The sequence below is a fragment of the Squalius cephalus genome, assembly GCF_949319135.1.
Source record: "Squalius cephalus genome assembly, chromosome: 2".
Lineage (NCBI taxonomy): Eukaryota > Metazoa > Chordata > Actinopteri > Cypriniformes > Leuciscidae > Squalius > Squalius cephalus.
The window spans coordinates 55,967,359-56,111,537 of NC_137123.1; the positions used below are offsets into that span (position 1 = coordinate 55,967,359).

The 144,179-nt window shown below is 36.7% G+C and overlaps 12 protein-coding genes across 17 annotated transcripts in view; 4 read left to right on the forward strand and 8 right to left on the reverse strand.

The window, feature by feature from the left end:
• npy2rl (neuropeptide Y receptor Y2, like) overlaps positions 1-818 on the reverse strand; it is a 5,164-nt gene extending 4,346 nt beyond the window's left edge. Inside the window, exons 1-2 of one of the 2 annotated variants that reach the window (XM_079864596.1) lie at positions 584-818; positions 73-141 (exon numbers count right to left, since the gene is read on the reverse strand). The gene's annotated coding sequence lies outside the window, so the exon portion shown is untranslated. The remainder of the gene's footprint in view (positions 1-72; positions 142-583) is intronic. The other variant, XM_079864595.1, reaches the window with a different exon arrangement.
• Positions 819-43,865: 43,047 nt separating this feature from the next.
• rbm46 (RNA binding motif protein 46) lies at positions 43,866-49,406 on the reverse strand. Of its 2 annotated transcripts, none has more exons than XM_079854108.1 (6): positions 49,335-49,406; positions 48,413-48,564; positions 47,489-47,826; positions 47,165-47,294; positions 45,617-46,417; positions 43,866-44,614 (listed from the first exon to the last, which is right to left on the reverse strand). In XM_079854108.1, exons 2-6 carry the CDS (start codon positions 48,555-48,557, stop codon positions 44,421-44,423), a joined length of 1,608 nt encoding a protein of 535 aa, XP_079710234.1. In that variant the 5' UTR covers positions 48,558-48,564; positions 49,335-49,406; the 3' UTR covers positions 43,866-44,420. The 2 variants fall into 2 exon arrangements, with proteins under 2 accessions (XP_079710234.1, XP_079710233.1); XM_079854107.1 differs by having other exon boundaries at positions 49,203-49,393.
• A 331-nt stretch (positions 49,407-49,737) lies between these two features.
• On the reverse strand, positions 49,738-51,965 carry lratb.2 (lecithin retinol acyltransferase b, tandem duplicate 2). Its single transcript, XM_079854124.1, has 2 exons — positions 51,440-51,965; positions 49,738-50,166 (listed from the first exon to the last, which is right to left on the reverse strand). The coding sequence occupies exons 1-2, from the start codon at positions 51,944-51,946 to the stop codon at positions 50,011-50,013; spliced, it is 663 nt and encodes a 220-aa protein (XP_079710250.1). The 5' UTR covers positions 51,947-51,965; the 3' UTR covers positions 49,738-50,010.
• Positions 51,966-54,169: 2,204 nt separating this feature from the next.
• Positions 54,170-56,381, reverse strand: LOC307173669 (lecithin retinol acyltransferase-like). Its single transcript, XM_079896963.1, has 2 exons — positions 55,781-56,381; positions 54,170-54,386 (listed from the first exon to the last, which is right to left on the reverse strand). The coding sequence occupies exons 1-2, from the start codon at positions 56,309-56,311 to the stop codon at positions 54,234-54,236; spliced, it is 684 nt and encodes a 227-aa protein (XP_079753089.1). The 5' UTR covers positions 56,312-56,381; the 3' UTR covers positions 54,170-54,233.
• Positions 56,382-58,127: 1,746 nt separating this feature from the next.
• LOC307173654 (uncharacterized protein) lies at positions 58,128-74,134 on the reverse strand. Its single transcript, XM_079896940.1, has 20 exons — positions 73,757-74,134; positions 73,019-73,119; positions 72,799-72,865; positions 72,457-72,587; positions 71,360-71,448; positions 71,144-71,243; positions 68,279-68,322; positions 67,576-67,653; positions 66,651-66,847; positions 65,865-65,929; positions 65,623-65,729; positions 64,368-64,470; positions 64,159-64,258; positions 63,981-64,020; positions 63,824-63,875; positions 63,293-63,413; positions 60,555-60,638; positions 59,629-59,752; positions 59,059-59,149; positions 58,128-58,710 (listed from the first exon to the last, which is right to left on the reverse strand). Exons 1-20 carry the CDS (start codon positions 74,007-74,009, stop codon positions 58,636-58,638), a joined length of 2,022 nt encoding a protein of 673 aa, XP_079753066.1. The 5' UTR covers positions 74,010-74,134; the 3' UTR covers positions 58,128-58,635.
• A 1,448-nt stretch (positions 74,135-75,582) lies between these two features.
• On the forward strand, positions 75,583-78,831 carry fga (fibrinogen alpha chain). 2 transcript variants are annotated; one of them, XM_079896918.1, is made up of 7 exons: positions 75,640-75,746; positions 75,894-76,004; positions 76,121-76,304; positions 76,429-76,574; positions 76,735-77,068; positions 77,114-77,668; positions 77,972-78,831. In XM_079896918.1, the coding sequence occupies exons 1-7, from the start codon at positions 75,693-75,695 to the stop codon at positions 78,667-78,669; spliced, it is 2,082 nt and encodes a 693-aa protein (XP_079753044.1). In that variant the 5' UTR covers positions 75,640-75,692; the 3' UTR covers positions 78,670-78,831. The 2 variants fall into 2 exon arrangements, with proteins under 2 accessions (XP_079753043.1, XP_079753044.1); XM_079896917.1 differs by having other exon boundaries at positions 75,583-75,746; positions 76,735-77,668.
• A 706-nt stretch (positions 78,832-79,537) lies between these two features.
• LOC307173675 (fibrinogen alpha chain) lies at positions 79,538-81,922 on the forward strand. The gene is made up of 4 exons (XM_079896980.1): positions 79,538-79,644; positions 79,986-80,169; positions 80,697-80,842; positions 81,189-81,922. The coding sequence occupies exons 2-4, from the start codon at positions 80,013-80,015 to the stop codon at positions 81,483-81,485; spliced, it is 600 nt and encodes a 199-aa protein (XP_079753106.1). The 5' UTR covers positions 79,538-79,644; positions 79,986-80,012; the 3' UTR covers positions 81,486-81,922.
• A 791-nt stretch (positions 81,923-82,713) lies between these two features.
• Positions 82,714-87,061, reverse strand: fgb (fibrinogen beta chain). Its single transcript, XM_079896951.1, has 8 exons — positions 86,917-87,061; positions 86,803-86,817; positions 86,305-86,508; positions 85,822-86,005; positions 85,011-85,352; positions 84,051-84,173; positions 83,349-83,634; positions 82,714-83,241 (listed from the first exon to the last, which is right to left on the reverse strand). The coding sequence occupies exons 1-8, from the start codon at positions 86,989-86,991 to the stop codon at positions 83,010-83,012; spliced, it is 1,461 nt and encodes a 486-aa protein (XP_079753077.1). The 5' UTR covers positions 86,992-87,061; the 3' UTR covers positions 82,714-83,009.
• A 1,414-nt stretch (positions 87,062-88,475) lies between these two features.
• Positions 88,476-100,962, forward strand: rnf175 (ring finger protein 175). The gene is made up of 9 exons (XM_079897004.1): positions 88,476-88,604; positions 91,753-91,790; positions 92,181-92,322; positions 95,354-95,508; positions 96,282-96,389; positions 98,328-98,448; positions 99,177-99,310; positions 99,540-99,641; positions 100,035-100,962. Exons 1-9 carry the CDS (start codon positions 88,584-88,586, stop codon positions 100,153-100,155), a joined length of 942 nt encoding a protein of 313 aa, XP_079753130.1. The 5' UTR covers positions 88,476-88,583; the 3' UTR covers positions 100,156-100,962.
• Positions 100,963-101,329: 367 nt separating this feature from the next.
• On the reverse strand, positions 101,330-120,794 carry trim2b (tripartite motif containing 2b). Its single transcript, XM_079896989.1, has 12 exons — positions 120,647-120,794; positions 115,246-115,406; positions 114,135-114,295; positions 112,736-112,887; positions 112,208-112,388; positions 110,363-111,125; positions 108,572-108,675; positions 108,326-108,493; positions 108,074-108,242; positions 107,877-107,947; positions 105,194-105,334; positions 101,330-103,771 (listed from the first exon to the last, which is right to left on the reverse strand). The coding sequence occupies exons 3-12, from the start codon at positions 114,240-114,242 to the stop codon at positions 103,619-103,621; spliced, it is 2,010 nt and encodes a 669-aa protein (XP_079753115.1). The 5' UTR covers positions 114,243-114,295; positions 115,246-115,406; positions 120,647-120,794; the 3' UTR covers positions 101,330-103,618.
• A 3,021-nt stretch (positions 120,795-123,815) lies between these two features.
• Positions 123,816-141,605, reverse strand: eslec (eosinophil lineage-specific marker). 3 transcript variants are annotated; one of them, XM_079859772.1, is made up of 6 exons: positions 141,579-141,605; positions 125,728-125,809; positions 125,449-125,546; positions 125,008-125,142; positions 124,210-124,321; positions 123,816-124,008 (listed from the first exon to the last, which is right to left on the reverse strand). In XM_079859772.1, exons 2-6 carry the CDS (start codon positions 125,795-125,797, stop codon positions 123,926-123,928), a joined length of 498 nt encoding a protein of 165 aa, XP_079715898.1. In that variant the 5' UTR covers positions 125,798-125,809; positions 141,579-141,605; the 3' UTR covers positions 123,816-123,925. The 3 variants fall into 3 exon arrangements, with proteins under 3 accessions (XP_079715898.1, XP_079715897.1, XP_079715896.1); XM_079859771.1 differs by lacking the exon at positions 141,579-141,605 and adding an exon at positions 128,602-128,675; XM_079859770.1 differs by lacking the exon at positions 141,579-141,605 and adding an exon at positions 125,894-125,968.
• LOC307149496 (interferon-induced protein 44-like) lies at positions 130,416-136,024 on the forward strand (the record flags this gene model as incomplete). Its single annotated transcript, XM_079855838.1, has 6 exons — positions 130,416-130,463; positions 133,862-133,975; positions 134,492-134,641; positions 134,906-135,077; positions 135,484-135,584; positions 135,851-136,024. The coding sequence occupies 6 exons, from the start codon at positions 130,416-130,418 to the stop codon at positions 136,022-136,024; spliced, it is 759 nt and encodes a 252-aa protein (XP_079711964.1).
• Positions 141,606-144,179: the final 2,574 nt, after the last annotated feature.

A 144,179-nucleotide genomic window follows, 5' to 3' on the forward strand; every position in this document is an offset into this window, starting at 1 on the left:
ACCATCGGCATATATTAAAGAAAATCTATTAGAAATTAGCCTATTTCGAATTTACATGCATATCATACTTACTACTTAACTACCGGATAATACGGATCTCCATCCTGGGCTATGAATATTTTATATCCTCTCAGAGAGAGTCTGTCAGAATAATAAAAAAAAAGTCATTGGCGTGACAATATTGTTTTATTTCCAACAGCAAAAGAAGCCGTATCGACTTATTCTGAGGCAACTTGTCAGGTCACTTTCATTAAGGTAAAATGTATTCTGCGGGTTAAAAACCCATTGCGCACGGCTTGCCTGCGCTCGAGCACACCGGTCGTCTTTATCTGAGAGACAAATATGTACATGAAACCATTATCACTTGGAAACATAAACAAACATCGGAGTCCGTGGAAACTTCATGGCACACTTCCCAGGACACGGACACCGACGGCGAAATGGTCCGTGAAGGAGCGCACGAGGCGCACAAAATAAACGAAGAAATTGCGAAACGTTCAAATGTTCGTAGTCTGTATTATTAATGCCGGTTTGATGAAAATACGTGTTTGAACTAACAATGGATTATATTGGAATGACTTACCAATGTCCAGGCAGCGCATTCACCTCACCGTCTCCAATAATACGTCGTGCGAGTCAGGATACATCACCATCAGTTAAAAATAGATCTTTAGAAATATTATGTAGCTATATTTATACATTGATAAAAATTAAACAAGTACAAGTTCTTCTGTTTGCTTTTTCAATCAATATGTTTTCCTGAATGAAAGGTTGATGTTTCAGGTGAGGTGGGCTGTGGAGCTCAACCGTCTCTCTGACGCTCGCGACTGAATTACATGCATCCACACAAGCCAAACCCACAAGTTCAGAGTTCTTGAAAGAGGGGGGGAGAGACATCACGATGGTTAGGTTCAGTGGAATAACAGAAAAAATAACCTATAAATGCTTTATGATTTTTATTAAACTGCACCATTCAATATTTGGGTAAAAAGAACAAAAAACAACAACAACAATACAACCACTAAGGCAACAATATTAAACAATTAATAAATGTGTTATAGGCTAAATGTCGCAGTTTCATAATCTGTAATCTATCCATTGCAGTTGCGTTTGGTAAAAACAATGGTTTGACATTTTTTATGTATCTTTAATGTTTTCAGTGCTTTATTAATTTTATGTTACATAATTGTTTTAACATTTAGATTTTGCTGATGGGTTATCAATGTGTTCTTTTTTGTATTTTCTGTAGCGAAGGCATTGTAGAATGACGAGAAATTTACTGAATTGTAATTGGAAAACAGGAATTTAACACAGGTTCTGCATTCTGGGCAATGATGGGTATAGAGGCCCTATAAACCTTCTCAAACTTCAAACTTTAATGCAGTTTAAACTTTTTTTAAAAAACTTAAAAAAATAAGATTCTATCAGGCCAACATTCACAGTTTGTCTAAAAACTAAAAGTTAAAAAAGTTACAAATTGCAATAATGTGAACTTTACATTTCAATCATTTTAATTACTTCCTTATATTCAAATGTGAATTGGCAAATCTGCATTCTGTTTGTGTTACGGACGTAGACCAGTAAGAGCTGTGCGTATAAACCTCACTCCCCTGATCTCAAGAGGCGCACTAGCGACTGACACTACAGCGGCTGCGGTCTTTAGCTTCCTCGTTAGCGCCTGCCTCCCATGCCTCCCATGCCGGATCGAGCGGGTTGAGTAGGACCGGTTATATTTGGTGCCGAGAGGACCGGTTACATTTGGTGCCGTGACCCGGATGGGAAGGCGGTTTGGGGGGTTGGGGGGGGGGTGGAGTGTAACGGCCGTAGGCCAGTAAGAACTGTGCGTGTAAAGGGGGTCGCACACCGGACGCGCAGCTCAGCGCCTCGCCGCGCAGCGCCACGTCTTTTAAATTCGAACACATTATTCTCTATGAGAGTACACACACCGGCGGCGCCTTTCGGCGTCTGTCCGCGGCGCCCAGCAACGGCTCAGGACCGTGTTCAAAATCCTGCCGCGCCACAGAGCGCCATTTAAATAGTTTTATATTAAATTTATATTTATGTGTCTCAAATCATAGTTAATGTACATATGGACTTAACCCTGTGCTGCAATATACATTTAGTTTTATATTTATTTACAGAAATCAGAAAATTGCTGATGCTAACGGATTTTCAGGTGAGAGTTGTCCTAGACGTGGCGCGGCGCTGAGCTGCGCGTCCGGTGTGCGACCCACTTTAACCTCACTCCCCTGGTCTCAGGAAGCGCTCTAGCAACTGACACTACCGGCTACGTTCTTTAGCGCCCTTGTTAGCTCACCTAGAGACGCCGTTTCGAGTCCTGCTCGGAGCGAGTCGAGTAAAACCGGTTACATTTGCTACCTCAATTCAAATTCTCAATTCACTGCAGAATGGAGAACGACTCTGTTAGACACATAGTGTTATGCTCCAGTCTTCTGTCATTATTTAAACACCCACCATGAATTTATTCCATGGAAGACAAATTTTGTTTTGTAATTTTTTTTTACTATATTAACCCTATGTATTAACCCAGTCAGAGCGACACATTTGTAACTCTCCCTCTGTTCAAACACACTCTGTTTTTGCCAACTTGATCTCACGGGAAAACGTACAAATTCTACGAGGTGGCTGATTCGTACGAATTCATACGACCTCACTCGTACGAATTAGTAAGATTTTTGCAAAACCGTACATATTTTACGAATTGCCCAATTCGTATGAATTCATATGAATGACCTACCCCTGACCCCGCCGCCAAACCTACCCATCACGTGGGTTTAGACAAATCGTACAAATCCGTACGAGTGAGGTCGTACGAATTCGTACGAATTAGCCAACTTTTTATCATTCGTACGAATTCGTACGAATTGGTCGTGAGATAGTGTTGGTTTTTGCATGTTTAAATATGTACAATGTACACACTTGTTTAATAAGTGGACACAACACTGTGCAAGGGAGTCATTAAAATGCTCACATTCACTTTTGTGACTGAGCCTCTCATGTTTGTTGTGACTAACAGATGATGCCCTCAAGTCAGAAACAGTGACTCTAATGGTGTGTTTACGGCAGTCTGTCCATCACACTGTGTATGCACTAATTATGCCGAATACAGCTAACTATTGATGCATGTTGAAATATCTTGTCATGAGAAATCACATTAATTTTCTACCCAAATGCATTTTTGTAAACATCTGTCATATCAAGAAACAAACTAGGCACAGTATATACATAACATAACAAATCTAACGGTGTGTGCATGTGCTTTTGTGCCCCGAGAAAGTGTGTGCTCCCATGCATATTTGTGTGTTTTCGTATTTTAATATACTTATGCAGCAAAAGCTTCACAGCTGGCCGAGGGCATACGGCTGTGATATATAGGCATATACTGTGTGTGTGTTTTGCCATGTTTCTATGCTTTAGTCTAAGAAAATGTGTGTTTTTAATATATTTACCAAGCAGCAGGGTAGAAGCTGTCTATGAGAGTTTGGCTGTGATATATTATGTGGGTTTAATGATGGAGATTAGACTGGCCTTTTGCACAGCCTTTCCCAACAGTGAGCTGCTCTCCAATTCCTCTTATCGCTGCACCATTAGATGTGTGACAAAAAAGTAAAGAGATTGAAAATGCTGTTCTGTTCATCTTAAACTTGCTAGTTGCAGTCCTTTTTAAATGAGCTTTAAGCCTTTATTTTCAGCCTAAAATGATCTGAAGACTAATGCATTTGCATCCAAATCTTTTGTGTTTGTCAATGTCACTGTTGTAAGATTATTTGTACTATTAGCATTTAGATCAAACCTAACGTCTAACTATATATATTCTAAGTATTTAGTTCAGAAAATACAAATGTAATAAAAATGAAATATATTACAAACTCCCCCATCCCCCTCCTCTGTGAATGCTGCATGTAAATACTCCTGTATTACATGTAAATGTATGCAAATTGTCTGCTACAATTATCATTTTAAGTTGATGTCAACTGTTCAGGTCCACTTCATTTAAAATCCCCTTATTGCTTTGCATAATATAAAACTTCCAAAGGGCTTTGATTTTTTAAGGTAACATTTGTCAATTTATCAAAACTCATAGAATATTGAGTATTACATAAACAGTATATCAACACATATTATATTAAGATGATGTAAATTCAGAATCATAAAATGAATAGTTCACCCAACAATAATACAAAAAATTTAAATAAAACTTTACTCACCCTCATTTCGTTCCAAACCAATATGTTACTTTTTCTGTAGAACACACAAAAATAATATTTTAAACAAACAGTTTTTTTCCCCCATACAACAATTTGTATGTATATTGTTACTACTTTTCTGTCAGGCCCCCTAAAAGTCACCATAAAAGCGGTCCATATGACTTATTGTCCAATGGCATTATATTCAAAAGTCATATTTAAGTTGAAGATTATCAGTGAATAACGACTTCAAATTTCAACATGTTCGTCAGCTGTCACCTGACTTCAGAAGACTTGTAATTAAATGACCTTTCATCTGATCTCTCTGTGTTATTCCCTCTCTCTCTGCATCTTCTCATCTGCCCTTTGTACGAGTTCAGAAGAAAAGCCTGGAGCCCAGTTACTTCCAACCCACCTCTCTTTCCCTCTCTCCCTTGCAAGTACAGATGAAGCAGTGCAAGACAAACATATAACTATATTTGGGAGGGATGTACTGTATATCCTCTATACTCACATATCAGAGGCTATCCGTCATTTGACTTTTAGATGTGCTTGCACAGCAAGTCCTGTATCATGATGAATACCAGTATATAAAAGATGTATTGCTCACTTGCACAGTAATGAAATCCTGGTGGAGATATGAACATTTCTGCAATTTTGTACCAATGTATTAAATTGTGTACGATGCTAAATTTTAAGGAATGCATTTTGATTAAATTATGAGACAGATTTCACTAGGTGGGAATGATGACAGAGAGAAGTTATTTTTGATATGTGTGTGGGAAAAACGGTGGGAAATAAATACAAGTCATCGTGTTTTTCTCTTTGTATCACTGGACGGGGTAAATATGACTCAAAATATAAACAGATTGCAACTTCTGATTGAGTATCCTTGAGTTTTTGAACATAACAGCTATAGCTGTAATGGTTAAAAGCTGAATGGAAAATGACTTTGACCCGGTTTACGTCAATTGATCAAAAGCATTATCAAGCACTCTTTCATTCACAGCACCTTCAACTCTGTTCATTCAAACCCTGCTGACTGGAAAATTGATTTTAATCACTTCTGACATGACCGTGGCTGTGTGTGTGTGTGTCTATTTGATCAAGGTTAGAAGAGTTCAAGCATGTGTTATCACTGACACATCTGATGTGACCTATACTGGCAACACAGACGCACATATACGTGTGTGTGGGCCTGGTAAATCCTACATCATGAGAATAAAATGTCCCCACAAAGATGGAAATATCCCAAATTCTTGTCCTTGTGGGGACATTTTTTGGTCCCCACGAGGAAACAGCTACTAAGTGATGTTTTTTGTAAAAATAATGTAAAAATACAGAAAGTTTTCTATGATGGGTAGGGTTAGTGTAAGGCGATATAATATACAGTTTGTACGGAATAAAAATCATTATGTCTATGGAAAGTCCCCATAAAGCATGGAAACGAGTGTGTGTGTGTAAGTAATATTGTAAGGATGACATAAGCGTATGTTTGTATGCAAGTGAATCAACAGCAACAAAAAGTTTGAAACTTTAAACCAGACAGAATATAGTTGATCAACAAAAAGTTAAACAAATTTATGATTAGTCCCAGCAGTTGTTTTTCTTTACCTTTAAAATAATATTGATTAAAAAAAAATATGTTATTTGACATTCAGATTTTATCCACCCTAGGCTCCCTGGAAAAAGAAAAGCGCCACTACCTACATTTTTGCTCAAAAACTCAAAAAACATATCAATAACAAACAATTAATTGCAGTTTCCAGTTAAAATGAGCACTAGTGGCAGTAAAACCCCAACAAATTTTATTCCTGTTCACACAAATTATGATTACAGGCGATTACGAAGACTATGTTATGACCTCAAAATAGTTTTACCATATGCATGATTTAACTAATACATTTGGATGTGTGCATCTCATAACCAGCTCCATATGTATGGCTTTTCTGACGTAGTAAACTTGCTCAGTAGCTCACCTGGTACAGCACTGCACACTCGTGTACGAGTCCTGTGAAACATGAGGCACGATAAAAGAGCTCTCAAAGAATTGTAAAAGTTAAAATGGCATGGAGGCTTCAACAAATTTGACTTTATCTCATGTTTGCTTTAGTTAACACTATCGGTTAGGTTAAGTTTAGCGTAGGTGTTACGTTATTTTCAAATACGATAGAGCATTAACCTTTTAGTGCCACTCACTGGAAATTGCAGCTGTGATATGTAGCTACAACAACCAACAGAGTAAACATACAAATACACGTTCATCTGTTTCAGATAAAACTGAATGTGCTTTCAGTGCTGCTCACTGGACATTTTACTTTAAAAGTGTTGCAGAAATTTCAGTTGGTGGTCAGGAAAGACCCAAATGATGTCCAGCTCCCCCTCTCTGGACATTATGGATGGAGCTGGACTAGGTCAAGCTCCACCCATTATGTCCAGAGAGTGGGAGCTTTGGACCTAATGAGTAAAGCTTAACCTAAATTAGTTTTAGGGATAGGGTCAAGGGTAGGGTTAGGGAGGTGGACGTCAAGCTCCACCCATCGACTCAGCAGTGAGCAGCTCTGCCTCCGTTGCATCTAGAGAGGTGGAGCTGGATGTCAAGCTCCACCCATCGGCTCTGCAGTGAGCAGCTCCGTCTCCATTGCATCTAGAGAGGTGGAGCTGGACGTCAAGCTCCACCCATCGGCTCAGCAGTGAGCAGCTCCGCCTCCATTGCATCTAGAGAGGTGGAGCTGGACATCAAGCTCCACCCATCGTCTCTACAGTGAGCAGTTCCGCCTCCATTGCATCTAGAGAGGTGGAGCTGGACGTCAAGCTCCACCCATCGGCTCTGCAGTGAGCAGCTCCGTCTACATTGCATCTAGAGAGGTGGAGCTGGACATCAAGCTCCACCCATCGGCTCTGCAGTGAGCAGCTCCGTCTCCATTGCATCTAGAGAGGTGGAGCTGGACATCAAGCTCCACCCATCGGCTCTGCAGAGAGCAGCTCGACCACCATTGCATATAGAGAGGTGGAGCTGGACGTCAAGCTCCACCCATCGGCTCAGCAGTGAGCAGCTCCGCCTCCATTGCATCTATAGAGGTGGAGCTGGATGTCAAGCTCCACTCATCGGCTCTGCAGTGAGCAGCTCCTTCTCCATTGCATCTAGAGGGGTGGAGCTGGACATCAAGCTCCACCCATCGTCTCTACAGTGAGCAGTTCCGCCTCCATTGCATCTAGAGAGGTGGAGCTGGACGTCAAGCACCACCCATCGGCTCTGCAGTGAGCAGCTCCGCCTCCATTGCATCTAGAGGGGTGGAGCTGGACATCAAGCTCCACCTGTCGGCTCTGCAGTGAGCAGCCTCTTGAAAAGATTTTCTAAGTGGTTGTTAGAATGTTGCAGTGCAGTTTCTAGGGTGTTCTGAGTGGTTGCTAGTTGTTTGCAGACTGGTCCAAGTTTCTATAATGCTCTAATTTCTTATGGCTCAGATCCCTCCTTCAATGTAAGGATTTATTTATCCATTTTATCATCAGGCAAAACTGAAGGTTTGATCATTTAGAAAAGTAAAAGCATCTCTCCTCAATTCACTGCACAATTGGAGGCATTATTTATGTGTACACTAGTACACATGGTGGCTGGTTTGAACAGATTTACTCAATAAAGCTTGTCGCATTTATTGTGCCTGGTTTGGACACAGCTTTAGTACTAAGGGTTTTAACAAATCGCAAACACAACTGAGCAATAATAGTAATTCTTGGATAACAAGCACCACTGATTAATACATTCTGACACTCATCATTGTTTTGGACAATGTATTCAAAATATAATTTAAAAAAGTCTCAGAGTGAGTTCAGCAGTTGTGTCTGACAGCTTATTTTTCAGGCAATCTGACCAACAGAACGCAGTGTGCTGGGCTGAATCAAGAAAAGCTGAAGAAAATTATGTTATGACTTAATCGAAATGAGCTACATGCAAAGACATTTCCATTATGTCTGTCGGGAGACACTCCGTGTTTATGCCATTGTGCTTGTGTGATTACTCTAGACCTCTTGTGGATTCATATCAAAGCAATTGCAGTTATGCTTGTGCCATCTAAATGACAGACAGTCTTACAGGCGTGACAGAAGCAGGAGTGTGCATGCACAAATAAACATACAAAATGTCTCATTTTTAATTTAATGTCATTTTTTTTAATGATCTTGCCCTTTTTAGTTTCCTTAAGAGCAACATAAAAAAAGCAGTTGCAAAAAATGAAAAATGAATTCCCTACCATTCAAAAAGTTTGAGATTGTTTTAATTTTTTAGAAAGATGTATTTTAAGCTCAAAAAGGCTGCATTTTATTTGATCAAAAACTGTAATATTGTGAAATAGTATTTATTCCAATTTTATATACTTTAAAATGTAATTCATTCCTGTGATGCAACGCTGAATTTTCAGCAGAAATTATTTGTAACACTTTTGATCAATTTAATGCATCTGGTCTGAATAAAAGAATCAATTTCTTAAAAAATTAAAATAAAATAAATAATAATTATACAGTAATTCTTACTGACCCCCAAACTTTGAATGGTAGTATACAGTATTCGTACTTAAAGGTGAATTGTGCAATTTCTGCACTATTGTGAAATGAAATTACAAATTAAATGGTTAGTTCACCCAAAAATGAAAATTCTGTCAGTAATTACTCACCCTCATGTTGTTCCAACCCCGTAAGCCTTTCGTTCATCTTCGAAACACAAATGAAGATATTTTTGATGAAATCTGAGAGCTGGCTCACTCCATCTAGGTAATTGCATCTGACAGCCCTGAAAAAAACGACTTTATTCAACTATTAATTTTCTTCCGTGTGGGCCTCTGATGTGAGTTCACGAGAGCGCCACGATGCATGCGCGAGAACTAAATAAAGTAACATGAAATAAAGTCACTGGTATTGTGTGAACGAGGCTTATAGTCATCTCTGCACATTAAACTGCGATAGGAGAAAGCATTCTAACATTGAAAAAATAACACACATTACCTTTAAGAAATTAAGAAAATTACAGAACCATTGTTGGTGACAATTTAAAGTTAGCCAATATCTCTCAGGAATAAAGTTCTAAAATCCCTGTGGACTGCATGTGTACATTATCCTACAAATGAATAGTTTTGAGATTAATATCAGGGAAGTTTCCATGTTTAGTGGCATAGTCTTTCTGCGAATCCAAAGTTGGTAATGAAGCGGATGAAGGGAGAGTGTTGGCGCTGACAAAGAGTGTTTTAGTATCCAGAGAGCTGGAAAAAATAATCAAAGCTCAAAACTGAATTGCCTTCACCCAACAGATAGACAGCTCTGGGAGAGCTGAAGGCAATGCTAAGATCAAAATGATTGAGATTAGTGTGCTTGGGTGGTGAAGGTAATGAGACTGGCCATTGCCCAAGGCCTTTGACAACTTCACAAAAACATAATTAGTTGTCAATCATAGGTAACATTCATCCATGCTGTAATTTATGCTACATAAAAGATGTATTAAAAAAAAAAAAAAAAACTTACACAAAAAGGAAAATTATCATCATTACCTCACTTACTTTGAACCCTTTAAGCTCTTTTGTATACAGTGAAAGTGAATGGTCGCTACAGCTGTCAAGGCAAGATTTTCTATAAATGAATTTCCATTTGTTACTATCACAAAGCTATCTTAAGATATGGAATATAATGCACAAAATGTATGGAGTACTTTTGTCTTTTATTATACTAATTTTTTTTTTTCTCTTTAGAGCTTGACAATCATCGGTTATTTTCATTGAATGGAGGAAAGCAGCTTGGACATTCTGCTAAACATCTCCTTTTGAGTTCTGTGGAAAAAAGAAAGTCATACAGGTTCTAACTTAGAATGTATATACACATAAAATGTTGCACGTACACATGCTAATTTAGATGAAATCTTACACTTTGTTTTTTGGTACACATCTCAATTTCTTATGGTATATTATTGCTTAAAATCTAAATAAGCATTTCCCAACCATCACTCCTATTTCGTTTTCTACATTGAACTGATGACTGGATGAATTCAATGAAATGACAATAAATGTGGTGCATATCATTTATTTTTTAAATGGATGATCTTGAAGAAAATTTACATGGTTTTCAAACAATTCAGCATTATGACTAGTCTTATTGTTTGATTCTGTAATTTTAAATTATCAAAGATGCATTCAGCTTTTTGGAGACTGCTTGTGTTGTAGCTTATGGTGTATCATTCCTCATTTGTGAGTTGCTGTTGATAAAAGCTTCTGCTAAATAATATAATATAAACCATATAGCCAAATTAAGGGCAGCAGTATGAGAAGAGATTAGTTATTATTTCTTTTAATCATTACATTAATCTTATCTTGATTGTTATTAATTTGGGCTTGTTTATGAGAGCACAGAAGACTCTCTCAACAGTTATATATATTTATATACCCTATAACTGTGAAGAGAGTCTTCTGTGCTCGCATGCACAACAATCAAGAGAAGATTAATGTAATGATTAAAAGAAATAATAACTAATCTCTTCACATACTGCTGCCCTTAATTTGTCTCTATGGTTTCCTCTTCTATGTCCTGCATGAGTCATTGGCACTCATTAACAGAGATAAATATGGATGTTTGGTTTGATGGATCACTTAGCTTTCACAGCATGGAATACAGCTGCTGTAACAACCCTAGAGGTCAGTCAAAGACAAAAGCATGTAGAAAACTAGACGTGCATTAACACATTTTGGCTTTTTTGTCCAATTAACATGGATTGGAACTAACAAAAGTCAAAATGAAAGTGTGAAAAAGTCTGAAGCAGAATAACAAACTGACACTACACAGCAAACGATTGACACTATCTACTGAAGAAACGGCACACTGCTGACACAACAGTAAAAACTTTAAATCTAAGTGAAAATCTCTCAATTAGCTAGTGTAGACCCAGTTGTGTTCTGATAATGCATTGTTGAAGTGTTGTCTTCAGCCTTTCAAGAATGTTATCCAATGTTATTTTAAATAGATGATATCACAATAATAGAAAAGCCTACAGCAAAATGGTACGGTTAATAATAATGGAACAGCATGGACAGATTACACTGAAGAAATCACTGTAAAATGTGAGTAAGATTTGTGGTTAGACGTTCCATTTAAACAGAAAATTATTTTATACAGAGTTAAATCTGAAAGCAAAGACAAATATGAATAATAATATGAAAATTTAAACAACACATTACAGTAAATGTACATTTGTGCAAATCTCAATATACATTTCTCATGGCGTTTACCATTAAAAACATTTGGGTCAGTAAGTAATACTTTAATCAATACTTTTATGTAATGGTTACAAAAAAATCTATTTCAAAGAAATGCTGTTCTTTTGAACTTCCTGTCCATCAAAGAATCCTGGGAAAAAAAATCAAACAATTATAAGAAATGTCTCTTGCGCAGCAAATCATCAGCATATTAGAATGATTTCTGAAATATTATCAGACAATGAAGACTGGAGTATGAGCCCGATCTCACGGGAAAACGTACAAATTCTTATTTTTTTGCAAAAATTTTTTTTTTTTGCAAAATCGTACATATTTTACGAATTGGCCAATTCGTATGAATTCATACGAATGACCTACCCCTGACCCCGCCCCTAAACCTACCCATCACGTGGGTTTAGACAAATCGTACAAATTTGTATGAATTAGCCAACTTTTTAGCAAAGGTACGAATTCGTGCGTTGGGAGTATACGATGCTGAAAATTCAGCTTTGTCATCACAGGAATATGTGAATATAATATTCATCGCCTTATTACCTTTACAGTGTGTTATCTTGGCCATCTCATCCGCAACCCTCTTAAAATCATCAAAAAAATACAATGCTCCAGGCTAAATGTTCCCTTTGGACATAATCCACTGTTTGTGTGCAGTGCAGCTGGCAAGGTCGGCGTCCAGAGCAGCAGCTTAAAATGCTAAACACATTTACAAATGTCAAGCTTTTATCTTACAGAGAAAACTATTAAGCCTGCAAGCTGCTGCTATCTCATCCTTTCTTTGCTTTTTTATTATTTTTATTTTTTACAAACAACATGCCAATGACAAGCCAATTTAACTCCTCTACTTTCTGTGGACAAACATCTGGGCAACGAACACTGGCCATCAGTTCAGGGTCAGTAAGCACACAAACACACACACAAAACATCATGAATAATGCAAAAGACATTGACACAGCTGTAAACCGCCACTCAGACCCACATCTAAAGAAAAAAAACGATCAATACAATGCTTTGTTTGTTTTTTTTAGCAGGTTGCATATTCCATCCAAAACACTCCCGGCCATGGACTTCACGCAAACATACACACACTCACTCACACAAACGCTGAGTGCTCTGCTGGGATTATGACCGAATGCTTTTCCTACATGGGTGGTGCAAAAGCTAACAGCAGGGGATGGTTTGCAGCTGCTTCTGTCGCTTGTATTTGTGAGAATTTGAGTGCATTTGCATGGGTGTACACCAGAACACCAGTGATGCATACAAATGTCAGGGCGCAAAACTTTTCGCTGCTACTCGGTCTTCCTCTCTTTAGTATGCCATTTACCCTCAGACACGTACGTTTAGGGTAGTGAACCCCAGAATATGAGTTTCAGATGAATTCCCTGCAGTGAAGGTATTTCAGCCCATTACACCAATGTTTGCCATGCCCATGTAATGGGCTTGGAAGTAGCTCGCTGTTAAGAGTAGCAGCCACATCCCACTCGATAACCTCAATTCAACCTCCTTTTAACAAATAAATAAGCACTATAAAACAAGTTAAATCAATCCTACCTCTCACAAAACAAAAGACAGCTGAATTGCAAAGCAATAAATGTATAAGTAGCTTCTTTTTTTTTTTTAATGCTCTATAGGTGTGGCAGTATCACTTGTTGCACGCCCGCAATAAAGGCAACAGGCTGCCGAGGGTGAACTGACTTTCAGTGAGGGAACATCTCTCAAAGCTTAATCAGAGAAAACTGCTGTGATACAATTTGTCTGTTGTGTTTGAAAAAGGAAGAATGAGCAATCATAGAAACAAATGAAGAGAACATCCAGAGCTATAATGCTTATCGATTTGAACCATCGTAGTCATTGTAGTTCCAGCTTAATGAAAAGAGGTTAATTTAAAAACAGCTGCATTTTATTGCTAATTCACCCTGTTTTGTATCTATTCAGATACTCTGGATCGGTTGTATCTGAGTTCAGACTGATTGAAATTGATCATTCTAAAGCCCTTATCAATAAAAAGATTTGTTTTCCAGCAGAAATTGACCTCTTCACTACAACCACAAATCAAATTTTCAGACCAAGCTATTATTCATGCCGTTCTATTTAAGTAGTTTTAAATGGTGGACTTTATGTAATTTGGAACTAATCCTAAAATGACTGTATAAGGAAAAAATACTGAACTACAGTACTTACAGGGTTCTTATTATCCCATTAGAATCTATTAAATAGCATATGTCCTCCCCAGTACAAAAAGAGCATTTATTTAACCAAGCTCCCAATATGGTTTGTTCAGATATTGTGGGATTTGTGATGTCAAAAACATTTGCATATGACTGCTTTTGGAGAAAGACATCGACGAATACTTTTATAGCATTACATCACACACTGGAGTTCATCCAGACACCTGTCTACACCAGACGTTGCACGTTGTGTCGCATCAAAAGCAAGAACAACCCATAATAATCACTGATGCTCTCTAGATACAGTATTCAGATTATCAATTTCTGACATAATCCATACAATTGAGCTACTCCCGACCGCAGGACAAATGGAAGAGTAAAGCAACGTTCGCTCCAACACATCCGGCCTCTGCTAGCCTTTGGAAGGAACTCAGCGTCAGGAATTATTTTTAATGGCGTCAGAGGATTATATGTTTGTTCGGAGCATTTGACTGCAGATTGATTTTAAATGAAAAAAAAAAAAAAAAAATGCGTTGAATTAAACTGAGAAGGGTCATAGCACTTGCATTTTGTTGTCCTACTGCTAGTTTAACTGCTTCTATTGTTCTCATTTGTAAGTCGCTTTGGATAAAAGCGTCTGCTAAATGAATAAATGTAATGTAAATATAAATGAGGCACAGAGTTTGCAAAGAAACTTTTGTTAAATGATGAAACTGCCAACTAACAGCAGATACATCATAAAGTATAAGTAAACAAGTTCATAATACTTTGTCAGTAAATGACGGTTTTATATGGATAATGTTTTCAATACACGCTGACACTTGTTTCAATGCCCGATTTGCCCTAAAGTCTTCGTGTTTGTGTGTTTTCTAGATGTGGGCGTTATAATAGGATCATGTGCAGTGCTTGCGTGCATCACGTATATGTCTTTAATATATTATTTGTTAATATAATTTTAATTTATTATAAAAACCCTATTTAAGTAAACTTCACGAGTTCATAGAAGTGGCTGTTTATAATAAACCCACATAAGTATCTTCCTCTTACCTGACACCGATATTAAAATTAGTAGTATTCGCTTTTATCCCCAAAAATCTTTGATAACCTTACAAGAAAACCTCAAGGAACATATTAAAGTAATAAAAAAATTCTTTAATACCCAACAGCCAAGAGTTATCTATTTTCTTTACAGCAGATGGCATTGACTCTTTAATACATTTTCAGGTTTAGAATGGCTATGACCTCAAGCCCTGTTAACTGCCTCGCCAAAGACCTCAGAGTCACACAATCTCAAAAACCCTGAGGGATGTGGAAAAGGACATATATAAAACAGCTATTGAGAAGAGTTAATATTCTCCTCTCCTATGAATCTATTTCTGGGTGGTTGACACCTAAGCAAAAGAAGAAAAAAAAGAAAGAAAAAAGGTAAACGGTCTCAATGAGGGTCCTTTCATCTTACATCAAACTTCGAGCCTCACAGAATGCATGGGTTTGTGATTCTGGGACAAAATTTTGATAATGAGAAAATGATCAGGGTATATACAGGAATCATGAAGTTAAATTTAATACCTTTTAAGACCTTTTTTAAGTTTCCATTAATTTTAAGACCTCATCTCCACTTTAAGTTTTAACCGTTTACATCGGCGACACTTTAACTTACATTTACTACATATATTGATTGTAAGATAGCAGTCTTAGTTTGTGTTAATTCCTTATCAATGCAACATAATTCAGAAGGGTGGGAACGAAGCAAAAGAGAACTAATTGACAAATTAATACAATTCTTTGGACAAATATACATAATGAAACGATGATACAAAATTTAAAGGTGCACTGTGTAATCTACACTGTAAAAAATGATCGTGATTTTAACAGTAAAAATGCTACAGTGAAAAACTGTTAATTGGTTAACAGAAAGTTTCCGTACTATATACGATAAATAACTGTGATAGATCTAATGGTACATTTAATGTCATTTTACTGTAAAATACCGTTAAATTTACAGTTTTTGGAAGTAAAAACGAACAAGTCATTGTATAATTTACAGTGAAAAATCGTAAATTGACATTCCCACAATTCCCTGCGTGACACTTCACATTTGACGTATTTTTGTTGAAATAACTATATTTCATCATAGTTTTCTTAGTTTTTTTATAATCAGTTATGTACATTAGGGGTTTATGTTACATTTAATGTTGTTAAATTAATGTTTATTGTATTTTTAAAATTTCATGTGTGTTACCATTATGGTGTTTAATGTTTGTGTGAATGACACTGTGCACCTTTAATATTCATTTTCTTGTGGAAGTACTACTTGTGATGAGCTTTGAGTAATCATGTAACTCTCATTACTGCTGAGATTGTTGGTTTGTAAGTGTAATACTATGGTACAAAACAGATTTTAATACTTCAATAGGTCGTATAACATTATATCATATTACTCAAATCCAATGTTAAATATACATGTTTAAAATGTTAAATTTACATGTAATTTGTTGTGGAAATAATTCTATTCGAAAAGTTAGGAGGAAGGAGACCTTCGAAAAATCAAAGTATCAAAAAATGTTTATTTCTTGCAAGAAATTGGCATTCACATACAGAGACCATCTGAATATGAGAAGGCAAAGAGTCTGTTCCTTTGCCAAGCTTATATACCCTTAACACATCCTGAATAGGCTGCATCTGTCTCAAAAGATCGCCTTGTTTACCTTAAAAGGAAAATGTCTTTGTTCAAGACCTCTTGTAGAGCATAAATTCTATCTAGACAGGACAATACTATGTCTGCAAAAATATACCATGTCTGCAAAAGTTTCCTGTTATTAGCTGCATCTTTTCACACATTTTACTTATCTCTATTTCTATCAAAGCTGCACACATACTTTTCACACTTCACACTTGAAGAACACAAAGGGTCACTTAAAGTGCACATTGTCTCTTTGTTACTTAGTATCCCCTATCACACAGAACATCTTGTTCAAGCTTGTCTTAACTTATGCATTTCTAAAACTTGGTTACATATCTTTAATAATGTGCTTTAGCTTATATGATTATATTTCTTTAAATGCTTATGAGTAAAAATAAGTGTTCAACGTTAATACAAGTTGTACACATACACATCTAGAAATAAAGAATACATCTAAATGTAAAAGAACTCATCTAAAAGTAAAAGAACACATCTAAATGTAAAATTTCCATTACAAACTCCGTAAGTATGTTTACGGTTTGATGTGTTTTTTACAGTATTGTTCTGGTAACCACAGCTGCCAGTTTTTTTCCGTAAAAACAACGGGATTTTTTTTACAGTGTAGTGGTGAGGTTGCGAACTGCAACCAACAGAAGTTACAGTGGCCGACAGGAAAAGATGAGGTTTCTTTACAAAGATAAATTAAGAAATTAGGTTTACTTAATTATTCAGTCAAATATTACTGTTACTTGTTCATCATTGTGTCAGTGTTTTCTTCGCTGACTTTAGCTAGCTTCTTCTTTCAGCTTCTTTTGCACGAAGAACAACATTGTGACGAAACGCATTGTCGGCGCATTTCAATGTAAGGGGACCCAGGGTGTGTGTAGATAGAAATGTCTCATTCTAAGGTAATAAAAACATAACGGTTCATTAAGTAAGGTCTTTATACACCACTCAAAACATAGTTATGTTTATGATATTGCATTTTTGTCAACAGATCCTCCTAAATTTTACACAATGCATCTTTAATACCTTGGAAAATGGCATTTAATACTTTTTAAGGGCCTTCATTTTCTCTAAGTTGATTTATCAACTTTTAATACTTTTTAAGACCCCGCGGACACCTTGATTATATACAAGATGATAAGGAGATGAAGAACATGACCCATTTTCACTAATATGGTTTCTAATTTAATGTACTAGTTTTTCATAATGAGGGGCCATGTTGCCTGTTTGATTTGGAAAGCTACATGTTCCTGCAAAAATAAATTTTAATCAAACACTTAATTGAAACCAGGCAGTTAATGCAAAGGTTATTGATGTGGCGCTCATTTCATGGACAAAAATGTGGCAAGAAAAGCATCACAGGAAATCATCAATCATTATGACAAAACAAGGTTAGTTTAGAATGTTAGTTTAAGGTTAGTCAAATGGTACAAATTACATAATGATGGTCACCAAACACAGTAATATTGTACTAATTAAAACATTTATTTATATATATAAATATATTTTAAAATGTAATGGAAAAGCTGCATTTTCAGTCTCAGATTTGGTGACATTTACATATTATTATCAATGTTGAAAACAGTTTTGCTGCTTAATTTCTTTGTGGAAACTGTGATAGATTTTGTCTGCTACATTTGAAAACCATCAATTGAGACTGCCTACTTGCTTTTTCCAAGATTGACAATTTCAGAAGCCATCAAAAGAAAATGGTACCATGAAAGTGTTCAAAGTGTTGAGGCTGAGGGAGAAGTTATTAGTCCACATATCATACAAGCCAAGAAAGGGGATTCTGACAGACCTTTCAACAATTGGTTTCCATTTGTGGAAGTGGCTGTGTTGGTATAAGACAGCACAAATATTAGCAGGAGAAAGAAATACAGCGAAAGAGCAACTTCACGTCATTCAGTGCGTAAGAGTCTTTTGAAAGATAGCAGAGCCGCAAAAATATCTCAGCCTCACGCCCATGTTCTCTTAGGTAAAATATGGTTTTGAACTTGGTGTACGTGCTCGTGTCATTCCAGATCTGTGCGTCTCTGTATGTGTTTCCCCCTTAGGAAAGTTCTGTCTTAAATGTCTCATTTTAAGTCCTCTCAGCAACCTTACATGAAATAAAAGGGTTGTCTATCACCATGAAACCAGAGCAGTCAGTAGGTGACTCTGTTCAAAGCTTCTCTCTTAACCCCTGGGATAATTAAACCATAGGAGAGAGCCACTACAGAAACATCTTTATGGACTTCTGTCTTTATAGTCAATCACTGGAGACTTCCCAAAGATGAACTACACAACAGCAAGAGAAGTCTGAGAATTGAAAAAAGAACTGAATGAGTAACTTGAATAGAATACTTGATCCCCTAAAGCACAAGTGGTGCTAAGTTCTTTAAAACAAGGTGAAACAGAGCATGGATCCATTTTGAACTATTTTCTGTTTTTGTAGTTCATGTATGTTTGTGATGTTTCGTGTTATGTCAGTTTGCTGATGCTGAATACATTGCCCTGTGAAGGGACAAATAAAGATTACTACTACTAGTAGGCTACAAATCAAGTGGATAAGGTCTTAAAGGGAACATATGAAAATCAGACTTTTTTTTTTGCTATAATCGGGTCCCTGGTGCATCTACCAACCCAGAAAACGTGAAAAGTGACAACCCAGTAACTTTGTTTTGGTAAGCCTTTCTCTGCAAGCATGTCAAAAAATAAGCCAATCAGATTTCTCTCCCCTTCTGACATAGGAAGGGGTTCTAATTAAAATATTACCGCCACTTGATCTGCACGTTTCCACCCACAGCGCCGCCATTTGGTTTTCGCAAGCAACAACAGTATACCAGTTTTAACGCAATGGCAAAAGTTCGAGCAAAGCATGCAAACTGTTCTGTCGTTGGCTGCACACTATTAGACCAAAAAATGTCATAACTGTCTTATAAAGACCTCAGGGAACTGTGTCAACTTGTGTAAAAGGTAAACATGATGGTACATGCAAGTCGATGAAATGAATCAATGTAACTCCACAATAACTACATAAATGCATCCACTAACTATTCAGAAACATCCAGCTGAACGGGGGCGGGGAACAGCAGCTTATTTGCATTAAAAGGGACACCTAAAAACCTAAAAACACCACACCTAAAAAGGGGCAAGTTTGACAAGCTATAATAGATGATCTGTGGGGTATTTTGACCTAAAATTTCACAGACACTTTCTGTGGACACTATTGATTTATATTACATCTTGTGAAAAGGGGCATAATATGTCACCTTTAAAGGGATAGCTGACCCCAAAATTAATATTGTTTTTTTTAACTTGCACTCTTACAATGTTCCAAACCCATATGCTGTTATTTTCTCTGCTGAACACAAAAGTAGACTCTTCAAGCAGCTCTTTTTAATACAATGACAGTTCCCATTGACCACATCTATTAAGCTAAAATAATGACCAAAAACACAAAAAACGCCATTTAAAATGTTATATTATTATATCAAACAACAAAAATGGTAAATACAACTATATTTATTCATTTTAAACCTTTATTGTGGCCAGTAGAAACGGATACATTTTATAAAATATCATCATGCACAGGTAACAACTTGTGACAACCTGTCCCTATACAAAAGTCCAGAAAATAGTTGATCCTTGAATGTTAGAACCTGTTGTTGCAAACATATGATATTAAATTTCAGCTTTTAGGATAATTATTTAAAGTGCCCCTATTATGCTTTTTTGGACATTGCCGTTTGTGAATGTAAAAGGTTTGCAAAGCTTCAAAGATCAAAGTTCTCGATAAATGGAGTTATTGTCTGAACTTCCTGAAACGAGTCCTCAGTAATTCCATTCTTCCTGCACGAACCTACACAGGTTTTTATCAAACTTGCATAATGCCAGCCTATGGTCTTAATTGGCTGCCAGTGAACAACATCTACTTTGAGCCTCAAACACTGAGGCCTGGAAGAGTTTGTTTTGTATTGTCCAAGATGTCATGAAGACGCTGTTTTCTGCCCTGTGAAAGAAAAGGACTCGCTGAACTTCCAAAGGATGAGGACTCGGGCTCGAATTGATATGGTAAAACCAACGTTATACTGTTGACTGAATGTTCGAACAAACCGTTTCAGACACTATGAGAAATGAGGTGATGCTGCAATGTAGGTAATGAGAAAATTAAGGTGTTTTTTTTACCTTGAATGCATGTAAATGTATTGTAGGAGACCTCAAAAACAGAATTAGCAATCTTTAAAATAGCATAATAGGGGCACTTTATAAAATAAAATTCTAATTTATTTTTGTGAAAAAGTCCACATGACAACTAAACCCGATCTCCCTTATGTGAATATTTATGTGAATAGTTAAATCTTTAGACATATAACTTTTTTGGAGCAAATGATGTGGATGAATCAAATATTCTTTATATTCTGCTTTATATTGTTCAAAAGGCTCACAATTTAGATAAACAGTGGGGGTTTTTTTTTGTGTTTTTTTATCTGTAATGGTATTACACTGACCATACAGTAAATATTGACATTTATAATTGCAATGTCAAGAGAGAGTCATTTTGTATTTTTATGGTTGGCTCAGTATAATTATAACCGTCAAATCCAAAAATAATTCAGCTCTAGAGACTGTATTTCATTTGAATTAATTACTTGGAGTTTGCCCCGTGGCTGATTCATAATGGGATTTAATATTTGGGCACAAGCTTTCTTTAATTTACCTAGTCAAGGCGACAGAGAGAAAGCGCCTGTGCCTCAGTAAACTGAAAACAGTCACTATAGTTCACCTTCAAATTATTATGCAGATTGCTCAGTGCATTTTGTTTTACAGTTGAATTTGAGAAAAGTAATCTATTTTATGTGATATCTTACACATAACAAAGGTGAAAAGGGCACCCAAAACACACACTGCATACTTTACATTTTCATAACTGGTAGTCCATGCATGAACCGTGATTGGCTAAAATATGAACACTGCAAAAGTCATTTTCTGTTCACGTATTGTAAAATTTACCAAGTTCTTTTAAACATCAACTGCAAATATTTCTATAAATCAAACACAATACAACAGCAATGCAGAACAATATAAATCCTTAAAGAGGCCTTAAGAAACATTAAAAATGTCACAATTTATTGTACTGTGAGCCTTATTGAGCTCTTATAGTGTATGCTTTCTTCCTCCAATTTTAGCTTCTATTATATCAAATGATCCTGAAGTGGACGTTTCTTTCCCACTAATGGTTCCGTTATATTATCAGAGATGCATTTGTCTCAAGACCTCATTTCTTTTTTCATTATGGGGGGAGTAAATGAGATTGAGAGACATTAAATAGAGAGATGATGACAATAATGACAGCTCTTGAAGAGTCACTTTGTTGTCTGCCCTAATATATTACAGAACGTGAGTATTAAGAACGGCTCTAAATGTGCCTGCGGCAAAGAAGCAAAGAAGAGAGACATTTTGAACAAAAATAAAAAAAATAAAAGAGAAATTCCTGAAGCCACAGAGCAACATTCACATTTTTTCCTTGCTCTTTAGTTTGTAGTAAACTTTAAAGGTGGTTCTAAAATGCTTCCAATTGATTTGCTGTCACCGGAATGACTAATGGGTTCCTCATATGGCAGGGTACAAAATGCAAAAACATACAAAAACTCAGCATATCCCCTAGACAAATGTCCAAGTGGGACACATGTTCCTGGAAATACATCCTTGCTAGTACTGGGACAATATTCCTATCAACCAAACAGACAAGCAGGCCTTAAAACACACCGCCAATGTGACATTACAAACCAACACCAGGGAACCAGGGACTTTTACTTGGAGGTGTCAGATCGCTGCATGTAAAGGTTTATATAATTTAAATTCCATCTCCTTAGCCTCTGCATGTGAGAAATATGAGCCTGAGGCTAAAGTCTTGAAAAGAATAATAACTTAGTCAGTGGGAAATGTTTAGTTAATATGACAGCTTATAAATAATTTGATTTAAAATGTTTAATATATAAGAAGGTCCTTGCAAAGGGCGTCAAAAAGTTTGAAAAACCCTTGACACAGCCTATGCATTTTTCTTGATACGCATTTACATTGCATTAAATAGGCTATTTTGTTTTGATGGCAATTTTATTTTTTCAGTGTAGCTTCTTTCATCATGAAGAAAGATTTTCACTGAGATAAAAAAGCTTGATGTGCTAGTAAGTATAGCACTAGTGCCCCTTTTCCTTATCAGGGTTAAAGGCATTACTTTTTCCTGTGTGTCCTACTTTAGGCATCACAGCCAGATGAGAATTGCGGTTAAGGGAGTTAGACAGTTTTCTGCACACATGTAGGCTACACTAGGGCTCAGTCTGCACACTCCACTGGGACTGGAGACTAGGTTGTGAATTTAAATCAAACCTCTCGGGATACATCTGGCAAGGTAACCCACTGCCATCACTGCAAAGTGAAGAAAATTGCATTTTGGACCTTGTTCTTTTTTTTTTTTTTTTTGGATTTAAGATTAAGCACATTGTTCACATATCGTGATGGGTCAGAAAGCAGTAGCTGTAAAACAGATGAGAATACAGATGGTGGGTTTCAAAGCGCTTTACATGGAAGGGGGAATCTCCTCAACCACCACCAATGTGCAGCTCCACCTGGATAATGCGACGGCAGCCATATTGTGCCAAAACGCCCACCACACACCATCTTACTGGTGGAGAGGAGACAGTGATGAAGCCAATCAGTATATGGGGATGATTAGGAGGCCATGATGGACAGAGGCCAAGGGGAAAATTTGGTCAGTATGCCGGGGTTACACCCCTACTCTTTTTCGAAGGACATCCTGGGATTTTTAATGACCACAGAGTCAGGACCTCGGTTTAACGTCTCATCCAAAGGACGGTGCTCTTTGACAGTATAGTGTCCCCGTCACTATACTGGGGCATTAGGACCCAGACCACAGGGTGAGCGCCCCCTGCTGGCCTCACTAACACCTCTTCCAGCAGCAACCTGGTTTTCTCAGGAGGGCGCTGCAGGTAAAACCACAAAACTTTACAAGCTAAAACTGGGAGAAATTGTCACCACCATCCTTACTAAAGGTTGAATCTCCTGTTACTCTACATCCCAAAGGTGCTCTATTGGATTGAGATGTGGTGACTGTGGAGGCCATTTGTATAGTGAACTCATTGTCATGTTCAAGAAACCAGATTGAGGTAATTTGAGCTTTGTGACATGGCATGTTATACTGCTGGAAGTAGCCATCAGAAGATGGGCATACTGTGGTCATGCATGTTCAGCAACAATACTCAGGTGGGCTATGGCATTTAAATGATGCTCAATTGGTACTAAGGGGCCCAAAGTGTGCCAATAAAAAATCCTCCACACCATTACACTACCAGCAGCCTGAACCACAGATAGAAGGCAGCTGGATTCATGCTTCTCACTGTTTATCCCAAATTCCGACCCTACCATGTAAATGTCGCTGCAGAAATCGAGACTCAAAAGACCAGGCAACGTTTTTCCAATCTTCTATTGTCCATTTTTGGTGAATTGTAGCCTCAGTTTCCTGTTTTTAGCTTACAGGAGAGGCACCTGGTGTGATCATCTGCTTCAAGGTTCGACATAATGTGCGTTCAGAGATGCTCTTCTGCAGACCTCGGTTGTAAGTGGTTATTTTTTACTGTTATTTAGTTACTGTTGATTTTCTATCAGCTTGAACCAGTCCGGCCATTCTCCTCACTGGATATTTTCTGACATGTAAACCCTAGATGGTTGTGTGTGAAAATCCAGTAGATCAGCAGTTTCTAAAATACTCAGACCAGCCCGCCTGGCACCAAACATACCATGTTCAAAGTAATTTAAATCACCTTTTTTTCCCCCAATTATGATGTTTAAACTTTAGTAGATCATCTTGACCATGGCTGAATCCAAGATCGCCCCCTAAACCCTCAAATAGGGCGTTATTTGAGGGGACAGCCATTTGTAGTGGTGTCCGAAACCATAGTGGACATTATTGAGTGCACTTATTCAATCCCACATTGCACTGCAATAACGAGTGTGCAACCGATGTACGCTCAACGGCTGTCCGAATTCGCTCACTCCTTTTCATTCACTCCTTCAAGTGAACAGTATTAGTGGACTAATGAATAGTGAATGAGGGTTTAGGGGGCGAATTCGGATTCAGCCCATGTCTAAATGCCTAAATGCATTGATTTGCTGTCACATGATGAACAAGTGTACCAAATAAAGTGGCCGGTGAGTGTTATAGACAAATTTTTTAACCAATGACAAAATTTGTTTCTGTCTGGTATAGCTAAATCTGTTCATAATACAATGTTGCACATTGGATAAACAACTGCATCTGCTTTTGTGTTGTGAGACCAAGATACTTCAGCAGGTTGCCTAGTCTTATTAGACAGCGTTCACTCTGGCATGGGCACATTGCGAATGCAAAGACGTACCTTGCAAAAGGAAATTAGCTGGACTGAAGGGGGAAAGCAGTGTTTTATCTTTCAAACCAGCATTATTTATTCAATTTGTCTGACACCCACATATCTATGAGGAAATGAGAGAGTGCCGATAACCAGAATAACAAAGTCCCAAAGGACCGCGGTTTGCATTAGCAAAACACCAAATACAATCAAAGTAGTCCCATTTTCTTTTAACTTTTTGCTTTGAATGCCTCATATTTTGTTATTGTATGCCTTAGGTTTGAAGAAGTGCATGTTGACCCCAATTTAAATCAACAGAATCCACACTGCATTTCTAGGTTTAAGCTGCAGCTTGTTTCAACACCTGAGATAACCTCAATAAAACATGGCCTTTAGAGATACATCTCCCTTGGCTTATGTTATGAATATTAATGACATGTAATTATACAATCATCCCAGTGGGTAGATATTGGAGGCCTTATAGATTAGCAGCCCATTGGCCTGTATGAATACTAATGGTAAATGTTGCACAGTGCAGGTCCATAGAGAGTCTGCTGATTGACCTGAGCTTTAGTTGCTGAACATCGCAGTCAAGCAATCAATAGCAATGGAGAATCTTTTTAACTAAAGCCAAATATCTATTTCCCTGTGGATGCCAAACATTTCTGTGTCTGTTTGTGTCTGGTCTTAATCACAATGCAACAAACTTTCCATAATTACAACAGCGCCATTTTTCCCAACACTTGACAAACTTCTTGTATATATTATTGAAAGGTCATTTAATATGGCAAGCCGTTTTAGCTTAAATTGTACCCAGTGTTACTCGTCGTAATTGCATTTTTACTAGTAAGAATTGAATTAGAGAGCTCAACAATTCAATTCTTACTAGTAGCAATTACAATTAGAGAGCTCTCTTATTCAATTATTACTAGTAAGAATTACAATTACAAGAGCTCTCTAATTCAATTCACTAGTAAAAATTCCAATTAGAGAGCTCTACAAATGAATTTTTACTATGTCTCCATTGACTTCCATTCATTTTTAATTATGGAGCTCTCTAATTCAGTTGTTACTAGTAAGAATGCAATTGCAGAGCTCTTTAATTCAATTACAGAGCTCTGCAAATATACATATCTTTAATTCGTTTTTTTACTAGTAAAAATTCAATTAGAGATCTCTCTAATTGTAATTGTTACTAGTAATAACTGAATTGTAGAGCTCTCTAATAGGAATTGTTACTAACAATAATTGAATTAGAGAGCTCTCTAATTGTAATTCTTACTAGTAACAATTCAATTGTAGAGCTCCGTAATTAAAAATGAATGGAAGTCAATGGAGACATATGACTAGTAAAAATTCATTTGTAGAGCTCTCTAATTGTAATTGCTACTAGTAAGAATTGAATTGTAGAGCTCTCAAATTTAATTCTTACTAGTAAAAATGCAATTACGACGAGTAACGCTGGGTACAATTTAAGCTAAAAGGCTTGCCATACATATAAAGAATAGTGCACCCAAAAAATAATAATCCTTAGATTATTCTAAGGATCTCTCTCAAAAAGATTGGAGTAACATGTTCATATAATCCTGCTGTGTCTACACGATATGAAGGCTTAATTTTAAACGTCCTTATTATCATTGATTATTATCAGATCTGTTATCTGTTCATGTAGTCCGGAGCAGCGCTCTTAACCTTTCATTGTGGACAACAGAACAAACCAGTTTCATCCTGTCAGCTAAATCATGGAGTTTATAAGACTAGTTTATTCTTTTTATATGCTTCAGACAACTAGAACAAATTCACATTTTTGCATCAGTGTCTGTATTGTGTGTTTTAGGTGCAACATTGTAACATTTTTTAACCGATTCATTGAAACAAACCATCCGAAAGAACCAGTTCACGGAAATGAATCAGACTTTGTATCACTACACTTGCACTTTTATTGTGAAGTAATGACATAATGATCAGATCAGTAAATAATTTTTCATTTTTGGGTGAACAAACACTTGAATCATTATGTATTGTAATGGTTGTTTAAATTCAGTTTAGCATGAATTGCACAATCAATCACAGACTAACGTATTGCAGTCAGAGTGAAAAACTGTGTAATGTAATGCATTACTCTTGGTAAATAATTACCATCGCACGCTATTGATTTCTTGGTGTAAATGATTAACTGTAATGAATTTCACTAACACTGTCATTTCCTAAGTATCAGTTCATGCACCAACAGACCATACAACTAACCAAGAATACAAAAGCAATCGTGCAAGGAACCCGTCCCATACAGTGCAGCAATGCAGATCATGTGCTTCAGTAGAAACAACACAGACAGCACTCAAAGGACAGGGGTTGTTTTAGGACATTTAGGTGTCACATTTATAAATAATGAAGATCAGGAAAAATCTTAAACTTTAAAGAATTCATGTGATAAAAACAAACAAAACTCTAAGCTATGCTGCAGTGAGGGTGACATAATGGATTATATGCAAGATAAAAATAGCTTAGATTTGCAAATTAAGACCTCAAACAGTTAAAAGAATAGTTCACCCAAAAATGAAAAAATGTCATAATTTATTCTTCTTCATGTCATTCCAAACCCAAATGCTTCAAAAAGAACATTTAGCATTATTTATAGTATTTATTAAGTTTTTGAATTAGCTTTTATTTTTATAGTTTCAGTTTTTATTTGAATTTTGGTTCAAGTTTTAGTAATTTTTTGTGCATTAATAATTGTAATTAGTTTTTTTGTGGTATATTTCTATTTAGCTTTAATCTAAATAGCAATGTTTCTAATTTGCATTTAATTTTTAATCTAATTTAATTCTCAGCTTTACTTTAGGCTATTTTTTTTTTAAAAGTTTTAGTTAGCAATAACAACACTAAAAAAAGCACACCTACATTAATACACAACGTGGAGGTAAAGCACCACCCGACGCTTATACCATGGTAATTTGCCAGCATTGACAACTTAAAGCAGGTTTGCAGCGCAATATTTGACCAGAATGGTAATAATGATGGTTATTTAAATCAGTTATGGCTCATTAGATATAGCATTCTGCCCGCTGTGAATCAGACACAGAGATAAAGTAGAGAGAGAGAGAGAGTTTGAATTACCTGTGTCTGTTCAGCATCTCTCTCTATCAACAATGAAGCTGTGAGTATAACTTCAAAAACAGTTATGTAACCCCCTCGTTGCTGAGAAATGTAATATAAAGATTAGTGAAGCTCTTTTTTAAAAATAAAAGTCACAAGGCAGCGTTAAGCATCAGTGATCCTAAATGTTTCTGTGTGCTTCGATGAAAACAACGCTTTAATATAGAACGGTGATTAAACTGACTTGGAACTACCTGTGTATAAAACGGTTTTAATGCACACCTTCCAACCAATCAGAATTGAGTATTCTGACAGACCATGGAATAATAATAAATTAGCTTTGCTGAAACTTATATTACTCAGCAAGGTGGTGGTAACTTGCTATTTTTTAACTAATTAAACTCACAGCTTCATTGCTAGTAGAGAGAGATGCACAGATGCAGGTAAGTCGCACGCACATTTCTCTCGATCGATCGATAAGCTAATTTCTTTATTTCCCTTTTTTTGTGATTTTACAGTGGAAAAAAAGCATTCATTCTTGAGATTCACCTCACAGGTGATCTGCAATATCAGTCTTGATAGACCACTCAAGGTTTCCATGACATCGCTGCATGTCATCTGCTGAAATGATTCTCTTCTGCTGAGGAATGAAACTCAGGCTACTTCAAAATCTTCAAATAGGCTACTTTTACTTAGAAAAAAAGAAACATGGCAAGAGAGGCAGAACCACAAAGGAAATGAAAAATGTTCTCTTTTGTTTAAACAACAGCTACAGTATGGTCTGTCTCTGTTCTACATAAAACCATTCCAGTAATAGCCATTATTATTTAATCTCTATCAGGTTTCGCAGAGTCCTCAACCAACACAGAATGTCAGAGGTAAATCCGCAGTTCTCCCAACCCCATCATCACTCTTATCAGATCTAATTTGGAGACATTACAGTCATTCTGAGGATCATTAGCTGGACAATCTCAACAAAAAGGGCTAAAATAAACATGATACCAGATGTAAGCCATACACAATTCTCAAGTGATCCGATAGCGATGCATTCTCGCTCGCTCACAGATGGACAGAAGAAATGACAGGGAACATGGATGGATAAATGAAGGGTAAAAGGGCATCGGAGATGATAAGCTCTTTACATGCTGCCAGAGCATGATCCCGTTTACTATAAGACAAAAGAAACAGGAGACGTTAATCCTCAAAATACAGGGTGCAGTAAAAAGACCAAGAAAGGGGAGACAAGTCTGAACACTCTGAACCCATAACTCTGAAGGTTATGGCGACCAGCAATGAGAAATGACAAGCTGTGAAAAAGTCATGCGGACGAGCAGAGCCGAGACGGGAGGAGGGAGCTACATTACATGAGAACGAGACAGGGGAGATAATGAAAGCCTGGATAGCAAGGAAATGTGGAAAGAAAGAAGCCAACGAAGGGGAGAAAACAACTGAGAAAGGAAAACACACAATGTTAGGAATCAGGTGCAACACATACTTAAAGAAGTCATATCATAATTGTTTATATATGTATATGTATGTAGATAGATAGATAGATAGATAGATAGATAGATAGATAGATAGATAGATAGATAGATAGATAGATAGATAGACAAATGGATAGATATTAATTTCAATTTCATAAGATACGTTTTGTTGGTTGCTTGGTTTCAAGTTAGCGTGGCCCACTGTGAAATCTAATTGGTCCAAAATCCCACACCTCATAACTGTTCATTAAACATTCTGATTATATTCTGATTAGTTGTGATTGTGTTGAGACATACAGCAGTTTTCTGGTGGACAGAAAAAGTGTTTGTCACTGAATCTTCTCATCTAGTTATGACAATTGTTTTGAATTGAACAGGTAATTTCAGGTAAAGACTTCCAAGTAAACCTGTTCAAATGTAAAATTATTAACAGCGCATATGGAATTTGCATCTCTTGGATATTTAGCACATTTCTGGAGAATCAGATCGCCGTCATTCACAAAGTTCTACACATTCCCTGCCCCTGTTTATTTATGTGGAACAAGCTATATTAAATAAGTTAAAGTCTATGAGATTGAAACAAATTGGATTAATTGATAATAAATAAATAAACATGCTTATTGTGTTTTTAAAACACTTTCAGTTTATTTGTACAATTACAATTTTTTTTATTTCTGTACATAAACAAATTCATTTATGTATGACTGACAAATGTATGATAAAAGTGAAATTAAAATTGTGCAATTCAAATACATAAATCTTAGGCTAAATATTTTTAAATGTGTTCCTCACCATGATTATGAAGGAGACATTTCTGAATATAGGAGATGTTTTTGAAGATGTAAATAAAACAATAATTATTGGAGAGCGTTTTACAAGAAAAAAGATTATTTTAAATACTATTTTTAATCATTCAATGTGTTACTTGCAGTTTCTTTGTAATTGTTTGTGAAATTTACTAGGAAATTCGCAATTTTAGTTTATTTTTTTTATTTTTCAGCGTAAATTTTTGAGTACTTGGATGTTTAAGTCATTTCAACTTAAATTGCATTAAACTGACTTAAAAAATGTGTTGAATTTTAAATAACTGTAGAAATTGCTTAACTTTTTTTGAGCAATGTAAAATCATAGTTGTCAACTCCTTGATCATATAATTTCTTTACAGTGTAGATGCATAAATGTAGTCGGTCATATGCTAATGCACTCTTCATTCAGAAAGTAATAGATTACAGAATTACAGCCATTTCACCAGCTTAGTATTGACATGGACTGGGAATGAAATTGAGATACCCTTGAAATATCAAGGAAATTTGAATTTTTCATGATGTGATTCCTTTAAGAGACAACACACACACACACATACTCTCACAGGCACACAGAAAATTCAATCTGATCGCATCAGCGATTGTGACCTTTTATATAACTCCACTGTCAGAAAAGTCACTCAAACCACCTTCATCCGTAGTTCTAAATCAAAAAATGTCTGTGATTTATCAACTTGGTTCCATGCTCACTGAAACATGTTTCCTCTGAACAGGGAGTCTTTAAAAGACCATTACAAAAGCACAAGTCATGACAGCATCATAAAAATCACTTAGAACTGGCACAGCATCAGAACAGCCTGAACAATTTACAAGATGAACTGATGAAGGTTGTAAGGACCATATGAAAATGTTGCAGCAAAATGAGCTATGAACTCAATAAATAACCTTCACACACAGTACAGCAAGATCCAGGAATGCTTAATGGAAAAGGAGACTCTTAAATGATTTTGTTTTCCTGTGAACAAAATAACAAATGCTCCTTACATCTTCATTTAAGTTCATTTATCACGCACAAAGCCCTCATCAAATTCTTCATTCACACTTCAAACACATTTCGACATGCATTATGAAACAAGCCGAATATATCTTGGGGATAATCTAGAATTATGCTTATGGTGAGTGTGTTTTTCACAAAAGTGCACCTGTATCTTCTGTTCATGCCCCAGATAAACATAACAAATAGGCAAACGCTGTCTGAAAAGTGCTACATGCTGCGATCTGGCCTCTCATTTCTCTGGCATTGGTGAAATTATCACCTTGATTACCTGCCAATCAGTTTGTAAGGTGCTGCAGACAATGCAGATATCACACACTGATGCACATTTATAACGCTCAGCTTGTTTGTTAGCTTGTTTCCTATAGGATGTGAGGGGGATGAGATGACCCAGATATGTTCACCTCTTAATGTTAGGAAATTTGTTCCATTAGCCTCTGCGATCTCACTGGGTTGAGAGGAGGAGAGCCATAGCAACCAGCTGAGCATCACGCCTCCTCTCACTAGTGCCGTGTAGAGTTCAGGATTTCAAAGACCGTCATTACAATGGCACCTGCAGCTGAGGAGGCGAGAACTGGTGTTAAAAAAAAGATGACCACCTTAAGGCATTTTTCTCTTTTCAATGCAGACATAATAAAAGATAGATAGATAGATAGATAGATAGATAGATAGATAGATAGATAGATAGATAGATAGATAGATAGATAGATAGATAGATAGATAGATAGATAGATAGATAGATAGATAGATAGATAGATAGATAGAAAAAGGAAGGAAGCTACATTTGGTAAGCAAATCTTGATCATTAAGAAACTGCATCTACATTTTCAAACAATGATTTGCTAAACAAACACCAAATGTTCATGTGTTTTAAAGAATGCTTTTTTATCAGTGTTTGTTCCCCAAGAATCAAATCCATGACCTTGGCATACGGGTTGCACATCATTCAGAATTGAACTGAGTATGCCTTTTGAATTCCAATTCAATTTGTGAACTTAAACTGAGGTAGCAAACAGGGTGCAGAATTATATAGAATATTTGTACTCGAATTTAAGGAAGCAGAACTAAAATGGAATGAAATTCAAAGGACTCCAATATGAGGTTTTAAATAATATATTTAAAAAAATGTGTCATTCATAAACGTTATCATACACAAAATATGAGGTATTTTCAGAACAGTGTTAGGTAAGTTGCTCTAAAAAAAAAAGTAATGAATTACTAGCTACTAATTCAATAGCTTCAACAGTGTAACTAGATTACTGTATTACTTAATCTCTGCAAAAATGTATTGCATTACTTATTATTATTTACTTTCTAAATCCCTTATCAATTTCGACCAGTTGAACAATACAAGGATAGACATGAAACTACTCTTTTTAATTCTTTCAAATAAATATAAAATTGCATAAATTATTCTTGAACTGGCCAAAGTGTGTGAAAGGAGAAGGTTACATTAAAATTAAATTTTGGTGCTAAATCCATGATTGTTTCATAGAATTGTTCTATAGTCTATACGGTATTTAATGCAATTACATCAGAAGTAACTAAATTACAGAAAAATTAAGAGTGATCCCTTAGTTAATTAGGCTTACCAGATGGGAAACTTAGGTTATATGTTCTTGCTGTCGTTTCAATTCAACTTCAAATTCAACTTCATTTCAAATTCTAACTCCTAAATTGAAATGCATGTCAAATCTGCCAAACCCTAATGTTATCAGCTGAAGTACAGGAAGAACGAACAGAAAATTACAATATATTTTCAACATTATAAAATATGCAAGAGCAGTATTAGTTGTGTAATGTTAAAATATAAAGAATTCAGATTTCTCAAACATCAACAGAAGATTAAACAATCATTGCTATAAAATAGACCAGGAGTTCCCAAACTTTTTCATTCTAGGACCCACCTAGACAAGTATAATCAATCTCAAGACCCACTTGCACTGGTGCTACCAACTTTCTCAGTTGGTCGCACCAGCATGATTTGGTTGCACCTTTTTTTTTTTTTTTTTTTTGCTACATGCTATGGGATTAATCAATGCATGCTGATGGTCTTAATCTGCATACCCTAGTTTTGCACTGATGTAAAAAGACTGACAGTGACAAGCCTTCATGTTAGCAAAATATTTTAAACTTTTAACTCTTAAATTAAAACAAAAAACAAAAAAACATGTATGTTCTTTAATTTTTGATTATAATTTTACCGTCTTCACATAGGGATGGGAAATGATAAGATTTTATCAATAATAATAATGCCACTGACGATTCTGCTTATCGATCCGAATCTTTAACGATTCTCTTATCGATTATTGATAGCACTGTGTGTGGAAAAATGTGGTCATATGCTTTTAAAAAAAACAAAAAAAAACAAGGGGTTTTATTTTATTTTAAAGCTTAAGCTTAAGCTTAAACTGTACTTTTATGTAATTTATGTAATAAATAGAACCTTATTGTAAAGTGTTACTGATTAGTTATACACCGATTCAGACGTCTCCTGAGTTCACTGTTGGAAAGATCAGTTCATTAAAATGAATCGTTCAAAGGAGTCATTAGTTCGCGAATTGGACGTGTGCGCGTTGTGTGATTATCCCAGCAGTTAGGACATGGACATCCAAGATTTGTGTCAACACAGAAAACATTTCATCACTGGATCATTTTTTTCTTTAATTAAAGTGTTGTTTTATGTCAGCTGAATGTCTGGGACGCTTTTCAGAGAAGATAAGGCAACAACTTATTTAGCACAATTCACACCCAACGGTAATTAAGAAGAAAACAATCTCCGAATGCTCCACATGAAACTTTGGTCTTCCGACCTTTTACCACCGTGTCGATTTATTTTGATTAATATGTGCGAGGGAGAGAGAGCAAGACAGCGCCTAGTTTGGAGACGGTGAAGTCTTGTTTACTTTTTCGCCTGGCTCCGAAGAGAGAGAGAGAGCGCGCGCGCGACCTCTCTCTCTCTCTGCTCGTTCTTTCAGTTAAACATGCACTGCGACTCTGTCACATATGCGCAGCAGTTCATCTATTAGGCTACTCACCGATCAAATAAGACTTTGGCGGGACAAAAATTCACTTTGGCGGGCGCTAAAACTCACTTAAAAGTCGTTTGGTCATTAATCGGACTGGTTTTGTTTCACTCATCGTAACGTAAATTTAGCTGCAGGTAAGTGCCTTTGCGCGACCCACATTTTCTCACTGCGTGACCCACAAGTGGGTCGCGACCCACAGTTTGAAAACCACTGAAATAGACAATACTAAAAGGACTTCTTGTCATGACATCTTTTTTATTTAAATTTTAGAGCATTTAAATGGATCCATGTGATCTAAAGACAAACATGCCACACATAAGCGCCTCCTGACCATCACTAAAAACTTGAATAGGGTTAAAAAAAGGGTTTCAATCACAACTGCAACCTGGTATACCTGGTCAAACACACACACACACACACACACACAAAGTGCTAGAAGCGCTTAAGAGCAGCCCAACACTTTCTGAACACCATACTTTTAAAATCATTCACATTGCCTGCAGGTCCCAGATGTTGTTTGTTAATTAGAGCTGCACTTTGCAAGAGGCTGAGTAACATTCAAGTGAAAAACGAATCAATATAATAAAAACGTGAGATATTGTAACGATATAGACTCAGAGAGCACACCGGGAGAACATTTAACATCAGTTTATTGAAATTGCAAAGAGAATGACCACACGTTGATAGCAGGCGGAAACAGCGTGATGAGGGATGATGAGATGTCAACTGAAAGTAATAGTCCTTTCCTGAATATGACAGAATTGGAAGAATGATGGTTGAGAAGCACAAACCTCAGTTGTCAATGACCAGAAAGAAACCACGGTGACAGGGAAATGCACGGAGACAAAGGAGAACAACTATGGAGATTGTGACAGAGTGGAGATCGTGGAACGCTGGAGAAGATATAGGAATCTTTCCTAGAGACGTTGTCAAAAGGTAAGTAGCAATTCAAGTGTCAGTGTCCACTTGGGAGAATAGACAATGTGTGTGACTGAGGTGTGTGCTTAGTCCATGGCTGATAAACAACAGGTACAGGTGATTAGTATTCGGGTGACAATGATCGTTGTGAGGGTGTGAAATCAAAGCCACTGAAACATATTTCCAAAACTGTGACCAGATCTATGACTTGACCATTGCACTGGTTATATTAAAATATGTTTGTTACTTATGCCCTCGCTTTTTAAATACTTTTTTAAGTGTTCACAGATATGTCTAAGTGGAAATATTAGTGAAAATAATGTTTTGTATAGATTCAAAAGGCATTTATTAAACACAAGCAGAGCAAAATTCTGTGCAAATTGTTTGCAAAACCATACTTTTATATATTTTTGTATTAAATTCAATTTCCATAAAAAATGCATTAATATTTCCATTTGAATGGATTTGAGAATAATTTACACAATTTGTTCTGCTCATGTTTCATTAATGAGGCCCAATGTGTGTTTAAGTGTGAATCTACAGTACATGAATAAAAAGCAGCACAGATATGACCTTGAATGCTCTGTTCTTATAACTCCAAAGGCATTTCAGCAAACCTGGAGGCAAAGAATGATTGACAGTCAGAGGGCATTTCTGATTGGCTAAAAAAGGCTATTTTTTAAGGCTGTCACAGAGACGGGTGTGATTTCAATACCTGTCAGAGTAATGGACACTTTATGCATGTTTTTTTTTAAAAAGACCTCTGACAGGGGAAGTGATAGAAAGTTTGATAACAATATTTAAACTCTTGAGGTTGAGTGCAGCTGAGAGAAAAAGTTCAGATAGAGAATTTATACACGTAGCACTTCATTTTTATAATTTATAACAGCTGTTAGCAGCAAGGACAGATGAACATCATTAGTCCACTGAGCTCAAGAGCTCCCCTGCCATTTTCACATCGCACTGGGCCTTGAACTGTCCACAGCACTTTTAGCTAGTGAAAGATGACAAATACCAGGGATTTAGGCTTCATAGTCAGTGGCGCGTCAGGGATTTAGTCTGAGCTGAGCATGAATCTCAGGAGCGTTTGGGTGCTAAATGGTAAAACCTACAGAGGCATTTCAGTAATTCAAGTGAAAATTACTTTCTTTTCCTTGCAAAAGTATTGTGAGCCATGCCTCTAATAAGTCAATCATGTTTCATTGTGTTGCAGAATGTTTTATAGCTTGTTGTATTGTAATTTTAAAGTATGCTGCAGGCCAAACACTGAGATGTATTCATTTCTATCTGCCTGCAAATAAAGTGCTTGATTGAAACTGAAATAAGGGCAGATTTAGTACTCTCCCTTGAAGTTATTTGCTTTTTTTCTTTCAGCATGGGACACAATGCTTTACACATGGGGCCCTATTTTAACGATCTAAGCGCATGGTCTAAAGCGCAGGCCGCAAGTACAGTTAGATTCTCTTAATGAGTAATGGGTGTGTTTTGGACTTTACATGCAATAAACCAATCAGAGTCTCATCTCCCATTCCCTTTAAATGGCAGTTGCGCTCGCACCATGCTGGATTCGCTATTTACATGACAGAATTTGATAGTGGAAAGACCGAACGCGTCTCCAGAGCACAAACGGATCTGCTCATGCGCGAGGTAAAAGTACGCAAGCAGGCCATCTACGGGACAATGCATTTGCTATTTAAATAACGTGGCGCAGAACATAAAAATGATAACTGCGTCGGACTGAAAATAGCAAAAAACACTTGCATCGCGCTTGGCGCTGCATTGTGCCGGGTGTAAGATAGGGCCCATGGTGTGTTAAATATTTTCATGACCCCATTTTACTCAGCTGTTTCTTGACATGCTTTTTTAGTTTCTTTGTAAATCTTTTTTACCCTGTTTAAAGTACAACCCCAATTCCAGAAAAGTTGGAAACCCCGCAACATCAAGAAATGCAACTTGAATCTCTCTCACACAAAGAGAAATCTGTGCATCTGTTTAATGCAGAGATGGCACTGAGATTTCTGGGCCTGAGCTCATCTCAGATGGTCCCAAAGACAGTGGAAATGTGATCTGTGGACAGATGAGTCCATGTTTCAGTTTGTTTTTGGGAAAACCGGACTTTGAGCTCTCAGTCTCAAAGATGAAAGGAACCATCCAGATTTTCATCAGCGACAGTTGTAAAAGCAAACATCTGTCATGGTATGGGGGTGCATCAGTGGAAACAGCACGGGTGACTTGCATATGTGTGAAAGTACCATTGACATGTAGGCATATATTGGGATTGTACAGAGACTTGTACTGCCATCAAGATTACATCTTTCCTAAGCAAGACAATGCCAGGCCTCATTCTGCACATGCTTCAATAGAGTGGTTTCTAGACAATCTACATGGAGAGGATGTAGGGAGGATGTGCTTGACTGCCTGCCAGCAGTTCAGATCTGTCTCCTATTGAAAATGTATGGCCCATCATGAAAAGGAGAATCACACAACAATGACCACAGACTGTTGACAGCTGTCTTGTATCAGACAAGATTGGGCAAAAAAAATGCAACAATTAGTATCCTCAATTCCCAAACATTTAAAAAGTGTAATTGAAAGGAGAGGTGATGCAAAACAGTGGTAAATATGCTTCTGTCCCACCTTTTTTAGAGTGTGCTGCAGCCATCAAAAACAAAATGTGTTCATATTTACAAAATACAATTCATTTGGCCAGTGAAAACATTGGAATTGTACTTATGTAAGTAAAATAAAGGTTTAAGATAATTAACAAATTCACAGATTTTTGTCCCAACTTCTCTGGATTGGGGTTGTATATACAAACCTCATCAATTCCGGTATTTTTTTGAATCATATTATTATTATATGTATTTTTCTAGTTATTTACCCATAGTGGCTAATGAATTGGAAGTTTATTAAAGATAGCTTACTTCCACATTGCAAAATAAGGTGGATATTAGTCCCTAGATATGGCTCAATGTAAGTCTATAGGATTTTTATGACAGTTTTGCTGTCCATCAGGTAAAACCCGCAAAGCCTGAATGCGTAGAAAATAGCACACCTCTCCTCAAGCTGTCTTTCTCAGTCTTTGTACAGTCAGGTATACATTTTCTATACAGGGGCCACATATAGAAATTAATCCATTGAAAGAGGCTTGGACAAATAATATCCCTGTAGTTCCAGGAACTGAACAGCAGACTCCATTCCTAACCGATTCAGCTGAAGTTGTTTAAAATACACATTTTATAAAGCTTCGTGACTAAAACATCACATCTAGTTATATTCAGCTGTTCCGATCAAATGCAAAAGTCAAGGTGTTGAATCATAGTGCTATACAAGACAGTTTTATAGAAAGTAAGAGCGAAAGATTGATAGAGAAATGTAAAAAAGTATGAAAGGATGTGCCGTGTAAGCAATATTCATATCGCACAGGTATAACCCACACTCATCTTGCCTGGTTAATGTCCAATAAAGTAATATGTCAAACCATAAAGTAGCAGTGCATTAAATTATATTTCTAATGAAAGTCTGGCACAAATGCACATAAATCGAAAACGACGCTCTGAGACTAGAGAGCACAGAAAATCTAATATATAGAATCGGGTGTCTCCTGTGTCAATATTCTAGCTCACAATGGCCAAAGGTCAAACTATAGCATTGCAATGAGGCTAGACAGCTAGATTACAGTGCTCTTGTCCAGATGATTAAGGTCTACTAGTAGATACGTGACTATAGCTCTCGCTGTTCATCAGATTGGCTTGTGGATGAACGTAGAGGTTGAGAAAGTTCGTCATTATCTGTCACAGGAGGTGGCCTATTTGACAGCTGGCTACATAGTGACCTTTAGAGAACAGTATTTTAGCGTCAAGCTGCAGGTGCAAAGTGCAGGTCAGAGCTATAAACATAAATTCAAGATTTGTACATTCCTGGCATGCTTATAAAATTCTTGGAAAGGCGAATGGTTATCTAGGTTTCTTGCATGGCTTTTATAATTGGTCAGACTCCTGCAATGGGCAATTGAACTTGCCATGTTATTTTAATTTATTTTTTTTAAAGACCAATTATCTTTGCTTGTCTTAGATTTTCATTACTTGCCATGGAAAGCTTTGTCTATAAAAAAAAAAACTATCCATTCAAATAGTGAGAAAACTGTAGAAATTGCCCTGCAATCTGACAGTATTCATCATGAACTGAAATGAACAAAAATATTTCTCTGGAAATTGGAAGACTAAATGTTATAGCAGCCATCTCTCAAAATAGCTTGAAATGTCATGCAGTGAAATACTACATTCCATCTATCTATCATTATTATATATGCGCTTTATATTAGCTTATCGTAACTGAAGGAATATATGGAACATTTATCCTTTAAAAAATTATTTGTCAAAAGGACTATTTATGTATATTAACTAGTCAGGGCAAATAGAGGCATGTGGCATCTAAAAACAAACATGTTCTCTTGCAAATAAATGCATCTTAATATAAAACCATTTATTTGAAAAAGAAAAGGTCAATTCATTTATCAACTATCCATTTATACTGAAGCTGGTCTGTGGGCATTTATTCAAAATGCTGTCAGTAACTATAGCATTAATGAAGCGACATTGTTATAATATTGTGATCAAAATTGATCATGAAATAGTGAACTAATAGAGAATGCGTGGTCTGTTTTGCTCACATACATTAGTAATCAGCACGCACATATCCTGATGGTCTAAAGCAATTTTAACCATCTATTGTACGTCTTCAAATGAACTTTTTAACTCATCTTTATTATCACCATATTTTAGAATGATAATCTCACTGTTCTGGATGCTGATTCCAAAAATGCATTGTCTAAATGTATGAACAAAATTATTTGTGTACATTTAAGAGTTTTTTTTTATCTGTTTTTCTGCATGCTGTCAGCCATGATCCAAGCTCAGATATATTACAGGTCAGAAAAAATCATGCTGGGATCGTTTTATCCTGTGGGGCCCACTATCTTTTGATACCCTTATAAGTAATAAGAGAGAAAGGAGAATTTATTTCATTTTTCCTCAAGTCTTGCTTCTGACATATGGGCTCTGCCACCTGAAACCATTCTCACAGCACCATGAGACTGCTTCTTGACCTCATCTGTCTAACTTATCCATTTTTCATGCACGAGAGTGCATGTGTGTGTGTGTGTATCTGTGTGTGCTTGTTTTATTGGACTGTCTCTATAACACACAACCAAGCACTGAGAGGCCCTCGACTTTATTAATAAGATTTACTCCAAATTTAAAACGCTTGGCAATTGGCTCTTAAAATGATCCATTGCTTTGGGCACTCTCATTCCACAAATAGCCTCCCAACCAGAAACAGAATCTAAAAAATATAAGGACTAAGATACTGCTGAAATATAAAGTGAATGCATATTCCTCTTCTTCTTGCACTTACTTGACTGTATCATAGTACAGTTAAAGACCCCCTGTGGTGAAAATCAAGCTTTTAATGTTGTTTATGTCTATGTGGTGTTTTTAATATGGTTTAAGACAAACCATGTGTAAATTCATAAGTCAACACCATTGCTGAGTATTTTCTCCTTAAAACTGCAGTGAACCAAAGACAGTCTCAAAAACTCAGTTTCTGACGTCACAAACTACCTTGTAACCAATTACGTCAACGTGCCGGCGGGCTTTAGCATTTCATCATTACTATACTGCGAAGCAGGGGAGTCTCAAGAAAAGCCAGATCAGGTATGATCGGGTACATTTAGCAATGTAGCGGGTGCATTATGTATATGATGTATTTTACAATGTTATGATGAACTATATGCCTTTCTCCACTGATGCTCTAAGTTGTTCAAAGCGTTTCTAAGGATGCTGATTTTTAGAAGGCAGAATGAGACAGCGAACATGGTTTGTGTAACATTAGCAACATTATTAGCTGTTTGATAACAGTCAAGCAAAAGGCTAATCATATTAATTACTGTTATATGTCCGACATTGTAAAGAGCAATTGCTTACCGTTGTGCAGCGTTTACTACCGTAACTTGAGTAAAGTTGACCGAGTGCATCTCTGAGCTGGCGTGAGTGAAGGCAGGACTAATTTATATATTCATGGATCCGCGTATACTAAACGAAGCAAGTGGGCAGAGTTACATTCAAGCTTTTTCAAGGCACAAAGAAAATTTTTTTTTTTACAGTAAAAACTTTAAAATATGTCATTTTGGTGATCAAAGGTGTTTTAAGGGTTAAAATGATTGACTACAGGTGAACTTTAAGGTACTGGACAGGTCATTTTGTAGGAGGCAACAGTCTTTTGTAGAATACTATTACCAACATGTGACCTCTGCCACTCACTTTATGAAGAAAAAACAAGAAACGAAGAGCTACATAAAGATGCATTCACTAAAAAATTGGCAACAACTACCCACCTTAACATTCATTCTCAATCATGTTCAGAGTGCACAATGCAATTGAGGTCAAAATTATATATGATCATGGAATAAAAAAAAATAAAAAAATATATGTGACATACTTGAAGAGGGGGCGTGTAATGAATAGATATCCATATAAGTGAACTGCATAAAACCTATTCTGGGAAAATAAAGGAAAATATTCACAGAACTCAAGCAATCACCTCGACAGACATAAATTCTGTGGAATTGGGACAATTTTGCAGCCACAAAGTGTTGCACTGCCCCCTAGTGATAGGCATTGAAGATGGTACCTTTATAGTCTCGTTCAATGTGCACAAAAAAATGTGTCCTAAGGCACAGTAATTTTTATTTAATTTTAACAGGAAAGTCTGATTCTATGGGACAAATGGCACATTGGTTCATCCTGCAGTTTGTTTTCCTAAATAGGTATTCGACGGACATCACATTGACTAACATTTAATAAGTGGACACAAGTATAATGCATCTATGAGAAGAGTCAATACAAAAGAAATGTTGAATATTTGTTCAAATAGCAAATACCGAGATACACCAAAATGGTCCGTTAATCCTAAACATCACCTTTTAAGTGCAGGCAAAGCTTTCCTTCCAGGAAACTGGTTGACCTCATCTTTTGAGAGGGGATAACATAGTTTGTCTCTCTAGCAACACAGCTTTTGGCTGTGGTTTCCAAGGTTACTGCAGGATTTCTGAAGATGTCATGTTAAAAAGCCCCCTTCACTGCTCCCTTCAGTATTTTCAAAGCTGAAGTACTCCCTTTGAATCCAATGAAGTATATGTGACGTCAATGGCCACCACAATAACGCCAAACAGGTGAAGTGTCTCACAGTACGAAATGCTAATAGACCTCATGACATCATGAAAGTATTTATCAGTACCCAGAGTGGACAGGTTAATTTCCAACAGCTTCGAAAAAGTAATTACCAGACCTGGGGTAAGACTGTCATTTTTAGTGCCTATACTGTTCGCCTATTCAAACTACAAATTATGTGAAGTTTCACTATACTTACCAAAGTATACTTTTACAGTACACCTGATGACAAGAATGAAGAAGTAATGATGAACCGAGGTGCTACTTTTGTTCAGCAAACCCTGTTCTGCCTTTCCTAAAAAGGACATAAAAATGCTTTAATAAACCAAAGTTAGAAATGTCCCAATTGAATTGGGAAGAGTTGCAGCCACATGCCTGATTTGGATCAAAAGACGTCCCCTGAGCTTCTTCAAACATCTGCTTATCTGGTGTACTTCATGGATGCCAGTCCCATGGTCCTTTATAGACATCAATAAAAAAAGAGGCTAAAGAATTGAAGAGTAAAGGTAAGGCAATATGTACAACACATTTCTAGCAAGTAAATTCCATTTATAATTAAATATTTCAAATACACACTTGACCCAATGTAGAATTTATGCAATGGCGGTTCAGGTTCAGTCTGCGCTGCCAAATCACACCATTTCCCTTTCTCTCTCTGTACTTTCCTGTATAGCATATGGATATAACAAAGTCAATAAAACACAAAAAGCACACTAATGGCTATATTTTGTAAATAAACAATTAATTTTGTGTCCTAAAAAGATCTTACAAACCTTATACAGCTCTTATAATTAGAGTATTCTGTCACTCCCTTTCGTTCTCCATACATCTCTCACTGTTATGAACATAGACTGCCACCAAAGCATCAAAAATCTCATTAGAAATCACTGGAGTGGCCCTACTAAGCCTCAGCACATTCTGTGAGCAACAACACTGGCAGAAAGGCCTAGCATTGCACAACAGACAGCATCTCCATTGCCAATTTAATACTTCTTAGCATAGCAGAGACTATCCAATTACTGAAAAGAGGACAGCAATGAGTCAAGCCAGGAGCTTGACACACAAGTATACTAAATTGTCACCACGTGCACAATGTTTTAATTATATAATTTGCACACTTTGATAGTATTTTTTTTATCTTAGTCATTGGATATTTTAACTTTTTATGCAAAATAAAATTAATTTTACCTGTATCCTAGTGTTTGTATGCATAAAACTTAATTGTCCTTTGAGTTTAATAAAGATGTATTATTCTATACTTTTTGAATATTTACTTGGTTTAATTACCTTAATCAAATAATATCTGACTCAGAAATATTTACAATAAACATGCTTCAAATGACTTAAAAGTGCTTAAAATTATTACACATTAGGAAATCTTTAAAAAGGTTTACAATTATAAAAGACTAATAAAAGCTGTTTTATATTACATGGAGCGGGTTGCATTATGAAGCCAGAACTGATGAGATTATGATGAAAAGTTTTGCTTTTGCATGACACTGCATTCATGTCGCTAGGTATCCATATACCTAGCAACCTACCTAGCATATAAATTGAGGACGAGCGCAGGAAACAAAACAAAAAACAAATACAAAAACAATATAAAAGAGCATCTTTAATGTACAAACTGCATGCTTGACTAGGTGGTTATGTTTGAGCATTGTTGGTCATTTTATCAAAACATTCTTTTTAAATCCATAATAAATGAACAATCAAAATTAAATTATGAAATTTAATGCCAGGGGGAATGTAACACAAAGTTGAACGTGCAGCATTACCTACTCACTATTGCAGTATTAAGAAGATGCGTCTGTTTTTTGCTAATTTTAACAGTTTATATCTTTAGTTTCTATTCAAACACTGTTTCTAATGCAAGTAAATAACTTACTTCTTAAGAATAAAAAAGGGAAATAAACACCCTAACAGAATATATAAAATACTCAGCTAAACAAACAAAAACAGTAAAAGTTACAGTATGTAAATGAAAAGAAAAATAATAATAATAATAATAATCCTGCCGCAGCTAGTCATTCTATGAAAACAGCACTAAACCGAAAAATATGTGAAACAATAAAAATGACATTTAAGAATATGAACATTTAAGAAACACACTGCAAGTAAAGTAACTTTTCAGATACTGGATGGCTTGACTACAGGAACGATGACTGGTTGGGGATGTAAAGTCTTTGGGCAGAGGAGCAGGAGATGGGTAGAGGAGGCGAGATGGAGGCCATGGGGTACGCTTGGTAAGGCAGAGACCTGCATCCAAAGGACAGGAAACCAGAGGCAGAAGGTGCGGGAGAAGAAACATTCACAGGGGAGCCAGGGGAACTGATAGAGCAATCTGTTATAGGGAAACACACACACAACCTTTAACATGTACGTACATACTGAAAGTAGTTTGCACAATATATTGGTAGCATATTGCTTGTTAGACAATAATTACATTTAAATTTATCTGTAACAATCAATTTAGGATATATATCAGTTGATATTTGATATATACACATTAAAAAGTTGGGGGTTGGTAGGATTTTTAAAATGTTTTTGAAGAAAGTATTAAAAATACCGTAAAACAGTCAATTGTGAAATATTATTACAATTAAAAAAAAACTGTTTTCTACTTTAATATGTTTTAAAATGTGACATGATCCTTCAGAAATCATTCTAATATGCTGATTTGGTGCTCAAGAAACATTTCTTATTATTATCAATGCTGAAAACAGTTGTGCTGCTTAATATTTTTGTGGAAACTGTGACATTTTTTCAGGACTCTTTGAAGATAGAAAGCAATTTTGAAATATAATTTTTTTGTACCATTGTAAATTTATTTTATGCCACTTTTGATCAATTCAATTGTCTTTGCTTAATAAAAGTATGAATTTCTTAAAGTATTCTTTTTTTAGTTTCAGCCATAACATGAAAGTAATTATTGTCTTATACCAGGGGTCAGCAACCTATGGCACATGTGCCAAAATTGACACGCAGAGGGATAATCACTGACACATGACATGACAATAGCTAAAGAGGTGTAGGCCTATGTATTTAATTTAAATAAAGTCCCTAAAACTTGCATATGGATGTACATTTTTAAGGTAATCATTCCCCATAGTTACAGCCTGTTTTATTAAGTTAAAAATACTTTTAATGTGAGAGATTTTAACCTATGCTGGCACGCAGATTCTGTGATTATCTTTCCGCGTGCCATAAGGTTGCCGACCCCTGTCTTATACTTTATGTATCGGCCAGAATTTTAATATCAGTGCACTCCTAATTTCAATTTGTATGTAACCTGGTATTCCTTTAAATAAGGTACTGAAAAGAAAATTTTCGGAGAGAAACTAACCCAGGTTCCAGAGTGCATTCTGAGCAGCAAGCTCCTTGGCATCCTCTAATATGGTGCAGACTTTATCAGGCATGAAGCTGCTCCTGGTGCTGCTGATGACTACTTTGTAGATGAGCAGTATTTTCCCCTCCTGTCCGGCTAGGGAGTAGAGGTGATACTCAGGCAGAGACCAGTCATTCTTGTGGCAGTAGTAATCCAGCAATGATACAGCTGAGCACAGCTGGCTGGGCTTCAGGGTGTTCAGGCTGACTGGGACCAAAGTGGATCCTGGTAGGAATGGATACGCACAGCGATCCAAGTCCACTGCATACGGGCTGCCCAAGTGAGGCGGCAGGCTGAGGGGGCGTGCAGATAACCCATCACCCATTGCTCCGGTTCCAAAGTTCACATCATCTCTGCTTTGGAACAAGAAGCTGGAATCACTGTAGTTTCCACCAGCTGCCATTCCATTGTGGCTACCCCGTGGTCCGGATCTTTTGTTCCCATCTTTGCTGACAGGCTTGGCAAGAGTCACCTCGATGGGCGAACCATCAATAACTTTCCCATTCATGGACTCAAGAGCAGTTAGGGCATCCTCACGGTTATAGAAGTGGATGAAGGCATAATCCGTCAGCTTCTTAACACGTTCCACAGAGCCAGGCTTCAGGCGTGAGAACTCAGAGCGAAGCGTCTCCTCCGTGGTGCTCAGCATGAGGTTACGAACATAGAGGACTCGCACTCGTTGCATGGTTTCCTCATCTAATTCCTTTTCAGGTTCTGCCCAGTCAACCTGGATGGTGTGACCCCACAACTGAAATGTTCCTGAAACATAGAGTGGACATTGACACACAGCTAGTTGCGTATTTGTGAATAGTTCTAACAAGTGTAATGTTGAAGTGTCATGCTCAAACCCTTGTGAAATATGCACCCGCTAAAATTGAAACACTGCCCACCCAAATTGGTTACACTTTCAAAATAGTGTGATAGTTGCATATTTTACATTTTTATTTGCAGCCTGCTTGATTACTTGATTACTGCTTTTAGTAATCAAGCAGTCCTGCCTGCTTGATTACTACAAATTATTGTCCTTTAAATAAAAAAATAAAAAAACAGAATACACTGTCTACAGTGGGCACATAGTGTCCAGACGCATCGAAAAATAATTTGCTCCCATTATAATAAATTAAGTTTCTATTTTTGGCATGCTTCTCCAGCCACTTTATTCCTATCTGTCTGAGATAAAATTATTTATTTATTAAGATCACTTGTTTTACTTCCATAACCAACTAGAATATATTCAATAAGAAAAAATAGTGAGGAATTGACTGAATTGTGAAAAGTTGTCATTACATACCAGCATGTACCCAGGTGGCTGGAGAAAAAGAGGCATGGTTGGCCAGAAAGTAAAGTCATTTCAAAAGGCATAGTGAGTTTTTCTATTATGATTAAAGATTGCAAAGCAGTGAAAACTAATATATCTAATATATGAGCAATAGAACTAATGATGCTTGCCATATCAAGTACCACCAAAAATAAATCTTTTTGTATATTTCCACTGTGCTTTTGCACCTGGTATGAGTTTCCTGCGTGCCATGGCAGCTGCCTTGTGGGATTCATACTCGACAAAGGCAAAGCCACGATTCTTCATCCTGTCCATTGCACTGGGATACACAATCACATCCACCACCCCTTCAGTCACCTGGATTTAGAATTGCAATAAAAAATAGATTAGACATTGGATCCCAACCGACTGTTTTATTATGCTTTCTGTAATGTTATAAAATGTAAATTTCTTTTAAGATTTTTGTTCACAAGATGGTGCTTGTGAACATGTCATACATTTTTAACAGTTCTGTGTAGTTTCTAATGTTTGCAGTCGTGTGATATACTGACCTTCATCATTTCTTCTTGGATCTCCTCCTTTTTCTTGTCTTTCGGGATGGAGCCGATAAAAAGGCGGCAGTTGTCCAGACTTACACATACTCCTATGAACTTTCCGGGGCGGATTTCGAAGTTGTCCAGGAGCTGGATTGCACGTTGGGCTCCCTCGCGCGTTGTGTACATGACGAAGGCGTAGCCACGGTTCTCCCCACTGAACTCCATCATCAGACGGAACTCGTAGATGCAACCGGCCCGCTCAAAAACAGGTACCAGCTCGTCTTCGTACATGTCTCTGGGGATTTTACCCACAAACACCTCACATCCTCGTGGAGGAGGGGGGCCCTCCCAACCTGAGACATAACTTTAGTTCATTATTATGAACACCACTATCTGATCATTCTTCATTTTATTACAGTAATGTTTTACAACAATATTATTGCACATTTCATGGTAAATTATGATACAGGCTAATAAAAAAATGAAAGATGATTAATACATCAGGAGTGGAGCAATTTAAACTTTCTTGACTACTTACAAATCATATTCTTATAAATCAATCTAATTGTAAACTGTTGAAGACAACATGAAATTATATTTGCAGTAATTTTACCTTCTTAATACGATGCGATGAATGATATTAAGCAAGAAAAAGCATTGGCTGGAGCTTGATTCTATCAATACTGAAATTATTGGATTGTAACGAAACAGAATAAAGCTCATTGTAAGTTTGTTGTCATCTGTGGAGAGGATGGACATTTTGTCCCAGGATCCAGAGATTTTAGAAAGGCTGATTTATCTACATCAGGTGCTTAAAATAATACCTAAATAGCTATTTGGCTACTGGTCAACAATATTTCTCCATTCTGGCCCATACATAAATTAGGCTATTCATGGGGCCTAACTTAGATGATATCTTGCATGCAGTTTTCATATTACCTGGAGGTGGACCACCAAACTTTCTCTGTCCATTTTCCTGAACCATGCTATAGCCTGTCCTGTCCATCAGGGATAAAAGAGCAGCTTCTTTCGAGCTGTCCATCATACTGTTCTCAGATGACTGAATGATGTTGCCTTCATCCATGATCACGCTACCAAAGAAAACCGTTGTGTCAGGTAAGTTAACGTTATCACACTTGAGCCTCTCTATTTATGAAAGTTCAAATGACGTAAGTATATATATGTAGATAAGTAGGCCTACTAAGTAGAAAAACGTTAAGGTGTTACACACAAATATCTATATTTATTGATAAAATGACAATTGACGAGTGTGAGATTTAAGGCTCGCATAGGAACGCAGCTTTTCTCAGCTAACGTAGCAAACATAATTAGCATCATAACTATCGACCTGTCAATTAACAAAATATACGTTCTTATGCGAATTTAACGTCCATTTTTTATGAAAACACCAACAAAACTGCATAAACCAATAAAACAATTCACTACTATATAAAACCTTCGAGAGTCTTAACAAAAAAAAGTATGTCAGGATTTTGAGGTAAAAAGTTCATATTCAGAACAGAACAGCCAGACCATTTAAACGAGCGGGAAGCAAAAGGGTCAACCAAACTAGTTTTCTTAGTCGAATATATTTTATATACCAAGCTGTGAGTGAATAATAGTATTATGTGCGAGTAATGTGTGACACACTTCTGTTATCAGCTCTCGTGAAAAAATGACACTGGAATTGTTCAAACTGATACTGATGCAATTAAACCGCTTCTCTTACCTTTTGGCCACACAATAAATGAATTAAGAAACGTAAATTACGGGGTTAACTTTGTGTGACACTTGAAGATCGACGACGATTCGATGTTGTTGACGAAATGTTATTGTTAACGTTACGACAAACACTATTTACCTGACGGTCGGTCGTGTTTTCAACTAATGAGCTGCCCGGGCGTTTTTGCAGCAGGGCTGTATTTGATCTGCAACTTACATTTACGTAATTAACGTAAAAGAGGGGAAAAAATAAAATAAAAATAAGTGCATGGAAATAAAAATTCTGAGGAAAATCTGGGAGAATTATGCTAAAAATATTTATTTATTTACCGTATTTATTTATTTATTTATTTATTTCAGGTTGGGATACTTTTTCTAGTAAGTCATCTCAATGGCAAAAAGTGTCCCACTATTTAGACTGAGTACCATGGTTTTCCTAAATATATGACATTCTTTAAGTAGCTACCTTCAAGTAGGCTATATATATATATATATATATATATATAGGCTATACATGAATCGTACATGAATAGACAACATTTACAGACAAAAACATAAATGTCCTTTAATTAATAGGCCTACTGATATGGCAATAGGCCTATTGTAAGTCACAACATACTGTATGAAAATAAATTATCTGATAGGCTATTAACATGACAATACTGGAAAGATCACATAGGTTTAATCGAAAGGTCTTCTTTGTCCTGATAAGTCTTTAAAAAATGTGCTTTAGAGTAATGAAGCACTATGTTGAACTAAATAATGAACAAATCCAAAAAAATATCCTGTTGTCTCCAGACAGTTGTTTGACAGCTTCAGGATGCCATCCAAATAGTGCCTGGGATGAAAACCGTGGGTAAAATTACAAAGATGGACACAGATCCCAGATAAAACATAATGAACAAGCACAACAGAAAACTTAGAAGAGAACTTGTCTTGCTGCACACAATCTTGCGCACAGCTTTGCAGAACTGTTGGGGAGAAAACAAGAATTCCAAAGTTTAGAATTTTGCATTTGCATTCAATTAAAAAGATTTTTTTTTTCTTTTTTAAATGAGAAAGGTCAGTTGAGGATCTTAAGTCTCTCTAAACACTGACAGTAATGACTTTCTTTGGTGTTGCATTGGTGGAATTTTCCAAAATGGTGTTATAAATGCATTTTTTTTTTAAATGTCACCACAGATTTCCATGCTCATTTTCATTTAATGGAAAACAGATCATTTAGAGAGCCTAACAAAACAAAAAACAGAATAGTTGTCCTTTGATGAGCCTATATTTTAGATTCTTGTGGCAAAATCATATCCACCACAGTTGGAGAGTGGTTAGTTTTGCCATGCTATTGGAATATCATCATCTTATAGACTGAAAAAAGAAAGAGAGATGATGTGTGTGTATGCAAAGAGTTTCAAAGAGATTACTGCCTGTTGCCTGGAATCTGCAGATTAACATTCTTGCTCAACACCAACTGGAGCAACTGAATCATAAATATAAATAAATAGAACAAATCACCTCTAATGTTAACGGTCTAATAGTCTAAACTCATGTTCATGTCTGCCTGTTCTCTTCCACTTCATAGTTTTTATGCACCGATTGTATGCAACTCATACATGTTGTTTTTTGTTTGACCTGTTGGTGAACCGAATCTTTTGTGATTTAAGCAGCTTTAATACATTTCACTTACCGACATCTGAATGAATATATATACTGCTATAACTGATATATTTGCTATTTTACTACAACCCTACACAATCCCCACCAACAATGTCTTGCATAAAAGTGATTTATATTTCTCAATCACATTACATTTCTTAACCTAATTTTTGTGCGTAATCCCATTTGAAATGGAATTAGACATGGTTCATAAGCTAAAGATATTTATATCCTAATTTCAAGACTTTTTAACAATATTTTTGCAAAAGTGTCCTATTGATTGAAAGTAACAACATAGCGAGAGATGAAATGCTTAAAGAGTTTTAAGACTTCTTTTTACTTCCTTTAGTCCTTGTAGATTAATTCATGTTGGCATGGTCTTATGGTCACAAATATACTCTACCAAAGCAACCCAAGAAAGTCTATTTTGAATATTGAAGTTGTTAATAATACTGAAGATTTACAGATTTCAGAGCTTCAGATGAATTATTTCAAGAGTACATGAAAATAACCTCTTTATTTCTTTTGATAGATTTCTTTTGAACATGCTTATCACAGACTTCTGATTTTGCTCTCTCTTCTGAAACATCTCACCTGGTAGGTCTGAAAGCTCATGTTGGTGCCGTATCTGCAGTACATGACATAATGCTCGCAGTTGTACCACAGCAGACTGTAAGCCACGGAGCCCAAGAGCTTCTCAGCTCTTCTAGCCACCTCTTCCCCGGGTAACGGTGGCCGACTGCACACCTTGTCCATATGGTTGACCAGAATCTCTGATCCATATGCAAAGTCCTCCACTGAGTCCACGCGGACACTTGCTTTTTTTGCTATCACACCCAAAATCAGCCGGTTGTTAGTCACCATTTTCTCAAGGACCTTCCGTTCAGTGGTCAAGACTGGCAAGATATCAGGAATGAGGTGAGCCACACGGTTGTCCCCCAGATAAATTCCAAAGTGTGTAAAGAGAGTTCGAGGGACCTCTAGCAGATCTCCTCTTTTATAAATGGAGATGTCATGTTGGACCACTTGCTGCTTCTTTTTTTCTTCAAAGATTGTGGCCACTGCAATATTAAACAGGCTGAGGAACTGTAGGGGAAACATCCTCACTGGAGAAGTCGTGAGCTTCTGGATGGTCTGGCACCTGAGGGCTTTATCCCAGTCGAGGCAGACTGGGGAGGGGGCGTGAGGATTACAAACCCAGGGCTTTTTTTTTTCTTCAGAAAAAAGCTCCAGAATAAGTACATCACATGCCCATTGAAACAAACAAAGCATATTACCCAATGACCCTGTAGACCTTCTCACAGTTTTTGGATAAAATTGCCTAATGTTTTCTATATCTGGAACAAAGAAAGGTATTGCTGATTGTATAATGAACAAATGTTGCAGCAATGCCGATGTAAGTCCTTAAAACCAATTACTGACTTGTTAAAAAATTTCAAGATTCTCCTTGGTTAAACACTTTACACTAAGGTCTCATTTTGCAATGAACAATGAGCAATATATTCCTAATACTAGCATGCAAGTTCAAAATGTTCATGTTTGTTCACAGTGCATTATCTAATGTTAACAAATGCAACTTTTGATCTTAAAAAATGTACTAATAAATGTTAAGATCAACATTAAATAAGATTAATGTAAGCCATATATACAGAATGTTAGTTCATGTTAAAGTTACCATACATTTAAAAAAAAAAATTAAATAAAAAAGTAAGTTGCATTTGTTAACATTATAATGCACTGTGAATTAACATGAACATTTCGAACTTGCATGATGTATGAATACTGTATATTGCTCATTGTTAGTTTATGCGTTAAAATTAGACCTTATTGTAAAGCGTAACCATTTTAGTTAACTACATTAACAAACTAAACCTTATTTTAATGTGTTACCAATCAACTCGTATGCCGCCTCACCAAAAAAACATAAATTACTGATGGTATTTGTCAACACTTTGAGTTAAATTGTAAAAATTAAAGTGTAAACTGTACTTTTTTAAAGACTGAAACAATTGGTGTTCATTTTCTTTGGCAAACATCTGAAAATAAACACAAATGCAAATATAGATGTAAATTATTTTTTATTATTACACATTATTTTAAGGTAAAGTAGTTACACGCTACTACATGTACTTACTATAGTAATAAAATATGCATAACATGTAACTAATCCTAAACCAAAGCCTAACCGTAACATGTATTTTTACATTTAATTAATATACTTATTTGTGTAAGTACAATACAACTACTTCACCTTAATAAAGTGTAACTAATTAATGTTATTAAAAAGTCTCATATATGTTCATTCTTTACTGTACATGCTTACTGTAAAATAAAGGTTCCAAAAGGGGGTTCCACAGAAAAAACATTTTGGGCTCCCCATGTTGTGTTTCTCAACCCTGGGGTCACTAAAGATTTACGAGGGGTCACGAAGTTTGAGGGTTACAAGTATGTAACGTTTACCGACACACGATACAATTCATTACAGTTTAATATTTTAGTCATCATTAAAACCACATTTGATAACCAGGATTTGGACAAACTCTCTGTAAATAATTTCCAGTATTAAGCAAAGTTAGCAACAGTCTCTCATGCAGGCGCAGCCTCCAGCGTAGGTTTTATTCTAAAAATCTAAATTTGGATAATAAGCTATTATAAGCTCACGGAGCAGATTAATTAGCCTACCTATAATCGTTAAAGGGATAGTTCATCCAAAAATAAAAATTCTGTCATCATTTACTCTCCCTGAAGTTGTTCCAAACCTGCATGAATTTCTCTCTTCTGCTGAACACAAAAGAAAATATTTTGAAGAATGTTTGTAACTAAACAGTTGTGGGGCAGGGGCATTCTTCAAAATATCTTCTTATGATGACAGAATTTTTATTTTTGGGTGAACTATCCCTTTAAGGATTTTGAACATTAGGGGTCTCCTGCACCTTTCAGTGAACCGTTTAAAATCGTTCTTTTTTTCTTAGTGTGAAGAACAATATAATAATAACATTCTAAAGATCTTTTTTCCACTAAAGAACGTTTTGTGCAATGGAAAGGTTCCATGGCGGATGTTAAAGACTCTTGAAAAGAAAGTGATACTTGTGCTATTATCACGGAAGAGCATATAAGGCCAATATACAATTTGATTTGATATTTATTAACTTGTTAACATTGTACATCATGTTTTCATAAAATGTCATACAAATTTACAATATAAAATGTTAATATATGAAGGTAAAAAGAATGAAAAAGATTAAGTTATCAATAGCTAAAAATACAACTGAATGTCAACAGCCGCAGTGACATTATGATAGGCTACAGGAGCAAAAAAAAAAAAAAAAAAAAACTTTTTGATACATTAAATAGGCTAGTTCGTGTGGGTTTAGACTTGAAGTGTCTCTTATCCAGCCATCCACAAGATGAAAGGAATGATAAAGGTTAGAAGTGCGGTGGACGGCGCAATTCCAAGAAAAAACATGGAAAGCATTCCGATGACAGTGGTTAGAAGAACACTCCTCTGGTCCCGGATTACTGATTTTAAACTTTCACAGAACTGTTGAATGAAAGAAAGATGGGATAGATGAGATTCAGAGCACTATAACAAACAAAAAAAGCAAAGTGTGATTCGCATCTGAGACGGTGCTGCTATGTTTTTCTGGGCGGGTAGTTACATCTCCCCAAACCCATTTGCCACTGAATGAAGCTGTTGTTTCTTTTTGCGCTAAAATGACCCAGATTTTCCGAAAAGCTCCCGGTCAGCCAAATGACGTGAAAATACGTTCTCACTGGAGATGGATGTTAGAAATTAAAGAGGTCGGTGGAGCATCCAACCCTGCGCCAATCTGGCATTTAGAATCTTAAAAGATTTCATATAATTATAGCCTATTCGAACGAAAATTAGCTTAATGTCTACACCTCTTCCTAAATGTAATTTATAATTAGTCACTTTGATATTTTTGGGGGGGCTTACAGTTAACAGTATATGCAAGTAGGCTATAATAGGTGATTGTAGGCTACTTTTTTTTTTATTATTAATTGTAGCCTAATTAGCCTATATTACAAAAACAGGAGGCCTTAAGGTATTTAGTTTTTTTTTTTTTTTTTACAAATATTATAGGTCTATTAAATATTAATAAAAACGTTCGTTCGCCAAAATCTAAAGTCAGGAAGCCATTTAGTTATCATGTGACAAGAAACCCGCAGAGAAGACCCGGCCTAGACCCTCATTACTGCCAGTGCCAAAGTTTTATATATATAGGCTATATATATATATAAAAAAAATTATGAAAAGTCATGTTTTAATTAGTTCACATTAAACATAATAAGAAAAATTATTTTAAAAAATGTGAAAAAACATATTTGTAAAAAAAAATCCCATGAAAAATTCAAATAGAATGAAAAACAGCCCTATTTTTGTTTAAAATAAATATGTTAATGTTTGTCCACTCTCAGTAGCCTACAAGACGGTAAATTGCAAAGTCTGTCACTAGAAAGGAACCCTTTAAAACGGTTCTAATATGTACCAATGCAGGCTAATATAGGCCACATAAACTTTTTTTTGAGGTATGAAAAAAGGTGTAACTTTTGAAAGGGTACCGCCCCAGTGACAGCTTTTGTACCCTTTATTCTGAGTGTAGGGTTCAAAAATGAGAGAACACATTAATCCCTTTAGCCTTGAATTAAGTTTGTGCAGAAATAAGATTTTATAGAATAGGCTAGTATGTAACTTTTTCCTAATCGACCCTGTACAAAGTTTTGCATTTCATTTTATGTTTATATTGATTTTGCTAACCCTATTTTAAACATACCCTGCTAATGCATTAATGTGCGTGTCATGCAAAGAAGAAAGTCAAGAAATTGGCAACATTTCATTATTAACTTTTTAATCTAGTGATATCGATTCGTCGATTAAAAAAAGAAAACGCGCTGGAATACAACCTCGTTTACCTTGTCTGTCTGCAGGCTGACCGCTGTCCCGTAGCGGCAGTAAGTGACAAAATGTTCGCAGTTATTCCAAAGAAGACTATATGGAATATGACCGATAAGTTTTTCAGCTCTTCTGGCGACCTCCTCAGCGGCCAGCGGCTGTTTTCTCAGGGTAGTATCCATTGTGTTGAGCAAAACAGGGGATCCGAAGGCAAAATCCTCCACCGTGTCGACCCGTATTGATGCATACTTGTAGATCACGCCGAGAAGCAACCTCTTGTTTGTCACTACTTTCTGGATTTGAGATGTGTTGCTCGTCAGAACCAGCAGTATGTCAGGCATAAGGTGGGCAACTTTGTTGTCACCGAGATAAATGCCAAAGTGAGTGAACAAAGTGCGAGGAACCTCCAAAAGATCTCCGCGCTGGAAATAATAAGTGCTCTCCTCGCGATGCTGTGTGCATCTTTCTTGTTTAGATGAAGTGGTTCTGAAAAAGTTCAAATGTGCAAGCAGGAAGGTTTTCTCCAACAGTAGAGCAAGAGAATCTAACATTTTGCAGTGCTGCTCAGGCTTCACTTTCCCCGTTTCGTTTTATTCTAAGGAGCAGCGGTCCTGCATGACGTCAGTGCGTTAGCTGGAAAGACTATTGGTCACTATTGATGAGCTGTAAAAATGTAAACGAAAGAAAATGTAAATAAAACCTGATGATTGATTAACCGTAAGATACTTTATCATATAGCTACGGTAAAATATAGGCATGCATGTAAAACAATGCATTTTAGTTTATAAGTAAAACTCACCAGAATGCATTAAACAACTGTTTAAGTTTTACAGTAAAGTTCTGGTTAACGCATTCTGTTTTTTGTTTTACTGTAGACGATGTGTAGAAAGAATACACGCAAACCGATGCATGTATAGCCTACATACTTATGTATATAGTCATTTTTCAAATTCAGGTTCTAAAAATCAAGTTAATTTATTCTTATGGCTATTGCTCGAAAATGAACAAATAAACTAGTTCAACTGAATGTCTCTGAGCTCCAGCAGCGTCTGGGTTTTCTCTGATGTAGGTACGGCCAGGGTAGATGAATGTGGAAAAAGTGAGAGCAGAAAGTTTGCCCAATGGTGGTTTGAAGTTGAGAGCCGGTTCATGCCATGTGGCAATAATTAAAGTCCTCAATACATTCACCCAGACCGCACCAAACAAGAGCTCCTTTTAACCAATAGACCAGTTTGCGGGCCGTGCAGACAGAGCACATGTCAGCACTTTATTAAAAGTCCCCAGAAATGTAGCCATCACATTTCCAAAACAGAAAAGGATTGAATTCACCATGAGTTCAGCAGCACTTCTAATGAATACCAATAGCACCTAATGGTCTTAACTAAGTGTGTGTCAATGGAATGAAAACAACCAATTGTCTTGTAAATAGTCCAGCTCCATTCAATACTTAATGCAAAGTTTATAAAACCCACATTGAGCTTAAGAGGACATTAAGTGGTAAAGGTTGTAGCAAAATGATGCAAAACAGTCTTAACCTCAGAGATAAAGGAAAGGATTAAAGCTGCACCCTCCCCCTGAGGTTTAGTTTAGTGGGAGAGCGATGATGGACAGGAGGAGAAATCAGTGTCAGAATGGTAACAAAGGTGTCCCAGTGAGGGCAAAAGCTGAATGTTGAAGGATTAGTGATTACTTGGTGCTCTCTCGGGGCTGTTGCTTGTTTGAACAGCAGTGGAGCGCTGAAAGATAGCGGGTGATAAATGACAAGCCATTTATCTTCCTTCCCTGTTTTGTCCCCCAGCATCCCAAAGTCTGAATGTGACAGCTGAATGCGCTTGTGATAAATGTGCGAGTTTTGAGGGAGAGTGATTTCAGTTTATGTGACCGTGTATGTGTTTGTTGTGAATGACACTCCGTTGCATTGAGACGAAGCCAAGAAGCTCTGCAAGCGCACAATGAGGAACTGCTGGATCTGTCTGTCGGCCGTTGACAAATGAACGCTTCACATGTCTCGCCTTCCACTTCCTTTTGATCACTCTGTGCTGCTAAGATCACGCTGTTAGCACATGCTAATGCGGGTCAAAACATCGCAGTTCGAACGATTTCCCATAAAACCTACTAAAAGAATGTGTTAACGTCACAGTGAATAAAAATGCATGAGGTATTTGAGTTTGGACCATTTTCTATAATCATTCAAATACCTCATGATTACGTTTTTTTTCTGCGGCATTCAAGCTAATTCTTCTTCCTTAGAATACATGCATATATCTTCAACGGTAAACACGAACTCAGTCATCAGAAGAGGAAAAGCCTTTTGCTTTCTGCCTTCCTGTGTCGATAGGGGTCAGAGGTAATGAGAGGACCTTGTATATGGGGACTTCAAGGGTTTATTGTTTTGCTGTCGCCTGTAAGACGTGGCCAACTCAACACAACTAAGTGAAGTACGGCGTTCTCTAATGTATTCACTACATATCAAAGTGCTTGCATGTTCAACAACGACCCAACAAAACTCACATTCAACTTCAACTGGCTCTTTGTTTTGTTTACACTGATAAAATAAAAAAATTGTAATGCTCATGCGTACTACTAATCATTCTTAATAATTACAACAGAAAATAAAAATGATTAAAGGCACAGTTATGTGTTTGAAAAGTTCACATTTTGATTCCATGGAATCATTTGAACAGTTTGGAAACTGTTAGTAGACACAAACTAAAACGGAAGACACTGTTTACATTATACAAACTCCATAATATAATCCATCTGGACATTTTCAAACATTATAAATCTACTATTCTTTGACATTATCCATTTGAGGCACTTTTTAAAATGTGAAATCTCAACACACCACTGGCATCCCTTCAGTCTTCGTCCTTTTTTAATCGACCATTGATTTCAAATCAGGTAGGTCTCTCAGTTTGTAGTCAAGCAGCATTTGCCCATAGGCTTTTCCCTGAAAAATAACACATTTTTAGTAACACTAAAAACACAATGTTACGCTATGTGGTATTTTTTCTTACTGACCCCAAATTTTGTATCATGACATATATGTTTGGAATGGCACAAGGGTGAGAAAACATTTTCGAGCCATTTCTTTAAGGTTGTAAATAGCTAGATCAAGTAATCTCATACCAAGTGTGAACTGCTTTCTTCTTTAAAAATACCTTTTCTCCCCAGAATTTCATTATTGTTTTGTTTTTTTGTGCTAACCTTTTCTAAGAAACTTCAAAAAGACCCACACTGGTTGAAGCCACTGTGCCTGTGTCCATTTTGCGAGTTTGTTTGAATGAATGTGTGTTACCTGAGGGTCGCTGCGCAGAGACGCCACCCCTCCCCCTCCGAGTGAGTTTGGAAGAATGAAGTTCAGACCGTGAATGCCAGGCAGTTCGTACCTGGAAGTCACCACAAACATGTGAAATACATTATTTTAATTGAGATCACCTCCCGGTTTTCACACATCTGTGCATTAGCTCACACCACACTCTCATACAGACAGGCATCTAGACATGTCAGTCCTCAGCATGAGGTGGTCCTCATTAGCGGCACCAAAGGCGTTTTCCCCAACCCATAAAACAAGAGGCTTGCATGCATGCACTCTCTCTCACACACACAGGTCTTTAAAAGGCTGTGCAGGCTGCAGATGTTGAGAAGCTCAGTATAAAGGTGTTACAATGTTTATGTTGTGTGACTTTAACTTCCTTACAGCTTCAGACATCAACTGGTAATGATTTCCTTAAAACCAGACTACTAACAAAGTATTATATTGTGTTTTTTGTGTCTACTGTGCTTTTTGCCTCATTAAACCATAACCTTTTGATGTCTTTCACCACTGAAAGCACATCTGCTAGCACATTTTTGGAATTCTTCTTACCGTATGACGGAGGGTTCATCAGTCTGATCCTTTCTGATCAAATGTTGGAAATACTGCTCCACAACTTCAGCAGTTAACAACTTTTTCAGGTAGGGAAAATACAGTGGGTGTCTTGCAATAACCCCTAAACACAGAAGTTATACATAAAGATTTATTGATATATGGAATAGACATGTGAAACATCTACCCTAAATATTGGATTTATACCATCATGCTGAATGATATTACCATGTAACTTAAAAAAAAAAAAATGTTTAGTCGTTTAAGTTTAGTCGTTTTATGTTCCCAATACAACTCGCACATGCAAAACGTCATAGATTACCAGAATTTCTCTACATTTGCATATACATATGCATTTATTTATTTATAATAATGTACAGACAGACAGATAGATAGATAGATAGATAGATAGATAGATAGATAGATAGATAGATAGATAGATAGATAGATAGATAGATAGATAGATAGATAGATAGATAGAGTTTGACATGTTATTTCGACATGAGAAAAGCTAACAAATTATGTAAAAAAATTTTTTTTTTTTTAAACCCAGGCTCATAGATAGATAGATAGAGTTTGACATGTTATTTCGACATGAGAAAAGCTAACAAATTATGTAAAAAAAAATTTTTTTTAAAAACCCAGACTCACAGTCTACTATGAATGACACATAACCACCCGTCACATCGAAGATGAAGTTAAAACAAGGGCAAGTTGCCACATCACAAGAGAGTGTTGCCTTTTGGGCTGCAGACAGTGGGCTGTGATTTGTGGTTTGTGGTCAGAGAACATGGCCTGACCCAGCATTTTCCCAGCATTTATAGCCAGAATGGCTTTTTTGGTGTGACACTGACATGCAATAAGCAAATTGTCTCATCGTGAAAATATTATTCACTGCGTGTGAAAGCACATGGAGAAACACTTACCAATGTTTGCGGAGTCCCCTTTGTCTCCACTGCGCGTGTATGCTAACTCCTCCAGTCTGAAAGTATGTGGCCCAGAGGGCAGATCTGAAAGAGAGACAATTTTGTTCTCATTGTAATTAAATTCAGCAGTTGGCAGGTTGAACTAACAGCGAGCATCTGAGCCCATTTTGCTCCAAGTCAGCACACATATTGCTTGATCTGATTGATTATTTAAATAGGAATGAGCCAATAAAAATAGCCATTTACACTATTGTACAAATGTTTGTGGTCAGTAAGATTTTTTTTTTGTTGTTGAAGAAATTAGTACTTTTATACAGCAAGGATGTATTAGAACGATTAAAAAAAAGACATTTCTAATGTTACAAAAGATTTTTGTTTCAAATAAATGCTGTTCTTGTGAACTTTCTGTTCATCAAAGAATTCTGAGAAAATGTATCACAGTTTCCCAAAAACATATTAAGCAGCACAACTGTTTTCAACATTGATCATTTCAAGAACTGTTTCTTGAGCAGCAAATCAGCATATTAGAATGATTTCTGAAGGATCATGTGACACCGAAGACTGATGCTGAAAATATTAGTTTCGGCATCACAAGAATAAATTACATTTTAATATATATTAAAATAGAAAACAGATATTTTAAATTGTAATAATATTTCACAATATTGCTGTTTTTTTTTTTTTTACTGTATTTCTGACCAAATAAATGCAGCCTTGGTGAGGATAAGAGACTTCGTACAGAAAATCGTAGACCTCACATTCTTTAAAGGTAGTGTATGTTTTACTATAGAAAATGTAACAGGCCACTATTATGCTGGTGTGTTTTGGGTTGTTGCCAGGGTGTTGCAATATGGTTCTTAGGATGGTATGAGTGGTTGCTTATTGCCCAAGTCTAAAAAGCCCAATGTTGAGTCTCTATGTTCACAAATACGTTTTTTTTTTGTGTCATAATTTTCTCCCCTTCATGAAGTTTCAAATCTGTATGACTTACTCTCTTCTGAAAAGGAGATGTTTAAAGCAGAATGCCCAAGATGCACAAGATTTTCTATGAATAACAACCAAAAAATCAGTCTGAGAAGACAGTATACAACTGCATTCATGATGCTTTTGGTACTTTTCGGAGCTTTTGGTGTTATGCACCTTTATTCCATTGAGAAGAGCAGCATGAACATTCTTCAAAACATTTATGTTCCACAGAAGAAAGAAATACAGATTTCATTTTCGAGTGAACTATCTATAGTAATAGTGATGGTTGGTTATTTTGGAGTTCAACACAACTCTTTGGCGGTTATCATTGGCTACATCCCCCATTAATCAGTTTTTCTGTCTCGGAAAAATGCCCTTGGGCTGAGGTAACGTTAGAAGCCTCTCTTACAATCAGCCCTCTGTGATGCTCTAATCACCGTGGCTCCAGGTTCGTCTGTATGTCCATGTAAGTGGGAAAGAGAGCGAAACAAAAAGAAAAGAAAAAAAAGCACAGTCTATCACTTTATTTTGTGTTCATTTGTATTTAAGACCTTCAGTGTTTGTGTGCATGGCCCTTGCATATTTGTGAATGAATGCGAGTGTGTGCGAAACAGTCTGCGCTTGCGTGTGTAAACGCTAGATCCAATGAAAGGGTGTTTCCGATTATTTGAAGGGTTTAGCTGCTTGTTTAGGGCAACTAAGAAGTGGCAAATAGATAAAGAGACTCATGCAAACACTGCCAGAACACTACAAAGGCTGTGCCTTTCAGAGAGACTAAAGCAAAGAACTCTGGGAAAACAAGCAGCACTGGATTCCGGTGCAAGGGATCTTATAAAACCTTCTCTTGGTAGAACAATCAAATTGGCCCTTAAAACCAGGCTTAAGCCCATTTCTTTCAGTTGAGTTTGTTGCTCAAACATTCCACCCACTTCCACCTTGAAGTAGGCCATATCAAACGCTGCATGCTTACCTCCATGTGAAAAGAAACTGTTTTGATACACGAGAGTCTGTCATTAATAAGGATTAGTCACAATGTGCTGATTTGGGAAGAATTTTGGAGAAAAAAAACCTTTGTGCTGAAAAGTGTACAAAGCATGTTATCTGAAAAAAAAGATGCAGAGAATAACTTGTCAATGAAAGGAAAGAAATGTCATATTATCCTTATCATATTCAGACTTATTTTGAACAAATTACTACTGAACTAAGTTAGTATAGAAGCTTCACTGTTTCTGCAAAGTAAATGAATGTGTTTACAAGGAGACTGTTTGATTATTTATTGCCGTTAAATGAAACGTTATGCATATTTAATTTAAAGTGTATTGTATGACTTTTAGACGTGGTGTGGAGCTTGAATGAATGAATGAATGAATGAATGAATGAATGAATGAGGCATTTGTATAGTGTTTTCATGTAAGCGTGACAGTCGGGGTTACAACCTTCTTTCATTTTATGGAAAATAGCATCTTTCTAAATAACTCCTTTTTCAACGTTAAGGTGAAAAGATGGTGTAGACTACAGTTCAAAAGAGTCTATATGATTTCTTTAATGCTTTTGATAGAAGTCTCACCAATTATTTGTTAAAAAAAAGAGCAGCATTTATCTGAAATATATTTTTTGTAACATTATAAATGTCTTTACTGTCACTTTTGATCAATTTATAAATAAAAGTACTGACCCTAAACTTTTAAAGTAGTAAGTTTCAGGTAGTGTAAGATTCATTTGTGTGAACTATTCACTTTACATTTGTATCCCACATACAATCAGCAGGGTACCTGTGGGTTTTCCTCTGTATTCCTCTGAGGGGAGGGAGGGGTTGTATCTTTCTGCTAATGAAGGGTCTGATACCACCTCTCTGTGTGTCTCCACAAGCTCCCCATTCACATGAATGTGCACCTGAAATCAACAATTAAGAGTCATTCATTCACACAATCATCCATATGTATATTTTAAATGAGCCATTTGCATATTCTGTCCAATCCATATAGAATGACCTTTTAATTTAATGCACATTTTGATTTTGTTGTATCAGTTCCCTTATAAAAAAAACATACAGTGATGATGGTATCAGATACTTGAATTCAGCATGAATTCAGGATAATCGGGACACTTTTTTCCATTCATCTCAATGAGAAATGTGAGCCAGTTTGCCTGAATTCACCCTATATATGGTACTGTATTACCATATTCATAAAACATGGTATTTGAATGATTCTCCAAAATAATAAAACATATAGAATAAAATAGTACATACAGTTTAAAACAAAAAAAAATTTGTATTTTCATGGGGGAGAAAATGGTAATACCTCCGGATCAGCTTTGGGATACAGGAAAAAGAAAGGTTTTAGAACTGGTGATCTAGAAAGAGAAATAAGACATACATAACATTTTTCATGGTACACTTTTATCCAAAGTTATAAGCAGTTTTTGGTACTTAAAGAACTACTAACTAATAATACTCACATTCTTGGTCGCCCTCCCACAATAGCTGTGAGTCCTGGAGCTGTAGAGGGGAGAGAGAAAGAAATAAGATACTGACCTAAGATGTTTAAATGTTTCTTCAGCCTTAAATGAACAGTGAGCTTAACCGCACTGTTTTGGAAACAGAGTAGGATAAGATTGAGTTGAGGTTTTAACTCACCCATGCCGGTTCCCGCTGGTGCCACCTCTCTGGAGAAAAACTCTAGCGCTTTCTTCTGCTTGTGATGGACGGCCATCCAAACCACAGCCTCACGAAGACCCTGTGCAATAAAGAACAGCCTTCAAAAACTGAAGGTCATTTGTTCTAATTGTAAACGGACTGTGATGTTAAACACAATTTTGAATGGAAAACAGAAACAGACAGCCTACTTTATTGACCGCATGTGGTCCATATGTGTCCTCAGCGCCCAGAACTTGAATGTTGACTTCAGCATAGTCCTCCAAACCCAGCTGTCTGAAAATTCGCTGGGTCCTAAAGATGATGTTTCAGCATAAAGTGCTACAGTCTTAGAAAAAAAGGTTCAATAAGGTTCTACTGTATATAAAACCCTAGGGTTCTTGACTCAATTTTAAGAGTCCTTTACATCAAAAAGGTTCTATATAAGGAGAAATGTCTTAAATTATTGCATAATACTTTCATGTTTAAAGGGTTATTTCGATTCGTTCTAGTGGTAAAGTATATTTACAAGCTGTTTAATTCATAACATTTAGTTAAAGTGCTATTTTAAAGGTTTGTTTTGAAGGTCTCCTACAATAGGCTTACACGAATTCAAGGTCAAAAAACACTCATAATCATACATTTTCTCATAATACACATTGCACATCACCTCATTTTTCAAAGAGTTTGAAAACGGCAAGTTCAAAGATTCAGTCTCTCTCTAAACCACTCCTTTCTGAGGCTACTCTGCTCTGATTGGTCAGACGGCCCAGTCTGTTGTGATTGGTCGATCACTTACAGTGCATGACGGAAACTAAACGCCTATTATCATATTTGAATTTTAGCTCCAGAGGCTTCCTCAGCGCTTGATACAGAGTGATACAAACGATTTCTGACCAGAATTATTGTGTTTTTCCTTAAAACTAAATTTATAAAATGCTCCCATAATGGGAAACTACTATTTATGAAGCACCTGACAGAACCCTTTATGATTCTATATAGAACCTTTTCTTCTAAGAGTGTACAGTTTATTTTATATCATTTTATCATGCATTAAAAGCTCTAGAGGGGGGTTAATACACTTTTTAAACACTTTAAACACTGTATTGTAACTTTTTTTAGGAAATGTAATCTTGACTGGCAAAAGGCCAATTCACGCCAAACCAATGGCAACAGACACATTGTCTGGGTTTTGTCAGATCAGTGTGTTACCCCTGCCGGCGTCTGATGCCGTTGGTCAGCACTTGTTTTCACCAACTGAACATGTTCAGTCATCATTTGTCAATTTCTGGAATGTCTGAGACGTGACGTACTGCAATCTGGTGATTGTCCGCATTGGTTTGCGTCTGTCGGTGCCATGTGAATTGTCCTTTAATCTAACTATTGCCGATTCCAAGCAATGAATCAAAGCAATTCATTAAATATCAAGTATTTGATGTACAAAATCACTAAAAGTAAAGCCTTAACCTTTTGATAATACTCTCTGCTGTTCTTCTGGCCTTTTCCACAGCTCTCGGACCACCAACAGGACAAACTGCAGTCGCCCTGAACCCATCCACATATGTGGCACAAACCTTGAGATGATAAAATACAAACCATAACCAATTTTTTTTTATTTAAAAAAGCATATTTATTCATTCTTGATTATTGCCTAAAAAGTTAATTAAAACGACTGACTTAAAACAACTCGGCAGGAAAGGTTAACCCACCTTGTAGTCACCTGATGGAGGTGATCCCTTGGCACCATCTACTTTCACTGCTCCACCATCCACATCTAGAAATCAGAAGAGCAAAACAAGTCATAGTGAAATAGAATTAGCAATAAAGTAAATATAAATAATTCATATTTATTTAAAAAAAGAATTTAATAATGAAATAATGTGATAATGTGATCTTAATCTAAGGCAGTTAACATATTGATCTCAGCATTTTTTAATGTTTCCACAAAAGATCAAATCATGCTAGTGTACATACTGTACTGTTAGCTTTCTGATTACATGGACAATGAGATTGAAGTTTAGGGGACAAATACAATATTTGTTTTGTGACAAGGAAAATAACATTTAAATGGAAGAGGTTGTAAAGGTTATAGGAGATAGCTGGAACCGGCTCTTAGGTAGCCAGTCTAGACAACTGGTGTAAAATCAATGGGGCAGCGTCTCTGAGTCAGATATTTAGAGATAATAAACAACAATCTGATCACTGCGTGAGGACTTTCTACAGGAGATAAGTACTGTCACCAACCAGCTTCAGTTTGCTTAAAGTTTTCTCTCCACAATATTAAAATTATTAATAATTTTTAAATACACCGTCGGTGTATGAATGAGTGAGTGAATGTGAGGCTATATGTAAAGCGCTTTGGTGGCCATAGGTCTGTGAAAGCGCTACATAAATGCAGTCCATTTACCATTCACCATTTAAATATGCCACTGCCAGAGTATCAGAAACAACCATGCATGTAAGATCCAGTAAAAAGCTGACTAAAAAAAAATGACCTGGGATCTCAGTAATGGTGACATTCGAGAAGTCACATGTCACATCAGGTAGGAGGTAATGCTGTGGGTCTCCGATCTCATACACTAATTGCTCTGCCACTGTACCAAATGAAACTAGCCCACCAGTTTTTGGAGGTTTGGACAGTGTAAATGAACCATCAGCAGAACATTCTACCACAGGAAAGCCCATGTTATCCCTGCAAATCAAATGAGAATGCACATAATACTTCCCACTGTTATTATAAACAAAGAATGAGGTACGTTTTGTCAAAGGTACTGTAAAAGAAAAAAAAAGTGATCTTTTTTTGACTGAATACAAAACATCTAAAGCGCAACTATGCACAAGTTATAGTAACTACAATAGTAACTACATGTAACAAGGACATTGTAAAATAAAGTGTTATCAGATTTTTTGGCATTGTGACATTATTTTCATGACAATCTTTAAGCAAAGATATGATGTCTTAATGAAATTAAGTATGAAATACTGCATCCAGGTATATATACAGTAATACTGTATGTTACAGTTATAGTCAGTTATGTTCTGTTTTGGCTATGTTTCATTGTGTTTTGGTTCTGTCTTCCTTGATTGCCTGTTTGACCTAGTTTTCAGCTTGTCTGTTTATTCATCCCATTAACCTGTTGGTTCATCAATTATCTCATTAGTTGTTTCTTTGCTCTGTGTACTTAAGACCTGAGTTCTCCTTAGTTCTCTGTCTGTTATTAGAATAATGAGAATCTAATGCAACTGAGAATTAAAAAAAACATCAAAGTGAAACATCAAAGAATCATCAAGATAAATGACTGTAATGAGGATTTATGGTGGAAAAAGTACTGTCATGAAAATAGTCACGATGCAATGAATTTTTCTCTTTTGATTTTGAGTTTAAATGTGCCATGAATATATCAGATTTTGAGTTGTTACCAGTCAGGAACTGTGTGCCAGTCTGTGAAAATCCCCCCTGTGGCCTGTGCACCGCACTCAATCAGATGACCTGCAAGGCTACAACCGAAAAAAAATTCTCATGAAATTTCATGGTAACCAAAACAGGAACAGAACTTGGCTAATAACGTAAATGTGGTTAACCACACATATTCTTACCCTGAAAGGTCCTTCACAACATGCGACAAAAACAAATGATTCATGTATGGCTGTTTGCCCTTATGTTCACCTCAGACCAGTGTGCGCGCGCGTGAGTGTGTCTGTGTGTGTGTGTGTGTGTGTGTGTGTGTGTGTGTGTGTGTGTGTGTGTGTGTGGCCAAGTAAACCCTACATTATGAGGACAAAATGTCTGCACAAAAATGTCAATACCCGAAATCCTTGTCCTTGTGGGGAATTTTTTTGGTCCCCATAAGGAAAACAGCTTATAAATCATACTAAGTAATGTTTCTTAAAAATGTAAACATGCAGAAAGTTTTGTGTGATGGGTGGGTTTAGGGGTAGGGTTAGTGTAAGGGGATAGAATATACAGTTTGTACAGTATAAAAATCATTATATCTATGGAAAGTCCCCATTAAACATGAAAACACAATGTGTGTGTGTGTGTGTGTGTGTGTGTGTGTGTGTGTGTGTGTGTGTGTGTGTGTGTGTGTGTGTGTGTTTCAAGAGCTCACAGATTTAACAGTACCTTCCAGCAGCCAACAGGTCATAGTTATTAGAGTCCCACGCAAACTGTTAAAAGACAAATGTTATAATAATTTTTATGTAAATAATTTGTACATTTATTTAAGAGAGACCTATTTCAAAAACATCTTGAATTTTATATATATGAGTATATATACTACTTACAGTATTTTGAAATAAATTACAATGAAAATCTAATGCAACTAAGAATGAAAAAACATAAAAATTAAACATCAAAGACTGTAATAAGAATTTGTAGAGACAACATGCTATATAAATTATGTATACACTTATTTATAAGAGACTTATTTTAAAAACATTTAAAAAATATTTACAAGATTTTTAATTATAATTTTTTAAAAAGTTAAATAAAGTCAAGGAATCTTTAGATTTGTCTTGAAAATTCAAATGCTAGACTGAGAAGAGCTTCTGTGGATGCAAAATATGCACTTTTTGTGAATGAAAAATACTGCCAAATATGTACAGAACTACTGAACTACAAAACACCACAACAATAACAGCTTAACAAGAAAACTCATAAATTTGAATGTGAATATCTTTTTGATTTTGAAAGTCTGGACCTCTCCCTGTAGAAGCTAAAGTAAACTTAGTTCCCTTTCGTGGTCACTACGAGTTACGTCGTAACGACGAATGGGGTTTCGCTTAGAAAGCCTCTCACCTTCGAGTATACAAAACGAGCCAATGGCAAGAAAATGGCGGAATTTGCATAGTGTAACTCCGCCCCACCTCGTGAAGGAAGTACGCTGGCAACATGCAGTTATGTTTTCGCTTCGGAGCCAAGAGTTTTCTTCACTCCCACAAGCCATTCTGAATTATCTTCACTCTATGAGACGAGCGGCTCTCCAGTGTGTTGGTGCAACGGTGTGTTCCAGCGAGATCATATTGCCTGCTGCTGATCTGTGCAGTGATCTGCCGACAAGTGTGTGTGCTTCTCCCTGGGTGCTTCAGCACTCTGCTGAACTTTTTCCTCGCTCTAAAAGAGCTGTACGTGGCACGTATTTTTCAAGACGGCTCGCCCGTGTGTTTTCTGGATGTGGGTGCATGATCCATCTGCCTAACGCTCACTAGCGCTGTTTGGCGTGTTGGGCTTAATCACGCTCGGCAGCGCTCGTGGATGAGTCATGATTTCATTGCGGGAACATGACCATTGCGATGTTTAGATCGAGACTCAATGATCTCCGTGTGGGTAGAGTCCCCTCTGCCACACCCTAATCTATCTCTTCCTCGAGAGGGGATACTTTGGCTGGTGGCCAGGGTGATCTGAGGGTTATGGTGTGGCACAATAACTGACAAGTCATTCCTCGGGCCACGCCCCCCTCCTTATCGCAAACCATGGAGCTTCCGTGTGTGTCGAGACAGCCCTTGTGCCGCTACAGCAACACGGGGTTCGCATCCTGAACTATCTCGACGACTGGCTGATCCAAGCTTTACGAACACCGGGACCTAGTGCTCCAGCACCTAGCCCGTCTGGGCCTTCAGGTCAACTGGGAAAAGAGCCCAGAACCCCGTGCAGGATCTCTTTTCTCGGTATGGAAATTGAGTTGCTTACGAGCGAGCGCGCGCAGTCACTGCTGACTTGCCTGAGGCAGTTCGAGGGCAAGAGTACGGTTCCAATGAAGTTATTTCAGAGGCTCCTAGGGCATATGGCATCCGCAGCCGCAGCTACGCCGCTCGGATTGCTTCATATGAGACCGCTTCAGCTCTGGCTTCGCGATCGAGTCCCGAGATGGGCATGGCAACAAGGCACGCTCCGAATACTAGTTACTCCGACCTGCCGTCAGACCTTCACCCCGTGGACAAACCTCAGCTTTCTACGGGCCGGAGTGCCCTTAGAACGAGTTTCCAGGCCTGTTGTTGTCTCAACAGATGCCTCCACCACGGACTGGGGCCTTTGGCATGTCTATTGCCTCGAGTTGCTGGCCGTACGTTTGGCTCTGCACCGCTTCTGTGCGTTGCTCAAGAACCAACACATACTAGTCCGCTCAGACAATACTGCGACAGTAGCGTAAATCAACCGACAAGGTGCTCTATGCTCCCGCCGTATGTTGCAACTCCCCGCCACCTCCTCCTATGGAGTCAGAAGCATCTGAGGTCGCTTCGAGCCATTTATATCCCGGGAGACCTGAATCGTGCAGCCGACGAGCTCTCACAGTATCAGTCTCTTCCTGGAGAATGGAGACTCCATCCCCAGTCGGTTCAGCTGATTTGGGAACATTTCGGCGACGCACAGGTAGATTTGTTTGCCTCCCACGATTCTTTCCATTGCTACTCCCTGACTGAGGGCACACTCGACACGGACGCACTAGCGCACAGCTGGCCGCTGGGCCTCCGCAAGTATGCGTTGCCCCTAGTGAGCCTTCTTGCACGAAGCAGGTAATTTTGGTTGCGCCTCATTGGCCACTCGGACCTGGTTCTCCGAACTGGTACTCCTCGCGACAGCACCTCACTGGCCAATCCCCCTGAGGAAGGACCTCCTTTCTCAGAGACGGGGCACCCCATGGCACCCTCGTTCCGATCTGTGGATCCTCCACATGTGGCTCCTGGACAGGACGAGGCAGGTTGAGTACCCTACCACCACCTACCATCACTTCCGCTAGAGCATCGTCCACGAGACATGCCTAGGCGTTGAAGTGGAACCTCTTCATCACCTGGTGCTCTTCTTGCCGAGAAGACCTTTCTAAGCGAAACCCCATTCGTCGTCACAACGTAACGTCTCCATTCCCTACTCAGGAAACGAGGGTTACATACGTAGGTGGTTGAAATTACCAACTCATCGTTACTGATGACTCTGTTACACAATGTCTGTTGCACAGGAAATCTGAAGAACGCTCCTGCATGACAAACTTACCGAATGCATCAGCGGTCCAAGAACCACAGCGCTGTCCACACAGCGTCCCGTCACAACAATATCAGCCCCGAGATCCAGGCACCGTTTAATGGGGAGGGCGCTGAGAGATACAGACACAAGAAAGCTGACTCTCATATGCTCAAACCACCAGTGCGGCTCCAGGCATGAATAACAGACAGGACCAATGACACGCTGTAATTAATTTGTAGTTCTTACCCAAAATACGCATTCATGCTGTGGACGGTTTTTGGAAGTGGTTTCTTTCCCTCTGAATCAGTCATCCTGAGTTCAGTCAAAGAGTCTTTCTAGGATACACAACAAACCAAAAGATCACAGGAAAGATTTTAACCTAAGTAAGGGTAGAGGATATAATATTATTAGTGCTATGGCAATATAGTAATAACTCAAACTTATTTTAGGAATTTGAACAAACCCATAAGAATTATTGCAATGAAATTGGGCAAGAAGAGGGGTAATGTTTTACAGGTGGTGCTTGCCAAGGGTAATACACACCTATACCCATAAATAGTGTTAAAGTATTAACTAAACTCTACCGTTCGAAGGATCGGGTCTGTACGGTTTTTAATGCTTTTATGCAGCATTTATTTAATCAAATATACAGTAATATTGAAAAACATTTTTACATTTTAAAATAACAGTTTTCTATTTGAATTTACTTTAAAATGTAATTTATTCCTGTGATCAAAGCTGAATTTTCATCATCATTACTCCAGTCTTCAGTGTCACATGATCCTTCAGAAATCATTCTAATATGCTGATTTTATGCTCAAGAAATATTTATTATTATGATCAATGATGAAAACAGTTTTTATCTTTTTATCAGTACTTTTTATCAGTCTAATGCATCATTGCTGATTCATTTGAATGGTAGTATAAGTATTATTCAAATTTTGTAAAAAATCTAGTCATTAAATATGATGCCCTTAAATATTCGCCAATGTGTGTTGAACAATAGATGCTAAGACACTAAATACAAAATCTCTTTAAGGTGCATTCAAAACTGTATTGTTTGTTTTGATATGTCATTTGACTGTCAGATATGGCTTTCATGTTGGATTATACTGACACCTAGTGATCTGGCTGTAGCATCAGGAAAAAGCTAAAGTTTTGTAGAACTGTGGGTATTTGCAGTCAGCCATGACTATATTAAGTGAAAGTGTCCAATAATAGGCGGGTTACTGAGATAAAAAGAGTAGTACTTGGCTGGTCATGTGATGTCAACATGTCAGCTCCTATGAGGCGAGTAAATGCCTATGCATCGCATAAGCATAAATAAACTAAAGTTCAATTACCTTTGGCATCAGGTCATCGCCAGTAACCACAGCTACCTTCAAGTCAAGTCCCGCCTTTTGAACTACTTCCTGTAAAGCTGCTCCACAGGCAAGAGGATTGACACCTCCAGCATTACTGACCACACGAATGCCTACAGGGGGGGGGGGGAGACAGCATGACAACAAGACATTCAGTCTAAAAAGTATTTCCATAACATATTATGAATAAGATAAATCATTTTTGCATGTTATATTATATAATAAAAGTAAATATAACACAATACAACCCATAAACATTAATTAATCTTAACAAATGTGTCTGGATAAAAGTCACATTCTTATCATAACTTAACATAACTTTACCTCTTTTGCTGATATCCTTAATAAATGGGGTAAGTGAAAGGACGAAATCAGGAGCGTATCCCATATTCTTAAAGAAAAGGGAGCATTGTTAATCTAAGTGTGTATCATAATTAACAAATTAAGTCAAAAATATTATTAAATATCACAGAATCACCCGTACTTTATTATCTTACACCAACAAAAGCAGTTTTATGGGTCACATCAGGTATAAATAACTTACAGGTGCTTTAGCTTTGGCTGCTGAGAGTAGTGACATGGTGATTTCTGACAGATAATCAAACACAAGGAAGTCCAGTTTCCCACCATATATGAGCTGAGGAACTGCGTGGAAGAGATTTTGTGAGATTTGATTCTTTTTACACAATTTCATCAAGACAAAATTGGCCCAAACAATAGGCTATTTGGACACTTACGCCACACTTAGGCTAATGTATGAATGAATTAAAAACAAAATATCAAACCAAGTGGCATTAATTCTAGAGAAATACTGCACTAGCATACTTTTACAAGCAAAACATTTTACTACAAGTTTATATATTTATTTTTTATAGCTAGGCTATATAGTGATAACATAAGGTCGTTTAATAAAGACAAAAATATTTGGACATTTGTGGTTGTTAAACGTTATGAACACACATAAGTCCACTAAAATGAGCGTGAGAACAAGTTGGAATAAAATGTTTAGTAGCCTATCATTTGTTTTCAGCTTACCGGTTGTTTTGATGTGATTTAATATAATGCAGTGAAAGTCAAACACATATTTTTGGTTAGAGGTTAGGTTAGAGAGTGTGAAAGAGTGAAAAGGCTTTGATGACATCTAGTGGCCAGTCAATGAAACAACTAAGTTTTTTAGTTCGCTTGTTTGGTGTATTATTGTCAAGAACTAATATGCAGAGATGTATAAATAACTTATAACCAATGTCAAATTACATAAAGTAAAGTAATTGAATTTAAATACCTGACGTTGCAGTATCACCCCAAAACCCCGACGCGCATCCAACCCGTACAGTTCGGTGTGCTGATGAGGCGTTATAATGTCTGTTACTGCTTCTGTGACGTGATTCTCTTGTAAAACATCTGACAGTAGTTGCACATTTGGTGATATTGTGTGAATATGAAACATTATTCCCGCAGAAATGCAGTGGTGAGGTTAAACAAACTCTCAATGTCAACCGATGCAAACTCCCGGATATGCGCGTGAGATTCGACATGATCGATAAACGAGTTTCTTTTTAATTTATTTTTAATTTTTTATGCGGACAGACGATAGCACACCACCTACAAGACTGGACTTTGTTTCAAAGTACATTCTCGTACTACACACAATCTCATCCGTGTAGGACAAAATTATGTTATCGTGGTTCCTACTATTCTAGGACAGTTAACACACACACACACACACACACACACACACACACACACACACACACACACACACACACACACTATGTGCATTATGTGCTGCTATATTACTATATTTATTAATATACTGCTATTTTAGCAGTTGGCATTTTATGACCATATTTAAAGGTTTAATTTGCAAATTATACAATCTTTTTAAGGATGCACTTATGTATATTATCTAGGCTACTACAAGTGCTATAGACCCTACAGAAATGGTCACCAAATTTAACAATTAAATATGCGATTTGTAATATCATTTCAGAAGCAAAATACCACTTTGCATGGTGTTATACAAATATATATATATATAAATGTATTCAAATTAAAAATTGTTATTGATTCTTTTGGCAGATTGGATGAAAATTTGGTAGCCGAAATTGTTATCCTTTCTAAAATCATGATTAAATAACATTAAAGAATATTAAAGCTGAGCTGTCTTTCATCAACAAAAGAGATGTTATCTCTAGTGCAACAAGAGTGCACATCAAAAACAACTTAAAACAAACATCAGTTGTGTAATTGAAAAGGACAGTCAAATGATCTTCACAGACACAAGTTCCCACTTTCAATGTGCAAATCATGTTTGCAAACATTCAGTGAATCATCCTGTTGAATCAGTCAGTAAGCAATGATTTATCCACAACCCTAAAATTATGTAAAATATAGCTAAAATGTTATACAACTTTCTGCCATATACACTTCCGTTAAGGTTTGGGGTCAGTATATTTTTGAAAAAGTCTCTTATGCTCACCAAGGCTGCATTTATTTAATAAAATAAAATAAAATAAAATAAAATAAAATAACAACTGTAATACTGTGAAATATAAATTTAAAATAACTGTTTTCTATTTTAATATATCTTAACATGCAATTTATTCCTTAATTTTCAGCATCATTACTCCAGTCTTGAGTGTCACATGATCCTTCAGAAATCAGTCTAATATTCGGATTCGCTGGCCAAAAAAAAAAACTGAAACTGCAATACTTTTTTTCAGCACTCTTTGATAAATATAAAGTTCAAAAGAACAGCATTTATTTGAAATAGAATTAAATAAATCTGACCTCTTAAGTCCCCAAATATATATATTTTAAATAATATAACAATAAATTCTACAATAAATATATATTCCATTAATATGTTCCTAGGCCCTCGAGGAATGTATGAGTATGTCATACTGCAGTGTCAGTTCTTGTACAAGTACAAATGTTATCTTTCCCGTAAACCAGTACAAAATTGTGCAATTTGCATCTCTCTCTCTCTCTCTCTCTCTCTCTCTCTCTCTCTCTCTCTCTCTCTCTCTCTCTCTCTCTCTCTCTCTCTCTCTCTCTCTCTCTGTTTCTGGGAGGGCAAGTTTGTCCACACACTGTTCTCTGTTCCAGATTGCGGGGGTGACGATGGTCAATAATGAGTCAACCTGTTGATCAATCAGAAGAGTTTATATGGGACGTGTGAGCAGTGAGAGTCTGTATTCTGCACAGAGAGGCCAGAGATGAAGCTCACACATTCGCTCTTCTGCCTGTTCGTGGTCGTGTCCTCTGCCCTGGTAAGTTACTTTACTTTCATGCACTGCGTTTATTTGAACCTATTTGGATTCTTAAACACATACCACTAATAATTTATTTTATTTATGCACTGATCACAATGTATTTGCACACTTAAAGTAGTTTTCCCTCTCTGACTCTTTTTCCAGTCACAGGACACAGTCGTGAACCCTAGAGGTGCTCGTCCTATTGAACACGGTTTCAAGGCACAAGATACCTGTCAGACAAAAGAATGGTCTATGTGTACAGATGATGACTGGGTATGTATTATTATTTATTTATTATTTAAGTCATAGCGATTGAAGGTATAATCAAGCACAGAAAAGTGCAATAAGGCCCAACAACAAGTTAGCTAAAGACCATTTCATTTCTTCAGGGAAGCAAATGTCCATCCGGCTGCCGAGTTCAAGGCCTCATGGACAAAGCAGACCACGATATCCTCAAGAAGATTGAGAGGATTCGTAGTCTCCTGGACGAGGGCCGGAAACTTTATCGCTCCGCTGATCAAGTGTCCAAAAACACTTACACTTACCTAAGAGAGCGACTGACCACTACCTCCGGTAAGGATTCGCATTGATTCAATCTTTGATTTTTGGACATTTTTCATAATTAATGCCAAGGATAAAGTTAATTTTTGGAAGCTCACACAAGACAATTCAAATAATGTTTTTTACTTTCACTCAGGTGGTGATAACAGGTACCAATCATTGGCTGAGCAGCTGAGACAGAGAATTACTGACATCAAGATTAAAATCGACCGTCAACTCCGGTTACTGGACGCTCTGAAGTCGCAGGTCAAAGATCAAGTTATTGTTATTCAGCGACTTGAGGTGAGCAAAATATTTCACCAAAATCTATCTATCTATCTATCTATCTATCTATCTATCTATCTATCTATCTATCTATCTATCTATCTATCTGTCTCTACACTGATTTCTTGATATAACTTACTATTAAAGCACATTCTCCCAATATGATCTCTTGGCGCAGGTCGACATTGACATCAAGCTACGCGCATGCAAGGGCTCTTGCGCCAGCTACAGTGAGTTCACGGTGGACAGGGAGAGCTACGTGACTCTGGAAAAGCAAATGGACAATCTGGATGCTATCCGCGTACAGAGTGTGGAGACTGTCAGTTCCCTGGGAATCATGAAGAGCAGGCCATTGAAGGACGTGGTGTTACCCTCCATATACAAAAGCGGAACGGGTACAGCCGAGCAGAAGCAGCTCCTCTTCGGGGATGTGGGTCAGATGCAGCTTACTCTGGAGGCGGAGGGTTCCACTGCCGAATCTGCCGCAACTGTTAGCAAGTTCCCCACATCAGGTATGGGCTCAAGTTCCTCAACTGTTAGCAAGTTCCCCACATCAGGTATGGGCTCAACTTCCTCCTCTACATCGCATACCTCCTCTTCCACCTCCACCGTCAAGCAGTGCACCAAGTCAGTGCGCAAAGTGATAACACACACCAAAGACGGCCCCGTGGAGAAGACTGAGGTTACGTCTAGCGGGCCCGGGTGTGAAGATTTAGAAAGACTAGGAATTTCTGATTCAGAATATATGATGCCAGCCAGAGATGAGAAAGATCTGAGCCGTGGCACCACAAGAGTAACCATGACTGGTGGGGATGAAAAGTCCATCACTTCTCTCACTCACGGCACCAGTGATCTAGGTGACTTCGGTGGCGACTTCTTCAAGGGGCTTGGCACTAATACCCAAAGGTTATCCTCATCTTCTTCCTCATCTACAAAAACAGTCGTGTCAGATGGAAGCAAAAGTTTCTCAAAGACCACCCTCTCTAGCGACCCATTTTTTGGGGATGACCTTGGGGCGTTTATGCGTGGTGATGTTGAAGAGGATCTGCCCGACATCCACGCACGAAGTGTGAAATCGCAGGACGAGCGCAAGGCTGGCTATGTTGGTCGAGGTACACTTGAGTGAAACTCTTAACTCAAGCAGCATACACAAGTGAACCATTAGCAAATGTAATTCTCTTGATAATACTGACAATGTTAGCAAGAGTTTGTTTAGATCTTCTTGGAAGCATGTGGTGTATTGTACTAAACTATTATCCAAGTAATTACAAAAAACATGTCACATTTAATTGCACTCAGATGCTCATCCAGAAACAATCTTGCAGAACTATGTAAATTCCATTAGTTTCGAAATTAATGAAACAAATTTGCAATGCAGCTTTGCTCTAATCAGCAGGTGTGTAATCTTCTTTCAGATTGCGTTGAAATCCTGCAGAAGCATGTTAACGGCGGTCAGAGCGGGCTGTTCAAAATAAAGATGGCTGGGTCAGAGGAGGTAGTAGAGGTTTACTGTGACCAGGACACTGGGATGGGGGGCTGGGCTCTGGTTCAGCAGAGAGAGGATGGGTCGGTTAACTTCAATCGCACTTGGAAGGAGTATCGAAATGGTTTTGGGCAGGTAAACCAACAGGGTCAGGGCGAGGTCTGGATCGGCAACATATTTCTACACCTTCTCACTCAGAAAGAGAGTCTTCTGAGAGTTGAGCTGCAGGACTGGCAGGGGAACGAGGCATATGCCGAGTACAGTTTTAGAGTTGGCTCGGAGGCAGAGGGGTTCCCATTGACCGTGTCCGATTACACGGGGGACGCAGGGGATGCGTTAGTGAGCGGACAGCCTAACCTCGGATCCTTCCTTTCACATGCTGGCATGAAGTTTAGCACCTTTGATAGGGACAACGATAAGTGGGAGGAGAACTGTGCGGAGATGTATGGTGGAGGGTGGTGGTACAATAACTGCCGGTCAGCCAATCTCAATGGGATTTACTATAAAGGAGGCCAGTACGACCCCGACACCAAAGTCCCTTATGAGATTGAGAATGGTGTCGTGTGGCTGCTTTTCAAACCAGCTGATTACTCTCTCAAAGTAGTGAGAATGAAGATCAGACCTGTCTGAAAAGTGAAAAAGAGGGGATTTGGGGGGAGAGGACAGCCATTGCTTTGAATGATCAGTGTCAATAACCTACTTGTCATAATGTAAATCTGTAATGTTGCCATGTATTTTTTTTTCACACAACCATCATACCTCATGTTTCCAATAAAAATGTGTTCACTTTAAGTTTTGGACTGTGTGTGTGTGTGTTTTATTTTATTTCAAAATATCTGCTTTTAGAATATTTTTCTGGAAATAGACACCTTACAAGTCATAACCACAAAACAGACAATCTGCTTACATAATCTTGGTTTCTTTAATAAATTCAATAAATAAAGCTTATTTTAGTATGTCTCAGCAAAACATTTTCAAAAAGCAGACCTTTGTCACTGGGGCAGTACCCTCAAAAGGACATCTTTGTACCTTATTTACCTCTAAAAGTTTCACAGTAGTGCCTTAAGAGTACATATTACTAGGTTAAGGTACTATATGCACCTTTTAGAGGTAGATAAGATACAAAGTTGTTGTACTCCTAAAGGTAAAATTTTTGCACATTTTCTTCTGGCAGTGTATCCTAAAGATCATATTATCATCTTGACCACAGTTAATAATTAAAACTCATTTAATATATTCAGTATTTAATATAAGAGTCATCTGTGCCCTACTGGTTTAGATACTTTTTTTATTTGAATTTTATTTATCTTAGACTTTATAAGGTGGTTTCACATCAAGATTGTAGAACAAACAATGAGCTTACAACATTACCACTATATATCACAATCAAATGATATTCCCCTATTAATGTGAACAAAATGTTCAAAATTAGCCACCATCACCCATCTATGAACAAACTTTAAAGTGTAATGCAAGTGTGTTTGGTTTGTTGCAGTGTGTACGGCCTTGAAATCCAGTCGCAAACAACATAATCACTCTGGTTTCAGCAAATTTGGACAGTGTCCAGCATGGTCAACATACCCTTTGTGCTCTGATGAGGAGAGGGTGAGTGATTTTGGAGAATCACATTTCAAAAAAAAAAAAAAAAAAAGTTCTTCTATGGCATCACTGTGAAAACCCTGTTATGGAACCTTTATTTTTAAGAGTGCAGATCACTTATCTTCAAAGTGTTTTTAGTAGATTAATCAATAAGTAAATAGTAATAAATCATAAATTAAATAATCAGATATTATATTGCACATCAAAAACCACTATGAAATAATAAAAGTGCATTCATTAACTGAGAAAAGATTAAGAGAAATTCTAGATTAAGAGAAATTGTTATTCCACAATTGTTGGAATTAGTCAGTACTGGAATTTTTTTGTGATTTTTTTTTCTTTTGCAGGAGGATAAATGTCCATCTGGATGTCAAATGGAGGGTCTTATTAATGTGGCAGATGAAGACATTCGTAAACGACTGAGAAATATTTGTGGAAGGATTCAACAAAATCAGGACATCACCTCATCAGTAATGCAAATGAGTGTCCAGCTTTATGGGTCACAAAGAAAAGCTATCATCCAAACATATAGTATGTTAAATATTATGGTTCTTTTCATATGCTTTTATATCTAATTCTCAAATCAAGTGTTTTGCAAAAAAAAAAAAAAAAAATGGAAAGATACTTAAAGCACCATTTGGAGTTGCTTAGATTGCAACACAAGAAGAAATCCTCAAGAGAACCTCCAGACACCCTTTTGAAGTTGCCTCAGATAATTAATTTCTGTTCTCACACAGTTTTAATATATATTTCAAGTGCCTCAAATTGTTCCCTTCTAAAGAGGTCACTGGATGAATCATTGACTGGAACTAATAGCTTCCATCTATGTTCCTCAGAGAATTATACTTTTTGAATTATAGGGTTCGTATTGGTTGTCCAGAGGATTCTGCCAATGTGCCGAACAGAACAGTTATGTAAAATATTCATTTCAGATTTCTGAGTAATTACTCAGAAAGCCTCTTCGACAAAACATAACAAAAATAGAAAAACCTGTTGTATTATCATTTTTAGTAATTTACAAAAAGCTGAGGAGGTCTGATGGTTTTCTCTATGTGCAGTGCAGGAGCTCAGATATGCTGAGTTTGCTGAAGAACTTCAAAGAAACCTAACATTCCTGCACAAGAGGTCTATAGAACTTGCAGAAGACTTAAAGAAGCATCATCGAATGATCTGGGATCAGATAAATGAAATCCGTCGAACTGAGGTGGGTATTTACCAAAGTCTTTTATTTTAGCTGTTCTCAACCTTTGTAAGCCATGGTGCAGTCAAAGTCATACTATCTCTAACATTCAAATAACATAGTATGAATAAATATCTCAGAGGTAAATATATTGCAGCCTACTTAGAAGTTTGTTAAAGCCTCTTCAACCCTACTTTGTTTGTTTGTTTTTGTTTTTTGACTGGAAGGTCAGTTGAGTAAATTCAGGTTCACATAATCAATATATTTGATCAAATGTTCTGCAAAAACGTTTGAGTCAGGGATTTCACTATTTGCTTGAAGGTTGAAATGTAACTTTTGACTTGTTTTTGTGTACTTCTTTGGAGTGAAGGTGGACATTGACATCAAAATCCGTGCGTGCAAAGGATCATGCAAGCAAACCTTTGACCATGCCGTTGATAACGAAGCCTTCAAAGCTATGGAGATCAAAATGGCGCAGTTCAGCATGATCTCGAAGAGGCGGAAATCATTCGCCAAAGTCAAAAAACTAAAACTTCAGTCTGCTGATCGGCCCGCTGTGTCCCCCACTTACCGTAAAATTCCCATTGTTCGCACTGAGCTTCTCACAAAGTTTGAAGACATTGAGCAGCATCAAGTGGTTTTAGATGAACTCCTTGAAGATTTTTAATCATATTTTATGTTTAGATTAGTAATATGAGGGATTGTTTTTATCTAACACGGTGTATGGTTTGGTAATGTATACGAGCAGTATAGGCTATACTGACAAATACTTATTTCTTGTGTTAAATATTTGCTGCATATTTATTTAAAGATCACATGTCTCATTTATTTAGCCAATATCACCTTAACAGTTTCTTGTTTTTTTATTTTATTATATATCTAACTTATGTCCAATATTCCAGGTGTTAGAAAACAAATATTCTGTTCTTAACAGCAGAAGAAAAAATACTAAAACAGCTGTGCCTTAGTTGCAACTAAGAAGCAAATGTGAATGAGATACTGTATGCCATTTCACAAATTTACCTAATTAAAATCTCACAACTGTGTAACGTTTTAATGAGTATCATGATTTCTGTGCCAATAAAACAACATTTTTCATAAGGCATATGTGTGTGCAGGTGTTTGGCCACTTTTTCAGCTTTTTTTCTTTTCTTTTCTTAGTTAAGTATGACATTAAACAATGTTTATTAATGTTTCAACCAAACAATTTTGCCCCTAAAAAAGTATACTTGTTTATCAAGGACACAACAAAATGGGTAATAAGCATGCTGGGGATGTAACTTGAGACATGTGAAGTCATTTCCAACTAAGATGTGATTATGTCAAATAAAGTATGACATTTTTATTTAATTGTGTATGTTTAGGATATATACACTCTCAGAAAAAAAAGTTATTGGAGCGGCACCTATTCAAAAGGTACGCGTTTCTACCTTATTTACCCCTAAAAGTGCATATTAGTACCTTAAATGTATATCAGTACCTTTTAAAAGGATACTTTATTGTTTTGTTTTTTTGTTTATTATTATTTTAAAAATGTCCACATTGTCATTTCTATCACAGAATAGAAACACAAAAAAATTCTCCCATGATGCATGTATATACACTTTTGGCCCTGACTCTAACCCTAACCCTAACCCTCAACCCTATTACACAAATTATTAGTAGACGAATTAAATAAACCTGTGAGAGTGTGAAAAGGGTTTTAAAACAAATTATTTTCGAAAAATCCACAATTTCAAAAGTACTCATAATGTGCCAAAGAAACAACTGTATGCGAAATGTTCAGTAATTTTGAATTTATTGCTATTGCAGCTTCATACATCTCAAACCAAACTGATACTACTGTTTCTCTCTAAAATAATAATAATAATAATAAAAAAAACATAAATACTGAAGACACTTTGCTTAATTCATTTTAAAGGTCAGCTTTAATGAGAATTAGGATTGTGTATCCATCTTGTTTTACAGTGTTTTGCATATATATTCCTTTTTAAACACTTCCAGTAACACAGTTCCGAATGTTTCAAGTTCAGTAAAACTCTTTTATGCAAATACAAATAATAGCTCTAGTAAAAATTTAGGTTCAGGTTTTATTATACTCCTATTTCTCAAAAAAACCTTAAAGAAATGAGTGGCATTGAACGGGAATGTACACAAGAGTGGACACATAGTATCTCATTTCAATTCACTTTTATCTTGCTTTGAAGTAAGGTCTGATCTTCATGCTGATAGATTTGAGCGAATACCACGAGCCCTTCCAGTTCATCCACACAATGCCATCATCTGTCCCATGCTTGGCCATGTATTTTGTATAAGCTCCCCCCCTGTAGTATCGCCCATTAGGATTACAAGCGTGGCATCGGTTGTACCACCATCCACCTCCATCTTCCTTTGAACACTGCTTAGAAGGATCTCCAGGTATCCTGTTTATGATTGACACAATTGGAGAGAGAAAGAACATTAGATACTGAAGGTTTTCCATGCAGTTTTCAGTCTGGCCATCATTAGGACAAGCTATTTGTATACGAACCATTTGTCGTTATCTCTGTCATAGGTGCTGAACATCATGCCATTATGGATGGTCATGGTACGGTTTTCTCCAATCAGTTCTGTTGCGCCATCTAAAAATGTGTTTCCAGCTGTTCCTGAGTAACGGCCAACTGCTAGGATGTAGTTGGTGGCTTCGCCCTGAACAGTGAACTGCTCGTACTGAGCGTAGACCTTTGAACTGGACCAATCTTCCATTTCAACCAGAAGCTCGGTGGGACCCATCTTAGTAAGCTGACTAATACGCTCGTTACCCAACCAGTATTCACCTAAAACAGTCCACAACAAGTTAGTTAGAGAATGAGATGATATGGTGAATAAGTGAATGTAACACTGATATTGAGAAGCTTGCTGGAAAGACCAGTGTTTAGAACTGCTATTCTGGTACAGGCTGGTATACTGGTGATTATATGCTGTTCACCAAGTTTTTTTCTTTCTTTTTTGGCAATACTGGTTGAACATGTAAGCTTGCTGGTTTAGCTATAAGAAGCCTGGTAGGGGAAACCAGCACAACATCTTGGTCTTTTCTGCAGGGTCGAACCACACAATATGCAATGCTAGTCTGAAGTAAGTTCTTGGCTAGATTCTTCTTGTTCATCAGTAAAACTACACATTCTAAAACCCGATTCCCACATTTCTAAGTTTATATCATGGTTTTGCATATCATTTGTTAGCCATAGATTACCAGGAGTCTGGCAGTGGCCTTTGCCCACATCAAATGCAATGTTTCCAAAGCCTCTTCTGTAGTCGTCCCAGCGCCTGCCAAAATCAACACTGCCGTCCATTCGGTTCTGGATGACCACCCAACCTTTGGAACAATAGAGAAGTTTATGATGATGGTTGCATCATTAGAAAAACATGCCTCTACCTACATTTTTGCACAACTCCAAAAATTTACGGTTTCCAGCTGAAATTACCATTAGTGGCACTATGACACCAAAACACACAAAATTATGATTACAGGAGCAGATTATCGATTAAGAAATATATATTTTAGTGCAGTTCCTTGACACTATGTTATGACCTCAAAATATTTTACTATGCATGATTTGTAAAAGTACATTTTGTCATTTGCATCACATAACCAGCTCCATTTGCTTGGCTTTTCTAGCATAGTAAACTTGCTCAGTAGCGCACCTGATACAGCAATATACTTGCTCGGGAATCCCGTGAAACATCAATCGCACTAAAAGAGCTAAAAACTGGTAGAATCAAGCTAGAATGGCATGGCTGCTTTGCAAATGTGTTATTATCTCACGTTTGCTTTTGGTACCATTACCGGTTAGGATTATGGTGGTGTTTATAGGTGCAACATTATTTTCAAATGCATTAGCGCATTAACCTTTTAGCACCACATTTAATGTCCGAACTGCCTAAATACAACAGGCAACATAAAACGTTGCCAGATTCACATTTATTTGTTTCAGATAAAACTGAACTCACTTTAGTGCCACTCACAGGACATTTCACATTGAAAGTATTGCGAAACTTTCAAGCAACGTAATATCATTTTGCAGAAATGTCGCCACGGCCACGTTTTCCCAATGAATCTGGGTTGGGTGTTTCTCGTGACTTTCCTCAATAGGCCACATGATTTTGAGATCCTGAGTTACATTAGGGGTTTGTTTAAATGAAGTCGACATACCTCCTTTTTGACTCGTCTGATCGCAGAAGACCTTGTAGGGTGTACTGAGTGGATCAGGCCGTATGAGGTACATCTGAGAGTCCTCTCCTCCTTTGCGGATAATTTCCTCACACTCCTTGCCGGAAACCACAGGAATCGGGCAGCTGACTTTACAAGGCACTTGGCACTTGGCTCTCTGATTAGTGATGGCTTTCTCCAAACGCTGAATCTTCTCACGGACCTTCTCCAGCACAGCCTGTAGGGTTTTGATATTCTGGGGGAAGGTGACGTCCACAGCATCCTTAATATAAGCATGCTGTGTCTCTAGACTGTCTGTGTACTGACCAACCAGCCTACCATTGCCTATGAGAGAACACACAGAAGGGGATGTTTAATAATTGAGAATGTCTTATAAAAACGATAATGAGTTGATATTTTTATATATTTGGCAGATCCCTTAATTCTTATTGACTTACACAATGTATATTTTTGATCAAAATGTGTGCTCCCTGGGAATCAAGCCCAGGGAATAAAACAGCTGAGTTATAGGAAAGCTTATCAAAAATCACAATAGACTTGCAGAGGTTCTCAACTCTGGCCCTCAAGATCCACCTTCCAGAGTTTAGCTCCAACCTTGATCAAACTCATCTGTCTTGAACTATCTTGTAATCCCGAAGACCCTGATTAGCTCGTTCAGGTGTGTTGGTTTAGGGTTGGAGCAAAACTCTGCAGGAAAGGGGACCTCGAGGACCAGAGTTGAAAAACCCTGGGCTAATACTGTACTTCCAGATCAAAAGATTCTAAGCTCTCTGAAGGAAGTATAGTTAGTTACCCTCGGCGACTCTTTGTCTTTGCGCTACTTCTGCAGTCATATCCATGACGTAGCCATAGATAGAGTTGGTGGACTGGGTCAACTCATCCACAGATCTTTTCAGCTGATCTACAGTTGGCCTTACGTTACGTTCTTGCTTTTGGATGGTTTTCTTCAGCTCACAACCTGTGGGACACAACACTCCCTGAAGAGAGAGAGTGAAAAAAAAAAAAAAAAAACGCATTTAATTGTGGTTTGTGTGGTATAAGTATTTACTTAAATTAGGGCCGTAACCACCATTAACAGTTATATTCAGATTAATGGATTAATGGTTGAACAAATGAGTTTTCAATGGGAGATTTTATGTTATTAAGATTAGTCCTCTAGGCCTCACTTACAATTTTGTCATCTTATCCTAAAATATCAGAAATTAGTGCCTGAATGGGTTATGTCACCCATCTAAATAAATACTGCACAAAAATCAAAGCATATTGGCACTCTGACCATTTTCTCAGACATGTGGGTACATCCACCCGATTCTGGGTACTCTTCCTTCTCCTGCGTAGCTTTCCCCACCGGCGCTGCAGTTGGTCGTCCACGATAACGGCTTGCCCCACTGACGGGGGGTGGGGCTGCTGGGCCTAAGGAGTACGTCTCACGACCTCTACTGACAGGACGATGACCCCTGGGATCTACGGCTTCTTTAGGCTAAATTCAGAACAATACATCTTAAAATGTCTCTGCATTTTTTTAATGTAATTTTTTGCACATTCCATGTGATTTGAGGTCATATGTACTCCAAAATATAATCTGTATACACACTTATACACCATATTTGACAAGTTGTTTTTTAATGTAATACAATCTTAATCAACCATAACTGACAAATACTTCTATCCAAAGTCACTGTGTGTGGGTATTAATTTATTTTCTGTATTATTTATGCAGTATATGATTTGAATTGACTATTTATTAATTTTTAGAATTTTAAAAAGGACTTACCTCTTTTTTTCCTTCCTGAAACAAAACGGCATATAAAAACAAGACAATAATTACTACATTATCAAAATTTAATTTCACCATTCTATTAAATATCAGAATGTTAGTCATATTTACCGCTCCATAATCATCATATTCGTCTTGTGCGAGAGTTCCAACAACGCACAGGAAAAGTAATAAGAGAAGCTTCATTTTGGTAGAGCTCACACTTCAGTTCCAGCAACAGTGTGAGGTTCTCAGCTGTAGATAATTCAGTGCTGCTCTCCCAGAATTTATACCATACGCCCCCCTGCACTGGAACAGGAGGGGCTGCAGTGCTGGTTAATCTTTAATTCTCGATGTGCCGCTTTTGGTAATTAGTTCAGGGACGGCATCATTTTGGGGAAATGAAGAAATTATGTGAACAAAGCAATAATAAATAATCATGAAGCAATCAAGTAATACATATATGCAAATATTATTTCACTATAACAAACTAAACAGTTGGTATGTTATGTGGCTTATACTATTGAATGTAAAAAGTTATTTACAATGGCAGACATATTTTGGAATATAGAAGGCTCACTTTGGCCACATTTTAATTTAACTGCCCCCGGTTACTAGTTGCTACCAGAACATGTATGATAAACAAAATGTGTACATGTTTATTACATGTGAATTGTTCAAACTGCAAAAATAAAACGAAACATTTTTAGTAAAATGTCTAATACTCAATAGTATGATGGACCTGTGATTCACAGTAAAGAATCTCCAATTGAGACACGCTCAATCAGTTGAACTATATGTTTCTGTATGTTCTGTTAAATCTGCATTACTCAGCAAGTAAACTATTGCTGTTTGTTTGGCCAGTGTGATTTGTTGTGCCATTATCTTCTTCAACCACCCACATCTCCAACTTTGACTCATAGCTAACAGACATGACAAACAGACACTTTGTACTCAGCGTGTAGTTATTATTTTTTAACACTTTAAGGCTCTCTCAATCACTCATATCAGTGTAAAAGTACTGATAGCTTTTATTAAGCAATTACGTGTAAATGAAAATTAATTATCAAATCTTACTGAATTACAAATTATACATTTTGGCTGTATTAGATAGCTAGCTAAAAACTTTTACTAAATTATATATAAAAACAAAACAAATGTAGCCTATAGCCTACTATATATTCCACAATTTCAGAAGCAAGCTATTTTATATTTTAGAAAATATAAATGAGTCTACTTTAAACGAACTGATTAACATTTCTAGTGAATATAGCCAATCCCGTAGATGTGTGCGTGAGTGTTGCTCCTGCGCAGATCTGTGCCAGCAAGCCGTCATGAACACATTACGGGAAGTCCGTCGGTTCTTTTGAACGGTTCACTTCAAAGATCCGGTTAAAAACTATTCAAAAATTATAAAGCATACAGAATTACATCTCGTGCTCCTAAATTCCCGCTGTAAAATATCAAAACGTTTCAATAAAATAAAATAAAACGTAATAATATCCAAACCATAACAAACAAAACAACAGGCCTTATACAATTAATTTGTGCAACCTATCTGAAATCATTTTTGCACTTTTTAATAGGACCTGCTTCGTCAAAAACATAGACTGTATAAAACATGGTCAAAAGAGACGGTTCAGGACAGGTTCAAACAAATGAGTCGGCCCATGAAAAGATTCATTGAAGAGATTCGACTCACCGGAACGATTCGTTTAGAATGGAACACGAGCATGATGATGTCTGCCGGTAGAAACGGAGCCATTAATAGATGACTGGAATCTAGAGCGATATTAATAATGGCTGACCTGCAACCCCAGGTACTGGATTCAGTATTTCATATATAGATGGTCCTCAGACAACTAAAACCGCCGATGTTTCGCCTTAATATTTTGGTATATAGGCTTACTGTCGTGTACACTGTCAGCGACGCGGCGGTTAGCTAGTAACGTTAACTTACCCTGCTATTGTAACGAACGAATCTGTTTAACGTTACATCTGATCAACACGCTCGCGTGCAGTGTAGATGATCCGTTGATTATAATGGGAAGGTTTTGTTTAGTTTGTTCAGCAAACTTGCGAGTAAAATGCCTTTAAAAACGTGGCAGGAACATCCGTTTGTGGATTATATTGCAAACATATGGTTATGATATTCACGGTGATACTTACTGTAATGAGAAATCCATTGCCTATCACTGCCTGTTTTATTAAAAGTGAAACACTGGGTAGTGAGAAGGATAAATCACAACCTGCAAGTGGACATGTCTGGTTTGTGAGTAAATGCAAGCCAGTTTGACCCTTTTTTGTACACTGAGAGCTATGTTATGAAGACTTTGAGGTTTGAAAGGCACTGTTGTATGATCAGTAGTTTGTATAAATGTCCAGCTAACTACAAAAGCTCTCTTCTAGTCAGCTGACTCCTCATTGAGATGTGTGGACAAGCATGGCCATGTTTATCTCACACTCAATGACATACAGAATAAGATGCCAGCATCAGATTATATGCACTCTAGATGGGTAGTTATAGGTTCAAATGTGAAGGTATAAAGGAATCAGAACAATTGTACCAGTTTTCTTTTTGTGATTCACTGAAATTGGCACTTTTAAATGTAGCTAGTCTTTCAATTATTATTACATCTCTTGAACAGGGGCGGACTTAATGATTTGGGGGCCCTAAGCAAATTCCAGGTATGGGTCCCCACTCCCCAACACACCAGCAATGTCCTCTTTTACATTTGTAACCCTTATTTTGCTGTCTCTCTTTCAATCATAGTTTGTAGTTTAAAGGGATACTCCACTTTTTTTTGGAAATAGGCTCATTTTACAACTCCCCCAGAGTTAAACAGTTGAGTTTTACCGTTTTCGAATCCATTCAGCCGATCTCCGGGTCTGGCGGTACCACTTTTAGCATAGCTTAGCATAGATCATTGAATCGGACATGACCATTAGCATCTCTCTCAAAAAAATGACCAAAGAGTTTAGATATTTTTCCTATACCTATTTTCAGGCGCTGCGTCATATCATTACGCCTGCTGCACCCATGGTACGATATCGAAAATATCGATAATAAAATATCTAAACTCTTTGGTCATTTTTTTGAGAGAGATGCTAATGGTCATGTCCGATTCAATGATCTATGTTAAGCTATGACTGTTTAACTCTGAGGGAGTTGTAAAATGAGCCTATTTCCAAAACAAGTGGAGTATCCCTTTAAGTAACACTTTACAATAAGGTTCATTAGTTAACATTAGTTAATGTATTAACTAACATGAGCTAACAATGAGCAAAACATTTGTTACAGTATTTATTAATCTAAAGTTGTCAATGTTAGTTAATAAAAATACAGCTGTTCATGGTTTGTTCATGTTAGTTCACAGTGCATTAACTAATGTTAACAAATACAACTTTTGATTTTAATAACGTATTAGTAAATATTGAAATGAATATTAACTAAGATTAATAAATGCTGAAGAAGTATTGTTCATGTTAACTAAGGTTGTTAACTAATGAACCTTATTGTAAAGTGTTACCGTAGTTTATTTTCCCCTTCACAACTTATCATCGACCTGATGTGGTTCTAAAGCCGTATTACCTTTTTTTCCCTATCACAAAATAAGAAATTTAAAAAAAGAAAGAAATCATGCTTGCACTTGGCCGTGATTTGTGAACTAAATAAAGATTTAAACGTCATAAATAATCCCATGCAACTCGTGCCGTATTCCAAGTGTTCTGAAGGCACATGGAAGGGTTTGCTGAGAAACAAACCGAAAATGTAATTATTAAACGAAAAATTTTAGTCGTTGCACTCCTGTGTACATTCATGCGAGTGTATACAGTTTCGTCCGTTAAAAGCACACAAACAAATAATTTTGAGAGATCAAGATGAAACACTACATGAAACACAAGGCGTATCTGTAAACACTTCTTCTCTGAGGTGAGTAGTCAGACAGTGTTGTGTCAAATTCTGTGACCCACAGACTCATGTGACAGTAGGATTAGGATTGGGATTAGGATTAGCACCTACTACAGTTACATAATTCGGCGAGTCATAGAATCTCCATAACACAAACACACTAGAGCTTCGTCAAATATGTTGTGCCAATATCTGATGGGGACCCCCTGATTCTCCGGGGCTCCAAGCTTCTGCTTAAGTCCGCCCCTGCTCTCGAATACTTGATTCTGATTGGCCTTTTGCTGCATTCTGCTGTTAAATGTTTTTGTTTATAGAGTGCACCAGTGTCCACCCACTTTTGTCGTGACCTTGGTCTGGAAGTATTTTTAAGGGACTTTAAGAAAGTCTTAGTTTAAGGGTTATCACCCATGAACCAAACCAACCAGCTATAAAGTGAATCACATTGTAACAAACTTCATCAGACAAAAAGACAAGAATGTGTAATTAACAGCTTCATGGGAGTTGGGTGGGCGCTACTGTAAATTGTTCTTTTGGCATTTGCTTGTTGTGATTCTCTGATTGGTGGAGATTTCCTCTGCAGAATCATGGGTAATGTAGTTTTTTCACCAGAAATTCTGCTGTTAAACATAATTATATAAAAAATAAGTTATAATGGAGGTTGATGCCTTCAACAAAAGCATTTACTATTGATTAACGACCTTGTAGCTCACACAGTAGTTCTGTCTTTAACTATTTAAAAGTAGCCTAATTGTTAAAAATCAATTCCCCCATGGAGAAAATGAATGGGATTTCTGCTTCCGGAACCCGACTGTTGCACTCTGTTATGTGATTCTCTAGAAAACTTCTGAGTTCTGACTGGTCAATAGCGTTTAATAGTAACCGAAATCAACACATGAGGCAAAATAAATCCAGACCAGGGGTACTAACTTGAAGGGTTATACAAACTACACACATAGTAATTGTAAGAGAGTAGAAGATGCATTTCAGTGTTGTTTTTGTGAAGCATAGCAGTTACCTTATTTTTGTATTTTCTAAATCCAGTTCTTTCTTCACAGGACGATCTTTTGAAAATGTCTAACAGAGAATCGTGGAAGTAAGTAGTCATGAGCAATCTTTTTTATGTGGTTGTTGCTTAGAATAATCATGGACATAAGTGAAAGTTGTTGTAAAAGGATGTTCAACTTTTCTAAACTGTCACAACCTGTCCTTTTTAGTGCCTTATGATTGTCACCATCTGTGCAGAAATAGTTCCTGGAGCATGTGTGTCATTGTTATAAGTGAACACTGGCAATGTCGTGCAAGTGGCCTCAGTAGGTCTGGCCTCGTGTATGATCCTGCAAAAATGAACCTCTTTCACAACCTAGTTTCCTGTATCATTAGCTTCTAGTTTTGAAATCAGTGAATCTATGTCTTTGGTTCCATGGCATAAAGATTCTCAGATTATTTCTGACTTGTCTGTACTCTCATGTGTGTGTAACTCCAGGATGCAGCACGAGAGGTTGCATGTGAAGCATCGAGGTCATGAGGCCATGCATGCCGAGATGGTTCTGATTCTCATCGCCACGCTAGTGGTTGCTCAGATAGTCCTGGTTCAGTGGAAACAAAGACACGGCAGATCCTACAACGTGAGTACCTACGTTTACATGGACTGCTTTTGTTTCAATCTGAACTAATTTATTCCCATTGATGTAGTGTTGTTATGAATGCTAAATACAGGGGTGCAAACGCATGTATGGTCAAAAAAGAGAGAGGTAATCGAAGCCCTCGTCCCGCGGCAAATATCCAGATACTACATTGCCACCATCCCCAACCCACCCCTATAGACACATAGAGTCAAATGAAATTTAGAAAAACTATCTTCCACTTCTTCTTCTTGCTTTACTGCTACTTCCTGAAAACTTCCTCTTTTTGTAAAGAATTAACAATTCTAGGATGATTTGGGGTAATTGTGTAGGGTAGGCCTAGTGCATCTGCATAGAAACTAATAAACAAAATACAAATATAAATACAATAAAACACAAATACACGAGAAATAAAGCAATGCTTTATGTTTTTCAGGTAAATTAACTGTATTAAGTATTAATACAGTTTATCTTTTGACAAAACGTGATTTTTCTCTTTCTCTTTTGTTGTTTGATTAACTTTGGTGACACAAACAGCTGCAGGTATATTGGGTGCTGTCCCTTTAAGACGAATGCACGTATCTAATACCGGTAATGACACGCATCCGTTTTATTTTGACTGCGTTTACGGGGAAACTCGTTGAGACGGACACTGGCTTATTTAAGACAACGTCGGCAGTATTGACGGCAAAATAGGCTACTGAATATTTCGTTCTGTAGGCCTATTGACAGGGGCAATATTTGAAAATCGATAATTAGGCCTATTTTTTAAATTATAATTATATATGCATTTGTCAAAACCGAGAGACTTTCAAGCATCAAAATGTAATTTATTAATATGTATTTGCGCCTTCTATTTTGTCTGAAAACTTCCAACACTCTTGCGCGTCGCGTGAAAAATAGGCGTCGGTTTCGGTTCTATTTTTAGCACGCGGTTTCGGCGCGGCTCGAGAAGTGTGTGTGTCACGCAGGCATTGTGCTCTAACACAAGCTCTAACCAGTAAACATGAGAGCCGACATTAAAATGGACACTCCACGCCACGCAGAGAGAAATGTGATGCAGTGGCAGATCCAGAGTGAGACAGAAACACTAGTGGTTCACGCTTGCGCACATACTGCTGGTTTGGCGCGCAGTGTTCTGATTCGCTTATTTCCTATTTACTTGTTGGTGGACGCAATCCAGAATTACTGTTGGTTAAATTATAATCAGACCCTCTCAAACCACCCCCCCCCCCTCCTCCTTAAAAAAAACTATTCGGATCTGCACGATTCACACAAGTCACCCAAACTGACGTGAAAAAAGCGGGAGGCGCCGAAAAGCGCGCTGTTTGCACCCCTGTAAATAAAGCTATCAGGTTGATGTGTGTTTATATGTTACAAGCCTCAAATTGGAATAGATTTTTTGACATGCACAAATATAGAGGGTTTCCCGCTGTGTCCACCTACTATTCTTCTAGATTGCGTCTTTTCTTTGTTTTAAAGAGCTGACTTAATATTGACCTGTTTTGGGTCCTAATTAGGAGATGACGAGCACATGAACCATTGTGTTGTGCCATTTATTTTTTTATCAAGCTGTAAAAACTCCCCTTCTCGCTAGGGGTGTGCGATGTATATCATAATTGTTGTTTTAATGATGTGCGATTTGACATTTTTGAGTATAGCCTATCCCTCACACACCCAGAGAGTGCATGCATACTCTACGTGATGTAGTCTTGTAGATTAGACTAGTGCGTGTGCGCATTTAGAGTGCACGCTTTCACTGCGTGATTTAGTCTTAGTAATAAATACATTTAGTAATAAATATCACAAGAGTGCAGTTTTTCTCCAAATATCAGCGTGATAACAAATGTCAGATTGATTTTATACAAGTTTAATAAACAAGAAGTTAACATTAAGTGATTTACATTTTAGACACTATATTGCCTGTTTTTGCTCTATTTCGCCAACGAAAATAGTTCTAAACAAAGCCACACATGGCGGTGTTTCCTTACTGAGTGAATCAGCTTTTTGAACGAATCAGTTGACTAGGATAGATTAGGATAGTCAAATGCTTCTTTCCGTGAATGAATCAGCCGAATGAATCAGCTCATTAACAGTGACTTGCTGCCAAAACCTACTAGCAGTTTCAATTTCACATTTAAAGTATCTTTTCTTGTTTTAAATAATTTTAAATATCAATATTCAACATTGCAAAAATGAAATTTGTTGATACTGATTTAATTTGATTGGTAACAGCCCTATTGTGTCTTATTTTTATAACTGAATTTGATTAAATGTATGAAATTGACACAAAACATGATGCATGCATATAATTAGGTTTAAAAAATGGCTTTATAAAGGTAAAAATGGCCATATTAGGTAAAAATCTATTGAAACATATTGGAAAAAATAATTTCTGTCACTGCTGTGAACTGACCACCACGCAGAGTATGAAGAATATCAAAAACTTTAGGAGTCGGCTGTCCACGACAGTCCTAAACCTGCCAAAGTACCAACACAATAAACACACTCCGCAAAATATCGTCTAATAATCGTTATCGAGAAAATCCCAGAAAATATTGAGATATAATTTTTTGTCAATATCGCACACCCCTACTTCCCACGCCCAAAACAAGGTGTCTGTGGATGAGAGTCCGAAAACAAGGACTGGTGGGACGTTGTCCTGCTCCCCTTCACAGATGACGAGTTGAAGGAAAATTTTAGAGTGACACGACATTCATTCAACAGCTTGTTTCACACATCATTACGCCATTTCTAAGACATTGCGTATGCGTAGTACTTTCCCCTCATCAGTTTTCAATCCGATCAAGTGTTTATAGGTCCTCTTGATGGGATTAGAAAAGGTTTAAAGCACAATCTGAATGGGATTTCAATCGGATTTGGCCAATTCATTCCGATTGATGTGATTACATGCGACTTTTTATTTATTTTCCGACTGTGCTAGTAGTCCGATTAAAATCAGATTTTTAGGGTCCATGTGCACAAATAAAGCTCTGTAATAAGGTAGTTAATGAATATTGTGTTTGTCTTGTAGATGGTCACACTATTGCAGATGTGGGTGGTTCCTCTGTACTTCACCATTAAGCTTTATTGGTGGCGTTTCCTGTCCACATGGGGCATGTTCTCCGTCATCACCAGCTATGTCATATTCAGAGCCACACGCAAGCCTCTCTCCTGCAGAACACCACGGTAATGCTTTCAGTTTTTTAAGAAAAAATGGCATTTGTCATCATTTACTTGCCTGTATGTTGTTCCAGACTGTTCTTTTTATCTTCTGTTAGTCACAAAAAGAAAAGTTTTGAGGAATATTCACACTGTTCTTTTCTATACAATGAAAGCATATTGTACTCAAAGATTTAAGTGAAAAAGGACTTGTCTTTGGGTTACAAAATTTCTTATTTGAGTTCCATAGCATATAGAAAGTTTTTTTTTTGTCATTTTTGTCATTTCATAGTCATTTTTGGATGATTGTTTCTTTTAAATAAGCTAAAAGAGCAGCAGGATGACTTAGTATTTGAAGTATTTATATTAATATATCATTCATTTAAATTTCAGTACTAAAAGAATGCATAAAATAAAAATAAACTGAATTATTTTCCCTCAACTATTATTTTAAATGAAGAAAATACAGTTCTGGAATACAGAACGTAACTTCTGGAATCACAAAATGAATCAGTTCATTAATTTAATATATAAAATTAATTAACAATGTTAATTAAATATATCAATCAACAGTTTGTCATAATTACAGCACATATATCATGTGTATGCAGCTTCGGTTACTGTATTGTGTTGGAAAACGGAGGGCCTTCAGATTCAGAAGCACTGCTTTACATATAATTGTCTCATATAAAAAAAGCAGAAGCTATGAGTGTAATTCACGACGTGTAATGTTCCTTGTAGAATGTGTTGCCTGTGCATTGTTATATAGAATATGAACTAAAAGCCATTTACTTCTGCAGGATGGTGTATAAGTGGTTCCTCCTCATTTACAAGCTGAGCTACGCTGTGGGTGTTATAGGATATCTTGCCATCATGTTTACCATGTTTGGATTCAACGTTTTTTTCAGGTGCGTAACATTGAAAACATTGACATATTTAATCAGAAATGAAACAGTGCCTTCATTCAGATCCTAAAATCCCAAACACAGGGCACAGGGATCCCAAGGAGATGAAATTGTCTGTCTGAGTAGTGAGTCAGTAGTTAGTTCGCCCCCTGTTCATTGTTTCCATGGCAATGTTGACACAATGGCGTTCTAATTAGAAGGAATTACTCCCTTAAGCCCTATTCGGATGGCACTAAGTTTCCAGGGGGACGTTATAAAAATTTGTGTTTCACAGACATACTTAGCGATTTTTAATCCCACCCGAATCTGCCAAGGCTGAGTTTATCCTCACATAACCTATTGTAAAAATTGCAGGGCAAATTACCTACTGTTTTCAGCAAACTCAATAGTCCTCTGGGAAATATAATCCGGTCTGAATGTCTGTGATTGCCAGTATTGTATGATCTTAATGCTTCTCCTCATGTTTTTTTTACCTATCTGAGCTACCGTTTGCACACCAGTCTTCGGCATGCTTTCATTTCATTGAAATATGGATGGTATCCTAAGAAAAAATAAAATTCTAAAATTAAAAAATTATATATCAGTGTCAGGTAAGAGTAAGGTACTTGTCTTGATTTCTCTGCTCACTTATGTGAGTTTATTATGAACAGCCACCTCTATAAACTCGTCAAGTTTACTTAACCCTCTGGTGCTGCTCACGTGGTGGTCATAAATGCCAGAATTGTTTTTTTATTATTTCAATGAAATGAATGTACTGTATTTTAGCTCGATAATGTGTTTTATTTAATATTTTGTATTTTTAGGGGATTTTATAGTACTAAATTATATTTAAGGAATAGTTGTGATCCATTTATTACCGGTTAATTACTTTTTGAACATAGACCTGAAAATTACATTCCAACTTAAACTGTCGTGAATCTTGAATGCTTTGAAGCACAGACTTAAGTTTGGTCTAAATATTATAAAGACAGAGTATTGCTGAAGTGAAAAAGTTTAAAAAGTGAAACTATAAAAAAGCTTTATTATTATGAAAAATGCACACAAATGCAATTTTAAAAAATTATATTAAATATAAATATATATTTCCAAAATGTGTTTTACTCTAAAATGGTGAGAAAATCAAAGCCATAAATCTAAACAAGTTGTGTTCCAAAATTGAGGTTGATACCTCAAAAAACTAGTAAGATTTTGTTTGGGTGCAGTACCAAACATTTACACTAGATGAAATTCGCTTCCCATTTGTTTCCAATTCGGCGAACAGTTCAAGTGTGACTATTTTTTTCAGGGCCATTTAACCTTTTTGAATCATGTCCATGATTTAAAAAAAAAAATTTGTTCACATAGCAAGTGCCGAAACCTTTACCAAATTTTGTACTATTCCAATGAAGTAAAAAATTATAGATATATATTTTAAAAAAAAACAAAGATTTTTGGTCAAAAATGACTTAACAGCACCAGAGGGTTAAATAGGTTTTTTTTATAATGAATAAAAATGATATCAATAAATAATAAATTTAAAAGACTTAGATGTCATATGTGATGCATGAAAGAACAGCAGATGAGCTTCTGTAACGCCCACATCTAGAAATCTCTGTAATAAACACGGAGATGTTTGTCCCATCCGAATCGATACATGAAATCACAGACGTCGAATGATAAGAACTGTAATTCAAATGTAGTTCTGAAAACTAGTCCCGTCCGAAAAAGGTATTGAAATTGTGAGTTTAAAAAGAAATGGATGCATACAGTACTTCTGTGGTGACAAATGTTTCAGAGGATGTGCATGCTAGGCTGATTGCCATTCTAAGAATATTTATAATATAGACAATTGATTGTACAAGTTATGGTTGAAATATGTTTTTAAATCTTTAAGGGCTGCACAAGTATTTTAATTAAAGTTGAAATTGGGATATGACCAAGTAAATTTTTTTTTTTTTTCAGGATTAAAGCAGAGGACTCGATGGATGTAGGTGTGATCATGCTTTTCTATGGTCTGTACTATGGGGTAATGGGACGTGACTTTGCTGAAATCTGCTCAGACTACATGGCATCCACTATAGGGGTAAATACAGTTTCTATACGTCAATGTCCAGACATTCTCATATTAATGTAACTCTTTGGCCGTGTGTCCACCAAAGCGTTTTTGTCCGTATTTTTTTCAATGGGATAGGCGCTTATTTAAATACGGTAGCAGCGTGACAAGGCGCTGAGCATCTATTTCGCGCCGAGTGCTTGCTGTTTTTTTTTTCCGGATGCTGAGAGTGGAAGAATGTTCAACTTTGGGTAAAACAGAGGCTCATCACTGTCACTTTTTACCCAGCCGTCCAATTACAGTGGAGGAGGGGCGGGACAAATCCCACACAGACCAACCGCCACGTCCTGCTTGTACAAGGACAACAGATGACAACAGCCAGCACAACAATGGAACAAAATCATTTAAAACAAGTACTTTGCATTGTATCAACATTTTTTAAATTCAGATAGAAACTATCTGTGAAATCAGAGATTAGTAATAGTAACACTTCCACGCATATTCCGTATCATATCAACCAAAGCGTCTCAACTGAAAAAGTGTAAGGCGTTTTCAGAAGAGCGCCTGGCGTTTTCAGCTGGCTAAAAACGCTTTGGTGGACACACGGCTTTAAACCCTTCAATTTATTCTCAGATATCCTGCAGTATTATTTACGAACATTTCAATTTTAAAAAAATGTATTCATATCTTAGTAAAGGTTTTTGTTAATTTTCCCAGTAACTTTTTCACCTGGTTTCTTTTCTGTCTGCCTTCTTCAGTACTATAACATAGGTGGTATGCCATCCCGAAACCTTAGTGATGACATTTGTGCCGTGTGTGGTCAGAAGATTTTTGTGGACATAGATGAGGAAGGCATCATTGAGGACACCTACCAGCTCTCCTGCAACCACATGTATCCTTCATTTCTCCTAAACCTTGCCTGTGATGTTTTTCTTAACAGGAAACAAGAAGTTTTGTTGTTATGTGGAAAAACTTTTGTTTTTATTTAATTTATTGATATTTATTGATGTTTCAAGAACTTGATTTGTTTTCCTATTTATTGTATGAGGAAACATGAAGTAAAGTTTCTGCAAACCTTTCTTTGTTTAGTCAAATTATCCTTAACTACCTATGGTCAACAGATTTCATGAATTCTGTATTCGTGGCTGGTGCATCGTGGGGAAAAAGCAGACGTGTCCATACTGCAATGAGAAGGTGGACCTCAAAAAGATGATGAATAACCCGTATCCTTGAATTTTGTCAAATATGGCCATTGGTCAATTTACATGCATGACATTCAATTAAATAATGACCAAATTCCTAGAACGATGGAAGTTTGTTTCCACCACTGAATTGAAAATGAAATAGTTAATTGTGACTTTATCCTGCAATTCTGACTCTTTTTTCCTCAGAATTGCAATATAAAAACTCGCAATTGCAAGAAAACTACATTATCTGGGATAATACTTTGTACTATATGCATTTTTTATATTCTTAATGTTAAAATAAACATGTAAAAAAATTGGGTAACTTTATTTTACAGTGTAAAGTGTACTGAAGATGAATTAAACCAAAATACACACTAAAAGTTTTTAAATGTGTAATAACCATATTTACGCCTTAAATCTCCACATCAGCTGGGAGAGAACACATGTTTTATATGGACAACTTCTGGATTGGTTGAGGTACCTGGTCGCCTGGCAACCCATCATAATTGGAATCGTGCACGGAATAAACTTTTCACTTGGACTTGAATAAACCCCTACAGTATTCGATTCTGTTTAAAACTGAGCATGTGTTGACCTTTTTGAATATTTATTTGTAAATTTTACACTTTATAATATAAATCAGATGGCTGCTTATTTTGCTTTTTAAAATCATTAGACATATGGAAACAGACTTGTTCAGATACACACTACTCTTTCAGAAGTGACCTACGCCGATACATCAATCAAAGACGTACAGAAGCCCCTCTAAAGCTGCTGTTTATCACTCGAAACTATCAATCGAAACCGTGCCTCATTTTGTCTGTCTGTTTGTTTAATCGTTTAGCATTGTAATGGTGTGGATATTAAGTGGTTATGGTTTTGTTGCGGTAAGCGTGAAGACTAGAGGGGTGATTGCCAAAGCTGCACTCAGTATTTTTTATTTTATGTTGAGCTGGCCAACTTGTCAAACCCCATGAGGCGACCTGTTCTGTGTAAAATTAAACCATTTTTATGTGGCTACTGATATGACTCGAGTCTGTCGTGATTGTGCTAAGTAGAAAGAATTTGAGTTTGAAAAAATTAGGGTATGAATTATTCTCAAATCTTTATGCTCAAATCCATATTTGACTTTCCACAAAAATATTACCTCTTTCTCCGCCAATGTTCTTTATGTTGCCAGCGCCAGAGTTTTTGATCATTTTCACAAAACTTTCATGGCCCCCAGAATATTTTATGTATAAATATCTGAACATGCAATATATCAAAAGAAAGAACAGAACCTCTGCTTTAAAAAAAAAAAAAAAAAAAATTATCAACACTTGAATGTGGGGAGGTCTCATTAAAAATAAAACATTTTAAACAAAAAGCTGAGAAAATCACATTTCTGTCAAAGACTATGGTCGGATGGGATTCAGAATGATGATCAAAACAGAGTAGATCTCTCTTTTTATCAACACTCCCAAAGCTTCACAGTCCTATGTCAGTGCCATTGTTTTGTCTCAAGTAATTACCAGTAATATATATATTTTTATTAAGGCACATTTATAAAAGTCTAATTGAACTAAGGCCTAATCCTGGCTTAATCTAGGCCTTGTCTGTGAAACCGGGCCAGAATATTGACTATTTAAGTGACAATATAAAATGAAAGAGAGAACATCTTTCAAATTTAAAGTAACAAATTAATGATGTCATACTTATCATCAATTCTTTTTTAAAACAAGACAAGCTTTTCCAAAGTCACTTTTTAATGCGCTGTACATTAGCATGATAATGGTATGATGTGACAGCAATATTAGAAAAATCAACAAGCAGGATTATCTTTGTAAGTCGTAAACAGGCACACATCAAAAATTTAAACTAAACGAAATAAAATAAACTACTGAAACCCTTTTTATCAATAAAGTGAAACAATGGAAAATGTTGCATGATGTAAATGTTAAGGCTGATTTTTTTTTTGTTTTTTGTACAGACATAAAACGATAACATTCAAGTAAAATTCCTTTTTGATGAACGTACAAAACATTCTTTACGTACAATCCTTATATACAGAAAATAAAGCAAATCAGCACATTAAACCATATGCATAATTTACAGTACAGACTTACTGTACCAAAACAACATAATGAACATTCTGGAATTTGCAAAACATAAAAAGCAAAAACATAAAAATGACGGTTGCGTTTTAATGATGATGAAATACTATTGCTAGTGAGTTACGCAGAAATTTGCTTGACATCATTACTACTATGCATGAATAATCCCTCTAAGAGTGAAGAAGAATGATGGACAAATCAAAATCAGTTCCTTGAAAATGTTTGGCGTTGACTACGTTTGCATTTGAAACATTATTTACGATAAATAAACAAATATATAGATATTTCCAGTTTTTAATAGTATTCGTAAGGAAAATAGAGAGTCCTAATATTTTTAAGAGCCGTACGCTGCTAGTATCATTCTATAGGTATGCAAGGCAATAGTGCGTTGTGTAATCTACTGTACACAAGTACACACAGTATGTCATTACACGGGACAAATGCTTCAATTGCTATTCGTGATGTTTCAATTCCACACTGTAAGTTTGCTTATTGAAGTTGCACTGATTGGAGTAAAAACAATGAATTTATCAGACACGGGTGGAATATGATCAGCGCTTGTGAAGCTATAATCAGGCCTACAGTACTGGTCAAAAGTTTGGAATAATTCAAATTTTGAATGTATTTTTAAAAAAGTCTTTTATGGTTATCAAGGCTGCATTTATTTGATCAAAAATACAGTAAAACTGCAATATTTTTTTATTTTAAAATGTATTTTTTTCCTGTGATGCAAAGCTGAATTTTCAGCATCATTCTTCCAGTCTTCAGTGTCACATGATCCTCCATGAATCATTCTAATATGCTGATTTGCAGTTCAATTATTATTAATTATTCTTGGTGCTCAATTATTAATAATGGTTCTTATTATTAGCAGTTGAAAACAGTTTTGGCTGCGTTATTTTTTCAGGATTCTTCGATAAATAGAAAATTCATAGCATATATTTGAACTAGAAATCGTTTGTAACATTATAAATGTCTTTACTGTCCTTTGAACAATTTAATGCATTCTTTATGAATAAAAGTATGTTTTTTTTAATGTTATTGTACTTTTCCCAAAGTTCTGAATGGTAGTGTATCATGGTTTCCACAAAAATATGAAGCAGCAAAAACTCTTTTCAACACTGATAATAATCAGAAATATTTCTTGAGCACCAAATCATCATATTATAATGATTTCTAAAGGATCATGTGACACTGAAGACTGGAGTAATTATGCTGACAGTTCAGCTTTGAAAAAAATACATTTTAAAATAGAAAACAGTTATTTTAATTTGTAATATTAATAAATATAACGGTTTTACTGTTTTTTGATCAAATAAATGCAGCCACGGTGAGCAGAATAGACTTTTTTCAAAAACATTACAAAAAGCTTAATTATTCCAAACTTTTAGTAGTGTATTAGTCAATTCTAAGATGCATAAACAATGGAGCCAAATGGTCAATGAGGGACTGCCAAAGCTTGGATTCAGTGAGATATCGCTTTCTGCTCTCTTGGCTGCATGAGTTATGAGTATCTCTAAAATGTTTCCTCATCAAAAGGTTCTTAAAAGTGTTGAGATAGTGTTCTAATAGCATCCTAGAGAAGTCAGATGGGACTCGGATTTGTTCCGAAAGGTGGCGGCTCATGCATGGTTCCCACATGCAGCAGAGTTTTCAGCTTACTGTAGGTAGTACACTCACCAATGCATTCTGATGTCTCAGTATTTCCACAGTGGAATGTGCGGAGGTTTGGCAAAGGCATTCCAAGGCATCCCATAAATAGTGTTAACAAGCTTTAGTCTTCTCAGAGAGTCATTCGACAGCAATAACAAATACTAAAAGATGTGAAAACCAAGGAGGGAGAATACCATTACATCACATTAAGTGCAAGATTTGGACACATACAGTTTGACTTTGTTTCTTTTTCCAGGCCCTCTGAAGTCATTGTAGGTAGCGGTACACTTTGAAGCAATGGTTCCCAGAATCAGCCACCACAACATGGCCATCCGAGGTCAACGCGAGGCCCTGCGGCCCGTAGAGAGGGTCGGCCGCGGTGTTGATGTAGGACAGGAACGATCCACTTCCGTCAAACACCTGAGAATGACAATTTTGATTTCGGAATTACATTTTTAAACATTCTGTGTTGTAAGTATGTATTTATCTGTTTTGTATTGTCATTTTAGTGTCTGAGCAGTGCTGGAAAATGTTTTATAGGTGAGATGACTATATACTACCGTTCAAAAGATTGGGGTCAGTACGATTTAAAAGAAGAAATTAATACTTTTATTCAGCGAGGATCCATTAAATTGATCAAAAGTGACAGTAAAGACGTTTATAAAGTGATATTTGTATTTCAAGTACAGTAAATTATGTTCTTTTGAACTTTCTATCCATCAAAGAATCAAGAAAGAAACTGCATCACAGTTTCCACAAAAATATTAAGCAGGGCAACCGTTTTCAACATTGATAAAAATAAATGTTTCTTGAGCAGCAAATCAGCATATTAGACTGATTTTTGAAGGATCATGTGACACTGAAGACTGGAGGAATGATGAGGAAAATTCACAGGAATAAATTAATGACATCATGACATTTGCGGGGCTCTTCAGTGTCACATGATCCTTCAGAAATCATTCTAATATGCTGATTTGCTGCTCAAGACATTTTTTATTATCATTATTATTAATGTTGAAAACAATTTAAATTGTAATCATATTTCCAAGTATTGGTGCTTTTACTGTATTTTTACTTCTAAAGCATTAAAAATCGTACCAAAACCAAAAATGTAAAAAAAAAAAAAAAAAAAAAAATTAGGTTGACTTTCCAAAGAGTGAACACTCTTGCTCTGTGTTGCTTTCAAAATAAAATGTTCATAAAATGTCAAATTCTGACTCAAATATTGTTGTGAGTTTGGGATAAGGCAAATGCTAGGAAATAGGAATTGGACGTGTTTCTGAAGAGAGTGCAGAGAATAAAATAAATATTGACGTCACAATTACAAGGTGGAGGATTTAAAGGGATAGTTCACCCAAAAATGAAACTTCAGTCATAATTTACTCACTCTTAAGTTATTCCAAACCTGAATGAGCTTCTTTCTTCTGCTGAAAACAGTTGAAGAATTCAGACAGGTTTGGAACAACTTGAGGGTGAGTAAATTATGACTGAATTTTCATTTTTGGGTGAACTATCCCTTTAAATCCTCCACCTTGTAATTGTGACGTCAATATTTATTCATTATTTATTTTATTCTCTGAATAATTCTCACAGAATTAAAATGTTTGGGTGAACTGTCCCTTTACGACAACTATTCAGATTCTTTTCAGAAACAAAGTTCCTTCTGCAAAGGTAAGCTATTGAGACTGATTTGGCTTACATTAGGTTGCAAGGTACTAGCTAAATGTTTCTGGCTAAATAGTCTAGACAGGGCGGTAGGAGTGTTACTTCACCTTAAATATTCTTTTTTTACAAGTACTGTGTCTGTCAAGTTAATACAGGACTTCACAACAACTCCATTACCTGTATCCGACTGTTTCCCCAGTCTGCCACAATAATGTTCCCATTGACATCCACAGCAACCCCCGTGGGAGCATTGAACTGGCCGTTGCCTTCGCCGTTTGAGCCAAATTTGAGCAAGAAATCACCATCTGCATTAAATACCTAGAAGAGAGTATTAAGGAATATTATAAAGTAATATGACATAAGACCATTATATACAGTACAGAATATACATTAGGAACAAAAGACAAAAAGTAGTCTTTTGTTCATGTAACATCATGGAAATATTGGTAGCACTTTATTTTACAGTCCTATTCCCCATGTTAATACTATGTACTTATTATAGTTATTACAAAAACTGTGTAATAACTAGGTACTAACCCTGAACCTAGACCTAAACCTAACCTTAACCCATGTAGTTACCTTATATTGCCCAGTATTTTCTTAGGTAAGTACAATGCAAGCACACATACTGTAAAATAAAGTGCAACCGAAATATTTGTGATGAGTTTGAGCTCACGATTATTGCCTAGAGAATGGTTGAATCGCACGATTCAATAAAGCAACAATCTTCTATTCTGGGATTTTTTCCCTCATGATCCTTTCAAGCCTTTATCTATAGGCAATGTTTAAAGGAGAACTCCGGTCAATTTTAACATTGAGCTCATTTTTTTGTACATTTGGAGTGCTGTCAATACAGAGAACAACGACAAAAATCGGTGTTGCCTACACCGTGTTATTCTATTTTTAAAATTTGCACCCTGTTGACTTCAATGGGGCAAGTTTTAACCTGCTTTTAGCCTCTTAAAGGGGGGGTGAAATGCTCATTTTCACTCAATCTCCTGTTAATCTTGAGTACCTATAGAGTAATATTGCATCCTTCATATCTCCAAAAAGTATTTTGTTTTATTAAATTTTTAACATAAAGATAGGCTGTACCGAGTCTTTCCGGAAAAAACCGAGCGGCTGGGGGCGGGCCGTGTGGGCGAAGCTTAGCTGTGTTAACGCGCCAAGCTAGTGACAACACACAGAGACATTTGTTCAACAAACAGTTTTACTCACCGTCCGGTTCCAACGCACGACCGCGAATTTTTATCATTGTGACTGCTCGATCCTTAAGCATTAGACGATCTGCAAATCCGTAGATCTGGGCTTTGTTTATAAAACAATCATCGTCGAAATGCAGGGAACAACAGTCTTACACAACTCCGTTTATGCTCAGGAAAACAAACTCCATCCACGGGTTCCTTAACGCTGGGTTCTTTGGGAATCTGTGCAGGGTTGTCTTGCCCTGGCAACCAAAAACACACTTCTTTGGTGACATTGACTTCCCAAAAGCCGGGCAGGGCGCTTTGATGGCGAACTGCTTTCACTCTCTTGCTCTAGTCTACGAGTGCGCGCGCGGCCGCGATCTTACCGGAGAAGTGCCCTTAGGACCCATATAAGGAAATTCCGCCCTATCTTACGTAAGACAGAGCCATACTCGAAAAAAACTTTCCGAAACTTGTGACAAACCGGAAGGAGTATTTTTGAAACAAAAATACTCCTTCAAACGTACAACTTAGTTTTTGAAACTTTGTCCATGTTTAGCATGGGAATCCAACTCTTTACCAGTGTAAAAAACTCAGTATGCATGAAATAGCATTTCACCCCCCCTTTAACATCCTTGATGTGTCATTACAAGTGCACAGAAAATGTGAGTGATTCCTTCTGAGTGAACACGAGTGAGTCTGACTGCAGTAGATGTGAAAGAAATGTATAAAAATGATGTTATTTAAGCCAGCGCAAATACCTTTGTTTACATCCTGTTTTTCGGTTGAAGTCCAAAGTAGTCGATTGCCGAGTTCACGCGCGTGATCATAGGTATTAAACCTATGCGTGTGAACTCGGCAATCGACTACTTTGGACTTCAACCGAAAAACAGGATGTAAACAAAGGTATTTGCGCTGGCTTAAATAACATCATTTTTATACATTTCTTTCACATCTACTGCAGTCAGACTCACTCGTGTTCACTCAGAAGGAATCACTCACATTTTCTGTGCACTTGTAATGACACATCAAGGATGTTAAGAGGCTAAAAGCAGGTTTAGTACTTGCCCCATTGAAGTCAACAGGGTGCAAATTTTAAAAATAGAATAACTCGGTGTAGGCAACACCGATTTTTGTCGTTGTTCTCTGTACTGACAGCACTCCAAATGTACAAAAAAATGAGCTCAATGTTAAAATTGACCGGAGTTCTCCTTTAATTTCCAACCAACTTTATCACCCCTTAGTGTCAATCAGAAGTGCTGCAATAAATCTGTAAAACAATGTTATTTAATGCAATGTTATGATATAGTAATTGTGGATAAAAAATATTTAATAACAAATATGTATAATATTTAAATAAATAAATATTACTATTTAATTCAATTCTAATAGTGTTTTGATCTGTAACATTTTACATTTTGTTTTATTAAATTATTTTTTATAAATTAATAATACTTATTTGTTTATCATTATCATAATAAAAATCATTCTTATTATGTGTATTTTAATCTGATATTACTTTTATTTTGATTTATATTTTTTTCATTTATATTAGTTATAAAAAATACTTACAATAATAATATTGTTTTTAATAATTCTGAGATAAAATAATTTTCCTACAATATGTCTAAGCAGAGGGTCAGCAATGTTAGAAAACAGCATGTTAAGCTTACCTTAACAGAATGGTTATGAAAGTCTGTGATGATTATTTCATTGTTGTTGTTGACTGCTGCAAAGTGTGGGCCTACATGGAAAGAAAGGGCAAGGATACAGAACCATAGAATGATAACATTACATGATTGAATAAAGTACAACATTTTCATCTGTCTGTTGCAACCCTTCATCTTGACTGCTGTAGATATGCACCTACCTGCAAACTGTCTGTCGCCGATTCCCCGACTGCCAAACTTAGTGACGAGTTTCCCGCTGGGCTGGAAGATGAAAACCGTACAAGCCTTGTTGTCCACGACGATAACATGACCGTTCTGATCCACAGACACTCCCTTCGGACCCATCAGCCTTCCTGAGCCCAGCTTGGCCTTTAGAAAAATCAGATCATTAAAACTCGAGTTTCATTTCAAATTCTACATTTGCTTGTCCGTCCTAACTAAATATAACTGACCTTGTATTTGCCCTCACTGGAGAAGATGCTAACCCACTTATTATCATAGTCAGCAATGATGATGTCCCCATTTGGATGCACAGCTACTCCAGTGGGCCGCTGCAGTTGTCCCGGTGACCGGCCACGTACCCCGAACCGGCTTTGAAACTCTCCCGTATTTGAAAATATCTGATCAACAGAGAATCTGTATATAAAGATATACTGTACCTAGAGTTTCCATGTTTGAAAACAGCAGGGCTTTCTTACCTGCACGCACTGATTGTTACTGTCGGCAATTAAGATCTTTCCTGTTGAACAAGCTGCTACTCCCTGGAGGTTTGTGAACTCTCCTTTATTCCTCCCTTTTGTTCCTATGAAACCAACAGGTGTTATGTAAAGGACTTGGGCTGAAGATAACAGAACATCAGAAGTACTTTGTGAAGATTAGTACAGTAAAGATTACTTTTTTTTTTTTTTTTTTTTTTTTTTAAGAAAATGTGTGTGGTGTGATGGTTGGAAGAGTATTGCTAGGTGGTTATGTCGGGGATTTTTTTCTAAATTTTAGGCCATGTAACCTTAAAACATTCTTCAGATTTTCTTCAGGTTTATTTATAAGGTTAGATTGGGTACAAATATGCATGTAAGCATGCATTTACATGCTGGAAACAACACTGTTCAAAAGTTTGGGGACAATAAGATTTGTTTTTGGGTTTTTTAAAAGAAAATTAATACTTTTATTTAGCAAAGATGCATTAAATTTATCAAAAGTGACAGTAAAGACATCTATAATGTTAAAAAGATTGCTATTTCAAATAAATGATGTTCTTTTGAACATTCTATGCATAAAAGAATCCTATATATATATACAGTATATATATATATATACACATACATATATATACACATATATATATATATATATATATATATATATATATATATATATACATATACATATACATATACATATACATATATATATATATATATATATATATATATATATATATATAAAACATTAAGCAGCACAACTGTTTTCAGATATTTTTTAAATACTTTTGACTGGTACTGTATGTACTAGTTTGGTGCAGGGTTATCATTGTTAACTAAAAATACAATTAAAAATAAAACTTTAAAACATTTTTGTTGCTTGAAAAAAATAATGGTTAACTGAAATAATGTATAAAATGAAAAAAACTTTAACTTATTATAGTTCAGCTTGTGGCCAAGGCAACATTTCTCATTTTTTTTAATATAAAGTACTAAAATAACAAACTATATGAACCAAAACTAATAAATAAAAATTAATTAAAACTATATATATAGGACATTTGTTTTAAATCTACAAAATTGCTAAACTTTTAACTGAAATTAAAGTAAAAACAAAAATGTATATATACATATAAAATCTAATTCAAAATATTAACAAAAACTTAAACTAAAACTAATAAATAAAAATGAATTAAAACAATACATGACATTTTTTAAATCTACAAAATTACTAAACCTTTAACTAAAATTACAGTGAAAACAAAATCTAATTCAATTTAAATTTTTAATTCAATTTGAATCTAATTCAAAATATTAACAAAAACTATAATAGTATCTCAATGATACTGAAATAACACTGGACTGGTGCTAGTCTAGATAGAAGTGCCAGCAAAACTAGTGAGACTGTTAGTGTTTTCAACAGGGTAAAATAAGTTTAGGATTTATTAAACCACATATTAAGGCCCGTTCACACCAAGAACACTAACTATAAACAGAATTATAACAATAACTATATTAGCGCCCACGTCAGCGGATTATATCATTCTGTTTATTCTAAGTGTCTGTTGCTTTAAATGCTCGAATTCTTTAAAAGTCAGGTGGATTCTGATTGGCTGTCAATGTTTTTATCGTTCTGAATCATTTCTCTGTGCCGTTATCATTATAGTTTCGGTGTGGACTCTACTATTCTTTTATATTTAGAACAATTTTTAGAACTATATCTTTACCGTTATCGTTACAGTTATCGTCCTTGGTGTAAATGGGACTTTAATCTTTTCCTGCATGTACCTATTTTAAAAATGAGGTCATCCTCGATCGGGTTCACTCTCTTTTTTGGGGTGCTGAACAAGCTTCCTCCCCGCCTGACGCCCTTCTGCCGGCTTCTGCTCCCTGGGGACTTGGCGCTCCGTTTCCGTGCCCCGCCATCGCTGGAACCCGTGGATGCAGCATTGGCTGCAGTGGTGGTGGGTGGAGAATCATCCGGAGAGCATGTGACCTTTAACTGGAAGGGGCTTCCTTTAATATGCTGATCATAAAGTCTCAGTGCTAGACTAAAATTGCCCTCTTTCTTCACCGTGTACTGGAATTCATAAGTCCCGTTTTTATGGTCCACAATTTCGCCGTCTGCAACACTTCCATCCGGCGTGCAGACTTCAGCCGAGATGATGGCGTTGCCCGTCTTGCACAGTCCTCCAGCCTTGTCCCTTGTGGTTATGATGACAGATGCCGGATGGCCCACAACACACTGTTCCAGACCCTCCCCAGACGCCTCGCTCTGACTGGCCACGGCATTGGTGGTGACGATAGTGCCCAGGTTGTGGATGGACTTGCGAAGCCCTTCGATCTCCATCATGAGATCCAGCTGGTCGTTCTCCTCGGGCTGAAGAGGAAGGCCCTGGCTGGCCAGGTCGCTCAGTCTCTCTCCTACGTCTTTGTGGGTCTGCAAAACAACAGCCTTGTTTCCCCCGTCCAGGGCCTCGCCGGTCAGGCTGCAGTTATGGTTGATGGCAGCCTCCTCCTGTAGAAGAGTGTCCAGCTGAGCCTGCAGAACCTTCAGGATACACAAAATAACATGGAAGAGATGTTTCAAAAGATAGGCGGCATAATTAAGATACATATTTTACATTTCTATATTTGATTTATATCGAATGAATGTACTAATATACTTTAATATGTTAATTTAATAAATACACAACCATTCAAAATTTGGGGTTAGTAAGATTTTTTTTTAATGAAATGAATACTTTTATTCAGCAATGATGCATTAAATTGATAAAAGTGACTGTAAAGACATTTATAATGTTACAAAAGATCTCTATTTCAAATAAATGATACATTTATCATGGTTTCCACTAAAATGTATAAATATAAATACTAAAATAATAACTGTTTTCAACATTGATAATAATAAATGTTTCCTGAGCAGCAAAATCATATGGACTGGATGCTGAATATTCAGTTTTGATCACTGAAATAAATTAAAGTATAAAATATATTAAAGTAAAAAAAAAACAGTTATTTAATTTTTACTGTATTTTTTAACAAATAAATGATGATTGGTGAGCATAAAAGACATCAAAAACATTTAAAAAATCTTACTAACCCCAAACTTTTTATATGTAGTATACAGCAAATATATGTAAATTAATATATCATAATTTATTTGGTAACATTTTACAATAAAATCCCATTAGTTAACGTTAGTTAATGCATTAACTAATATTAACTAAAATGAGCAATACATTTGTTACAGTATTTAATCTTTGTTAATGTTAGTTAATAAAAAATACAACTGTCCATTGTTAGTTCATGTTAGCTCAGGTCCATCAAATAATATCAACATTTTTTAATGATTTTAATAATGTATTAGTAAATGTTGGAATTAACATTAACTAAGATTAATAAATGCTTCAGAGGTATTTTTCATTGTTGGTTCTTGTTAACTAATGTTAAAAAATGTCACTTTTTTTGTGAAGTGTTACTATTTATTCAATACCAAAAGGTATGCATGCCATGTATTTGTGCAAGGCATGTATTTTGATGCATATTAGCATTTAATGCTGTTATCTTAGCAACATGCAAACACTAAACTCTATTGAAATCAGTTGTGTCTCCTGCATACTGCAAACAAACCTTCTGCTTCAGTCCATAAGTGACTTCCAGCTCCATGAGCAGGACGCTCTTGCGCGTATCGAGAGTTTTGTGCAGCTCGCTGAAGGACGAGTGGATGTCTTCCTCTATGGAGCTCCGCTGAGTGATCAGCTGCTGCAGAATGTCTCTCAAACACTGAACTGCTTCTCTTATCTGAGGAAGCCTGTAAGTTAGTTAAATATGTCCATTAACCATCCATTCATTCATCAACCATTACTGCAGACATCAATAGTAAATCACTAAGCAATCACTTAATGAATACATTATTTCCTTGTGCCAAGACCCACACATAATCTACTGAGAATATTTTTCAGTACTGACAGTAAGGTAAAACCTGTGGAATGGTTTTAAATATGGTAAAATGTGTAGCTAAATTGATCTTATTGCCAGGTGAAAGCATTATCAAATATAATAAATGCACATAGGGTAGGTCTATATATTTTGTGTGGCTCTTCTTATTTATACATCTAAAAGTCTATTTATTTTACTGTACTGAGAATGACGGCTCACCTGTTCTTAGCCGAATCCACTCTGTCCTGAAGTGCCGCTAGTTGTTGGTCCACAATATTTTCCAGTGAATCCGTGGGGTGTTCAGAATGTTCTCCCTTCTTACAGTCCTCACATATTGCATTCTCGCATGCCAAACAGTACAGCGCAGACACCTGAAAACAGCACATAAACGTTCTGTCATGACAACTCTCTGAGTGTTTGGCATGGTAATGCACATGACAATGTAACATGTTTGGTCTTGGTGGAATAGATCTGCTACGCTGCTTCTGCTGCAGAGCAAGTACGGGAATTGCTACTGCCAATAAATACACAACACGCTGCTGTTAGCAAGCAAGACATGCTGCTGCTCTACAATATAGCGTTCATGAATCACCCGGAGCAGATCTACTGTATACAGGTGGAGGGTTTCTGAAAGCATGATAGAGCAGGAACTAATCAGCTGTGTCCTATAGAGATGAGCCCGCGGCATCTAGAGTTTCATGACAGATCTTTGTATTAACGCAGAAATTTAAAAACACCCTAAAATATACTGAAACATGTCAATGATTTTTCAATTTTGTAAATTTCAATTGTATTTGACAATTTGAATTTTTATATTTGCCATTTCATTTTTTTACTAAATGTATTTCTATTAAAATAATTCTAATAACTTTACTTTTTATTTTTCTAACAAACATTTATGTATATGTGTATATATATATATATATATATATATATATATATATATATATATACACACTCACATATATCTGTGTGTGTATGTGTGTGTGTGTGTCTACTAAAACTCCCCATTCGTAAATTAAATGTTTATTATTTACACAGTGGAATCCAAAGGTCAGAAAAGTCTTCCTTTGAAACTATTTTCATTTGATAATGCCATATGATCTCAAAGTACTGGTTATTGAAAAAGCCATAAGAGTGAACCACTATTCTAGATGACTGCTATGCCGAAATCAATCCCATTCTATTTACTGACGGCCTTTCCATTGATCCTTCCTTCAGAACAGTTTTGTCTTGTGATGCTTGAACAGAAGCTTATTATCTTTTCCAACAATATTTATAATCAACTTCAGGTGCTACATATACATGAATAATGATACATTCCCAAACTTTCCAAAAAAATCTCAATTATTATGCAAATTGTGAGAAGTACCTATCATAGGACCGGTCATCCTAAATGTTTCCTATCCTGTGAGGACACTTAGCTGTATCTTTCAACTTATGATATTTATAGAGCAACCAGCTGAGATCAGGGTACACTTGTTTATCTGGGACAGAAAGCTTATGCTCGTGGGAAATACACTGCCTGTGAGACATTTCACCCATCTGTGCAATCATTTTGTGGTGTGTGTCAGTTTGTGTGTGATTATGTGTATGAGTGTACTGAAAGATGTCTCACTTTTCCTTTGTGCTGAGAGCAAATTAGTGTTGTTCCCTTGCCAGGCAGAGCCTCTAGTACAGTACATTCCTCACTGCTGCTATCAGGAGAAGCTTGCTGCGCCTCCATGCGGTTGGAGGGTGTAACTGCACCCACAATACAAGGATGCAGAAAGCACAAACCTGAAACAGGAGGAAAATGTTTTGGGACATCCTGAAGTAAGAGTTATGATGGCACAGTGTTTGTGGAGAAAGTAGTTTGATCACTCATATCAAATAATTTAAACTTTATTGTTTTGTAATTGTGGCTATATCGAACAACTGTGATTTTATTTCTTATTTTAAGCAACATTGCACAATTACCTTTTATATTTTTTAGTCTGGGATGGAAACAGGCTTCCATAGTGAAGCCTATGCCAAGAAAGGTGGAGAAACAGTAAAACTGAATGTCTAAGACTAAATTGCATTTTTAAACATCATGCCAAAATCTGTCCTAATAGTTTCCAAGTGGCTATATACCAATATAGACAGGGCAAATAACGTTATATTAATATTTGAAAATGTTGCTAATATTAAGAACAGGCACCATGAAAGGAAATTAATTTGTGATGGACCAGGGTTATTATTATTAACTAAAACTATTTACACATTTCTGTTCATTGAAATAAAGCTGAAATAAAATAGGCTAAAACATAAATAAGTTTAAAAAATAATTGAAATAAGTTTAAGTTGAAGCACTAAAATTATTAAGTGGAAATCAATAAAAACGAACTAAAACTGAATTAAAAAAATTAATTAAACCTAAATAGCAATATTTAATAAAATGACAAATGCACATAACGAAATTGCAAAAAAATTAAACTAAATGAACATGAAAACTAAAAATTTTAAAATAAAAGCTAATTCAAAATATTAATAAAACTATGTTAAAACTCAAATAACAGTGCAGTGGACAAAATTAAGTCCCACCCTACATTTTTTTATCATTCAAGAAGCCGTTTAACTCGGATATACGTCACAATAGGAATGAAAAGATGATCGCAACTTCCGTTTCATGCCGACATTAAGTATTGAACATAAGCATGCAATAGATGACGAAATCTGTTCTGACTCTGATTTAAAGTGTTTCTCACCTTAGAGAGACGAGGCTCAGGCGTTGTGCATGCGAGTGTGTGTGTTTTTATATATGACTGAAGATTATTAAGGTAAGAAAGTGTATTTGATCCACTGGAGACACAAATACACCACAGGTTGCAGGGGCCAATCACAATCTCCCCTCATTTGATACTGGGCTCTACAGAGAAAAGAGAGATTAGTGATTAAAACACATACAAGACACATGATAATACCATTGTACATGTCAAAAGAACATGGTATTGCAATGATACCATGACAAATCAACTTGTATGGAACAGACAAGAGAGTTAAAATAATCTAACTGGGTTACACACAAATTTACAGAGACCTACAGGTTACTATGGTAACCTAATATGGCAATTCACAAGAGCTGCATTCACATGAATATTTTCTGTAAATAAATACACATAATTTATGTGCTGAAAGCCCGTTAATGAGCACAGTCTCATAGCAAAAGTATGCTTTTTGATGTCTTGAAGGAATGTTATATGGTACTGGTTTATATAATCTGAACTCTTTGAAAAAGCTATGTGAGATGTTACAAAAGATTTCCAATTCAAATAAATGCTTTTGATGCTTCTATCCTGTATACTATATAACAGTTTCCACAAAAATATAAAACAGAACAACCATTTTCAACACTGATAATGATAAGAACTGTCTCTTTCAGCAAATCAGCATATTAAGTAAAATGATTTCTGAAGGGTCATGTGACACGGGAGACTGGAGTAATGATGCTTTGCTAGAAAACATTTATTTTAAATTGCAATAATCACAATATTATTGGTTTTACTTTATTTTTGATCAAATAAATGCAGGCTTAGTGAACCTAAGTGGCTTCTGTTCAGATGATTTTTTTAAGTTTTTGAATCTTTTGAATCTTTGAAAAATGAAGCAACTATGTAAGAATGAGCTATCTATTTAAATATATTGAAAAACTACTCTTCACCACATCAATCAATTACAGAAGGTTGTGATATTCTGACCCAGACAGAGGACAGAACACAAGAACAAACACTTCTAAGTCCTCCATGTCCTGTTCCAAACAAACAAGTCCTTTTTCGGAGGTCACTATGATCTTTGTAACTGATTTATCATCAACACTCGCTTAGACTAATGGGAATTTAGGCAGAGCATGATTAAATGACTAACAATGTTAAAATCTTTAAAGCTTTGTATTATAGCTGGTACCGTCAGTAATATCCCACAATGCTTTTAAGGTTTAATTGAAAAGGTAACTGGAATGGGGTCACAATCATGCTTTGTGTTTCCTGAGGTTTGAATCAGTAACTACAAGCACTCATATTTAAAGGAAGCAATATGTTGTGATAGTACCTCACATAATCCCTAGAAAATTAAAACTAGTTTTGTGAATACTGATCAAATAAGTTACTGGGGAATGTGAATGAGGTCACAGGGGAATTGGATCGGATGAAACAGATAATGTTCATGACATGACGTAATACAAGGAAATGGAATATTGAGCTGCCATATGTCATTCCTCTTCAGACAATGCCATTTCTATCACAAAAAAGCTCTCAGTGTTAGAACCAGAGCCCCTCTTTCCATCTCAGAGATCATAAAGACAAAGGACAAGGAACGTTATAACCATAAGGATCCTGGCAAAGACAAGCAAGCGATTTTGTGAAGGACTATTTAGAGTTACTGAAGCAGAATCTCCCCAGGGTGAAACCACTCATGCATTCTGGACAGAAGATCCAAGAGCACTCGATAGTTTTCCTGTTACAGACCAAAAAATACATGTCTGTATACATGAAGGCACAAGCACTTGTCATAATCATGAGCTTTTACAGGCAGCGTTACATGCTACAAAGCATTAAAAAAAAAATTCACAGACACTTCACACAAATACGGTATAAAATAGCGTCTGAAAAATAGTGGTCAGTGAATGAAGGTGCTAAGCTCTCAGAAAATGTTGATGGTCAACCTCAGCACCCTACAAAGACGCTTGCAAGTTAACTGGTTAGCTGACTAGCTAATCATTTAGCCTGTTACTTTAACATACTGTTATTTGATTAATCTGTTGTATTAGTTCTGTCAGGTCCATTAAGTCAAGAACACACAGACAATAAAAATAATTTAAGAATTTTTATTGAATAGATTGCAAACAGGTTGATGTTCCTGAATTGAAATTTGGCGGTATGGCTCTGTTCAGGGAGTCCTCTGACCTTTCATGAGCACCATGAAATAGCAGAGAGTCAGAGGACAGCAGCAGCAGCATTAGGGAACGTTCACACAGTTTAGGACTGTGAGAGCTAAAATATCCCCCCTGTGAACAGAGCAGGCAACATGACAAAGCAAAATGCCACGTTATGCATAAGGAGGAGCTGGGGAGGTGGCGGGCAGCAGTAGCGAGCAGCAAGCATGTATGAGCAAACTGAATGTGCTTTAAATAGGGCGCCTTGTTTGAGCTTGGCCATTGAGCAGCGAGGGGAGTTACCCAGCTAATGCAACTCAGCTGGAGCAGATCAGCTGGAAGCAAGACAGTGTTGAAGCAATGCATTAGCAGCGTCTTGACTACCTGGCCTGCCAGAACTGACGCTGACGCTCAATTAGTATACTGTTAACTGAATATGTGTTCCTTGCTACCTTAACACACTGCTAGCCGATTAGCCAGGTAGCTTAGCTGCCATTGCTACAAAAGATAATCAGAACTGCAATTTTGAATATAACTGGGATTCCCAAACTTTTTTTTTGTCAAATGAACCCCTAAAATGTTTACCTCCCCTGAATATTATTTCAATAATTTAACAACACATTCACTTTCAAGGTTCTCAGATGTTGGTTAATGGTCACATTTAGGTAAATTTAGGTAAATCACAATTGTTTTCAGCTAAGGCACAAAGACCAATTTTCAGCTAAGGCTGAACAATAAAGTACTACTAACTAAACAAATAAAAAAAAATCTTTTTATGTATGTGTTTTATTTTGATAGTTTTTATTTGAAAAATTATCCATTTATTTCAATCTTACATTCTATTATATTATTAGCTTTTCATCAACTATTTTCATAACTCTAACCCCAGTTAGGGAAATCCTAATCTAAAAGATTTTGCAATAACATGACTCTTTTTTAAACAGGCATTACAAACGGCTTTCACTGGGGGTCCGGGAGGAGGGGGGATATAGGATTCTGCGGGGTTATACAATTTTGCACGACACAGAAGTTACAATATGTAATCTGTGTATCTGTGGTAGACATTTTTTGTAATAAGTGTGTGTAGTATTGGAGAAAAGCCTGGAAGTATAAATAAGAAACACCCACTTCACTCCCAGTTTGCTCTAATCAGAAGATAGTTAAAGTACCTAAATTACATAAAGAGGTCCACCACCATAATTTAGTCATGTGTTTATGATTTGTTGGTGGGGTGATTAACTAAGATGAAACATCCTCAAGAAAGGAGGATAATTTACATGAACTACTGTGGTAAAGGCGGCAGGAAACTGGTTCACTGCAGTAAGGCTTGAAGAACAATGTAGGAAGGCCATCAGTTCTTGTGTGGTCATATTGAAAAAAAAAAAAAAATTCTGCATAAGGAATGCCAGATGCCTTCAGAAAGACACAGGGTTCATGCTAAAAGTGCCCAAATGACGAAGCGTGTGTTCTCTGCTCCTTGTTTTGTGTCCTGGTTCAGCCAAACGCCACTGAGGCTGCCACAGAACGCAGTGGACAAGAACCAGTCTCTGACCTGGATTTTGACAAAACTTAGGCTATGTTCAGACTGCAGGCACAAATTAGATTTTTTCCTCAAATCAGATCTTTTCAGGCAGACTGTCTGCACTATTAATTGCAAGTGACCAAATAAGATTTGTGTCCAGAGACATAATGGGTTGCTTTGGTAAATGATGTAGGCGTGCCCACGAATGTGACAAGGCTTTCAAAACAGATTCAGGAAAAATTGAGGTGCATCCTCTCGCCCTCCAAATAAGCGACCTGTCAAGTCGTGGTGCAGAAAATGCAGAAATCTTACCGTTTAAACACCGTATGAATACTTCCAGCGTTTTCTTAATCGGTTTTGACATTTGCTGAATTCGGAACCACATACTAACAAACTACTCCTACTATTTTTGCTATAGAAAGATATGAGAAAAATGTTAAGAGTAGTATGCGAATTCAGCAATTATCATTGTGTGTCGTGTTAAGAGTGACGCAAAAAACTGATTTGAGCAGTTCTCACACAAAATCTGATTGGAATCGCATTTCAAACCACCTCCAAATGTTTTGCTTTGTCTTTTTTTTTTTTTTTTTTTGCTGTGCAGACTTTCAAAATCAAACAAATCAGATTTTTGCTGGCAGTCTGAACATAGCCTTAGAGAACTCAATAACTATGATAGATTTGTGCCTCTATTGCTTTGTGCCATGTTCCCTAATCATGGAAAGTGCCTCCTATGTCAAAACCACATGTTGTTACTTCACATGTCTAAGAGACAGAAGCATAATTTCTTCTGCTTGACAAATCACGAAAGCAATTAATTTGAGTAAACACGATATATTTCACAGTATATGTTTGTTTTTTTGTATTTTTATATATATTTCAAATAAATATTTTATATTGGATATAAGTATTTAATATATGTTATGATATATTTCTACTGTGTGTGTGTGTATATATACATATATATATATATATATATATATATATATATATATATATATATATACAGTAGAAATATATCATAACATATATATATATATATATATATATATATATGTTATGATATATTTCTACTGTATATATATATATATATATATATATATATATATATATATATATATATATATATATACACACCTTTTTACCTTGTACCTTTTTCATGGTACACTGGTTGAATTTAAGCCAAGGAGCACAGCAAATATTGACATCATGCTAAAATCAGTACATCAGAAGCTGCCAGGAAAAACATTAAACTATATAGAAAGCCTGTGACAATTGAAATCAACAGAATATTAGATTAGACGCAGAGCTAAAGAAACAAGTAGCAGTTTTGCTATACGTGAGGCCTATCAGAAAGATGCAACACATTCACTTTCATTCTACAAAATACCTGATATTGTGTGATTGCATGAGGCATGTGCAGTCTTCAATAGAACAGGTTCAGGCTTCATGCATTACACGCATCACAAACACTTGATCTAAAGAGACAAGCCTGCGAACGCTACAGTAATATCTTCCATCACAGTGCATATGTGAGCATCCATCTCCTCTCCTCCTCCTCCTCCTCTGCTTCCACCCCACCCCCGTTCTTGCTTCCCATGGAAACATAGTGCGTTGGTGTATCGCAGATGCTGCTACATCATTCCCTGACTGCAGAACAACAAACCTCCCTCCCTTTCAATGCTGTTCTTCATGTGTATGTCTGTAATTCGGGTCTTACCTTTCCTCCATAGCTGTGTAGCTTCAGATGCACCAGCGATACAGTTTCTTGCCTTACTCATCAGCCTGAGACCCATTTCCCGGAGAGGGAGGGGGGGCTGTTTTGCACAATCTCTCTTTTCGTTTCTGTTCTCTCCCTCTCTTTCTGCACTACAGCGACATAAGCAACTCACACCAGCATGCCGTAGGGGAGGAGCCTGGTGCGGGCTGAGCTCAGGAGCCAATCACAGGACATGAAGCAATAATCTCTGCGCTCTCCCTCTACCTTGATTATTTTCTCTCTCACACACACATCAAAAATACACGACTATACCTTCTGGTATTCCTATTAGGGATCACACTTGTGATTAATTAAATAAATTAACTATTTTGTTTCAATAATATTTATTCTTTAATATTTTGTATTTTGAGAGGAGTTTATGGTGTTAGACAATATTCACCTATAGCCTAATTGATATGCAATTTTCCTCTATAAAAAATAATGCAAATAAAAAAATGTCATATTATTTTCAATTAATAGAATCATTCATTTAAAATCATTTGCAATACTCTCTCTCTCTCTCTCTCTCTCTCTCTCTCTCTGTGTGTGTGTGTGTGTGTGTGTGTGTGTGTGTGTGTGTGTGTGTGTGTGTGTGTGTGTGTGTGTGTGTGTGTGTGTGTGTGTGTGTGTGTGTGTGTGTGTGTGTGTGTGTGTGTGTGTGTGTATTTGTATTTTCCATTCATTTCCTATGTCGGTCATTTATGACCACAGAGATAATCTGGTATATATATATTAGCCTTTAGCAAGTGCCACAAGTTTCATACAGTTCAAATTAAGTTTTAAATTCAAAGATAACCAAATACAACCAGAGGTTTAAGGAGAAACAACAAAATTTCAAACAACATATCAATAAAATAAGAATTAATGTTGCTATCTATATGGATTTTATGACAGCAATGTACAATAATGTCTCCCTCTTGATACTTTCCACAAATAACTACAATCTGATGTTCTATTAGCCTACATATTGAATTAAAAATTGATATTCAGTTGACTGTAATAATAATCTATGTTAATAGTTTATTTAAGTTTTTTAACAGTTTGTGTGTATAATTAGCCTACAAATAATACAGTGACTGACATGACTGATAGATTTAAAATTATGGTAATTCCAAACCAAATCAAAGGGAGCATTGAAGCACTTTTGAATGCTGTCCAAGTTGGAAAATATGAGTGGGACAGCCTGGTACTCTCAGTCAACACATCTCAGTGACATTACAACTGTCGGACAATGCACAATGCAGACACATACTTACACAAAAACACACACCCAAGTGAATAAAAACAAAAGCCTCCGATGTCACAAAAGCACACATAGTGTGCATGCATGACATTGAGATTTGCAGCTTAAATACTTGTTTCTGGTTGATCATTCAGCAGACACTGATCTCAATAATTGGAGTGTTAAACAACCAGTGACAAATTCTGGTCAGGACTGTTTGCTTAATTGATGTATTTTTAAACAAGTAAACCAGCCTTTACAATAATGGTTTGTTTCGCTAAAGAGGCCCAAGATATTAAAGGGGTGGTTCAGAATTTTGGGCATCGGACCTCATTTACAAGTTAGCCTGTGTGTTATTTATCAGTGTAGACAGTTTTCCAAAATTTTCACTCAGTCCTTCCAGTTGCATAATTTGCCGGTGCTCGGCTAGCGCGAGTCAACGGTATCTGCTAGCCTGCCATTAAAACAGTTTTACCCACTCCACAGTTCACCAAAGCAAATAAATTATAACGCCAGACTACCGATGTAAATCTCTGTTGAGAGAATAATGTTAGAAATCAAACTACTCTTGCATCTCAATGATCGCATTACATTTACAGGAACTAGTTTCACAGCAGCGTTGGAATTTTACTTTGCTCCGGTTAGTAGTACTGCGCCGAAAAGTAAACACAGAACAGAAGCGCACTACAGTCGGGACATCTAGCTAGCTATATGTAGCTATACATTTTCTGCACTGGCACCACCGGTCTCCCGATGTTATGTCCCGGTTCTCTACGGCATCTCCAGCTGCTGTTGTCTCTACAGACAGACATTCTTTCTATTTCTGCCCTCTGTGTTCGGCTGTGTATTCCGGCTCATATATGTAAGTTACGGTTCGTTGAATAACACACATTCCTCGCCTGCATCGTCTCCAAAGTCCAAAACATTGCCATGGCTTTCAAACGTAGCCATAGTCCTATGTCTTGTTGTATAATATGCTCTGCTTCTGCTGTAGTGATGAGTGTCAGCGGCAGGTAAATACACTTGCGTGATTGTCATGTGGACCGGCTCTCTCGGTTGCCTAGGTAACTTAATATCACTCCGCCGCTGCTGTAGACTGTGCTAATAAATACAGGGAACAAAGTATAACTATTGCAATACGATGAAAGGGTAGTTTGATTTTTAACATTATTCTCTCAACAGACATTTACATCGGTAGTGTGGCGTTATAATTTATTTGCTTTTGGTGTACTGTGGAGTGGGTAAAACTGTTTTAATGGCAGGCTAGCAGATACCGTTGACTCGCGCTAGCCTAGCACCGGCGAACTTTGCAACTGGAAGGACTGGGTGGAAAGTTTTGAAAACTGTCTCCACTGATAAATAACACACAGGCTAACTTGTAAATGAGGTCCGATGTCCAAAATTCTGAACCACCCCTTTAAAGACAATATCAAGGAGCCAGTCAAGCTTTAGCTGGATAACTCATGGACTCATTAAAGGTTTCTGCTCAAAGTATTGAGAGAAAAAAGGCCTTTTCTGTTAATATCTTTCGTGTAACTATGTGCCTATCTCTTTTCTTTATAACTACACAAATTATCATACTTAGTATATTAATTTGGACTATAATTCATTCTTGTTTTTGATAAAAAATATTTGAAAAGTCAAAAATTACTCTCAATGTTTAACCTCATATAAATGTTATTCTCTGGTTTGTGTTTTTTATTATACTATTATGTGTGATTTTGTTGTTGTTGTTGTTCTATTCTTGATACAATTTTACGCAGGTTGTTTGGCATGAATAAAGGTATTAAACATGGTAGAATAGCAGCGACCTCTGCTGGTAGAAGTCGTAACTACAACATCAATTTGTCAGCTGAACTGTATGGATGCCTATGATTCAGGGCAACAAAGAAAGAAAGGTGCATATTTGTAGTTTAAATTTTATTTTTTATTTTTGCAAAGATGGATATTAAAATTCAAAGTATCACTGTTGCATCAGATCTAAAGACTTTGGAGATCTGAGATGGACAGACTTGGGATTATTCAATGTCCAATCTAGACACTCTGTGACAGATGAAGGGGAGGCGAGTTCCACAGGGTGCATCATTCCAGCGTTTCTCATCTGTGGAATTTCAAAGTCATGATATTCAGAATATTAGGCTATATATAATTAGGCTTTAGTGCAAACAGGAATCTTTAAACATAAATGTGTATTAAAACACGCAAGGTTTGAATCCACCTTTGGAACAGCTCATGATTCATACTAAATAAACAATTTTGGTAAAATAGGTTTAATATATGGACAGCATAGGTGAAATATTACCTCCATAGCCCATCTCCACACATCTTTCGTACCCTCCGTCATTATTCGGCTCGCCAGTGTTCCAGTCATTGTACTCAAACTTTGATCCGTCACTCCAAAACCACATAAACTCCTGAAAAACGGTATTAACATTATTGAAAGCATGTATTGTTTCCATTTTTACTTGATTATACTTCACCCCCTCCTTTTAATATTTACGTGGGAACTCTGACTAGCTATGTTTAATAGGCCTAAACATAAAACTTTTTTCATTTCGAGTGTGAAACTCCTGCTGGTGTTTGTTGGGGCAATGCAAACCAGCCTTTAAAAATGAGAAAAAGCACAAGCTATTCTTATTTTTATATATATATATATATATAAAAGCCAACAACATTTAATTTCAACAATATAACTTACAATAACAAAACAGATTTTGTTATTTTGTTACAGTAGAAGCCCATTTCCACCACACACACACACACACACACACACACACACACACACACAAAAAACACCTATGCTCTGGTACTTCATAATTATGACACAAAAAGTGGAAATTATGACATGCTATGAAAACTTGACATTTTTACTTTAAAAGTCATAATCATAAGAGAAAAAGTCAAAATTATGAGTTAAATTCAGAATAACGATGTCATAATTTTAAATTCTATGTCTAATTATAACTTTTTAAGTCATAATTTCAACTTTTAAATCATAATTTCAACTTTTTATGTCATAATTATGACTTACCAGAGCATGATTGTTTTCTTTTTTCCTTAGGTTGGACTGATATTTAAAGGGAAATAAAAAAAATATCACCTGAGGTGCATCATGAGCACCAATCCAGGTTCGGCTGAGGCCTTTGGAATTTTTTTCCACAAAAGTTTTTAGAAAATTGTTAGTGATTTGACTTTGGATAGATACAAGGTTCCCTCCTTGGTCAACACATTGTTCCTGTAAGGAGAAGGGGGGGGGGGGGGGGGGGGGGGATAGTTTATCATAATCTTTGAAAAGTGCATGTCATAATCAACATGCAAAACACTTAAAACACTCAATATTTCCTGAATTCATTTCTTAAAGAAATAAACTCAAATTCATAAAGTTTTTTTTAATTACTTTACTTTTAACCTGTGTATATTTTTAGCTTTACACTAAAATGCACAGTAAATAGGGTACGCTATTTGGTGACCCATAAGCACTACCTGTGTAAAAAGTGTAACTTGCACCTAATCATGTATATTTCCGAAAACACAAATTTACCTCTGCCTCGGCCCATGATTTAGAGTCGCTGAAATATTTAAAACAAAATTTTCCAAATTTCGTCCAGCTGTCGGGGCATTTTCGGCCAAAGCTAGGTTCTGCAAAGAAGATTGAATAAAAACGAGAGATTAGTGTTTAGTGAATGATGAAAATTGAATGAATGCAAGCCATTTCATCAAAGAAAGCAGAATCTGAAAACCTCCTCACTATCTACAGTTTGAACAGATGCAAAAAACAAAAATGTAGAGGTAATGCATCTATTTTGTTCATTTACTGTACCTGCGGATTCCACTATGATGAATCCATTCACAGCCAATGCAAAAAGGAGGAATGTTGCAGAAATCCACATGTTGGCAAAGTCCTATTAAAATCAACATTATTATAAATTATGTAATGCATTCACAAGTTTTAAAACAATAAGAATGGAAACAGAAAAAAGCCATACCAATACAACTCAGCAATACTGTAATACTCCGTTGTGCAATGCTCAGAAATCATCTGTATTTATAACCAGTTGCTCAGTCACAAAGGTGTGCACCTTGTGGTTCAACTCCAATGAAAACTTCTTTCAATCTATCAGTCCTTATTAGGTAAACAAGACCCGATTCTGAACATCCTTATTTATGATGTTGCATTTTGTTGCAAATTCCAGTGCAATATTATTGCCAAATAATTACTGCTAATTATAAAATACAAAGCAAATGAACAAAAATAATCACTGAAATATGATGAACTGAATGTGCAGGATTTCATTTTAATAAACATGAATAGCAATTTATCTGATCGGATGTCTTAGCCCTTTCATGAATTCTGAAAACCTCTGTCAGGATTTTTTGCTAATTTGTTTTTATTGCTTGAAAAACAAGATTTGAACTTTTTTTAACACATATTTTTCAAAGAGATTTTCAGATATCCGCTTCAGACAGTATGCGTTTTTGGTTTTAACTGAACTGTATTAAAAATAATACAGTAATAATAATATAAAACAGCTTGCAAACGCAATTGAGTTTGTTGCATTCCAACAGCAGACTAAGAACCTCATACAACTGAATGACATGTGTCTTTGATACTAGAACATGAGGACGTGATTCCATCAAAGATCAACCGGTGAACTGTGTGGAAACACATTTCTACTAGCCCTCGAAAGACTGAAATCTACATTGATCGACTGATGTTTTCAGACTGTGGAAAACTTTTAGTCTCATCTGAAATGAGAGTGTTGTGAGTAACGCATTACAAGTACATTACGCAATCACATTACTTTTTTGATGTAACTGAAACTTACATTCCAATAACACAAAAACATTTATTTACAGCCAAAAATTTTACTGCAGATGAAGTATTTTCAAGAACAATATTCACAATAGTATGAATTGTAGCTGAAATAGTGATGCATGATGTCTAATTTAGTTGACAAATAATCAATCAGAATTTCCTCCCACACTGTAAAAAATTTCTAACCCTCCCAAATCAAAAATGTCAAGTGACCGATAACATCTAAATTTTTCAATTGGCCCAAGTGAAATTCTGTCAATTCTAAAATTCAATTTACAGAATTTCACTTGGGCCAATTGAAAAATTTAGATGTTATCGGTCACTTGAAATTTTTGATTTGGGAGGGTTAGAAATTTTTTACATCAATACTTGGTAAATGTAACAAAATGACTCATTAGATGGTACTTTTTACCTGCAAGAGTTTAATAGGATAGAAGTAATTGATGGATATTCCAGAGCAACTTGGCATTTCTGACTGGCTGTTGGCCATCTTGGTTTGGAGGGGTGAACAATTCCACATTCAACAGCTTGCCACTTGGTGGAAATGTATAGGATGATGAACTGCAGCGCTATTGTAGAGGTTGATGTACAACTGTGCAATCAAAACCCATGCATACACAAGAAAAAAGCTTTTTGAATAGCATGAAATGGCAAACAAATGTCTATGTGCAACCTATTTGAAAAAAGTGAAATCCTTTTTACTGAAGTATGTTGATCAGCTTATGTGTTCAAATAAAATACATTCATTATGCATTTTAAAGATTCAAATGTTCAGTTCAGTCATACCATTTTTATTTCAAAATGAGTGTTGCAGTTGCCCATGATCTTATGCCCATGATAAAGTTTTGTATGGTAGCTAGTAATCCAAACAGTGTTAATATCTGTCATTCAATTTGTGGATGTTGGTTTGAATTCAAAGGCATCAAACTTTTAGAAAATATTGTGGGAATTTTTTTTTTTTTATAATATAAGAAATTGAATATGTTGCAATATGTTACAATACCTTTCTCCCCTATTAAAAATATGACAATTATATAGGCTATCTTCTTTGTACTAGAAATTAATATTTTATAAGTCTGGGTGAGATTTACTGAAAAAGTAAAAACCTTACATGAATTGATTACAAAACATTAAAAACTGCAAGAAAAAGAGGAAACTGTAAAAATGAGTCAATTTGCAAAGTTAAACAGTTCAAATGTCATGATGATTTTGTAGTTCTCCCATTTATCTTTATCAGACACACCCAATGTTATGCGAGCTAATGCCTCCCACACTTTCCACCTTATATTGCAACCCAGAAGTAAGCCACTCTCTCTAAATGTGCAGTAAATGCTAAAACTATTTGCATTGCAAATGAGTGTGTGTATAATTATGACAATACATTAAAATAATATGATAAGAAATACCATTCTGCAATGTAAAGCAGTATATCGAGTTGTTTTTTACAGCTAAAATAACTGCAAGCGGAAGACGCAGGAAGTCTAGCTCATCCAAGTTACAAATGGCCGTGCCCTGCGACTTTCAACGTCGTTGAATGTGTTATTACACAACAAGAAAACTGTCTATCGTTGATGACATTTCTGTCAAAACACATTTCACACAGCAGGACTTGATATTGCAGGTCTAACTGTCACTGTGTAGGCTACTTATTGTTTTATTGAGGTTGATTATTTTTAGTTGATTTGGAAGCAATGTTTGGTTTTAAAATAATATTCAATAATAATTTAATGTTATCATTTTCATTCAATTCACAAATAGGCCTTTTTTATATTTTTTATTTCCTATACTAGCCTAGACAGAACAAGGAAACAATTAAACCCTCCCATCTCAGAGATTATTACTCCTTTACTACTGAACTTTTTTGTCATTATAACCTACCTATTATATTGTGGTCCTCGCAATTTCCCGCAAAATCCAGCCATTCAGGTCTGAAATATAAACACTTACAATTGACTTCCTTTAGTGAATCAATGTAAGACAAAAACACGGTTTGGAAGATTTATGATGTACTTACTCATTATTTAAATTGTGTTAGTTTTGAATGACATTTTTTTCATTCATTTCATTTCATTTTCATTTTTCATTTTTTACCAAAATGGCCTTTCTTTGCAATATCTTTGCAATTATACTTTTTTTTTTTTTTTTTTTTTTTTGGATAACTTTTTGCCAGCACCATCCTTAGCTTCTGATCTTCTTTGTGCCTATTTTTTGAAAATTGGAACAACAGCCTGGGAGGCCGAAAATGTTTTTTTTTTGAGAAAAGGTTCAAGGATGACTCAAGAAATGTTGTTATGAACCAAAACACAAATGGGCTTATTATACCACCACTGACAGATGTGTCTGTGTGCCTGAGTAGATACACTTATAGGGCAGAAAAACGGTCATTTGGTGGAGCTGGAAACTATCATCCTTATAAAGAACCCGCCTGAAGCAGACAATGACATCCTATCATTGGAGAGAGTTTGCAAAAATAAAATATATCAGGGCCAAGCACAAAAAGAAACAAAGGGAGGTTCAGAAAAAAATGCAACAACAAGTAATTAAAGGTGTTTTTAGATTATTTTAGTCAAAATGGCTGAAGAATCACAAATACAATCACTGTAATATGATGAACTTGCTTATCACTTTTGACCAATAGGTGGCACTGTCTGTTATCAAATTATTATGGTGGGGTCAATGTGAGGTGACAATGACACATAAAAAGTTTGGTGTCAATATGCCAAAGTGTTGCAGAGTTGCAGGCAGAATCAGCTTGGCATCATGCCAACAAATTTGTTGATGCGTTACTCGAGAAAGGTTTGGTCTATCAAAAAAGCTTTTGATAACTTTTGCTGAAAATCAGACCAGCGGTCTAGGAGGACATAGAAAAAGTAAGTTTTCAAAGAAATTTAAAATGGTGGACAGCAAGTTTGAGCATAATTGGTGGTATCATTGTTCTCAGCATGACCCGATTTATCAAGACCAGTTTCATTAAAATAGGCAAAATAAATCAAAAGTTATAAGCATTTTTTGGAAATTTGTTTAGACATTTTTTGGGTACTTTCAGGGCATGGTCCTAATGACCCCCTCTGAGTTTCATGACGATATGCTAATGCATTCATAAAATACAGCATTCTAGGACAAAATTCAAAATGGCAGACACCCACAATAGCCACAATTGGGCTACCATCCCTCAAAGTTTCAAATCTCTGCAACTTGAGGTTTGGTCTGCTCGATCACTTTTAGGGGAGGATGCTGAAATCCTTGGAAATTCTAACAATTACAATAGGGTTTGCATTGAACCCCTAAAGAAAGACAGAGAAAGAAGCAAATCACACAGGACAGCAGGGATGGCCAGATCGAATTAAAGACCTGCCAGCTATTTGGCCTTTCCAAGATGAACTTGCCATAGAAGTAGGAGTTGTATTTAAGGGCAGACAAGTGCTTATTCCAGAATCCATGACCAGCGACATTCTGACTCAACTCCATGCTGCCCACCAAGGTATCGACACGCAGATTGGCTCAAGAAAGTGTATATTGGACAAAGATAAACACAGACTTTGAAAAAAATGTGCAGATCTTGCAGTACTTCTGCAGAACATCAAGATGCACAACCAAAAGAACCTTTCATTCCAAACAAAACACCCATAAAGCCATAGCAATACCTGGTGTCGGATCTATTCGAGATCCATCAGTACTTACTTACCGTTACCATGGACAGGCATTCCAAGTACCCATTGGGTGATGAAATGCCCATACCAGTAAGTAGCCATGAAGTTGCACAAAAAATGCAAAGTTACATGTCTTTATTGGGTCAACCAGATTAAATAATGACAAATAACGGACCACACTACAAGGGACAACCTTTCAGGAAATTCATAACTGACTGGGGAAGAAAACACACCACAAGTTCACCACAAGTTCACCACACTTCCCAAAAAAACACCATCCCCTGCAGAATTACTCCTTGGCAGACCTATCACCACACTCCTCAATTAATGCAGATCCAGGTAAACTGGAACACAGACAGCACCTGGGAAAAAGGACTACAAGGATGAAAACACATGATCAATGCAGTGGTAAAGACTTACCACCATTGTTTCGTGGATAGTGTGTAAGAGTACTGGACAAGGAGAGGAAAACATGGCACCCAGGGACTATTGTGGAAAGACACAAGGAGCCAAGAAGTGACCTTATCCAAACACCAAATGGAAACACAATCAAGCCAGCGCATTGCAAGGACTATGTGTAAAGCTGAATGAATAGTCAAGCAGTAAAAAGAATACCAAATTTGCACTGAATGCTTATTTTTGCACAACAGACAGGTTGTTATTGTTCATTATTGTTATAGCCTAATGTACACCCTACTGAAAAAAAAAAAAGCTTGAAATATTTTTGTTTAAAAATCTTCTGTTATAGAGGTTCTAAAAAAATATGTTTACACGCTTATGTTAAACGACAGGAGGGATGTTGTGATATGTGATAGTGTACATAATATGCTATGGGTGTGTACCGGAAATGTATGTCATGTTGAATCCCTAGTAAAGATGCTCTAATCCACCTATGATGCTGTCAAGTAATACTTTAAGCAGAACTAATACAAAGAGGGAAAGTGAAACTGTGCCTATTGTTAGTCTGTTGCCCTTGTGTAAATAAGGCTAAGCCCTAGAGTTTTCTGTTCATTGTCAGGTCTTGTTGTTCCATGGTTACCATTGCTCTAATCATATTCAACAATGACTTTGAGATATTGCATACTTCACCCTTTAAATATATCTTTATCTGATTTGAATCCTGCACTTACATTACACTTTGTTTGAAATATTAAGTATTAAAAATCATTTTGAGCTATTGATTTTTTAACTGCTTTTAACTAATACTTTATTGAGTTACTGAGATTTCAAAAGGTGCACCTTTGTACCTTATTCACCCCTAAAGAGGTGCACATATGAATATATAGTGTGTGAAGACAATATTTCATGTCAGCCTTGGTTTGTTCACTGTTTTTATAGCCTTATTGTTCCCACAAGTCCTATTGCTCTTTGATTCTGACCAATGTTAAAGCAAACAGTGAGAAGCAGGTGATTTCAAAACTGAAAGTAACCACTATGAATTGAGTCAGTTACAGGTGAGGTTCCTGATACAGAGAACAAAGGCATCATACACTGTCAGACTGACTAAAAGGTAGGACTCATTTCACCTTTCCACAGCAATAAAAAATAATTGTAAACGTTATACTGCGTATGAGTACAGTAGCCTACTATACCCAGTCATGCATTAGGCTTGGTGCTGAAGTTTTGCAAAATGAATGAGTTGAATGATAGTGTCAAATACACTATTCTATTATAAATTATAGTAACTGCAGTGATGAGTTTGATGTGAATAGATGTATATGATGAACAATTTTATTTGTAACAATACAAGGTTTTATTTTATGACAAAATTATTGCTACTGTGCTATTATGGCAGAAAATGACAAAAATATAATGTAACTGATCTTTTGACATATAAGAGGTCATTGTAGGCTACTATAAAAATATACTGTAAGTTTTAGTACTCAAAACGTCCTGGGCTGCGTTTCCCAAAAGCATCGTAAGCCTATAAGTAGATCGTAAAAACGATCGTACGACTGATCTTAATATTATGGTCTGTTTCCCAAAAACATCGTAACTTAAGCAGCACTTGAAAATCATCGTGATCTACGAGTGCTCTGGAGTAATCGTAAATCCCCAAGTGCATCGTAGAAGACAGAGTTATGAGGACACCTGCAGGACAACCGGCAGATTACACCTTCAACTTTATTCAAATGCAATGTGATAATAATATAAGGTTTTGATTGTACTTTATTGTACACTTTATTACTCTTTTTTTGTTGTTGGTTAAATTAATGTATAAATTAAATAATTAAAAAACAAAAAAATAGAAATAATTTAATATAATAATTTTAATCAAAATTAAATGAATGAACAAAAAAATAAATAAAAGAAATCCTTTAAATCTGTTAAAAATTACATATTTGTTTCGCTCTATCTCCTCTAAAAGGACATTAATTTAATCTTTTTGAAAGGTATATCTTTTCTTGTTTTGTTTTTGTTCAGCCATTTTTGTCAGTGCCTCCGCCTGTAGGTGCTGTGCTTTATATAGACTTGTCTTGATTGCTAATCCACAAAAGATGACAATTATTAGGTTAAACGTTCAGAATACGATTCCATATAAGGTTATATTTCAGCACTTCGCAAACGGACAGCGACTCTTAAGTAGCACGTAGAACGCGTTCTCGCGCGTTCATGTTATTTTTGGGAAACGCGCGTGGAATTGCGGCGAGCGTTCGTAACCGTAGAGAGCGCTCTTAAGAGCTAAGATACATCGTTATCGGGAAACTCAGCCCTAGTTAGCTCCTGCTGCATTTTGATAATTTAAATTATGTTATTGAATATTTTATCTCTACTTATAATTAAGGACAAAGGTGTTGCTAAGATGTGGCTATTTAAAAAACCCAGTCCTCCTCCTCCACCATCTCCAGGTAAACGCAGATTTTATGAAACGGTGCTTAAATAATCTTGGAACTCAGCAAATATATTGTGCAAAAATTCAAAAATAAAACAAAATAAATAAAATAAAAGTTTACATTAATTCAATATTCTTTTTGTTAGAGTTTGATGGACCCTGGAGGTCCATGGACTGGAAGTAAGCTCTGAAAACTTTTTCCTTCCTATATCATGTTATACTTATTACTCAACTCTCGGGAATACTTGATTCTGATTTTTCAATCACAGCATTCTGGTGAAATATTTTGTGTTTTGAACACTAAACTGAATGACCATTGTCTCAGGCAACATTGTGCATAGACAATGAGCAAAATGAGCCTTTTACAAAAAAAATAATATTTCAAATTCTATTCAGTTCTGAAATTCTATTTGCGCACTTTTATTCTGCATATTGAATTTTATTTGTCATGCAAGTTAAGATGTTTTTCATTTGTTTCTGAATTGGCTATGAATCTGTTAGCATGCTTATAACATACATTCATAGGCAAACGTTTCCCACCTTTTAAAACTCCCTGTCTAGTGAAGATAGACAAACCCTTTTGACAACAATAAACAACTTCCAACCTGGGAACGAAGAAGTCAACACTCTCAGAATTCTTCTGCATGGACCACAGGGTGCTGGAAAATCAAGCCTCTTCAACTCTGTGAATACTGCTCTCCAGGGGCGCATCACTACCAGAGCTCTGGCAAATTCTGCAAATAATATTGAACAAAGTTTCACTTTGGAGGTATAAGCTTAATGTATATATTATAAACATGTATATTAAAAATGTATATGAAAGCCATGTTAAGAAGTGTACTGCTGTAATTTCCATTAAAATACTTTGATTTGAGTTTTAAATTATGTTTTATTAACAAGGTTCGGGAGGAGCAGGTGCAGATAATTAACCCAATTAGCACAAGTGGAGATCAATCTGTAATCAACTCAGGACAACATAAATAACAGCAGAACCCACCTCTGTTCCTTGACAGTTTATTCAGCATCCCACCTCCACCCCATCTCCTCACTTTTAGTTCCATCTCCTCACTTCTAATTCGATCTACTCTTACCAACGGGGGGAGTACTCTGGGTTCGGGCAGAAATTCCAAACTCGGAGCCCTCCACCCGGACAGCACGCCAAATACGCATAACCTTTACTGTAATAATTATATGTAGATGTGAACTAGTGAAATATTTTTTTATTGTCAAAGTAAGAAAAGCTTTAATGCAAAACTTTTAAACAATGATTGGATTTTGTTTTCAGTGCAAAACATACAAAGTGAGGAAGGACAGGGAAGGCTCTTTCTTTCCTTTCACGTTCACTGACATCGCTGGTTTGCACGATGTAGGTATTGGAATACAGAGTGAAGACATCATCCAGTTATTAAATGGTTGCGTCAGCGATGGTTATACTGTAAGTGCATTTAATACAGACTTCAATTTTTTTATTCAAGCACTATAGTCATAAGGTTCTTTTGCATAGTGTGTAAGTAAACCTGAGCTGATTGTTTAAAAAAAGTGTGATAAACTTCACTCCAGAAATGCTGGTGAACTGAACAGTGCAAAAGAGTGTCATGCATGCAGTGCTCACTTTTAAGTGGTTTCAGTTCTATTATTGTTGTTGTTTTCCATAATGCAACACATTCTTGTAGTTTATTTAGTGTTTCTATCTCTTCAGTTTAACCCATTAAGACCAATTACAGAAGACGACCAAAGGTACAAAAGGAACCCCACTCTGAAAGACAGGATTCACTGTCTGGTGGCTGTTCTTCCTGCTGACACTGTTTCTCTAATGGATGATGAAAAAATAAGGCAAATGAGAGAAGTTCGGGAGAAAGCACGAAATTTGGGTGAATCATATAATATCTATATGTTTATTCTCAAAAATACCAAATAAATTGTATGCATAGGTTTCATCCATTAACTTTCTTGAGCATCAGAATGTTTGCACCTTTTGTAATAGTTTGTAATAGTCACATTTGATTGGTTGGATCTCAATATCATATAGCCAATGTTAAAAAAAAACTTGACAGTTGTGCAGGACCTGGAGGATTTTACTTTAAAAAAGTGGGAATCATCACTACTCAGATTCATGCATAACTATAACAAAATATACAAACAGTCAATGATCATCAGGAAGCTACACACCATCTTAAAATAAGTAAAAAGTACATTTTAACAGCATAATTTGTGTAAATTCAGTTTTTTTTTTCTTTTGTGGAATATAACGTGTAATTATTGTTCATTGTACCACAGGCATTCCTCAAGTCATAATCATGACCAAAGTGGATGAAGCATGTCCACTAGTTAAAGAAGATCTTAAGAAGATCTACACAAGCAAAAAAATAAAACAGAAGGTTCTGTGCTTTTATTCATTTTTTTTACCATGGTGAATACATTGATTAAATTTGGCTTAGGTATATTTCAGTTTCTCTTTTATTTATTTTTGTATACAAAAAAGTACCTACACACACACACACACACACACACACACATATATATATATATATAAATATATATATATATATATATATATATAAATATATATATATATATATATATATATATATATATATATATATATATATATATATATATATATATGTATGTGTTCTCTTTGCAGATGGAGGAGTGTTCTTGCAGACTGGGTGTTCCTGTGAGCTGCATGTATCCTGTGAAGAACTACCATGAGGAACGTACCACTAACACAACAACTGATATTCTGATTTTAGATGCATTGCAAAATATTGTCAACTTTGCAAATGACCATGTGGAGGACCAAGTAGACAATGAATAAGAGTCCTAACTTCCATGTTGAGCAGGAGGTTTTCTTGACTGGACAAATTATGTACGCTGCACGCAGTGATATAACAATGCTATAGCCTATACGTTAAAGTACATAATGCAGAAGACTGTGTAGTAGTCACTTACATCTGCGATTAGTGGTAGTTTCTATTTGTATAACAATACTATTATGTACATGTTGTTTAAAGAAAAATGATGTAGCTCATAATCAGGATGTAGACTGTATTGTATGTTTAAAATAATTTCCTTTAGGGTTCCATATGCCTTTGCTAATATTAGTAAAGATGTGTGTGTGATAGTTTCTTTCTCTGTGGGTGAGGTATGCTATTCAAACTGCTTTTAGAGGTTAAATCCACATATGCTATATGTATTTAACAAGTCTTTGTTCTTGTTATATTGTGTTATTTTGGGTTTAAGGATATTCAGATGTATTATTTGTTGCTGTTTGCTGTTCTTATATAATTAAATATTTGTGGAAGGGCCCTTCCTAAAGGGATTCAGTTGTTCATTTTCGTTTGGAAACGTCCCTTTAATGGGTGCAAAAACACTGTTAGGAAGTGTGCTAAAATCAATCCCTGCTGATCTGTTTTTTCTCATTCAATGTCAGCATCCGAAAGCAGAAAATTGCTGACTCCTCAGACAGCATACTGAGGTAAGATGGCAACAAAGCACGCCTGAATTCAATGATCGTGATTCGTGTTTAATAATGTACTTTCGACTCATTCGCTGCCTTTGATACCCCACAATCCTGTCCTTTCCATTCTGTGACAGTTGAGATCAAAAACATAAAGGCATTTAAGGCACAAAGTCATTGCCTGAAAGGGCAGTGAGGCAACAAGTCAGCTGCCAAAGTTTCAGATGCAGCCAATATTGTGTTTCACTTGGAAACACAATACTGAAGTCAGTGGCAACTTCAAAAAGAAAAGTATAAAAAACGTATCCTGAAAAAAAAAAATAGTAAACTGTAAGTATGATGTTATGTTCACTTAAATAATACTTACAAGTAGCCTATATTTTGCAGTATAAAATTACTTAGCTAGAAGTTTACCGAGAGTATAATTCAAAGTGTACTCTCATCCATCTATCCATCCATCTTCTTCCGCTTATCCGGGGCCGGGGCGTGGGGGCAGCAGTCTAAGCAAAGATGCCCAGACTTCCCTCTCCCTATAGACACTTCCTCCAGCTCTTTCGGGGGGACACCGAGGCATTCCCAGGCCAGCCGGGAGACATAGTCCCTCCAGCGTGTCCTAGGTCTTCCCCAGGGTCTCCTCCGGGTGGGACGCGCCCGTAACACCTTCCCGGGAAGGTGTCCAGGAGGCATCCGGAACAGATGCCTGAGCCACCTCAGCTGGTCCCTCTCAATGTGGAGGAGCAGCGGCTCTGAGCTCCTCCCGAGTGACAGAGCTTCCCATCCTATCTCTAAGGGATCGCCCAGCCACCCTGCAGAGAAAGCTCATTTCGGCCACCTGTATCCGGGATCTTGTCCTTTTGGTCATGAACCAAAGATCTTGACCATAGGTGAGAGTAGGAATGTAGATTGACCGCGGTACATCGACCGCATTACTACAGAAGCTGCACCGATCCGTCTGTCAATCTCCCGTTCCATCCTTCCCTCACTCGTGAACAAGTCCCCAAGTTACTTGAACTCCTCCACTTGAGGCAGGAACTCTCCACCAACCTGAAGTGGGCAAGCCACCCTTTTCCAACTGAGAACCATGACCTCGGATTTGGAGGCGCTGATTCTCATCCCAGCTGCTTCACACTTGGCTGCAAACCGTCCCAGTGCATGCTGAAGGTCCTGGTCTGAAGGGGCCAGCACAACAACATCATCTGCAAAGAGCAGAGATGAGATCATGTGGTCCCCAAACCTGACACCCTCCGGCCCCTGGCTGCGCCTAGAAATTCTGTCCATATAAATTATGAACAGAACCGGCAACAAAGGGCAGCCCTGCCGGAGTCCAACATGCACTGGGAACAAGTCTGACTCACTGCCGGCAATGCGAACCAAGCTCCTGCTCCGGTCGTACAGGGACCGGACAGCCCTCAGCAAAGGGCCCCGGACCCCATACTCCCGGGGCTCCCTCCACAGGACGCCGCGAGGGACACAGTCGAATGGCTTCTCCAAATCCACAAAGCACATGTGGATTGGTTGGGCAAATTCCCATGAACCCTCCAGCACCCTGCAGGGAATAGAGCTGGTCCAGTATTACACGACCGGGACAAAAACCGCACTGTTCCTCCTGAATCAGAGGTTCTACTATCGGCCGTATTCTCCTCTCCAGTACCCTGGCATAGACTTTCCTGGGGAGGCTGAGAAGTGTGATCCCCCTGTAGTTGGAAAACACCCTCCGGTCCCCCTTTTTAAAAAGAGGGACCATTACCCCGGTCTGCCATCCCAAAGGTACTGTCCCTGACAGTGGCCGTGTCAGCCAAGACAGCCCCACAACATCCAGAGACTTGAGGTACTCAGGGCGGATCTCATCCACCCCCGGTGCCCTGCCACCGAGGAGTTTCTTGACTACCTCACAGCTTCAGCTTGGGTGATGGAGTCCACATCCGAGCCCTCAGCCTCTGGGCACCGGAGACCTTACGGCCACAGCACCGAGCGGCCGCATCGACAGTGGAGGTGGAGAACATGTTCCACTCAGACTCAATATCTCCAGCCTCCCTCGGGATCCGGTTGAAGCTCCGCAGAGTTGAAGATCTCTCTGACAGGAGACTACAGTATGTTTGGGTCTGCCGAGTCTGTCCAGCTTCCTCCCCCGCCATCGGATCCAACTCACCACCAGCCCCGCCCCTCTCTTCATCCGAGTGTCCAAGACATACGGCCGGAGGTCGGATGAAACAACCACAAAGTCGATGAATCAGAGTTTGGGCCAAGCAGAGTTTGGTCATTGCCTTGCATTATGCTCATTTATATAGCAAATGTCTGCATGCAAGATAAATGGGGAAGGATGCATTAATCATTTATATGCATTCTTTTTTTCCATAATTAATTGCACCTACTGTGATTAACAAATTAAAGTGACAGCCCTAATAATTAGGCTGATGTTTCAATGACAGCTAGACTTGCATCTGGCAGAACAGGCCAAATGCAATGTTTTTAATTTGTCCTTTTGGAGCTGCCTATCTGTTTACAGTTAATTGAACCTCATGGAAATTCACTGGACCGCAAAGGGACCATCAGTATCAAGAGAACAGACGATATCAAAACTGAAAGTATGAAATTCAGTCACTAAGTAACAGGATAAATAGGGGAGTTTCTTAGAAACTGAACAAGATCAACATACACTCTCAGACTGACTTGCAGGTAAGACATTTTCTGAAGAATCATTACACCAAATTTAAATGTAAAGTGTACGTTATGAATAAACATTTGAGAGCTACCATATGCAGTATACCACATATTTATATATTAGCTATGTCAAGTTTAGAAAATTACAAATACCATGAAAGTGAACGTAAAATTGATTTAATGCTTAACAACTAAAAAGCAACATAAATTTTTACAGTTTGTGTTACTGCATGTGATCATAATGCAGCTAGTTCAATTATCAACACAACATTTTGTTGATGTCAGTACAGACCAAATATAAAAGACAAATGCTCTAATTCTACTATATTTTTCTATTTGAATTATTCTACATACTCATCACTTGAATGTACTTTTATTTATAGATTTTACACTAACATAAAACTAAAGATTAAATGAATAATTAAAAAGAAATATTAAAAGAAATAGGTCACGTTGTGGCACAGAGAAGCCATCCCATAAGGGTGTTTAGATGGGAGGGAAACATTGGGAGGGACTGAGACAAAGCAAGAAACCCCACAGTGACACACTGATTTATTTTACTTATTTATTCATTATTATTATTATTCCAGATTTGACATCATTTTGATTTTTAATGGTATTCAGCTAACCAATATTTTATCTTCCAATATAAGGACAAAGACGTTGCTAGAATGGGGATATTTGATTTGATCACATCCTTCTTTGATACTCCTCCTCCTCCTCCTCCTCCTCCTCCTCCTCCTCCTCCTCCTCCTCCGTCTCATCCTTCTCCTCCTCATCCTCGTTCACGTTCTCGTCCTTCTCCTGCATCTGATCCTCCTCCTCCTTCTCCAGGTAAATTATGATTTTCTCAAACAAAAATTAGGGTTATATTATCCTGAAAAAATTATTAATGCCCACACACTGAAATTAATTCTTCCAAAAAGTTCTTATTTAAATAAGAGCGACTAGTGTTATTCATAGTTTTTACATAATCCTGGAGCCCATAATATACTAAGAAATATAGCCAAATTACAACAGTAAGTAAATTATTTAATTAAAATTGAAAAAGACTAACAATTATTTTTGGTTAAAGGGGGGGTGAAATGCTATTTCATGCATACTGAGTTTTTTACACTGGTAAAGAGTTGGATTCCCATGCTAAACATGGACAAAGTTTCAAAAACTAAGTTGTACGTTTGAAGGAGTATTTTTGTTCCAAAAATACTCCTTCCGGTTTGTCACAAGTTTCGGAAAGTTTTTTTCGAGTATGGCTCTGTCTTACGTAAGATAGGGCGGAATTTCCTTATATGGGTCCTAAGGGCACTTCTCCGGTAAGATCGCGGCCGCGCGCGCACTCGTAGACTAGAGCAAGAGAGTGAAAGCAGTTCGCCATCAAAGCGCCCTGCCCGGCTTTTGGGAAGTCAATGTCACCAAAGAAGTGTGTTTTTGGTTGCCAGGGCAAGACAACCCTGCACAGATTCCCAAAGAACCCAGCGTTAAGGAACCCGTGGCAGTTTGTTTACCTGAGCATAAACGGAGTTGTGTAAGACTTTTGTTCCCTGCATTTCGACGATGATTGTTTTATAAACAAAGCCCAGATCTACGGATTTGCAGATCGTCTAATGCTTAAGGATCGAGCAGTCACAATGATAAAGGTTCGCGGTCGTGCGTTGGAACCGGACGGTGAGTAAAACTGTTTGTTGAACAAATGTCTCTGTGTGTTGTCACTAGCTTGGCACGTTAGCACAGCTAAGTTAAGCTTCGCCCACACGGCCCGCCCCCAGCCGCTCGGTTTTTTCCGGAAAGACTCGGTACAGCCTATCTTTATGTTAAAAATTTAATAAAACAAAATACTTTTTGGAGATATGAAGGATGCAATATTACTCTATAGGTACTCAAGATTAACAGGAGATTGAGTGAAAATGAGCATTTCACCCCCCCTTTAAACAGAGTATGACAGGCCATGGAGGTCAATTAACTGGAGGTAGGCTCTGGAAACTTTTTTTTTTCTCCTGCCTGAACAAGCTGTGCTTTATCCATTAACCCTTACAATTAGATCTCTCATTGGCCAATTTCAGCTATTTTTAAAGTGACTTAATTGATTGTATATTCTTGGAATATTTTAAAAACATGCTGCATCTCACATTTATTTTATGCATATAGGCCTAAGTCTAGGGTTATGCTCACAAAATCCCCTGACCACCCCCTTTAAACTCCCTTTCTAGTGAAGATAGACAAAACTTTTTGACAACAGTAACCAACTTCCAACCTGGGAACAAAGAAGTCAACACTCTCAGAATTCTTCTGCATGGACCACAGGGTGCTGGAAAATCAAGCTTCTTCAACTCTGTGTATAATACTCTCCAGGGGCGCATCACTACCAGAGCTCTGGCACATTCAGTAGATACTGATCATAGTTTCACTTTGGAGGTATAAGCATGTATATGAAAGCCATGTTAAGAAGTGTACTGCTGTAATTTCCATTTTATTTGATTCTTAAATATTTTTTTTTATGTGCAAAACTTTTACACGATTGCATTTTGTTTTCAGTGCAAAACATACAAAGTGAGGAAGGACAGGGCAGGCTCTTTCTTTCCTTTCACGTTCACTGACATCGCTGGTTTGCACGACGTAGGTATTGGAATACAGAGTGAAGACATCATCCAGTTATTAAATGGTTGCATCAGCGATGGTTATACTGTAAGTGCATTTAATACAGACTTAAATTTTTTTATTCAAGCACTATAGTCATAAGGTTCTTTTGCATAGTGTGGAAGTAAACCTGAGCTGATTGTTTACTAACACAACAACTGATATTCTGATTTTAGATGCATTGCAAAATATTGTCAACTTTGCCAATGACCATGTGGAGGACAAAGTAGACAATGAATAAGAGTCCTGACTTCCATGTTGAGCAGGAGGTTTTCTTGACTGGACAAATTATGCATGCAGTGGCATAACAATGCTATAGCCTATACGTTAAAGTACATAATGCAGAAGACTGTGTAGTAGTCACTTACATCTGCGGTTAGTGGTAGTTTCTATGTGTATAACAATACTATTATAACAATATATCAATATCCAGTAAACAGAGATAAAGGTATTTACATTTTGTTTTAAGAATAATGATGTAGCTCATAATCAGGATGTATACTGTATTGTATGTTTAAAATAATTTCCTTTAGGCCTCCATATCCTTTTGTTAATATCAGTAAAGATGTGTGTGTGATAGTTTCTTTCTCTGTGGGTGAGGTATGCTATTAAAACTGCTTTTAGAGATTAAATAATCTGCATATGCTATATGTATTTTATAAGTCATTGTTCTTGTTATATTGTGTTATTTTGGGTTTAAGGATATTCAGATGTATTCTTTGTTGCTGTTTGCTGTTCTTATATAATTAAATATTTGTGGAAGGGCCCTTCCTAAAGGGATTCAGTTGTTCATTTTCGTTTGGACACGGCCCTTTAATGGGTGCAAAAACACTGTTAGGAAGTGTGCTAAAATCAATCCCTGCTGATCTGTTTTTTCTCATTCAATGGCAGCATCCGAAAGCAGAAAAATGCTGACTCCTCAGACAGCATCCTGAGGTAAGATGGCAACAAAGCACGCCTGAATTCAATGATCATGATTCGTGTCTAGTGATGTACTTTCAACTCATTCACTGCCTTTGATACCCCACAATCCTGTCCTTTCCATTCTGTGACAGTTGAGATCAAAAACATAAAGGCATCTGAAATTGATGGTTGGTGGTCAGTTCACTGCCTGTAAAGTCATTGCCTGAAAGGGCAGTGAGGCAACAAGTCAGCTGCCAAAGTTTCAGATGCAGCCAATATTCTGTTTCACTCGGCAAACACAGTACTGAAGTCAGTGGCAACTTCAAAAAGAAAAGTATAAAAAAGTATCCTGAAAATATTTATTTATTTTTGTCATAATTTTACACACCTGCCCTGCTGTCACTCCGAGATGTCTCTTCATGTTACTGTCCACATTTTTTAAGCTGCTTATTTCCCGACCATATTTCCGGTTGGATCTTTACTGTGACAAATGTATATTTATTCGAACAGTTCTGTAAAACAAGTTGTGTTCAGTTTTCCAAAAACGAAATGCCAAGTTATTACATGACTGTATTCAGGCTGTTTTGAAAGTAGGACATTAACAGACAAAACCTCGACTGTTTTCTAAAATATGCAAGTCACATTAAACTTTAACATCTTCAACTTCTTTAAGAAATAGTAACATCGTAGTAGCCTATAATTAAAGTTCCAAAAAAAATATATAAACAGTAAACTGTAAGTATGATGTTATGTTCACTTAAATAATACTTACAAGTAGCCTATATTTGCAGTATAAAATTACTAAGCTAGAAGTTTACTGAGAGTATAATTCAAAGTGTATTCTCATCCATCCATCTATCCATCCATCTTCTTCCGCTTATCTGGGGCCGGGTCGTGGGGGCAGCAGTCTAAGCAAAGATGCCCAGACTTCCCTCTCTCTAGACACTTCCTCCAGCTCTTCCAGGGGGACACCGAGCCATTCCCTCCAGCGTGTCCTAGGTCTTCACCGGGGTCTCCTCCCGGTGGGACGCGCCCGTAACACCTTCCCGGGAAGGCCAGCCGGGAGACATAGTCCCTCCAGCGTGTCCTAGGTCTTCCCCGGGGTCTCCTCCCGGTGGGACGCGCCCGTAACACCTTCCCGGGAAGGCTTCCAGGAGGCATCTGGAACAGATTGCCTGAGCCACCTCAGCTGGCCCCTCTCGATGTGGAGGAGCAAAGGCTCTACTCTGAGCTCCTCCCGAGTGACCCGAGCTTCTCACCCTATCTCTAAGGGATCGCCCAGCCACCCTGCAGAGAAATCTCATTTCGGGCCGCC

Coding starts and splice junctions, on each gene's coding strand:
- rbm46 (XM_079854108.1), bottom strand. CDS start 48,557: ATGGATGAAGGCAACATCATTCAGTCATCTGAGAACAGTATGATGGAC. Junction 47,295..47,488: donor TCCAAGAAGAAATGATGAAG/GTCAGTATATCA, acceptor TTCTAAATCCAG/GTGACTGAAGGGGTGGTGGA. Junction 46,418..47,164: donor ACGCAGGAAACTCATACCAG/GTGCAAAAGCAC, acceptor TCTATGTTTCAG/GAACATTTCAGTTGTGGGGT.
- lratb.2 (XM_079854124.1), bottom strand. CDS start 51,946: ATGTTTCCCCTACAGTTCCTCAGCCTGTTTAATATTGCAGTGGCCACA. Junction 50,167..51,439: donor TGAGCTTTCAGACCTACCAG/GTGAGATGTTTC, acceptor TCTCCCCAACAG/TTCTGCAAAGCTGTGCGCAA.
- LOC307173669 (XM_079896963.1), bottom strand. CDS start 56,311: ATGTTAGATTCTCTTGCTCTACTGTTGGAGAAAACCTTCCTGCTTGCA. Junction 54,387..55,780: donor TCAGCCTGCAGACAGACAAG/GTAAACGAGGTT, acceptor TTCATTCAACAG/TTCTGTGAAAGTTTAAAATC.
- LOC307173654 (XM_079896940.1), bottom strand. CDS start 74,009: ATGTCGAATCTCACGCGCATATCCGGGAGTTTGCATCGGTTGACATTG. Junction 72,866..73,018: donor CAGCCAAAGCTAAAGCACCT/GTAAGTTATTTA, acceptor CTTTTCTTTAAG/AATATGGGATACGCTCCTGA. Junction 59,150..59,628: donor GATGAACCCTCCGTCATACG/GTAAGAAGAATT, acceptor GGTGACTTCCAG/GTACGAACTGCCTGGCATTC.
- fga (XM_079896917.1), top strand. CDS start 75,693: ATGAAGCTCACACATTCGCTCTTCTGCCTGTTCGTGGTCGTGTCCTCT. Junction 76,005..76,120: donor TGTGTACAGATGATGACTGG/GTATGTATTATT, acceptor TCATTTCTTCAG/GGAAGCAAATGTCCATCCGG. Junction 76,575..76,734: donor TTGTTATTCAGCGACTTGAG/GTGAGCAAAATA, acceptor CTCTTGGCGCAG/GTCGACATTGACATCAAGCT.
- LOC307173675 (XM_079896980.1), top strand. CDS start 80,013: ATGGAGGGTCTTATTAATGTGGCAGATGAAGACATTCGTAAACGACTG. Junction 80,170..80,696: donor AGCTATCATCCAAACATATA/GTATGTTAAATA, acceptor CTCTATGTGCAG/TGCAGGAGCTCAGATATGCT. Junction 80,843..81,188: donor ATGAAATCCGTCGAACTGAG/GTGGGTATTTAC, acceptor TTTGGAGTGAAG/GTGGACATTGACATCAAAAT.
- fgb (XM_079896951.1), bottom strand. CDS start 86,991: ATGAAGCTTCTCTTATTACTTTTCCTGTGCGTTGTTGGAACTCTCGCA. Junction 86,006..86,304: donor CCCACATGTCTGAGAAAATG/GTCAGAGTGCCA, acceptor CTCTCTCTTCAG/GGAGTGTTGTGTCCCACAGG. Junction 83,635..84,050: donor AGGCCACTGCCAGACTCCTG/GTAATCTATGGC, acceptor GGACTGTTTTAG/GTGAATACTGGTTGGGTAAC.
- rnf175 (XM_079897004.1), top strand. CDS start 88,584: ATGGCTGACCTGCAACCCCAG. Junction 95,509..96,281: donor CTCTCCTGCAGAACACCACG/GTAATGCTTTCA, acceptor TTACTTCTGCAG/GATGGTGTATAAGTGGTTCC. Junction 99,311..99,539: donor CAGCTCTCCTGCAACCACAT/GTATCCTTCATT, acceptor TATGGTCAACAG/ATTTCATGAATTCTGTATTC.
- trim2b (XM_079896989.1), bottom strand. CDS start 114,242: ATGGAGGCGCAGCAAGCTTCTCCTGATAGCAGCAGTGAGGAATGTACT. Junction 108,243..108,325: donor CCAGTGAGGGCAAATACAAG/GTCAGTTATATT, acceptor ATTTTTCTAAAG/GCCAAGCTGGGCTCAGGAAG. Junction 103,772..105,193: donor GGGGAAACAGTCGGATACAG/GTAATGGAGTTG, acceptor TGTCATTCTCAG/GTGTTTGACGGAAGTGGATC.
- eslec (XM_079859772.1), bottom strand. CDS start 125,797: ATGTGGATTTCTGCAACATTCCTCCTTTTTGCATTGGCTGTGAATGGA. Junction 125,143..125,448: donor AATCATGGGCCGAGGCAGAG/GTAAATTTGTGT, acceptor TTCTCCTTACAG/GAACAATGTGTTGACCAAGG. Junction 124,322..125,007: donor GTGCTCATGATGCACCTCAG/GTGATATTTTTT, acceptor ACCGTTTTTCAG/GAGTTTATGTGGTTTTGGAG.